Source organism: Perca fluviatilis, chromosome 21 (assembly GCF_010015445.1).
Source record: "Perca fluviatilis chromosome 21, GENO_Pfluv_1.0, whole genome shotgun sequence".
Classification (NCBI taxonomy): domain Eukaryota; kingdom Metazoa; phylum Chordata; class Actinopteri; order Perciformes; family Percidae; genus Perca; species Perca fluviatilis.
The window spans coordinates 21,115,719-21,234,861 of NC_053132.1; the positions used below are offsets into that span (position 1 = coordinate 21,115,719).

At 41.3% G+C, this 119,143-nt stretch overlaps 8 protein-coding genes and 1 non-coding gene across 17 annotated transcripts in view; 4 read left to right on the forward strand and 5 right to left on the reverse strand.

Moving 5' to 3' along the window:
* Window positions 1-1,593: 1,593 nt before the first annotated feature.
* On the forward strand, window positions 1,594-14,469 carry cdc42ep1a (CDC42 effector protein (Rho GTPase binding) 1a). The gene is made up of 4 exons (XM_039788949.1): window positions 1,594-1,778; window positions 7,944-8,054; window positions 10,276-11,273; window positions 12,707-14,469. Exons 3-4 carry the CDS (start codon window positions 10,802-10,804, stop codon window positions 13,426-13,428), a joined length of 1,194 nt encoding a protein of 397 aa, XP_039644883.1. The 5' UTR covers window positions 1,594-1,778; window positions 7,944-8,054; window positions 10,276-10,801; the 3' UTR covers window positions 13,429-14,469.
* A 2,249-nt stretch (window positions 14,470-16,718) lies between these two features.
* sh3bp1 (SH3-domain binding protein 1) lies at window positions 16,719-32,930 on the reverse strand. The gene is made up of 18 exons (XM_039788212.1): window positions 32,370-32,930; window positions 27,797-27,839; window positions 27,171-27,275; window positions 26,999-27,075; window positions 26,519-26,630; window positions 25,752-25,828; window positions 25,547-25,634; window positions 25,342-25,410; window positions 24,987-25,077; window positions 24,752-24,888; window positions 23,765-23,876; window positions 23,291-23,372; window positions 23,126-23,206; window positions 21,382-21,495; window positions 20,836-20,933; window positions 19,351-19,516; window positions 18,784-19,133; window positions 16,719-17,123 (listed from the first exon to the last, which is right to left on the reverse strand). Exons 1-18 carry the CDS (start codon window positions 32,417-32,419, stop codon window positions 16,843-16,845), a joined length of 2,133 nt encoding a protein of 710 aa, XP_039644146.1. The 5' UTR covers window positions 32,420-32,930; the 3' UTR covers window positions 16,719-16,842.
* A 4,014-nt stretch (window positions 32,931-36,944) lies between these two features.
* Window positions 36,945-44,888, reverse strand: pdap1a (pdgfa associated protein 1a). The gene is made up of 6 exons (XM_039788214.1): window positions 44,703-44,888; window positions 43,482-43,564; window positions 41,581-41,655; window positions 41,123-41,244; window positions 40,819-40,970; window positions 36,945-38,132 (listed from the first exon to the last, which is right to left on the reverse strand). The coding sequence occupies exons 1-6, from the start codon at window positions 44,713-44,715 to the stop codon at window positions 38,104-38,106; spliced, it is 474 nt and encodes a 157-aa protein (XP_039644148.1). The 5' UTR covers window positions 44,716-44,888; the 3' UTR covers window positions 36,945-38,103.
* A 748-nt stretch (window positions 44,889-45,636) lies between these two features.
* On the reverse strand, window positions 45,637-49,616 carry cby1 (chibby homolog 1 (Drosophila)). Of its 4 annotated transcripts, none has more exons than XM_039789385.1 (5): window positions 49,598-49,616; window positions 48,431-48,529; window positions 48,040-48,145; window positions 47,812-47,924; window positions 45,637-46,352 (listed from the first exon to the last, which is right to left on the reverse strand). In XM_039789385.1, exons 2-5 carry the CDS (start codon window positions 48,506-48,508, stop codon window positions 46,272-46,274), a joined length of 378 nt encoding a protein of 125 aa, XP_039645319.1. In that variant the 5' UTR covers window positions 48,509-48,529; window positions 49,598-49,616; the 3' UTR covers window positions 45,637-46,271. The 4 variants fall into 4 exon arrangements, with proteins under 4 accessions (XP_039645319.1, XP_039645322.1, XP_039645320.1 ...); XM_039789388.1 differs by lacking the exon at window positions 49,598-49,616 and adding an exon at window positions 48,853-48,954; XM_039789386.1 differs by lacking the exon at window positions 49,598-49,616 and adding an exon at window positions 48,782-48,886.
* On the forward strand, window positions 49,336-49,408 carry trnar-ccu. The gene has a single exon. It is a non-coding gene; the product is annotated as a tRNA-Arg (tRNA).
* LOC120551800 (phospholipase B-like 1) lies at window positions 49,375-61,273 on the forward strand. Of its 2 annotated transcripts, none has more exons than XR_005637920.1 (11): window positions 49,375-49,598; window positions 50,169-50,391; window positions 50,656-50,739; window positions 51,141-51,282; window positions 51,452-51,598; window positions 52,092-52,236; window positions 54,330-54,530; window positions 57,877-58,017; window positions 58,610-58,799; window positions 58,902-59,008; window positions 60,323-60,455. XR_005637920.1 is itself a non-coding variant. In XM_039789384.1 (11 exons), the coding sequence occupies exons 1-11, from the start codon at window positions 49,532-49,534 to the stop codon at window positions 60,494-60,496; spliced, it is 1,617 nt and encodes a 538-aa protein (XP_039645318.1). In that variant the 5' UTR covers window positions 49,375-49,531; the 3' UTR covers window positions 60,497-61,273. The 2 variants fall into 2 exon arrangements, 1 of the variants encoding a protein (XP_039645318.1); XM_039789384.1 differs by having other exon boundaries at window positions 58,610-58,795; window positions 60,323-61,273.
* A 3,943-nt stretch (window positions 61,274-65,216) lies between these two features.
* kctd17 (potassium channel tetramerization domain containing 17) lies at window positions 65,217-86,850 on the forward strand. 5 transcript variants are annotated; one of them, XM_039788389.1, is made up of 7 exons: window positions 65,217-65,651; window positions 76,976-77,084; window positions 77,894-77,985; window positions 78,659-78,802; window positions 80,224-80,349; window positions 80,960-81,104; window positions 82,575-86,850. In XM_039788389.1, exons 1-6 carry the CDS (start codon window positions 65,307-65,309, stop codon window positions 81,062-81,064), a joined length of 921 nt encoding a protein of 306 aa, XP_039644323.1. In that variant the 5' UTR covers window positions 65,217-65,306; the 3' UTR covers window positions 81,065-81,104; window positions 82,575-86,850. The 5 variants fall into 5 exon arrangements, with proteins under 5 accessions (XP_039644323.1, XP_039644322.1, XP_039644325.1 ...); XM_039788388.1 differs by having other exon boundaries at window positions 65,218-65,651; window positions 78,656-78,802; XM_039788391.1 differs by having other exon boundaries at window positions 65,218-65,651; window positions 78,659-78,754.
* Window positions 86,851-87,443: 593 nt separating this feature from the next.
* On the reverse strand, window positions 87,444-109,247 carry gucy2cb (guanylate cyclase 2Cb). The gene is made up of 27 exons (XM_039788393.1): window positions 108,738-109,247; window positions 105,573-105,685; window positions 105,127-105,194; window positions 104,149-104,364; window positions 103,518-103,639; window positions 102,990-103,092; window positions 102,088-102,202; window positions 101,733-101,874; window positions 101,034-101,116; window positions 100,734-100,848; window positions 99,122-99,203; window positions 98,589-98,691; window positions 95,352-95,411; window positions 95,172-95,243; window positions 94,952-95,056; window positions 94,688-94,774; window positions 93,450-93,582; window positions 93,056-93,193; window positions 92,734-92,810; window positions 92,548-92,639; window positions 92,235-92,393; window positions 91,291-91,483; window positions 91,029-91,203; window positions 90,065-90,163; window positions 89,760-89,854; window positions 89,507-89,583; window positions 87,444-88,633 (listed from the first exon to the last, which is right to left on the reverse strand). Exons 1-27 carry the CDS (start codon window positions 108,955-108,957, stop codon window positions 88,417-88,419), a joined length of 3,261 nt encoding a protein of 1,086 aa, XP_039644327.1. The 5' UTR covers window positions 108,958-109,247; the 3' UTR covers window positions 87,444-88,416.
* Window positions 109,248-114,093: 4,846 nt separating this feature from the next.
* csdc2a (cold shock domain containing C2, RNA binding a) overlaps window positions 114,094-119,143 on the reverse strand; it is a 7,178-nt gene continuing 2,128 nt past the window's right edge. The window contains exons 2-4 of the mRNA XM_039789329.1: window positions 117,489-117,852; window positions 117,192-117,314; window positions 114,094-116,135 (exon numbers count right to left, since the gene is read on the reverse strand). Coding sequence (XP_039645263.1) covers window positions 115,973-116,135; window positions 117,192-117,314; window positions 117,489-117,682 — 480 coding nt within the window. The 5' untranslated portion in view covers window positions 117,683-117,852 and the 3' untranslated portion in view covers window positions 114,094-115,972. The remainder of the gene's footprint in view (window positions 116,136-117,191; window positions 117,315-117,488; window positions 117,853-119,143) is intronic.

The following is a 119,143-nucleotide window of genomic DNA, read 5'->3' on the forward strand; positions in this document are numbered from 1 at the left end:
TTTTTTTGTTTTTACAGGATTTCAGTTTTCAAACAGTTAGGCTACATGTAGTCCCTCTTTTGCCAGACCCTCCACCAAAGCGCGCTGAAGGAGGGTCTGGCTACTACACATAGCATTCTGGGATGGGAGGAAAATGTGCTCTGGTTTAATGGCATTTCTTTAAACCAATCAGAATCCTCATGGGCGGCACTAAACTCTGCAAAGAGCCGCTGCTAAATAGTCGTGCGAGAGAAAATTCAGATTGGACAGATAGTCTAGCTAGCTGTCTCAATTTACCCTGCAGAGACCTGAAGAGCAGTTAACAATAGTCCTCATAAATCCACCGAATTTAAAATTCCAACACAAAGAAAGCGGAAGGAAACGGAAAATACAGTACATGCATCCGGTGGAATTTCCTTCGGCACCGGAGCAATCACGGAAGTGGAATGTTAAAGATATAGACTAGGCTACATGAAACATTGACATCATATAAATCTGCCCATAGTGCAGTTTTAGCTTCCACTGTGAAGTTTTCAATCACAAAAGCTAGGCTACATAACCACTACCATATTGGTAGCTATAATTTTATACGTAAGATTAAAATAATATTTATACATTTTGGGAATTAATTATTTGTTTTTCTTGCAGAGAGGCGATGGAGAAGAACGGTACTACTTTCGTATCTGTCCATTACAAATGAAGCTGAAACCAGGCGACGATAAGCGTAGCTTTAGCATGGCATAAAGAAATGGGGGAAACAGCTAACTTGGCTCTGTTTGAAGGCAAACAAATCAACTGACCATCACCTCTTAAGAAATATTACAGCAGAGGCTATTCCCCTTCAGTTTTTGTACAGATTAAACAGACGACATTAACATGTTCATTAGTTAGTTTTCGAGGTGCTTAGGCAGAGCCAGGCTAACCGTTTCCTTGTTTCCAGCTAAGCTAAGCTGTCTCCTGGCTGTAGCTTCATAACTGTACAAACATGAGAGTGATACCAATCTTTTTGTGTAACACTTGGCAAGAAAGAAGAAAAAAAAGCGTATTTCCCAATCCATCACACTATTCCTCTAAAAATAGCCTAGGTAGGCTACAACTGCTCATATTACCGTTGTTTATCTTAAAAGCTACTGTTTTATTGGTGTTAGCTCGATGCACGTAATCTCTATAAAGACAGTCATTGTTAGATTTAAATAATGTCACACTGACATGTGGTTATTGGATATTAAGGCAAGCTGAGTCATTATGAAACAATTTCATAATTATGTTCCCCTCTAGCTAGAAGTCAGCGGATACTCAGCTGATTCAGTCTGATGATAAGAGTTGGTTGGCTCACTCTCTTGTTAAAAGTGTATTCTTGACTCAAAATGTCGCTTTTTAAAGGAGCCTCAAAAAAGTGCCCATTTGATTTAGAGGCCATGTTACAGCGCCGCCTAGTTTGGCTGTAAAAAAACACTGCTTCATTTGTTTACTTATGTGCTTCAAATCGTGTTGACAAGCCAATTGGCATGTTTTACAGAGACATCAAATTGAAGTGTTAACCATGATGAGGCAGTGTGGGAGCTTCCCGGTGCGGCTCTCTCTCCGTCTCTGATGGTTTCATTGGCAGGCTATTTGATCCACACAGCCCGCCCCTTTCCTCCGCGCTGCGCCGCTCAGCACACCCGGCGCACCAGCGGGACAGTCCGGCTGCACCACCGGCTCTCTCGGACCACGCCAACCGAAAATACATTTGTAATGGAAAGATAATTAAACCGGAGTCAAGCAGTCTCCTGTTCCTCGTGTCGCATTTTCCTTGGGTGAGTTTATATTCAATTTTGACGTAAAATCACTCCATAGAGTTCTCAGAGAGACACTCTATGAGTCTGTAATAGGCTACTCAGTAACAAGTCAGTGGTGACTTTTATAGGCGCTATTTTAACTTCTATTTTATATCATGTTCATTTAGAGACTTTGAGTGAGCTTGCAGCAAGTACACTGAATCTGTAGTGACTTTTCGGTGCATGGCCTACTGAGCAGTTTATCTCTACAAAGTAATTTTATCAATGTGGGTACATATCATATAATATTCCTGTAACATTTGTATAACATTCCTACCAGTTGTTTTTTTTCACCTGTGATGTTTGTATTATATCCTCAGCTACTTGTCATTGTTTGGAGAGGAAATAACTTATCAATTGTCTGTAGATCTAGCCTAATTGTTTGCTGCATATTTTGGGATTAATTATTAGCCATGTTGTTTTTTTTTCTATTACTGAATAGATGAACTAATAGGTCCCCTGGGGGAGAAAAAAAGCCTCCTGCTGAGCAGAGAAAGAAGGCAAACATATTAGGTTTAGTTGCAGATAAGGTAACATTAGGACTTGTAAAAATGTTGACTGAAACCAAGCTCTTATCAGACCATGTCAATGGTCACACTGTACTGTGTGTAAGTTGTTTCAGTGTTGCAAGTGTCCCAGATGTCTGACTTGAAACTCAATCCGCTCTATAACTTGTTCATAGCTAGTCAGCAGCAGTATATTCTTGGTCAGAATCAACTCTGCCTGCCAGTGCTTAAATGTGTTTTTAATCACTATGCCTTGTAATCACAGCAGTTACACGACATAACCCATCAATTTTCATACATGTCAGTGAAATGACAGAGATATACTACTACTCTGATTTAGCGGAACATGACGGGGTGAAGTTGGTGGCCTCGAGGTGTTTTAGTTATGGAGACAAACAGGCAGCGCAGTGTTGGATTATTACAAGTTGGGGGCAGTGGCCTTCTGACCCCTACAACCTGCCAGCAAGCCATGACGGAGGCCACCATGTGAAATACCACACACACACACACACACACACACACACACACACACACACACACACACACACACACACACACACACACACACACACACACACACACACACACCGCCATTGATTGTTGGCCCGCTAAAGCCTGCCGATAATAAACATACACAGTGGTGATCAATCAAAAGCCAGCCTGCTTCAGAGATAACAACACAGAATCCAATAAACAATAAGCACTGATGAACTCCATCCACTTGTACACAGTGGAACTTTTTCATGGCTCTGTAAATCCCCCAGGCTCCAGAGTAGGCATACACAGTATATCCTCCTTAAGTACATGCTTTGATATTTCCATGTCGGCCTTCTGTATGCACTCAGCTCAGCCAGCAGCAGATGATTAACACATGTATGTAGTATGTTTCCTGTACATCCCCCTCATATGATTTACACTAATGATACGCTACTTGACGAAGTAAGTGAGTGCAGACATTCCCTGTGGTTTTCCTTTTTTCTCTTATTTTTTTTTTTTACCTGAGTTCAACATTCCTCTGAGGGGGGGACCCTTTGTGAACTTTGGGTGTCATTGACGCAACCTACCAGGAAGGGGTTAGTTGCAGAGGTGCGAACTCTGAATCTGGCTGCTGTGTTTGTTTTCACACCGCAGGCTTCCCTTGCTTTTTTTTCTTTTGCCACACATGATAATGTTGGGAAAACGGCTCCATCATGGTCTGCTGTCACCAAATGGTTACAACATCTAACCACGTGATCCAAACCCCCGAGTAAAAGAATACACCACGTTTTTTGTTTTTTTTTTATAAACTGATACATCAACAGCCAACTGGTCACTGCTGTCAGCTGCATGGAGGGAAATGTGGGCAAACTCTTAGTTATCATAGTTAAAAAATACTATTTAGCAACTCGCTTTAGATATTTTAGGATGGAGGAACAGATTTTAGTGGACTGCGTGGGTGAAAAAAAAGAGGATTTTTTTTGACCGAGCCACCATGATGATTTAGTTTGAAAAACAGGGATAGGTACAGGTCTGTTTGTTGATTGGCTGCAGTCCACAATGGAACTGCATGTGAACTTTTCAGATGATGATCGATGTGGATGGTTGTAATGTTTCCCCAGCTCTGGCTATCTGTTCTCCCTGAAACATATGAAACTTACCACACAATATTACAATATTTTGTGCTGTCAGTAAAGAACAGACAACAAAATCAGTGGGTTCGAGGCTTCATGTTGAGAAATACTAGAATTATGTTGCTCTTGCAACATTTTAGAGGCCAAATATCGATACTGATATCAATATTAAAGAAATATAAGCTGATATCCCTTTTTTTTTTTTATAAACAGAAACACGTATCCCAATGTTTGAATAGTATCTCTTCCAGTAAATTTAGTTAAAGCAAGAGTTTGACATGTTAGGAAATATGGTAATGTGCTTTCTAGATGATGAGAAGATAAATATCATCTCATGTCGGTTTGGTAAATATGAAGCTACACGCCAGAGCTGGTTAGCTTAGCCCAAAGAATAGAAACAGGGGGAAAAAGTTAGCCTGACTCTGTCCAAAAGTAATAAAATCTGCCTGAAGACAACAAAAAAAGCACATATTTCCCTGCAGGCACATCTTAAGCTCACTAGTTAACCCATTATATCTTGTTTCCAGCCTTTGTGCTAAGCTAACCAGCTGCTGGCTCTCTTCATATTTATTGTAGAGGCATGAGAGTAGCATCTATTTTCTCAATAACTCTTAGCAATCAAAAGCAACTGAGTGTATTTTATAAAATGTAAAAAATAATCCTTTAAAGACTTGTGACCATGATACAGAGCTGGAAAAAAATAAACTTGCCAGTGCTCTCTGGTGGACAAACTATGTAATGGTGACACTGTTTCTAAATGCTCTTAAACATATCGTTGACATTCTGTAAAGTGATATAAATATGCCGTACTGTATTGTATGTGATAAGATAAAATCGGCTGATAGAATCGGCGTACCTGTTTCAGTCTGTCTGCAGTGTCTACGTGCGCTCATCACTTAACAGGTAACCTGACCCTTTTAAAACTTCCTTTAAAGACCTGTAAAATCCAAAGAAGAGAGAGGAAATGAAAAAAGTTTCAGTACGAGCACGGAAGAGATATAAAGTGAAAGAGAGAGGCAACAAAGAGGGAAAATTGGGACTGCCAGTTCCAGCAGATGCAGGAAGCAGAGAGCCTCGGAGAGTATGGATATTTGTTGAAGCATGAAAAAGTTTTCTTGGCTGAGGAGGAAGTGTAGCCGTGTTTTGCTTGGATTCAGACTGAGCATGGACGGCGAAAATAGGAACATAATTGAAAGTCAAAGAGTGAGCCTTAGAAATGTGGCCTTATCTTGTATGTTTGTTCACCTGGTTAGCGGGGTTAGTGAGTGAAGGTCATGAGAAGACAGGCAGAGAGAAGGGAGGGGAAACACATCAAACAAATCCATCGCCGATTTGAAGTTTAAGACAAACCATAGCAGAGTAAACATTTTTGAGTTAAAATCATAAAAAAAAGAGATTAATGGGTGTGTGTGTGTGTGTGTGGGCCCAACAGCTGTTTCAGACTGCCTAAGTCAGTCAAGACCCTCAAAGAGAGGCAAATACAGAAGAAAAGAGGAATTGAAGAAAAAGAAATAGGAAAGAGCAGAGGAAAGAGGAGGAATCGGGAACCAGAGATAAATAAGAGGAAGGAGTGTAAAGTGAGAAGAAAAGGAAGGAAAGAGAAGACAAAAGAAGGAGAGACAATTAAAGAGGAGACATGGAACATAGAAGGCAAGAATGGAAAAGAAATGAGAGGGAACGATCCGAGAGAAGCAAAAAGAGAAAGAAAGAGGAGAAGAGAGAACGAAAAGAGAAAAAATTGATGATTCAGACTGAAACGTGGTTTCAATCAGCGGCGAGGTTGAGAAGAAGGATGTTTGATGGTCGTAATCGAGAGAGAGAGACTCAACCGACCGATGCTCTGCTCAGGAACGTGTTCGTACGTGCACACACCACACAACACACACGGCTCCTATTAGACTGTGGTTACTCTGGTTTATATCCAGCAAAGCCACCTCAAGCAAATACTGTACATAGTGACATGGAAATATTTTATGGGCCCGTCTGTTATGTATGATTGCACCGAAATCCCCCGTATGGTGAGTTGCCCAAAGAAAGCAACTCAAAGCTGCAGCAGAAAGACGAAGAAGGTTTCATGTTAAAAAAAAAAAGAGCCTTTTATCACAAAGTGGGGGCTGTAACAGAACGTTTTCCCATCAACAGCGATTAAGTCTGGTCTACTGATGTCTTGTTACAAGATTTCTGGGTAATTCCGTTTTCTCTCACAACCTTTGAAGATACCTTTTCAGATTTGTCTGTGAAAAGGCCTCGGGCTCCTGTTTTTTGGTTAAAAGCATTTAAAATGCATTTAAATGTCTTGGTGAAACGTGAAGCCATGCAGTGGTTGATATGAGCATTTAAGACCCCAAACAAGATCTACTGTATTTGACCAGTGTGAAAAGTCACAAGAGTACAAGCCCAAAGGCGTGACAACCAGAGACGATTCTATATCGACACTTTTCATTTACAGTATAGTTCCAGTGCCTCATTTTCGGCCGGATGTCCCTCACCTTCCACTTTTTTTGTGTTGGCATTCTAAACTTCGGTCGATTCGAGAAACATCCTCAGAGCTAGAACCGACAATCAAATTATATTTATCTTTAAAAAAAATTAAGAAATATTCTCATCACACACTGGACAGCCATTTGAATTCCAGAGCTTTCCTCCCAAAACAAGTTCCTTCCCCGAGGCTATTTTGCAGAGGCACTGTTGCTCCGCTCGGCGCTTAGTGTCGCCCAAGACGATTGTGATTGGTTTAAAGAAATGCCAATGAACCAGAGCACGTTTCTCGATACGTTTGCGAGACTAACTAGAGACTAAAGCCACCTAGCAGCTTTATGCGGTGCTTTGAGTGAGTGCGATGCTAATGGAAGCATGCTAACATGCTCACAATGTCAGGTCATAAACCATGTGTTGGTAGCCTGACAAGGCAGGCCCACACACAAGATGTTGGGTCTGGGAACACACTATTGACGGGGCTCAATCTGAGGGGCGGGATAAACGGTTGTCTTTCAAATTCCCTCTGCACGCAATAGGATAGCACTACAGCCAGGCAGAGCAACGAAGAAGGTAGCGAAGCTAGTTGATGGATTAAACTTTTGCCGTATCCGGTCGGCAGAACTCCGAACACATCTTCCTTTTTTAAGAATGATTTCTGTGCCGTTCTTTGTTCTTTTCTCAAAGAAAAGCTTAACGTCTACCAGAAGACCGCTGTTCCCAGCAGCAGCAGCAGCAGCAGCCATAAGCCCGCCCACCGACTCTATACACGATGTGATTGGCCTGACCAGAGTTTGGTTTTTCCAGCTCGCAAGCCAACGGAGAGTGCCTAGGCCCTCCTGGCTGCAAATTAAATTTGTGCGTCTAGATTTCTAGGCTAATGTGTTGGATCTGATGATGGTGCTAGAGAAAAACAATCAGCATAATTACTACCATTCATCCTGTGGTTAAAATGTACGTGAACCCAATTTCATGGCAATCCATCCAATAGTTGTCGAGACATTTTCATAGTGGCGCTAGAGGAGAAGTCAGGGGATCACCAAAAGATGCTACAAAACCAACAAAAGTTATAAATTATTTAAATTATAAGGAAAAGAAACAGAGATCAGATGGGTGTCAGTGGTCATCAGTGATGCTTATTAGTGCTGCTTATATCAAAGATGACCAATCTGATTATGATTCATTTTGATCGGATCCATTCACTGAAATCTTACTAGCTCTTTTATTTGTCTTCCTCAGCATGTATTGTTTCTTTTCTCTTCTCTCACGTTCCTCTATTGTTCTTCCCTCCTCCACTTAACATCTCAATCCCCTTGTTTCCTCTCCTCATCTGACCTTTTCTCTTCTCAATTCTCTCGCATCCATTACGGCCAACTCTATTTCTGCCCCGTTTTGCCATCCTCCCCCTTCACTCCTTTTTGTGAAAATGGAACTTTAAATCTTTTTTTCATCCCCTGCTTCCTTCCATCACTTCTCACCCCGCCTCGCTTCAGTTTGAATGGACTCTCTCCCTTGCCTCAAACTCATTCTGTGTTTTATTTCCTCTCTGGCAGGAATCAGAACCAACGGAGTAGCCGGCCAGGGTGGTAGCAGCCAGGCCTTGCCCAAAAGAGGCGCCCTGTCGGGGGTAACGGTGGAGATGAAGGATTAGAGGATAATCCAGGGTACGTCCAAGTCCCTCCTGTCGAGAGGCCCCCTATTCTTAGGGGTGATATCTAAAATGCAGGCAGGCAGGCAGGCAGGCTGCTACTGGGATTAAAGCATTAAACTTATTACCTTTTAAAGAATCAAAATATTGGGGTTTTTCTGTCCTTATGGTGCTTTTCAAGCCATTTCATCTGAGGCCTGAGGTCGCTGACTGCTGTATTTGTATAACTCAGAAAACAGAGGAGCAAGTGCAAAGAAGGATCAGTGAGAGGAGGGAAGGGGAGTTCAGCAGGATAGAAGCATATGTGCAGATAAAATTAGCTTTGCCCGTAAGATCCAGATACATAAAACAGGAGTTAGAGGGAGCGACCCCCCATCCTCGAGCTGTGGTCAAAGGTCTTTAACAGGATTACAGGCAAAGACACAACACCATGGTTTTCCGTAAGCACACAGCCAGAGTAATTAATGGCCCCGTGTGTATTCCTGTAATACTGTAGGTTATCAATTAGACTGAGGTTTTTCTGGTTTAACCTTATAGCAAGACAAACTATTTCCTTTACTCGGAAGAGCATAGAGCCATTGTGTCTGTGGCCGCTGTCGCTGGGGAGTTGTAATCAGAGAGGTGGCCTGTTGCTTTAGCGCTGTTCATGGGAACATGCACAAGGTCCCTGCAGGCTCACACCATCTTAGATTGAACATCACACCTCGGTACTGTGGTCCCTGGCGTCCCTTTGTGAGCCTTGATATGGCTCCGCTCAGTGCTGGTATGTGCCGTGTTTCCTCCCTCTCCGCTCCCAGATGCCCCTCTTAAAACGCCAGCCAGGGGAAGTGGAGCGGATGGCCTGGGACTGCGGTCAGCAGCAAATTAGAAGGGCTGCCTTGGACCTGACGCAATCCCCATCTATTGAACCATAGCAGGTCATTAATGAAGCCAGACGGGGCTGTGCATGCGTGGGAGGCCCGCCGGCATTTAGCTGCTGCAGTGGAAAGCTTTTAAAGAGAACCAGAGGTCCTTGTCAGGGCTGCCTTATGCTATCAAAATATTTTAGAATTGGATATCCATTACTCTGCTGGCAAAGAACAACACATGAGAAAAAGCCAATTTTTGTCTGCCTTCATTACAGACTTACAGACTGACGGAGGTAGGAGCTCCAAAAACTGACAAAAGACAGTCAAAGCCTGCCAGTCAAGTCAAAAATAACTGAATGCATCAATTAATAATACTATTAGTCAAATAATTAAGTGTACCAAGAAATATAAAGCTTTAACCTCTAATCAGTTGGTAAAAAATAGAGAAGGTGCAATGATGCAGCTAATGGAAAATAATGTTGTGGAGACAGAAATATGGTGTCCGAGAATGCTAATTTACGCTAGCTAGCCTACATTGTTAGCGTTAGCTTGTTGGCCAAAATGCTTTATCTACTGTTACGAGAGTTTATACATTAATGCTACAGAAGTATATATGGCTTATTAACATTACCCGCACAAAGGTCAGCTTCAGCTAAGTAGTTAGAAAAGGCTGGTGCTCATTGTATTTCACTCATAGCTTTCAGTTAAGCTAGCTAGCCAAACACATCTATCCTAAACACACACAATTAAAAAAAAAAATTAATAGAAACAGTTGGATGAGGAAAATAGGGAATAGATAAATGACCAAAATATAGGAAAAATAAAAAGTTGAAAGAGTAAAATACTCTTGCATGTAGACATGCAGTCTAGCAGTACAGCCAAGTAGCAGCAGGGATGTTCTTATCAGGACATTTTCATTATCTCTTCCTTCCTCGCTAAGCATACTTTGCCTGTTTATAAACAAATTTAAGCCCGTTGAATGAGGGCTGCTGCTCGGCTTTTGAAAAGCATAAGACTTTTCAGCGAAATGTAAAATGAACTTTGTGTAACCTTCATGCCAGACAAAATGGAAGCAGGAATTCCCTGAAAGTCCACCCATTTTATGGACAAAAGGCAGACTTTGGTTTGTTGCACAGAGGAGTGACTGTGGTCTAAATTTAGATGGTTCCAGACCAGCGGACCTTTGGAATCCTTAAAACCTGCAGAAAGACCGATCTAGTGTAGCTACATACAGTATTCAGAATAGGAAAGCACAGTGGTCTCAGAATCTCATCCAACACAGAATAAACTGCAAAAGTCATATGTTTCTCTCAACATCCCTCTAAATCAAATACATCCCTGTCTACATTTTAAAGATAGATGTTTTCCCCCTGTTTTTACTCTCCATAGATGGTTCCGTGGTGCGACCGCACAACCATTTGCAGCTGGACTCCGACCTATTTCTGAGCTGATGTCGACAAAGCCAAAGCCCAAGGCAAGCGGGGGAAACCAGGCGACCTGACCACACTCCAACTGGCCCGGCAGCTTCCAGGAACACAACTGCACAGTGTTCTCCTCAATTTACGACCGTTTAATTCAACCAGCTATGCATAACAACGAGCTACAAAGAGTGGGACAGAGTTTGGCCTGCACATGATAAACAGAGATAATATTCCAGTGAACTATTTGGCGCTGCAGGCCAGGAGTCCAACTTTTCAGAAATTACACGGTTTCAAGATCTTGGAATAACCTTTCAGATGACTTTTTAGGTCCGTACTTTGGACAGCTCAACTGTAACTCATTCTGGCATAAATCTAAGAAGAGAAACATTGAACTTTGCTTGCTCAGTTTTGTCTTTCAGTGGTATTAAAGGCAATTCCAGACATTGTTTAAGGTTGATTTTCAAGAAATATTAAGCCACTTACCTCTTGTGACCATGAATCTTCAGGAAAAGCTGTCAGGCCTCAAAGGTCTGGTCTCACAATCCCACAGCAAGCGCCGCTTTAAAGGCGACCTCACGCTGGACATGATCAGCCCTCCTCTGGGTGACTTTCGCCACACCATGCACGTGGGCCGTGGCGGCGATGTGTTCGGGGACACCTCCTTCCTGAGCAACCATGGCGGCACGGCCAATGGGAACAATGGGGAAACGGATTCTATCTCCTCCCCTGACAACAAGATCGGAGCGTTCTTCTCCAGGACGATCCGTCAAATCCGAAGGGGGTCTGACAACCGACCCACGGGAGGACCCAAGGATCTGTCGCCGCCGCCTCCCGTCGTTTCACCCATCATCAAGAACGCCATCTCCCTCCCCAGGCTGGATGTGGATATGCCCAATGGGAGTCCCACTGCTAAAGTGCTCTTCCCCAGTTCTCAAAGCACACCAGAGGAGAAGAAAAGCTCTTATGGTGATTATGGGGATTTTCTTTTTTATTAAAGCTGCTTTGATCAATACTTTTACACCAACAATGGAACAATCAGGGGTAGTAAAAGGGGTCGTTAAAGCGACGAACCCACAGAGAATTATTACCCAAACTTCCCCTCAGGTCTTGACAGTTTTTTTTTAGCATCTTTAAGTTAGATGCAGCGGGCAGCTGTTTTAAGCAAAAATGCTCAAATAAACCCACTGTAAGTTTCCTGCACGTACGAAAATAACATTACTGTTGTTACACAAGATGCATTGTGAGTGGTCTACTGAGGCTTCTGTTTATGCGAAAATGTGTCGTTTACAATGAATTTCTAGTGTTAAAATTGATTGGGTTGAAAAAAGCTGTTGCTCTTTAATTCTGAGGGACTAACACCAGCAGTGTCAGTGTCTTGGATCGCTGAAAAAAGTCCAATATATCTTTACTGGAAATTTCTTGACAGGATGTCATGTCATACATTTTTTTTTGCCCAGTCTTTCGAGGATTAAGAAAAATGCCCCATCAAATCCCCCAAAATGGCCCCTAAGATTAAACGTAGGCGTTTCTTTTAAATGATATGGCCCTGTTGCTGAACCAGGTGAAACACAAAGGTCCGACGAGTTCATCGGTGTGAACTGAAAACTGCAGAGAAGTGGTAACATTCTGAAGAGCTGCAGTGAAACTCATCCATCAGTTCTACCCAGTAATCAAGACAGATTTGCCCCAGATGTCCTCATGAATCACCTTGGCTCATAATCAGCACGGCTCGCACTGATAACACACAGAGATCCAGACAGAGCTGGCAACAAGCTGTCTGAGAGGCTCACATTAACACCACGCTTATGGCTCATACTGTCTCACCTCCCGTGTGTGTGTGTGTCTGTGTGGATTTACAAGTTTGTGCGCGCTGACATTTTTATCTAAAATCTTCAACAAAAAATTCACAATTCAAAGCGTACTTTCGTAGTGATATCTGGAGCTACTTTACTCTCCAGGAATTATGCAATATGACACATGGATGGGAGAGTCTGCAGGTTTTCTTCCAACCAAATCCTCCATGAGCTGGTTTCACCGATTACTCCTTTCTTGCTCTCTGGTTAAAGGGTGTTAATCTGTGAAATCAGACGCTATTTTCTTTGGTTGGTATAAACCTCCAGACTCTCAGGCCCTTTGCGGCTGGCATCAAGAGGTGCGGTGGTAATTTTAGCCGTTTGGGTCATGGTGCGAGCGTGTGACTCCTTAAGTGATCTGGCAGTGAAGGGCAGATGATTCACTGTTTACACAGCAGAACAACTCGGCACTTACTGGCCTGCCATCGTCAGGCAGGATGTTCTCCGATGGGTATACATCGCCCCCTGTTGGATGATAAACCATGTGAAAAGTGTGACTGGATTATACAAAATACCTCATGCTGAATTTCTGTGTCTTCTCCTCAGGTCTGGAGTCTGGTTTCGTCACTCTGCCTCGCCTCTCTCGCTCTGAGCGCCAGCAGCCTTCCATCTCCCTCCCCACGTCCTGCTCCCCGAACATCCACCGCGGCTCTCTGACCGACCCTACTGACGCCATCTTATCCACCTGCCCCGCCTCCATCGTGACCTCTGACCCCAAACCCACCTACACCGCCTTCTCTGACTCCCTTCCCTCCCTCACCTCCTTGGACACCTTTACCTTTGACCTCGGGCCCTCCCTCATGAGCGAGGTGTTCGGCCTGATCGACGGCCACCCGGGGGAGCATGGCAACGCCTGGGAGGGAGAGGAGGCGGGGTCAGCGTGTGGGTTGACCAATGAGGGATCAGAGATGGACTCGGCTACTATCTCATACGTGGATTCCCTGCTGAGGGAGGACTGCGGGGGCAGGAAAAGCCCGCATGGGGCCGAATGGGAGGAGGAGGAAGGGATGGAGGTGAACGGAGTCGGGCTTTCTGTTAAAGTAGCTGATGTGGCGATGGGGTCTCCTGAACGAGCGCGGTTTGGGATGGGGATGGAGAGCGAGCGGTTCCAGAGTGCTACAGATGTGCTCGCGCGCCACTATGGCGTCAGCCACTTAAAGGGACAGAGCAGGATGGAGGTGGCCGATTCAATGATGATGATCATCAGCCAGCCCAAGAACAAAATGTCCTACAGTTACATGGACGACGAGGATGAAATTAAAGTCTGAGCCGAGATGTTTTGACTAAAAAAAACTGTCTTCTCATGTATGATTTAGCTCTAATTTCCAATCAAATCAATCATCTGAAAAAAAATGTTGTGGTCAACGAGGCCGGCTCTTTTGACAGGATGACCATGACAACTACAATCCAGTATCTTCGGTATTTGATTCTTTACTTGTATACAATCGTGCTTCAAGGATGTACAGTTTTGATGCCAAAAATTTTTTGCTGAATGTATCTAAAGGGAGTGAAAGACTTGATGCTGCACGTTTCCAAGCCCTACACAGAGAAGAAGTCTTTTTTTTTTTTTTCAAAAAGGTCAGGATTTAAAAGGGACTGAAACAAAGAGGAGGTGTGGCAAGAGAGGATGTGCCAGAGAATGTAGTTAAGATCGTCTCAAAGGAAACACAGACATGACACAATGTAGAAGCTACAAAGCCTGTCGTTCACTTTACACTTTTCACACTTCCTCACATTCTAGGGTGGAAAGATTCTCTGTGCTATTCCCGTCGGCCACTAATGAGAGAGGAAGTGGGGATTAGAACAATTGGATTTAATCTGATTACAACCATTGGGCCTCACTACAATCTCCTGTCATCTCCTTTCACTCAGGAATACATTACCAGAACACAAAAAGGAAGGGAAATAAGAAATCTAGAATCTCAGGCCTCATTAGATAAACCAAAGAAACACAAACATCTCAGTTATTAAACTACATGGACTGAAGGAACATGACAAGTCATACTGGTATTTGCTAGTTGCAACTAAAGCTGAACCATATAATTGCTCACTGTATGCTGCAGACCTTATATATAGAGACTCCGTGCACCTTTTGTGATTATGTCCGACTCCTGTATTGCTTTTCAATTGTCATTTATGTGTTCTTTTATACAACTGCACATGAAAATATTAACTGACCTCCTATAAATATGTTCTTACAGTATGAGCACCTGCAGTACATAGTGCAATTCACTTCCATATGCTGCAGTCAATACCAATGATATATTATGATGATATAAATTGACAATAAAGATGTTTCTAATTAGGTTGAATATGCATTTATTTACATAGTTTAATGATTAAAGTTGGATTAAACAAATATTCCACACACAAAAAACTGAATGTAGACCTGAAAAGTGGTTGTAAAACGTTTTACATTAAACCTCAGTTCATAATTAAAGTGATGGTTCAGAATATTAATACTGGTCTTAACACTTCAGTTAGTATATGAGCGTTAGTGCTGAATGATGGCTTGGTCGTAGGGTTTATATAATGAACCCCATTAATAATGCAATGATAGCAATTTTTTTAAAAGAATATTTTAAATTTTTTCAAAAGTTTATGTAATTAACACTTGCCTGCTGGCTTCTGCTCTCTGCTGTTGTTGCTGCTCTGTAAACAAGTGAGACATGCTTAATTAAATCTACAAAGTACACAAAAGGATGCAACAAAAATATTTTTTAATTTAACTTATTTTTTAAAGTAAGTGCTGTAATATAACTAGCAGGAGACAAGTAATAATTGAGGTAAGTTTGGAGACATTACCTTATTTAATCATTAAATTAATACATATTTTTGTTGTATCTCTTTTCGGTGTAGTAATTTATAGACGTCCCTAAGCACTCGTCTAACTGCAGGTAGCAGCAGCAGCAGCAGCAGCAGAGAGCAGAAGAGAGCAGGCAAGTGTTCATAAACTTCTGGTGTACTTACAAACTTTCCAATCCATCGTTTTATGAGAGCATAACCTATATATACTAGTGTAGACCTTTGGTATCATTTCGGGCATTATTAGTGGGGTCATTTAAGAGATACAAACGTGGGTCCATTAGCCCCGCGCTAAGCTACTCAGCGGCTAACGCTACTCTACGCTAACTCGCCCAGTGTTAGACCCAGGTGAAAAAACCTTCTGGGGGGGTGTTTGGCTCGAGGTCATGGTGCAAAGGACCCTAGGGTAAATTACTCCGAACCATCACTTTAAGGTTCATAAAATGATTTTCCCCATACTTAAATGGCTCACATGAACACTATTATTTTGTATATTTATGGAAAAATCCATCCTAAAAACACCACAAACACCAGGATTCAGTCATTATTATTAGCTATTATTTTGACCAGAAAGACTTGCTTTCCAGCAATTACTTTGCATTCTGGGAAATATAGGACATCACACATCAGTAACTGAAGAATAAATAAATGAAGCTGGTTACAAAAACATTGTTAGACCAAAACAAAAGAAAAAAAAAAGGAGTGAATTAAGTTGCAACACTTGAAGGAAGATATCGGACAGCACAGATTGACAATATCTAGTCTCGCATTGCCAGACCTTCCTCCACGACGCTGCGGAGGAGGGTCTGGCTAGTCCACACAGCATTGCGGGATGGGAGAAAAACGTGCTCTGGTTTAATGGCATTTCTTTAAACCAATCACAAGCCAAGCGCCGGACGGAACTTGTTTTGGTGGAACACGTATATGTTCAAAAGTTGTTTTAGGTGCGTTTTCACACCTATAATAATCCAAGGGAACCAAAATGCACTCCTCTTATTGGTCGGATGTGCCTGGGGTGGGAGAAAGAAAGTAAATACAGGAAGAACATCCTGTGTGAACTAGTGCATATTTCTTGGATCTCCATGGCCAGACCAGCTCATTTCATTTAAATAATCAGACATTGTTTCGCGAGCGATGTTACTCAACTGCTCTGGTCACCGAGACTTCGCTCTGCTTTGCCGCCGTCTGTCTCCAACTTTAAGCGGCGGCTGGTTTGACCACGGAGATGTGAGTGACGGACGGGCGAGCTTGACTGCTGTCTATTTTTGTGAGAGAGACACTGCAAGTTGGACTGAAAGCGTACCGAGACCACCTCATCAAGCAGGTCTCGTTACGCTCGTTTGGTCCGTCGAACTCTAGTGCGATTCAACCAAACTAAACGAGGCAGGTGTGAAAGCGCCCTTAGTCGTGCAAGAGAAAACTCAGATTGGACAGATAGTCTAGCTAGCTGTCTGGATTTACCCTGCAGAGATCTGAGGAGCAGTTAAGTCCTCATCAAATCGACCAGAGTCTAAAATTACAACATAAAGAAAGCGGAAGGTAACGGACATCCGGCTGGAAAGAGTTACAGCCGGCGGAATGTCCGGCGGCACCGGAGCAATCCCGGAGGAGGAACGTCGTTGGATATAGACTAGACAATGTCAAAAACTTTGCATGTTAAAATAGGAACTTAACAGCAGGCTGAAAAGCACTGTTTTTGCTGCCCTCTCTGGTTGAACGATTCAAACCTGTTTCACCTCTCACCACAGCCGGCGTCAGTGATAGGTGTGGTTGGGTGTGGTCATTGGTTGCACCTGTAACCACACCCAACAAAAAGGTAAAAAAGTGAAACCACTGGAGGTCAGCAAAAACAAGATTTTTAGCTGTGTTGAGTTTTCTCACTGTGATAAAGAAGGAATCTCTTTTGCCTGTAATGGTGGAGGAAGCGGTGGAGGGCACTTTGGGGCTCTGAGTCCAGGCTTTTTCGGAGGAGGCTTTTTGAGGCCGGCCGACTGAGCTCGGGGCGCGGGTATCGGCTGGGTCCCTGTGTCCACGGCGGCCGGGGCGGATGTAGGAGGGGCCTGGAGCTTGGGAGGTGGTGAGGGTTTGGATTTAGAGTACTGAACTGTCAACTGCTCGTTAGCTTGGCCAGCTTTGGTCGGGTTGAAAGATCTTTTGGCTGTAGCATGAGAAAAAGAAGACAGTGGGATTATAAGGAAGGTGCCTTGAGAACGATCAGATATAAAAAAAAAAAAAGGGTTGTGATGCAAGATGGTCATCTACATTACATGTTATCTGTGAAACTGAGAAGGAAGATGCACCACAAAGCAGAATTTAAACATTCACGGTTGTCCACTGCCCGGTACTAATGCTGTAAATGTTCAATATTAAATCACTGCATTATTAGGTGCTTTTAGTTAAAGTTGGACTATGCAGCTTTTGACCAAATAAATAACATTAGTTTTCTCAACATTGAATTCATAAGCAATTAAACACACCCTCACTTAATTGTATATACTCTGGGCTTTTGCTGCTGCAGCCTTTCTTGATCTGGTATGACTATAACTATTGCTGTGTAACTTGACATAGTTTGACTCGTCTTGACATTTTAGCATTGCATTATTTTAGCGTGATTATCCCCGTACTTGTCGCACATGCGGCCACAGGTGCAGCCGTTTATGGGGGTTACATAATTTCATTTTAAACTCAATTTTAAACACTAACGTGATGAAACAACATGCAACTATTAGATGCAGCCCATTTGACATAAAACTCAAAATACCTCAACAAGGAAAAAAAGAATTACATTAATTCAAATGAATTGGATCTCGGATTGCCAGTTTTAGATGCTTATCAGCGTTTAGACAACCGCTATGCTGTTTTCAAGTTCAAGGAAGGAAGTCTTAACATTTGTCTGACTGGCTGCTGCTAAAGAGTGCCACTTTGAAATTCTACTTTGTTTTGATAAAAAAATCAATCCTGGAAGAAAACTATACTCAAATTTGAAGAACTTGACATTTTGTAGTCAGACAAACATATTAAGATGAGTAGATGTATCAGAAAAAGTATTTCCGGCCTTCACCACTAAGGGTTAGGGTTCTCACATAAAAATGTGAGAAATGATGCATTACCCTAGAGGTTTATATTTTGGTCAGTGGTGTGAGACTTCCTTTTTCCTGTGTACTTACTGGTTGTTACAAGAGCAGTGCATTTCTTTTTCTCTCTGTCAGCTTGACCTAACAAGCCAACACTTCGAGTTAGTGACAGGAAAAGTGATAGAAGTAAACAATCTGCACAGGATGTTGCACAATAGAAAAGGACATAAACTAATGAGACATGCTTGTGCCCTCAGCCCAAAAACAACTGAATGAATGAAGGGGCTGCTGCTTCTGTAGGGAAATATGTTTTGGGCTATCTAACCAATTTGACACATACTTCCCAACCTTGTGAAAACTGTTGAAATGTCTTCTGTGGCTCTGAAAGGAGCTTTCTAAAATCTGAGAAAATAACCCTGATTATGTCATAGTGATGTCATCAGGGTTAACTTTTAACAGAAAGCCTGTGATGTGAATTTGAGGTGTTAAGTTAAGGGGATTAACAAAAGACACTGTTGATTTGCATTATGGGAAATGTAGGATCTAGTGATTTTGGAGCTTGGTCCGTACAAGGAACAAAACGTTTTGACATCTCAGCTTCTGTTGTTTTAATTGTGACCATTCTTTTACAAATATGTCTCTTCTTAGTAACGAAAGATCCATGCTAAAACGCCAGGAGTGCCTTGTGTGACCGAACAAGTCAACAGCTAAGGTTTGGGCAGCTTTTGGGCACATTGGACTTACGTTTATACGGTGAAGTGATCTTCACAAAAGCTCTCGGAGAGTCTGGAGGAGCCTCCAAAATTGGCTCCAGCAAGCCTTGATCCGAGCACTGCTTCTGGGTGGGACTCCTGATCTGACCTGGGGTTGGCAACGATCCCGTTGCTTTAGGAAGTGCTGTCGAGCTACAGGCAGCGGAAGAGTTGGGGACCACGGCGGGGCTGGGACCGAGGGAGGAGGAGCTGCTGGATGTTGTGCTTTGATGGGTTGGTGCCGCTGTGTCAGCTACCGGGCTGGCCCATGTGGAGGTGCCACTGCGACTCACAGAGCCAGATTTCACCAGGAAGAAGCAACCACTGTCCTGAGAAGCTGTGCTGATGGAAAGAAACACCCAAATGTTCACGTTTTGTTTGTTAAAAAAAAAAAGAATTCCAGAAAGGAGCTCTAACTATTTGAAACCATTACCTCTTGCTGCCATTTGGAGCCACTAGTGTGCAAACCTAGAGCAGCTTGTCATAATGTCATTACCTAAGTGCGTTATGATTGTGCTGTCATCACAATGATGATTTGATGCTGCACCGTTGGTGATACCTGTTTGTCTTTGAGAGAGGGAGGTGATGAGAGGAGCAGGAGGAGGCTGTGGATGAAGAGGAGGAGACCGTTCTGCTCACTTTCTCCTTTTCTGAGACCAGAGACTGGGCAACTGGCAGCGACGCATCCGGGACCTCTGGATGGTCTGGGATCTCAAAGGATACAGCTAAACCGAAACAAAACAGAGTCCAATGTATGAGTGCTACAGCAAATAGACAACATTTTTATTTAAAGAATAATTAGGTCATTTGTTTCGTTTTGGCCATCTTTCTCATTCGTAATAATATCATAATTGCACTCAGTTATGTTATCGCCGAGATCTGACATCACTAAACAAGACGTCCACGCGAGCAAGAAATGGGAGCAGTCAAACGGCCAAGCAGGTTCGAAGCAAACCCACATGTAAGATAAATGTATTTGGAAAAGTAAAATTACAATCCAAGCTGCCTGTTGTAAACATTTATCAGAGTTTACAGACTCTTCCTGGTTCAACTTTGTCTTGCTGTATGTGTGCAGTAGTAGTTAGTGCTTATTATTATTGTGAGTGTGCTGACTTTCAGTTTCACCTCCTAATGCAATTGTTCAGATTAGCAGTTTCCAGAGATGGAACAGATCAAGGTTGTCGCAAGATTAAAAAGTATTATTACATTAAATTAATATTATGTTTTGAAACATGGAATATTATTTCTTCTTTTTTTATTTGCCATTCTTGGGCCTTTATTTGATAGGACAGCTTAGACTCGAAAAGGGGAGAGAGAGAGGGGGAATGACATGCAGTAAAGGGCCGCTGGTCGGAATTGAACCCGCCCCCGCTGCGGCGAGGACCGAGCCTCTGTACATGGCGTGCACGCGCTACCCAGGCGAGCTACCCAGGCGAGCTACCCAGGCGAGCTACCCAGGCGAGCTACCCAGGCGAGCTACCCAGGCGAGCTACCCAGGCGAGCTACCCAGGCGCCCCATGGAATATTATTTCTATTCATGTGCTTATATGGTACTTATTCCTAAATATATCTGGGTTTAAATAAGGTGCCATTAAGTAATTACCATGAACCGAGGCCCTCTTTAAGGTTAATCTGGCCCTGATGTTTACAAATTGTTGGATGGTCTAACTTGTGATGTCAGCATATTCTTAGATCTTAGCAATAACTTTAAAAAGTACAATGTGGGCGCCCGGATAGCTCAGTTGGTAAAGCGGGCGCCCATATATAGAGGTTTACTCCTCGACGCAGCCGGCCCGGGTTCGACTCTGACCTGCGGCCCTTTGCTGCATGTCATTCCCCCCTCCCTCTCTCTCCCCTTTCATGTCTTCAGCTGTCCTATCAAAATAAAGGCTGAAAATGCCCCCTTAAAATTATCTTAAAAAAAATAAAAAGTACAATGTTAAAAAAAAAAAGCCAAAACTAAAATTCAGGTTGTAATAAACCATAATCACACTTTAAAGACTAAATGCTCACACATGAAGAGGGCACATCAGTGTTTGTATACCTTCGGGGAAGAGGCTGGAGCTGTACTGAATAAGAGGCTCAATGACCATCACCACTTGGACTGAAGAAGCTGCTGCCATGTCAAACAGAGCCGCTTCCCTACAGAGGCACAGAGGTAGAGAGGAAAGGCTCAGACTGCCGAATATGGCGACACTCACTTTTTCTTTTCGGTTAGAGAAGAGAAAAGAGAAAGGTTATTTTAATTCAACCATGGTGTCATTCAAGTAAAAAAAAAAAATCCCATTGAGGTCTAACCACTGAGAGTATTTCGACCGCCAGATATGTACTTCATGCTATTAATACACACCATAAAAAAAAAATCATCACAGTCGCATCACAGTATTAACCAATCATCTGGCCAATAATGTTTTATCTGTAAACAGGATGCTGCTGTTCCATTTTATGTCACCAGGAGGTCTTGTTGATGAAATATGTCACCGATGCTCATCTCTTCATATTAGAACACAAAGATGATGAAAGAGGAAGAGCAGGAAATATGGGCTGAACATGTGTGAATGGAGAGAAAGACAGACAGGTCACTACGCACCCTTCAGCTCGTGGCCAGAGCAAGTTGGGCCCCAGGACGATGGCAATGTTACTGGGTGTCATTTTGTTTACAGCCTGCTGCTCAGACAGCAGAGACAAGAACTGGACCAGGTACCTGACAGGGAGAGGGAGAGGAAGAGAGAGAGAGAGAGAGAGAGAGAGAGAGAGAGAGAGAGAGAGAGAGAGAGAGAGAGAGAAAAACAGGTAGTAAAGGGAGGAAATCAAAGAGCAGTATAAAGCTGGTTAAAAGTGATTTGAAAAGGTTGTAGTCCAGTGGGTTAAACAGTGTTACAATAACACTTATGGTGCCCTATGGTGCACAGAATGAAACTTAAATGACAAATGAATGCTATCAGGTGTGAACTAAAAATATCCAAATATGCTTTTCAGGTTTTAACCCCTAGTTAAACCTTTTAGATAAACCAAACAAAAGTCTACTGCCATACTTGCAGCTCTGTGAGGCTGTACTTTGGAACAGTTTTGCTTTGAGCTAAATGCTAACGTCAGTATGCTAACATGCTTACGATGACAATGCTAACATGCTAATGTTAAGCAGGTATAATGTTTACCACAAGTGGCAACATCCAGGCCTGAAATGTGAAGCCAATGTGGTAGTGCTTTAAACCTGCATTCTTTCTAACGACCAGCAGGGGGCGACTCCACTGGTTGCAAAAAGAAGTCAGATTGTATAAAAGTCTATAAGAAAAATACCCTACTTTTCACTTGATTTTTTTTACCTCTGTAAACATTTTCATGATGAGTTTATGGTCTCAATCGTTAGTTAGCAGTCTTCTGTTACAGTATGACTTTCATTTTGTAAAATTCATGACTCATTTTGAGTAAAATAGACGATAAAGCAGGGTATTGACAAGTCTCTATGCGGCAAAGCATCAATCAGAAAAGAGGCTTAGCAATCCATGGCACGGTGTACAGTTAAACAGAGACGGTTCAGAAAGATAAATATGTGATAGATAAGATATAAATGTCATAGAGCATATTGATTTAAATAGCCGTGAACTTGTTTTCGGATGTCTGTGTTTTCATCTTTGAACTTTGATTCTTTCACGATGCGTTTTCAGTTAATGAAAGCTAATTGTAACAATTTGGTCGCCTAAAAATGTCTCGTTCAGCGTAACAGGTCGGCTCTTCATTTATTCCAGTAAGTACATTTTGTTTTTCTAGCCAAAATAGCATCCCAATTACTATTACGGCTGCACCTTGCTGACCATACTAGCTAGCTAGCGCTAGCGCTAGCTGGTGATTTAGCATTTAGCTTAAAGCTTTTCCCCAGCTCCACCCGCTTATCCAAATACGGTCACTTCTGGCTCCACAAAACCAAGATGGCGACGGCCAAAATGTCAAATTCAAGGCTTCAAAACGGTGGTCCACAAACCAATGGGCGACGTCACCGTGGCCAAGTCCACTAATTTTATACAGTCTAGGCTTTACCATGTTCTTAGTGTAGTGTGTTAGCATGCTTGCATTAGCTAATTACAGTTTGTCTGTAAGCTTCATTCTCTGAGAGTCTACGAATTTTGAGATATTTAAGTCTGGACCAAAAGGCTGAACGACATTACAATCCATAAAAATGCATTACGTTTAAGTTGATTATAAGGGTGGTCCGTCTTTGTTTCTGAAATGCTGACCCTTTCAGATACATAGCCTATTGCCCAACAGCAGTGACATGCAATTTTATGACTGCCAGAGATACGCAGAGACATTTGATCATGTGGTTCTGTACACACCTGAGGTTGTTGTAGTTCTCAGGCGGCAGTTTCCTCAGTAGTACTCTGAACTGCTCCAGCTTCTCCGTCAGCTCTTTTTCCCTGTGAAGAAGGAGATCCAATTCAAGAAACAGACTTGAAACCAGAGTAGAAGTAAGAAATATATAATGTAGATATTATACACACCCTGCTGCTTTAAACCAGTCATTGTAGAGTTCAAAGGTCATTAGAGGTTCGGGAAGTTCTCGCAGGTAACTCTTCAAAGCTCCTGTCACATTCAGAGATAAATCATCACAGTTGCATTGAAACGAGCTGAGATAATATGCTAACTTAATTACCGCCCACTTCTTGTGGTGTTAGATATAATAGTAGATATAATATATATTGTCATGGTGATATTATGATGATGTTTTCTCTCACTGTTCTCTCAGTGTCATGAAAGCTTTTAAAATACTGTTCTAAAAATTCTCTAGCACTTAGGAAATTATGCATTTTACATTACTGGAAGCCACAACAGTGGGCTGTATTTGGACTAAACAGAAGAGGAACTGGGCGGTTAAAATGAGCGGCGAGAGTCACGTTGGCGAGGAAGAGTGCTCTCCACAGAAACTAACTCCACTAAGAGGAAATCTAAGGAAAAGAAAGCGGACACATCCTTACCAGCTACAGCATGAGGGTCCATGCTGAAATCGCTATGGTTGACCGCTTCTTGATCCAAACAAGACTTCAACCTCTTTACCACTGAGGCAGCGGCCGCCAGACGAAACAGACCCTGAGGGGCGAGGAGGAAGAGAAAACAAGACAAAGGTGGAGAAAAAAAATAGTTGTTACATGTGAGCGCTGAAGATAGGAGCAGGGCTGCAGTCAAGACCAGCCATGCCCAGGGCAGTGCTTGTCACAAACACTTCTGTATAGAAAAATACACATTAATATGCATGTAATATAAAATATCTGCACATCCGTCATATTCCTGAAACAGAGATGCTAAATGGGCCATTTCCTCCACTGATTATATAACAAATGACCTCAAGACAACTTGATTAAAGAGGTTCTAGTCTTTATTAAACTCAATATTCTATGAGTTGCTCAGTCCGTGGGGACTTGGCTTGTGAAGCGGAAGATCGCAGGTTCAAGTCCCCGCATGGACCAAGTAGAGAGAGTGGGATTGGTAGCTGGAGGGGTCCCAGTGTGCCTCTGGGCTCCTGGTCATTGGGATCACGTTCACACGATTGAGTTAGCATTTACTTCAAAAGCACCAAGGTGTCAGTACAGCTTCACCGAGGTGCTAGCACAGGCCTTTAGTCTTGTTTTCACACAAGAAATAGGGTACATTTCTTAACAATGTAACGATAATGCCCAGTCACATACATTTAAATGTGTGTTTATATATATATATAACCGTTTAAGGATCATAAACCTGCTGGTTTCTACAGCTGAAAACAGTTTACAGTGCCACGGAGAAAATAAATCTAGCAAAATCAAAAAAAAAAAACTACACATTTCTAAAGGGAATAATTAATCAACATCCAGCAGTACCTGAGAATGAGTCTAAAACAGTCTAATTCAAAATTTCAAAGAAACAAAACATGCATGCTGGGATAATGCTTAGGTGCATAGCTTTGTGAGGAATTCAACTAAAAGCCCTACCTCCTCAGTCATGCCTGTTTTCAACAGCATGTGAATACACTCTTGGATGGGTGCAGCGATTTCTCTGTTGCTTCGAGACAGATGAGCGAGCAGAGGCTCCCCGTAGACCTTCTGTTTAGAGAGGTTCAGCGGAGGCCCTGCGGAATCAGATAAGTAAGCACCAGAGGAAATAAGAACACACGCAGAAATATCGCAGTGACAGTGTAGCAAATAAGCTGGTGCAAACTAACTTCACCTTTTTGACTGTGATTCTCTTTGAGCTCGCTGATGTTTTTGTCCAGGAACTCATGGGAATGTTTGTGATATTCTGCTTGCAGCTCGAGAAGCTATGGTTGGAGAAACAGGATAGGTGTCATTTTAGGCCTTTAATTCCACAGGACAGATAAAGACATGAAAGGGGAGAGAGAGGGGGAATGACATGCAGCAAAGGACCGCAAGTCGGAGTCGAACCTGCTGCGTCGAGGAGTAAACCTCTATACTGTATATGCGCGCCTGCTCTACCAACTGAGCTAACCCGGCCACGGTAGAGGTGTAATTTTGATCACACACCTTAGACAAAGAAAGAACAAGCCATGACAACCGCAACTCACACGGATGAAGTAGTTAGCGTAGTCATCTTCTTTAGTTGCAAAGTGATACAGATCTGCAGAGTACTGGTCCTACAGAGACAGAGAAACAAAGAGGTCAGAGGTCGAGGCTACTGTGCTGATTCCACAGAGTTGGCGGAGGTGCACGCTGCAGCAGGGGCGGATGCCTGCTGCGGCCCAGGTGGTAGTTAAGAGAAAACACTGGTACCTTGATACTCTCCAACCTCCTCCAAGCTTCTTCCAGTTCCTCCCTGAGCCCATCCTGCTTTGCCTGGGGACCAGTGCTGGCTTGGCTCCTGACCACACACGCACACATTTACATGCACACATGCAAACACGCACACACAAACAGAAATTACATGTCATGGATAAACTGTAACCCACGTAGCCCTGACTGAGGTTGTGTAACTCACCTGGTTCTTGCGTTGTTCCAGTCTGTAGTGAGTTTTGCAAACTGCTTCTTGTTCTTGAGAATCTCTGGTAAATCATCCTAGAAGGAGGGGGGGGGGGCAATTTGAATTGGCACAAGAGCTATTCAATATCATTTTTTTCTTCATATTTTGCTATTTTATTTAGGTAGTTCGTCCTTCCATTTATTATGGCAATATACGAGGACAAAAATGAACATCGTAATAAGACATTGACTCGTGCATATATACACATCTAGATAAATACATACTGAGGATGGACAAAATAACACAAACACCCAATAATACAATGTTATGCAATACAAAACCATCTTAAAAAAAAATATGGTGCACCTTTGCAAAGTCAGTTCTCAAGCTGTGTGTGGAGATACTAAGATTGGGGTTGGTATATAATGAGCCTGCATGTGACATAAGGAAGAGGAGCCAAGTCTGAATGGCTTGTTGAATCCCTTTTCTGATCTAGGCAGCCCACAAAAAAAAAAGAGAGACTGGGTTGTCTTCTTTCACTCTTTGTAATTAGTAGGCACTCCAGATACACAGATGTACATGTGCGCAAGTACTGAAAAAAGTGAGTTTCCCATAATATGTCCGCTTTAAACATTGCTCTATTCCCAAATCCCTCTGTTTATGTTCTGGCATGTATTTACAGCTGTGGTCAAACCTGCATGTACACACAGGCTCATATGTAGCGCGCCGATCAGAAGCATTCTTTTAGTTTCTGTTCAACAACACGTAGAACAAGCCATTCTCACCTCACTGAGCTTGTTGAGTGGCTCCAAAACGTCTTTCTCCACTTTCATTTCAAAGTCTGCCAGCATGCTGGCCAGCATCTTCTCCATGAAACAGCACATCTCCAACACCCTCCTGTCACGCACGCACACACACACAGTCAACTTTTGTCTTGCAATTTATACAGGTGAGAGATATGTGTTTAATATCTCTCAAATATGGGGGGACTAAAAAAAAACAACCAATTGAAACATTATCATACAGAGTAAGTGACATGTAACTCCCATAGCTACTCTATCAGAGCCTAGAAACTATAAATAAAAAAACATGAATAGAATTCCAGTCACAAGCTGTAGACTGTGAGTGGGATCATCTTTCCTTCTTCCTCCAGAACTGAAAACCACCGTACTAAAGTCATGAGGTTTTCACATGACAGCAGTCAACACGGCTATCGGTCAAGAGTTCAGGTAAAGAGCACGGAGGGAGGGGTGGATAATGGTCACCTGATAGACGAGTCTGCATCAAAGTCTTTGAGGCTCTCTGCCATGCTGACCGACAGCAGCATCAGGGGGAGCTTTTTCTGTGGACACAGAAGCAGACGTAACACCTCTCTGCAACCAATCAAATGTTTACGGACCTGTCCTCATGGATGCAATATAGTTTTACCAGATGTACCATTCGTTTTTCAGCATCCAGGCCTGTCTGACTCTGCATGCAGCCCAGCAGCTTCTTGTGAAGGACCTGAGCCGCCTTCTTGGCCGGTTCCACCCGCTGCTCCACCTTCATTCATTCAGACACACACACACACACACACACACACACACACACACACACACACAACACACACACACACACACACACACACACACACACACACACACACACAGTAACGCTTTGTGCTCCGTTAACCTGCAGCAAAGCTTATGAATGTGTTAGAGTCTGATGTTTCCTGTCCTTGTTCTACACAAACTTGTGTATCAAAAAAATGCATGCGGTGGTGATTAGTCATGTATTCAGTGTGTGTGTGTGTGTGTGTGTGTGTGTGTGTGTGTGTGTGTGTGTGTTTTAGGTGGTGTGGGGCTCAGTGGCCCTGGTGATCATGAAAAATAAATCAGTAATAATGATTGATGTCTGAAAACAAGTTCAGCTGAGTTCAGGTGGGTGTTTCTTCTAAAGTTTGATTTAAAAACAATATACAGCTAAAGCTATAAAGTAATCCCTTGTTGATAAGAAGTAATTCGCACTAGAATTATGAAGTAGGGATGCTGTTGGGATGAAACGGAATTTTGTCTTTTCCTCACCAAAACCAGGTCCTCGTGTAGAAGTTCAGTGGCATCTTGTGACCTGCAGAAGTGCATGTTGTGTTGGTTAGTGAATACGCAGGCAAACAACCCTGTTGACAAAACCAGTGGCAAAAACAACTTTGATACGTGAATATCCTTTTACTTCCGGAAAGAAAGTGAATAAGCATATGTCCCACAATGTCAAATTTTGGTTTAATCTCTATCATAACTGTTAAAAGTAATTTATGAGGCAAAAATGCCAACCGTTTGCTGCTTCTCAAATGTGAGGATTTATCGACATAAGAGTGACATGACACTGTCATGAACACATGAACCCTAACCCTAACTTGTCATGACAAAAACCAAATGACACTTAATGACAGAAGCGTTATGTCATAAACGTTTATGACTTGTTTATAATGTTTATGACACGTTCATGAGAGTGTCATGTCACTCTTATGTAGATACCTTCAAGTAAAGTGTAACCGGATTTGCTGCTTTTGCTTTCTCTTATAGTGTTATGAATGAAATATCTTTTTTTGGACTGTTTTTGGACTGTTATTGGACAAAACACATTTGAGGATGCCATCTTAGAATGGCATCCTTCACTAATAGAGCGTTTCTTAAAAGGGACAGTTCACCCCAAAATCAAAAATACATATTTCTCCTCTAACCTGTAGTGCTATTAATCAGTCTAGATTGTTTTGGTGTGAGTAGCCCAGTGTTGGAGGTATCAGCTGTAGAGATGTCTGCCTTCTCGCCAAAATAACGGAACTAGAGTGCACTCTGGTGCTTGTGGTGACCCGGTTACTCAAGATAATCCACAGACCTGGCTGTTTCATGTATGATCTATTTTTCTACTTTCTACACCCGCCAGAAAGAAGTGTACTCATGGACGAGAGGCTCGTGGTCCAACATTGCTAGCTTGTGGAGATTAGTTTATAGATAACCGATACTGGTATAGCTCACCTGAGCTAGCAAACACTACAGCTGAGCCGAGGAAGACGGGTATAAGGTTTTCATCTTGCACTGAAGATGATGAGGAGACATTGCTTCTGTGTTTCTCAAATGTATTTGGCGTTTTGAGCACCACAAGCCGAGTTCCCTCTAGTTCCATTATATTGGAGAGAAGGCAGACATCTCTATGGCCAATATCTCCAACACTGGGCTACTCACACTAAAACAATCTAGATTGATAAATAGCACTACAGGTAAGAGGGAAAAATATGTATTTTTGATTTTGGGGTGAATTGTCCCTTTAAGGAGGCTCAGTGGGTAGAGCAGGCGCACATATACTTTGAGGTTTATGCCTCGACGCAGAGGTCCAGGGTTTCGAATCCGACCTGTGACGATTTTCCTGCATGTCTTCCCCCTATCTCACCTAGCTGTCCTATCAAATAAAGGTGGAAAAGACCAAAAAAATAATCTAAAAAAAAAATAAAATAAGGAGGCACAGAAGTTTTAGGACAGAACAACAGTGTCATTTGAAGCTTTCTCTGATGGCAATGAGAACACTTTGCCTCATGATCATATTTACAATTCATTTAAAATGGAATGCACAAAGAAATGAAGTGATTAAAAAAAAAAAAGTTGCAAGTGTAAATTAGCTTTTGAAGAATAACAGCTATTTCACACCAAGTACCAATGGTTTCTATGTATTACACTTGAAACACAATGAAATGAATGTGCTGGCGGGAGAGTCTGAGATACAGGAAGTACACCTCTTCTGCTCGGAGCTCTCAATATATCTGCCGGCTGACAAGTTAGAAAATGTTTAGACCTGACAGACAAAACCTGGAGCGTAAAGGGCTGCTGCTGGGGGTTTTAGTTCAGTACCAGCCGGTGGCAGTTCTACATTGAATTACACCCAGGGCGAGACCCCCTTCGAGCACGGGCTTATAGTCAAAAAAACCTTTTGCATTTCAGACGGCCGACACGAACACACACGCCTATCAACTCGATAATAAAGCCGTAAAGTAGGCTTTCAACTCAGGATAGGATTGGAGATAAAAAGTTTAACTGACAACTGTTCTTCCCCTCCCCCTTCCCCTTCTCACACAGCTTCTCTGTGCAGTGTGCACGGTAGGCTACCTTCTCAGCAAGCAGGGGCGCCAATTTGCAAATTCCCCACACGGTGAAATGACAGATAAGACATTAGAAAACCGCTTGGAGGATTTTTTTCTTTTTTTTTGTTTTTTTTTAAGTGCTCGTGCCGCCCCCACTTGTGTGAAAAAAAATGCCGCCTGTGGCAGCTGCCCGCTTCGCCCGTGCCAAAAACCGCTACTTGTACCAGCTCTGTGCAGAGGGAGGAGCAGACACACCATCTCTGCTGCGACAAAAAAGGAGGGAAGGAGATGGACAGAGAGGTGAAACCAGCCTTCTCTGCAGGTTTGAGAACACCAACCTTGTGTGTGAACACCAATCTTGTGTGTCACACCCAAAGGAAACCCAACCCAAGTTCGCAAAGAGGTCAGATGAGCTTCGAGCACCTCCTCGGTGTAGTTTCTTATTTCCTCCAGTGAACACCTCACATTTCAAAACACAAAGAGGAGAATTCCCCGATGTGTTTCAACCACAGACGCCAGTTCCTTTTTTTTGCTTTTTCATCTCTCGCTCTCATTTCAACTTTTCCTTTTAGGGCTGAAAAAAAAATTGTAGCTATTCCACACATCAGAGCATGTGAGCAGACGTGTACGTATGCTTAAAAGGAATACGCCACTGTTTGTTGAAATGGGGCTTATCACGGTCTACCCTGGCTGTAGATAGGTGGGCCAATGCATTTTTTGTCTCAGTGCAAGTAATTAGGTTGTTTTTTTGTCTTTTGTTGGCTCACTTTTACTCACAACATGCTAACCGGCAACATAAGATTCCATTCACTACGCTAAGCTAACTAGCAGCGGCGCTGCTGGTGTTGCACCGGACTAGAACAATGCGTGCACAAAAAATGCGTTGGCCCACCTATCTCCAGCTAGGGGAGACCGTGATAAGTCCTATTTCAACAAACGGTGGCGTATCCCTTTTAAGAATTTTTTTTTAAAAAGTGTATGTTTGTGTCTGTGGTGGTGTGTATGTTTACACCAAGTGTTGTTCACTACTAATATCATGGAGGTTGACCAGAGTGACATTAAGAATGATTTGTATCAGGATCTAGGTATTGTTACACTTTGGGGGTATTCAACTTAAACAAAACTGCTCTATTCGTACATAATGTACTCCTGTAGTCACTTGACATGTAAATACTTTATGGTGTGCATGTGTTTTATTTTTGTGCCTATGTGTTTCTCTCATCAAAGGTCACAGCGTCAGTAGAACTGGAGGAAGCGCTGCTGTGGTAGGTGAAGCCAACGTTGCTCTGCTGCAGATGCACGCGGTGCAGGATTATTATTAAGTGCGCCAGAGGTAGAGGCAGCATGGTGTCTCACACACACCCACACACACACACCCACCCCTGCTGCATGCATGTTTGTACCAACAAAACCAGATAGGGTGTACACTCACTCACACGCACAGATAGAAACTCTCTAGATGAGAGGTATTGAACCTATTTAGCACATGAAAACAAAGTGACACCTACTTGATGGTGGGACGGCTGAAATGTCAAAAAATAAGCTGCAAGAAATCATTTTTTATTGTGTCAAAGTTTTGTTTCCTCGCAGAGAGATGCCACAATGCCATAAACAGCACCAACTGCTTTTTGGTAGACCGCTGCCTTCAGAATGTCTTGTCAACATGTACCACCAACTGGATTCAGTTTCAGTTTGGATTCACTTTGTCCTCTGGCTAGAATACCTGAAAGGACCCGGGGGGTTACCCTCAAAACCCAAACAGCTTGAATCACTTTCAAGAGGAACCAGCAACCGCATCATTCCAGCATTACACACTTTTTCAACACTGGGTTTAAAACAAAACGAGAACATGGAAACCAAAGGAGAATTCAACATTTCCTCAAAGCAGACTATTACGCTGAAACGAAAACCTTTCCAGTATGGCAGCAGGTAGAACAGGAGCTCCCACGGTCCTTAAAAAATGTAACGAGCCGTAAAAGTTCTATCTGAAATGATCCATCCGAAGATTCACATTTAGAAATCCTGACAAGATGTAGATTCACAGCAGCAGCACGATGAGCCAGCAAGTGAAGGGAAGAGGGTAAATGATGAGAAAGTGTAACTGTTGCATAAGTGGAGAAGAGTGAAGGCAGTCAAACGGTCGGTTTTACAGCAATATCTTTCTAAAGTCTGATGACATGAGTCACTATAAAAAAAGCTACCGGTCAATTCCAGACCAAGTGTTCTGCCTCGAACAAGGGTGCATTTCGTTGCTTATAAATTCAACTTCTCATTTATAAGACGGAGATTGTCTTTCTTTCTTCATTAAAAGGTTAAACGGTGATAACACAAACAGAAACTACAACCAATTAACCCGTGATTTCAAAATCCTATCCTACACCAAAACATGAAACTTAAGGGGCTCTTAAAAGCTTGAGTTCTGTGTACATGCGAGTGGGAGAGCCTTGATGTCCATCATACAGTTTCAATCCAACATATTCTACACGACTCAGAAGAGAGAGATATATTAGATTTAAAGCACTCACTTTGCCGCAGAGCCAAACTGCATGAGGATGCTCAGGGACTGGCGCAGCATGCTGGCAGTGGAGTCAGACCAGCTTCTCTACCCGACCTTCTCAGTCCCGCTCAGCCCCGCGAGGTATCCTGCTCCAGTCGTCCAGCTGCGCTACTTCATCAGGGGAAAGAAGGTACACGCAGGTCGCCTCTTTGGTCGTTTGCCGTTTTAGTGCGTTTATGTGTGTGTGTGTGTGTTTTGGCAGTTTTTCGTTCTCCTTTCAGGAGTGTGCTCTAAAGCCACATAGAACACAAGTCAGCGAATGAGGAAGTTGCACTGAAGTGTCAGCTGTGAGGGGGAAGAGAGATTTTCTTTCAGATTTGACTGTCACACTATGATTTTGAACTTCGCCAATACGATAGACATTCCACTGCGGTGCGTTCACAGGGCGCAATAAGTGATTGGTGTTAAAGGTGTTAACCCTGAGATTATAAAAAGGCATAATGGCAGAACATTTGGTTTTTAATTCGGTTTTTCAGCCAACAAAGTCCTTTATCCTCCAACTTTGAGGATTTTTATGAGAGGGTAAATCTATATGTCGTATTTCTGGATGGAAATAAGACATTTGCAGATTTGCATCCCATTAGAATGATGCTTACACTTCCTCAGGCTGTGGTCAGTACGCACTTCTGTAACTGCTATCTATAGTGGCTAGAGCTAAACGGATGTAAAAGGGCCAAAAAGAGGAAACTATTAGTGCTGCTGCTGGTGTTAGCAATAACAAAAAAAAATTTAATTATGTTTAAATGTGGCTCTTCCCAAGCCTTTTTGTTGAACTTAGGCCTTAAGGCTTGGGAAGATCCACATTTAAACAGAATTAAAAAAAAATAGATAGATAGATAGATAGATATATATAGAGGATGATTTGTGCTATGTGACATGGCAATTGGACTAGGGTCTGCATTTCGGGATGGCAGAAAAACGTGCTCTGGTTTATTGGCATTTCTTTAACACAATCACAATTGTCTTTGGCGGTGCTAAGCGCCGGACAGAGCCACGGTTCCGCTGCAAAATAGCCTCGGGAAGGAACTTGTTTTGGTGGAACGTGTATGTTCAAGTGTTGTTTTAGTCCTGCAACAGAAAACTCAGATTGGCCATAGTCCTCAAAAATCGAGTGGAGTTTAAAATTACAACATAAAGAAAGCGTAGAAAGGTAACGGACATCCAGGCGAAAAGAGTGACATCCGGCGGAACTCCCGGCAGAACGAGAGCAATCCTGGAAGTGGAACGTGGTGGATATAGACTATGCTTTATCCTGCTGGAAGAAGCCATTAGAAGATGGAATGGACATGGTCAACAATAATATTTAGGTAGGCTGTGGCGACAAGACAACTGCCATCACTGGATATTTTCTCTTTTTTAGACCATTCTCTGTAAACCCAAGAGATGGTTGTGTAAAAAAACAACCAGTAGATCTAGTTTCTAAATGACTAAAACCATGCCACATTCAGTCACTTAAAATCACTTTTCTTCTCCATTCTGATGCGGTTTGAAGTTCAGCAGATCGTCTTGACCATAGATGCCTCTCACGTCGCTTAAATTGACTCCTCGACTCCTCCACTTGCCTCCCTTCCTCACGTCTTAGTCCCTCCCACCGAGGAGGCACGGGAGAGACGCGAGAAAATCATCGGAGGACAGAGGAAAAAAGCAAACGTGTTATAGCTTCAGCTGCACGGCTTCCGGGAAGGCTGCTCTCGTGTTTCCTCGCCAACGGCTCCTTGACGATCCCTCCTCGATGCTCGCTCCTCGGGGAAGAAATAAGAGCTCTGAGACGGCCATCACTGAGGAGGGACGGAACGACTTCCGGTTCAGCCTAGGACCAAGGAGTCGAGGAGCTTTCAAATGACAGGAAATGCAGCTCATGTCTACACGCCTAAATGCACTGAGCAGCTGCCACGTGATTGGCTAATCACATAGTTGCGATAGTGAGCAGTTTAACAAGTGTAACTTAGTGTCCAGTGAGTATTCATACTTTGATTCGCCAGATGTGTACAGATTCATTTTGACAAAAAGCCTTGTTAAATGTTCAAGTTTCGGTGTATAATACCGTTTAACAAACAGGATGAGATATACCTGCACTTTCAACCCTGAAACATTTTAGTGAAACGTACAGCCCAAGTCATGGCTCTGCAGATGTATGAGCTATACATCTTTACGAGTGCTTCTGTGGCTACCTTTGGATTGTGATAAAACGGCATCCAAATGTAATTCTACTGCATTGCTGAACACGGCAGTGCAGCAAGAGCTCTTGCTGACACACAGATGTCCGGGTGGAGGCTGTAACCCTGGTGACTGTCAGATGCTGCCGTCTAGTGGTTGCAACTGCAAAATGCACCGAGCTAACAACAATGGCCTGCCCTGTCTGGAGTCATACAAGACTTGAAATTGTTTTTTGGATCTGACAAGTGTCCAGGGTTTGACATTAAGATTTTTCCCAAACTCAATTTTTACTGGTACCTATACAACTTTTCCATTAGTGTTTATGAAATAATTCTTAACCCTTGTGTGGTCCTTCGGGTCCCAGTGAGAATTGCTCTCTAAACCCTGTTTCTTGTAAAGTAAGTAAGTAAAGTTTATTTCTAGAACACATTTAAACACAAGCTGACCAAAATGCTGTACAAACAAGAACTAAGGTGCTGTATTAACCCTTGTTTAGAGAGCAATTCTCAACAAAGTAAACGGAAGTACATAATCCTTGTGTTGTCCTTCGGGTCACTGGGACCCGAAGGACAACACAAGGGTTAAGACAGAATTCAAGCGTTCAAGACGTTCCTTTGAGAAATGAGCCACTTTTCTCTGCCTTGGACTTCGCAAAACACTGTAGTGGTTTTATCGACATCCTCTACCGCCACCAAAGAAAATTCCTTCCAGGACACTTGAAACACTTTCGCTTTAGCTCGTACGCATCCCATCAGATTCTTATTTTTCAACAAGACTGCTGCCAGTCGCACATCAATAGCGTCAATTTAATCTCACATTGCCAGAGCTTCCTTTACAGCGCTGCAGAGGAGGGTCTGGCTAGTCCACACAGCACTCCTGGATGGAGAAAAATGTCGTCCGATTTATTGAAATTTCTTAAATAGCCTCGGGGAGGGAACTTGTTTTGGTAAAACGTGTGTATGTTCAAAGGTTGTTTAAGTCGTGCAACAGAAAACTCAGATTGGACAGATAGTCTAGCTAGCTGTCTGGATTTATCCTGCAGAGATCTGAGGAGCAGTTAACCACAGTCCTCAGAAATCCACCGGAGATTAATGCTGCGTTCCAGGCAACTCCTAACTCGTGTTTTCACAACCTTCTACCGTGAAAGTAGAACGTTTGACTGGAACGGCAGTCAAACCCATAACTTACTACTCGTTAACAGTTTTTGACGTCACACACACACACAAACAATGGCGACCCCTGTTGATGCTGTTCAGATGCCGGTGACTTAACAGTGAGAAAAATAAATAAATATACATAGCTAAATAGGCAACTTAAAGTAATTCCACTCATTGTAATCAAAACAATACACACACGATTGTGTACTAATACAGGTTATGTTTATTAAATGAAGCCCAAAATATGTCGCCGATTAGAAATCGCTAGTATCAGCTTGTGCAAGCTAACGCGAATGTTAGGTAGCCGCTAACACTAGCTAGATGGATTTGTGGTGACTTCGCCTGGAACGCTACCAAGTCGTGAGTCGTGACTTGAAGTCGTAACTTATGGGCTAAAAATTGTGTCTGGAACGCAGCATAAAATGCCAACACAAAGAAAGCAGAAGGTGATGGTCATCCGGACAAAACGAGGGACATCTGGCGGAATTTCCAGCGCCACCTGAGCAATCCTGGAAATTAAACATTGTCGATATAGACTAGCGGCAACTCGATTCTTGATTGGCTACCAGCGCATTCAAATCAAAATCGTTCAACAAGCATTCTACGACGTGGGCAAGGGGAGGGGAGAACGATAGCGTGATTTATGATACGATTATGATGGAATGGGTAAGTGGGTTGTTATGTTTACTTGACCCCAGGCTATCCTTACTGTTGGACCCTGTCGTCAAAACATCTCTGAGGTTAAAATTACACAACAGAATCAATCAGAACAACTCCAAATTCCGGCTGCTTTAGGCAAATAACTAAAAAAAACACATTTACAATTTGAATATAAAAACACAACAGTCACATAATAATGAATTTATTTTTAAAAATGACTTTAAACACATGATGGAAAACTTGAATATAATTTGACGCTGTGGCTACACTTTGGGGGTTTCAATGGTTTGTTCTTTAATCTAGCTATAGGGATCACTGTTTTCCTGATCAAGGCATTTCCAACCCCCCACCCCACATACAGAGTTACCAGTTCATCATGTACACCTGTGCAGTCTAAACAATACAAAAGCCCTACAGTAAATCCTCTCGTTGTAAAGTGTATATAATGTGTTTTTTGTTTACGCTGTCAGAGAGCTAAGCGGTCTGTGGTCATTTTAGAGACTGTTATCAGTGGTGCCTATGTAAAGGATTGCATTGGCTTTTAAGGGTACCTAATAAACAACTCAACGTAGGTTCTTTGTAGGCCTTTTATTACAGGAGAAAGACAGTGAACTGGTCTTGTGTAAACTTCGTAAAAGGCAACAAAAGACACAATCCGTCCTATAGAACCACAGAGGACCCCATCAGAAACAGGGCAAGGCCACAGTTACTGAGGCAGGTTTGAGACTATGCATTTCCAGCACTGATGTCCAACAACTTAAAAATGCTTATTCTAGGCAACTCAAGTAATATTCCAGGTGCTTTGAGCAAGGGATTACAAAACACATTCTGAAACACTTTTGAACTGACAGCAATAAGATGATTCAAATGAGCAACGTGTCAATTTAGGGGGAAAAAGATCCATGAAAAAGCAAAAGGAACTAAAGATGTTCTACTTCCTAGACATGTTGAGGGCAGCTAATTCTTCCAATGGTGAATTTCCTATTGAAAAAAAAAAAAAAAAAGTAGATCTGAACATGGCAAAACCAACACCGGAACAAAAAGAAGCTGGCCGAGAACAAAGAATAGTCATGTTTGGATGATGGAAAGGGGGGGTGAAAAAAAAAAACTCATATCTTTAGAAAATTATACCAATGTCTTGTGCAACATATCCACAAATACTAAAATTACATTGTATAATTCCTATATATCAGTTTATCCTCTGAAGTGTTCTTTTTTTTTTGTCTCCATCTGTCACTGATTTGCCTTCTTACAAAAACAGGCGAGATGGAAGGAAAAGCCCCATGCACGCTCACGGTTAATTCCTGTTCAGTCGTTAAGTAAACTCGTATTAGGTGACCTTGTAAAAATGTGTGAATCAAACGGAATGGAAATAACTTCAGCAGCTTCAGAATTAAAACCCTGGTGGGCGGGGGGAGGAGTAAAGAGGCAGTGAAGCACTTGGTAAACCTGCGATTGTCTCCTCTTGAGGAAGAAAACAAAGAGGCATCCCAAATGTTGCATTCCTTTTTATCTCACTTTGATCCACCCGGTTTCCCCCCCGGTCCTGACCATCAGTTAAGGAAGACCCGCGCCCCTCTGATTTGAAATGAGGGGACAGGAGTTCAGGAGCACTCCTGATCCGACGCCGTTGGTATTGGTCCCCCTCCCCCGTTCTCCACCTCCAGATCTCCTGCCCTCTCCATCCCTCCGAGACTGAAGTGCGTGTTGAAGCTTTCAGATGGAGGACTAGCGCTTTGCTTTGGATTCTTCAGCATCTTTAAAAATCGGATGGAAACAAAATAAGAAGCAACATAGAGAATTGTGTAATGCTGCGTTCCAAATCACAGCTTTTCTTTTTTGCTCTGTGTGTGTACTGCAGCTGCCCTTATAATTCAATGAACTTTATTTATCCGTTAGGAACTTCATTTGTGTTGAGCATCAGTGCATGTACAGTACCACGAACACAGCACACACACACACACACACACACACACACACACACACACACACACACACACACACACACACACACACACACACACACACACACACACACACACACACACACACACAACACACACACACACACACACACACACACACACACACACACACACACACACACACACACACACAAAATAGTAACATAAAAAGTAACCAAAGCTTGCAAAGTACAATAGATAAATACATAATAAATAAACATTAAGCATTAAAAAAAACATTTACATAAATTACATTACAAAAAGTTAAAATAGTAAATGTGTCAATCATTCATATTTCTGATAGATGTAGGCACAAAACTTGTCATGGCTCTCTTGGTCCTGAATATAAGTGATCTGTATCTCTGGCCTGAAGGTAAAAGACAATAGTGACTGTGCAGTGTATGAGTAGCGTCTAAGGCTATTTGTGTTCCTTTTGTTTTTGTCCTCCTGTAATAAATACTGATGAGTGGTTCCTGCACCTGTCCAATTATTTTACTACTTATTGTTATAACTTTGTTTAGTGTGTTACGATGAATGTTAGATAGTGATCCAAACCAAGCTGATATTGCTGATATAAAGTACGTACCGTTGCATGCAGTATGCATACAATTGGGAAATACTCCTTAGATATACAACACTGAGTACGTTAACATGCACACCAATATTCCACTATTATTCTGAATGTGACAATATTCCGAATTTGATACAGGTCATGTGAACAGCATATTCGGTTGAATATTCCTAATAATAATAATAATAATAATAATAATAATGCCTTTCTCCGAATATAGCATTTTCCGATTAAGACGTGGGATATTCCGGTATTATTGGGGTTTTAGAGTAGGGATGGGTATTTGATTAAATTTTCTTAGTCGATCGTCGGGAGAATTAACGATCGACTATCGATTAATCATTAATATTTCTATATTAAAATTCATTATTTATTTAACTTTTTATAAATTAAAAATGCAATGAAAATACAAAAATACAGCGCGTTTTTCCTCGATGAGATCTTAATGACAAGAACAACAACTTGTGGCAGTTAAAGTGGAGGTTATAGATATAGATTATAGATATATGCGCTGCGGTGCTCTGAAGCAGCAGAACCTGCAGCTGCGAGCCGGCGTTCTTAAACAGAGACCCTTGTTTGTTCCAAAATAATAAAGAAAAAGAATGATGTTAAATAATAACTTAACCAAAAACATAATACTTAGATCCGACAGGTTTTTGTCAAAATGTAACTCAAAACTATCCAAGGCACGGACAAAGCCTAATAAAAAATAACCAGTAGGTTAACTCACATACAACTTCTGCACCAGTCTACTGATTTGTGTTGAGAAAGATAAGCATGTTGACATGATCTGGGGTCAGACGCAACTGCTACCTGGTGATCGTCAGTCCAGCCGCCGAAAACACCCGCGCTGCCGGGATGCACAGGTAGCTCCGCGCTAACTTGGCCAGCCCGGGGAACCTTATTCTGTTCTTCGTAGCGAGTTTCTACCAGTCTGGTGATGGTACGTCGTGACGAAATGGGATATGCTGGTTCCAATATCCATCTCAATGAACTTGCAGATCCCTTGGGTAATTTTCTCTGCTCTAACGGCGAGTTTATGCTAGGTTGAGACTGAGAGCAGGGTGCACCGCGGCCGCCACCAACATTAACCAGGGTCGGATGCACTTTGTTTAGTGGTAGGCTACATTATTTGAGTCGTGGCCGTGTTGTACTTCTACACGGCATCTCCGTGTTTGCAGTGTACTAAGTAGTTTTTTATTTTTTTAAATCAAAATTGTCCCACGCCACACTTCGCCGTGTCCTCTTCATGATTACTTTCGAAATCGAAACGGAAACTTGCAGCCAGGTATTTTGCATGGCTGCATTTAAACGTGAATATTAGTGGCATATTCACTATCATTAGCCATGTAAACAGCTCAGTTGGAATATCGTCTTTTTGGGAATAAGGGCAAAAAATTTAATATTATGTGCATGTAAATGTAGTCAGTGTGCCTTGAACTTTGACCCTCTTGCTCATATATGCTACGCAGAGGATTGTGTGTCAGAATAACCAGAAAAGCGACCAGATGCTGTAGGACATCCTGGATTTGTTGGCATACTACATTTGACAAAATGTATTGGGACTTAACTAAGCTAAAAACACATTTAACTAAACACTAAACTAAATTCATTTGCATGTTCTGGCCTGGGGACCTGTCTGTGTGTACACACACACACACACACACACACACACACACACACACAGTAGATGTATGAACAAATCTTACAAATCCTCAAGCTGAACTGAGAATAAAATCCTTAGTCAGACGTGATTATTGCTGATGTGCAATTGTACAGATGTGAGTTTTCAGCTAAACTCAAGAGTTTACACAGAACGGAGGGAAAATCTGCTTAATTTCCATCTCTAGCACACAAAGGTTTAACTTTACAGAACTGTTTGGTGTGTAAATTGTTGTGCCCTCTCACCTTTCCTGAGTTCGTCTCTCTTCTTGGCAGCATCCTCCCTCTGTTTCTTGATGATGGCCAGTCTGGCCAGGTCGGCCCTGGCCTGGTCAGTCTTCCCCTCAAGATGGAGCTTCATGTAGCGCTCCTTTGATTTCTGCTTCTCGATCTCCTCTCTGGCAAAAACAACAGGAGGGCATACACATAGGCTTAAGGAATACTTAACCAAACTAAAAAGCCTGGTGCCAGCAACAAATATATCATTTCAGAAGCTAAACAAAAACACAATAGCACAAATACAAACGTTCCTTTCCTGAGTGACACCTACCTCTCCCGGCGAGACAGCTCTCTGGGAGCACTGACGTCTAATTCAGTCACCTTCTTGCTCTTCTGAGACACACGGTTGGGATTCTCAATCTCTATAAGGCCCTCCACCCCACTTCTCTTCCTCTGTGTGCAAAAACAAAAGACATTTTTAACATCAGTGAGTCATGTCTACCTGCTACTGTGGCTGCTACAGTAGCAACTAACACTCAACCATTGTTTGGGTGTAGTTTTGTCCTTCAAAAACACATTTCCAGACACATTTGATCGTTCACTCTGAACTTTCTAATTCCCTCCGATGCCAAAAGTCAACAATGTTACATTAGGTTACTGAAAGCAGTTACAAATTAGTCAAGCTGTACATTTCAGCAAGACCAAACACTAAACATTAGGTGTGGTGTAAGTCCTTCAACTCCACCAAGTTCTAGACCAAGGCAACATTACATCCCCGCTCTCACTCACCTCAGTGTCGTCGTCACTGCTGCTCTCTTCCTCAGAATCGGCGGAGTCCACCTTCTCGGCACCAGGATTTTCGTCCTGTAAACGTACACATTTAATCACACCAGACGTGGGGGCTGTTTCACAAAAGCAGAATTTATAAATCCAGGATAACCGATAAAGCGAGGCTTGACCTAGTCTAATCCGTGCAGCGACTAGGTCGAGGCAGGCTGAGGAGGAGCGACTAGGCCAAGCCAGGCTGAGGAGGAGCAATAGTAATTTGGATATTTGTGATGCGCGTTCACGGCTTTCCTTAACAGGCCGCGAGGTATATAACAGATTTACTGATGCTAAAATGGAGAATACGCATTGTTGATACTTTATACAGAGTGAGCAGCAGCTTCTTGAAGAAGTATGATAACGTGAAACACATTTGCTGTAACACGGGCGCTGTAATGAAACAGTGAGAGAAAGCGTGGCAGACGATCGCGGACCGACTGAATGTATAAGTGACCTAAATATACTGTATACATTTACTGACCACTGCTCTGTATTGAAACAGTCATGATCATACCATTCAAGGAGCTAGGGTACTAATCATTTGCACAAATTAACAGTTGTACTCTTTGCCTTAAAAGTAAGCAGAAAATAATGTTACTCAGGAGATTTACCATGAAGATCAATTTTCTACAACGCTAGAATATGATGCGGAAATATCTCTCTCACTCTGTCTCTCCCTCTCTCTCATGGGCTAAAATATAAATTGCCTAAGTCATATTAACTTCCACTGCTCGCTTTTAATGCAAAGCGTACAACTTTCATTTTCACTTTCAATTTGTGTTTGCAAATGACAAGTGACTCACTGAATGTTTCCAGCTAAGAGCAGTAGTTCGTAAATGTATATTTTTAGACTATCATTCAGTCGGGTATTTTTTTTTTTTTTTATATAAATAGGACGAGTTTCCTTCTTTACATATTATATTCTTTGCTTTCTCTCATATACACACACACACATACATACATACATACATACATATATACACACACAGATATATACATACACACATATATACATATACATATAAAAGAAAAACACTGAAGAAATTGGACTCTTAAAATCTAAAAACTATAAATTAACTGATAAATATAAGGCACACTGTAAACATGAATTTAACAGTATACTCAGTTATTTCCCTCAAGCTAAATTTAAGGTCAAAAACCATTGGGGTGTCCTCTACCTGTTGTTACCTACAGTACAGTATAGTCTACACTAGATAGTTACTGGTTCATTGAACTATAATAATAATTAAGGAGGATTGTACAATCCTCCCAAATTATAGTACCAGTTTACTGGACAACACAAATGGTGTGCTAAGAATGCCAATTTATTGAAACCTTTGTTGTTAAATACAAAAAAAATGTATCCAACTAAAATAATTTAAGGTGCATTGGTCCACTATAGAAACACATGTTCAGCACTTTATATATTGCCCTTAGTAACAGACTTCATTTAAAAACACATTTGGAAACTGCCATAATATATTCACCAAACTTCTAACAATATTAACAGCAGTCTTCATGCAGCAATATAAAAAAAAAAATAATGGTCAAAACTTTAAATAATTACAGTGCTTAACTGAACAGCAACATGCACATGTATTTTAATGCATGCTGATAACAATAGGGCAAAACCACTGCTGAGTGAACAGAAACGGCTCCAGGATTAATAAATCCTGGCTGTTAGCCTGGTCGGGAGTAGGCTAGGCTGTAAAGAATACATCTCTGCTTTTGTGAAACCGAGTCAAGGCTAAAGTGAGCCAGGATAACCTTGGGGAAACCCAGGCTTAATCCCTTATCTTGGTTTCGTGAAATAGCCCTCTGGTTTGAAACTAACTCAATGTCTGCCACAAACATCTTTCACTTACCAACTCTTTCTGTGCCTTCATCTGTCGGTCTATCTCCTCAGGGTTGCTGAATTGCTTCCCCCTGCCCTTGTGGCCTCTTTTCCCTGTAACACAGTTGTGGGAGTTGTTACGGCCAAATCAACTGTATCCAACTGTTTTTGAAGTGTGTCCATTCTACAAGTTGTCAACAGTGGTCAATTGCAAAGTTGATGGAATTGTTGTCAGTACAGGGACATATTTTAGTTACATCAACTCAACAACACTACAGCTATACAAAGTAATGCTTTCCCCCCAAGGCGCTGTATACGTATGTGTCCACTGCTCCTAATGCTTAGAATGGGTAAAATGCAAAGATCGAATTTCACTACCGTTAGTTGTGTGTGACGATTAAGAATAACGGGATTTTGTTTTTCATGTGATTAAATATGTGGGTATTGAATGAATACAGTCTTGGTGACGCTTTGTGTTGATACTGAGAGGACCGGACTAGACACTATGACCATTTCGTCATTCAAGAGTTTGCGATGGTGCAATATTGGATCGTGTGGCGCAGCAGGTGTTGCTGTTTTTATGTACACCCGTTACTAACCAGGTCTGGATGATAAGATCCCAATACAGTTTAGACCGGTTATTAGAATTCTACATTGAAGTTCTAATGCTATTTGCAAAGTGTGAATAGGGACAGCGATAGTGTGTCTGTGTGGTGACAATTGCAGTCACACATGACGTACGCCGAGGGCCAGCTACCTTCACGGTAAATGCCATGGCTAGTTGAGTGTTATGACGACATGACAGCAAAAACAGCCAGATACAAAGCTAGGGAGTACTTTAACAAAATACTTATGGACGACTCTGGTGATAGTGATAACAGCTAGCTATCTACCAGGAATTCAAATAAATGTTTACGTAAAGCGGTCTGACGTTAACGTTCATGTTGTGCACATGGTGCTGACGGTTAACGTTGAACAAATATAGCCAGAAATCGAACCATTCGAGCCGTTCAGATTCTGAAATTACCAACAAGTGTTCGCGTGAAGGCATTAATTATTCACTATTGGTACATTGTGTATCTTTCCTGAATCGTTCATACCCGCAAATACACTGTGCTAACCGGTTAGCATGCTAAAAGCTAAGCATGTGAGAGTTCAACGGGAATTTATACTACTGTAGCTAACAATTCGCTAGCTAGAATTAGCTTGCTGAACATTAGCATGTTACATTTATTTGAATATTAACACTTACCGCCCCGTGGCATTATTAAAAGTGATGTGTATACAGATCAAGCCCGCTACTATATCGCGAAATAATCTGACAGTAGTACAAACAAAACCGGCGGTTTAAAGTGCTGAAAAAAAGCCTAGAAACTACTTCGTCTCTCCCGCTGTCCGAAGCACAACCGCAAACGCTGCAATAACTCACGATAGCATGCGCCTGCGCAGTTAGGACTATTCAACCAATAGCTGCACTGCGCATTTGACTGACATGTATATCCACCAATTACCTTCTTCTTCTCCTTATTCCATCAATTTCTTCATTTTGTTTCAACTATCTAGATTAGAGTTAGATTAACACCAATTACCTAAAGAGAGTAAAACTAATTTATAAAAGGCTGTACCTTTCATTGACATGAACCCATTTTTGATTTTGAATGCACACTATTATCAATGCTCAGTTCTACTATAAAATAAATTCTAATATAAATACATTCTTACACAAAGAAATTGAAATCCCAAACTACATTTCACAAGGGATAGAGATATGATAGTTGCATCATAGTATATTGCGTGTAGTACAAATATTAGTGATGCAGAAGATCAACACACCAGATTTTCTATCCTGGTTGGTATAAAACCAATAATAAGTAGATACATTACATGATCACGATCTCGTAATGATGATCTAGGATTTTAACCAGTAAAAGAAAAACTTTTCTTTCCTGAGTTGCAAGTAAAAGCTCAGCAAAAGCTAGTAAGTGGACCTTGAGATAAGATTTTTGTCAAACTCCTGTTCCCAAAGTCAAGAATAAACTAGGATTATTTATGGCAGCATTACTGCTCACAGTCTGCGGAACACAGATTTTTCCATGTCTTCTTTTGAATGTGTCACTAGTAGCTCAACAAAGTAGCAGTCCAATTAGTGGTTACAGTAAAATTCTAAATAATGTGAATAAAAAAAATGCACACTGTGATTAATTTAATTTGAAACTGAATAGAAAATACACTTAATAGAAAAAATCTTGAAAATGTCGGCCAACACTTGCCATACAGATGTAAAAGATGTCGAAATGATGCTGTGTATTGAACAAAGATGTCCACACTTATTTCAGATTTACAGTTACAAATGCAGGACAGAACAAATAAAATTAGTCACTAAATCAGATCAAGGGGTATCTGGGGCACATTCAAACCTGACAAGACATAGCAAAACGTTTATTTAAACTGAAATGGTGGTGCATTCAACACCCTGCCGCATGCACAAGTGCACTGCATTTTTATTACCACAAGTTTACATACACGTCTCTGCTGATTGGGAAATACCCACCAAACGAGAGAAAACATACCTCAAAGCTTGTTGTACACAGTTTCCTTGCAACGGTGCACACCGTTTTGAGATTGAACCGGATTAAACGTGCCCCTGCTTTTCCAAATAAACTAGTAGGGCCGAGACCCTATGTTTTTTAATTATGTGAAAATTTACTCATGAGCAAAAAAAAAAAAAAAACTAAAAACAAAGTACCACTTTTTTTATATCAACAAACTTCAAACTGAGAATGAAGAAGATTTCCTATGATGAAGGCATCGGATCGGATTGTCATTTCTTCCTTCGATGTTGAGTCTTTATATCCTCCACTTCTTTCTCTATCATGTGGTACTCTACGGTAGTCTCTGTCAACTAGAAGGGAAAGATTAAATATCAGTTATTCAACAGACTTGGTAAGAAACTAAATTACAATTGAACTGGTAATTAAGTGCACAATTAAAATGTATGAAGCAAGCTTTTAAAACAAATACAAGCAGTGTCTAGGACTGTGCTTAACCTATGTTGCGAGCACCATGGAGCCTAATGATAATAGGCATTTTCGTAACGGTTCTGGGGACTGCCTAAAAGGAACTGCCCACTGTGGAGGTTTACCGAGAACGCTGAAGTGAAGGGAGCAGGCCAATTTGGTCCGCCTCACTCCACGCCGCTGGCAGGCAGTGAGATAGCTTTTCCGTCTGCGGACCTGGCTAGTTAGCTATAGATACCGTCTGCTGTCCTACCGGCAAAGTAGGCGGCGGGGAGTGAGGTGGAGCGGCCGACTACTGCTGGCCATTAGCCTGCCTTTTGGCTTATTTTCAGTAACTGGGGTAACATGAAAGTATCAAAATCAGAATCAGAAAAGGGTTTATTGCCACAGTAAGTTACACCTATGTGGAATTTGTCTTGGTGAATGTTGCGTACATACACAAGCATATTAAACATAAATAAGAAATAAACACAGAAACAGAAACAAATAGCGGTTTAGCATAAGAAAAAGGAGGCTGAATGGGTTGAGTGCAGAATGCCAAAAATATGTAGTTGTATGCAATGGGCAGATGTATAGTCCAGAATGAAGGTTAGTGCACTAGGGATGGAGGTAGTAGAGTCAATGTCAGTGGAGGTCTGGGGCCTTGTTGATGAGGCTGACTGCAGAGGGGAAGAAACTGGTTTTATGGCGTGAGGTTTTGGTCCTGATGGACCGCAGCTTCCTGCCAGAGGGGAGAGGTTCACACCTCACACAGTTTGTGTCCGGGGTGAGAGGGATCGCCTACAATTTTTTCCCGCCTCAGCGTCGTGGAGGTGTACGTACAGGTCCTTAGTAAAGTTAGCAAGTTAACTTAGCTAACGCTAGCTAATTCCATCATACTTGCTACACTATGTTGTGACAAGAGTGTGCAGCTCAAGCATTAAGTTGTTGAATTGTAATCTTTTAGCAGCTGGCTATTTAGCTAGCGGTTAAAATGGCTGTTGCCGGTGCTGCATTGGCTCATGTGATCAATCAATCATCGACATACACTCATGTCTGGACCAGTGGTGTAGTCTAATGTATTGTAGTGGGTATACTGTACTATATATTGGCCTATATATATGGGCCAGAATCTGCCTTTGGGGAATGGGAGGCATATCTTGCGGATAGAATAATCAAAATGTTCCCCTGGTCCAAAAATGCCTAATATCATTTGTCCATTTATACATGAAAAACATAGGTTTATCCAAAGTCACTGCATCTGTCTAAAAGACATTTGAGGATGAGGCAAAAATAAACTTTCATATTGCATCGTTAATGCAATTGAGAATGTTAAGGGCATTATCAAAGCTGCGGAGTTCTTACCATGTCCAGGAGGACTTCAATCTTAAGTTTCAGGAGATTGTTCTCTTCCTCCAGCTGTACATTTCTTTTCTTAAGCCGCTGCAATTCCCTACCAGACGCATTCCCACCAGATTCTGGTTCAACAAAGACAGAGAAATAGGTTTTGGCCATTCAGAGACCAACAGTGATTGATCACCATGGTAAGGTTCTCTGCACTTAAAAACTGTAGAAGCAGTTCAAACTCATTACCTGATATCCACTGTCCCTCTTCAAATTTCCAACTCTGACCGCCAAGGTTCATTGCAGGAGGTCCATACTCAAGACCTAGCTCTATTTCTCTTGTTGAACGATCCAACTAAAAGAGATTCAGGGGTAAGAAAAACAACAACCAATAGATCAGTCTGCATGCACACCAAATAAACAATAACTCACACAATGTTGATCCGCAGCCCCTTTTTCACTACTACACCTCAGCTGTCTCAAAACACGTTATAGAAATAATTTGCTTTTGTTTATCTCTCTTTGTATATCCTCTTAAGTGACCAGTATAGATAAAATAAGGAACCAATGAGAGATACTGGTGTTGGCTTTACCTTTAGCAAATGATGTTGCCAAATATAAGTAAGTTCTCTAAACTCACCGTGTGAAGGCTGGACAGAGATGCAGATTTGCGAGGTGGAATCTTCTTCGGACTAAATGTGTTTCCGAAGAGCGGCATCTTGAGTGATTTCTTAAGGTCCTTTATAAAAGATGGTACACCAATGGTAGCATTAGTATTTTATAGGGAGCAGTATCACGTAGCCACAGTAACTGTGTTTAGCGTTGCTCATAGCTATGTATACGATCGTAGCTAATGGTACATTACAGAGCTAACGCTAGGTGGCTAACACGCTAGCTCCTCATACCTGACATTTTATTGAAACGTGTCAACTGCCTCACAGGTGGGTTAGTAGTTGTTTTGTCACCAACAATATGAATCTTATATATTTACCTCCATACAGACTATGTATTTAAATTCTTAATGTGGTGGTTTAAACTATTTCTCTCCAAACAAAGCCATACTTGCTTCTGCTGCTACTGCGCAAGTATGAAGGTTCCATTTGGGTAAAATAGACAACACTCTGAAATATTGCACGGCTTTAATATAAAGCAATTGGAAGGGATTCGCCAACACCAGCAAGTTTACGAAATATAAAATGTAACTCGGCGCTCGAATGCTTGTACGTTGGACCTTGTATGCATATTTGAATAGTCAAAGTCGCATAAGGATAACCTAATATACCCCTATTGGTAGGAGATAATGGAACCATCCGTGAGACGTAAGCGCATCACCATGGTGATCGCGTCACCCGGCCTTTCCAATAATTGTGGATACTTGTGCACAATTTGTGTATTTTGAGAAAGCAATGAAAACAATATTGTTTCAGAAACTTAGCTTGTCAAAACTGAGGTTTTAAGCAATATAAATACGTACTCTATAGTTAAGACCGAGTTACATGGGTCTTGCTAATACAAATAACTGTGACCCCGCCCTTATCACATACTGCCCCAGTGGCCTAATGGATAAGGCACTGGCCTCCTAAGCCAGGGATTGTGGGTTCGAGTCCCATCTGGGGTGATTGCTTTTGCTTTTGATGAACAACTATGATGAGGATGACGAAAAATGTTTCAAGCAATTAAAATTACCAGCATCCGAAAAACAGCGCTTCATCGGCTCTTGAGATAAAATCAGCTGACAGACATGGAGAAACAGAGCATCAAACTGTGCGTACTGCTGAGCACTTTGGCTGCATCAGTGCAAACTTACCGTAAGTAACGTTTCCGCAGTGTATTCAAACATAACGGAATCTTATTTTAAATCCAATATAACTAAATTAAAACTACTATTGAAAAAAGGCCGTTTGTTTACGTAGAAATCGCGTATGACAAACGGATAGCCTACAGATCATGGTGGCACCCAATGTTATATAATGCAACCTTAGTTCTATTCTGCTCGTCACTATACCATTCTATTTGACATATTATTATTTAAATTGTAGTTGTTTTTTATTCATGTATTTTATTTTATACATTCTATGTTTACTGGGAGAAAACCTTGTACAATTTACCTATACAATAAATTGGATTTAGTTTCAAATACAAATAGTAAGCTAAATTATTATCTATTCTACCTGTATGTCCAAGTAACTACACAAATCAATTTGAACCCTTGTGCTAGTCTTTAAAGAGCAACATATGATAATATGTACTATTTTTAGACTATTTATAAGCTGTATTTTCCTAACGGTTCATTCTATTGGTGTCATGACATTATGTAACATAATGTGTGTTATCCAACCTCAACCCCTGTAACCCTGTCCACCCTCCTATAATGGTAGAGCTCCAAGAGGCCACTGTGTACTGGGATGCTGCCCAGAAAAGTGTGGTCCTGAAGGAGGGGGTGATGGAGACAGAGGGGGGAGCCTATGGTTACTTCAATGACACTCTGCTCCTCTCTGGATGGGGCATCTTAGAGATCTGCGCAGGTCATGGAGGGATCACACAGGAAGATGAGACCACCTTCTTCCTGGCTGGGTACCTGGAAGGTTATCTCACTGCTGGGTGAGTGTTGCAGGTCTTGTAGTGAACTGCAAATACACATCATTTGTATGAAATATCTCAAACTGAAAAAAAAAAAATAACAGAGTGAAGTCACCTGTAGTTTTCTATCAATGGACAAAACCTGTAAAAAATACGGTAGCTGTTGTACATCTTCATAAAATGTAACACAAATGCCAATTGTATGTATAAAGCTGAAATATGTTTACTGCACATTGTTTTACATCATTGGATTACATTCCCGCTGTTCTAATTCTTTCTCTGCAGACAGATGTTCAGTCATTACTCCAACATGTACCCTCAACTCCTGAAGGATGAGAAGGTTTTGAATCCCCTGAAAAGGTTTTTAAGGTACAGTCTCATCTGTTCATGTTCATGGCTCACACTGTGATTATACTTATCCAGAGGTTCCTCTCTTTAGCTACAGAGAAACAATAAAACCTGCAAGCAAGGAGAGTTTAATTATTCAGAGTTTTCATGAAGAGCTATCATGTCTAATGCTTTTTCAGAGGCCTAAATATAAGTTTCTTGGTTGGCAAGATATTGATTGATGAAATATTGTCAGCTAAACCAGTATTGTCAAACACTATCTATGCTAAATGCAAAAATGACATTCGTGCATGCAGTGATTGTCGTAATTAGGAATTTAGATGCACAGCAAAATCAGGCGTCAGATTTGAGAAGCAGCCAAATGCACTAATTAGTAAAAGAAACAGCCCAAAGTGGCTCTCAGCTTTCTGAATGTTCCACAGCCAGCAGGACCAGTGGGCCAGAGAGCAGGTGAGACTGAGGAAATACAGCGAGCCCTTGTGGCAGCATCTGGGACTGATCCTGGCCCAGCTGGACGGACTCCACGCTGGAGCTGCACAGTGGGCCAAAAGCAAACACAGAGAGGTGTGCGTGTGTGTGTGTGTGTGTGTGTGTGTGTGTGTGTGTGTGTGTGTGTGTGTGTGTGTGTGTGTGTGTGTGTGTGTGTGTGTGTGTGTGTGTGTGTTGGAGAGACGGTGAGAGAGTTGTCACAGTATCATCTCATTCATCTCTGCCACTTCCAACTTCCTCCCAGCCTCTCTCAGCATTCGCCTTGCAGTTTCTGAATGGTGTTGGCGACCTCCTGGACCTCGTCCCAGCTCTGACGCCTCGCTCCAACTCCTCCACAGGGGCCGGCACTTTCAGGATGGCAGGAATGGGCCACTGCACTGCTCTCATCAAGGTTAGGCCAAGCTCATTTGGCTTGAGCTGAAAGGGGAGAACTTGGGAAGCCTCAACGGCTAATTCGATTTATTGTGGGTTCTTGTGCATGGGGTTTTTCTCTTCTGGAGTGTGTGAGTGCGAAAGGCCACAGGGAGGAGGATATTTTCTCTTTCACTTACGCTCATTTCGGAAAAAACAAAGTGCAAATGGAATGAGGACACTGAGTGAATGCTGTCAGAAATACTATATCATTCGGTTTGAATTAATAAGATATTTCTTCTTATCTCATTTGATTACAGGGACCTTAATGTTGTTATTATATGCTAACATTTTCTAATTAGCACTAAACACAAAGTACAGCTGGTGGGAATGTCATTCGTTCTGCAGGTATTTGGTCATAAACCAAAGTATTGGACAAATTCATTTAAGAGTGACCTAACCAGTCCACTCTTTTATTGACGTCAGACAAAAAACTAGCACAACCCTCCCTCTCTCCCTTCTCTGTGTCCAAGGTGCTGCCAGGCTTTGAGAACCTGCTTTTTGGCCACTCTAGCTGGTATACGTATGCAGCCACCATGCGTATCTATAAACACTGGGACTTCAGGGTGTCTGACACACACACCGCCACTGGAAAGATGTCGTTCAGCAGTTACCCTGGTACACACAGACACACACACTCGCACAAGTACGGTATCACACATATGACCTGCACAGGACTATATTGTAATAAATCAGCAAACGACATGGCATAAGTTAAGTGGGCAAAAGTGAGATTGACAGCTTGTATAAGTTTTCTGAGTACATGACCTGCATTTTGAACAGTAGGGTTTGTCAACTAACAGTACAGCAAGCTGTTATCTTGTAAAAGCTCTGAATTGTGCTTTTCCTTAATCCACACAAATTCATTTTCATCTTGGAAAATATAAACACTGACAACAAGGAATTTATACCAAATCCTCAATGTGCATTCTCTACAGAAAGTAATTCTCCTGCTAAGCACACAGCTTAGTCAGTGACGGGGAGACATCCACCTGCAGTGTGTGTACAAAACAGAGCCGTGATGAAATCTATCCCTTCGCTGTAGAGTCACAGGAGGTGGAGTAATTTTGTGGGCAAAGATTTGCCAAGTGGTCCAGGCCATAAAAATCCTCTTACAGGCTCCATTGCTATCAGAACACAAGTGGTTTTAATGCACTATTTTTAGAGGCCGGCAGGCCAAGGATATCATTTCACTATATTAAAAACGAGGAGATGAAATACACCCCTGCCACTGGAGGTGATGTGTGACCCTTGCAGCCTTCCTAAACTGCTTTCTCTCTGACAATGTGAAACATTTAGCACACACAGCAGGCCAGGGCCAACAGAACAAGAACAGATGCCATACAAATACTTTATGTAGAGGTGGAAGTGAGGGTAGTGGAAATATTCCTCTGCCTATGATTTACATTATTGATAACAGCAGCAGTACTGTAAATGTATTATTAAAGGTCCTATATTATGCTCATTTTCAGGTTCATACTTGTATTTTGGATTTCTACTAGAACATGTTTAAAGGTCCAATGTGTAAGAATTTCTCCCATCTAGCATTGAGATCATACATCGCAATCAACTCTCTCGCGTCACGAAGTTCAAAGTATGTATTACAGCTACGGTAGCATTCAGGCTTCAAAAAGCCGGTCTCTTGCTCTTTTCAATATCCTTTTTTTTCTGACTTCTGTTCCTGAAATTTGGATTTTGAATACGTGTGGTCCTCCAGGTTTCCTTCTTCAAACTTGCCGGGGCCGGGTAGCGACGATACCCATTAGCAGCATTAGCAGCACCTGTGAGTTCAGCGAAAACGCGAAAGGCGGAGCAGTATGTCCTGTATGTCTCTTACCGGCTAACGTATTTCAAGATGGCGCCTGAATATGGAGCATCTACCTCAGCTCATGCGAATGCAAATGTAAAATTTCAAGCCAAAAGGAATGCTTTGATTGTGGAGAAAAGTTCATGAAAAAGTTTGTGAAAAGGCAACACAGATTTTGATAATGAACGACTAAACACGTTACACACTGGACCTTTAAATGCTTTTAGTGTTAAAAAACACATTCTATCGGAAGTGCTCCATTTTAGCACCTGTCTCTATAAGAACCTCTCCAGAAAAAAGCCCAGTCTGCTCTGATTGGTCAGCGTTTTCCGGGTCTTCTGCGCTCTAGGAGCCTCTGTACCGTCATTGCAGACGGGGAATGACTGTAACGGCACTGTAGCAGCACTTTCTATATATAGTATAGTTGTGACATCACAACTGTATGCAAGTCCTGACGGCTCGTTTAAAGGCACCATCTCTGAGTACTATGTGGATTGAGCGTTTTAATTCACAGTATTTATATAGCACCTCGACCTGCTTTATAATCAAAAAAGAAATCTCACTTTTTACAATATGGGACCTTTAATAGTACCAGCATCAGAATTAGTACTAATAGAAGTACTAATAATGGTAATATAATGGTAGTAGCATAAATATTAAAAGTATTTATTCTTCCTGTATGTAGAAATATGTGTATATAAATATACACGTGTTAGCGGTAAACTGCTAGCCTGGCTAAAACTTTTACAATTTTGATTAAGTTGCTGGTAGACAGCTGCATGCAAGCTGTAGGTTGTATTTGAGGATAATAAGTGATCTCAAACATTCCATTGCTATTATTTGTCCTAAAACCTTGTCCCCTCACTCCCTCCTCTACCCTTCGTCCTCCTACCCCCTCTTCCAGGCTTCCTGATGTCTCTGGATGACTTCTACCTGCTTGGCAGCGGCCTGCTGATGACTCAGACCTCCATCGGTGTCTTCAACGTCTCTCTGTTCTCCCAGCTGGACCCTCACAGCCTGCTGGCCTGGCAGAGAGTCCGCCTGGCCAACAGCCTGGCGCACAGCGGAGAGGAGTGGGCGCACATCTTCTCCAAATACAACTCAGGTGAATTCCTGTTGATGTGAGGTGGGGGTTTAAAACCAGAGCATAGACGAACCAGAGTGAGAACAGTTGTTACATACTTTTCAAACGCATATGGATTTTGTTTCTTCAATTGAACAGAATCTGTTTTAAACCTTTAAATCCTTCCAGGTATTAAAAGGTTGACTCCATCACACACTCTGACAAACTACTGATGCATGACTACTGAGTGCTAGCTGACAGTAGCCTACCAGGTGTCGATGCATAGAAGCTGCATACAGACTATACACAAGTGCAATTTAAATAAACAATCCAAATATATCCATGACAGTAGCCTACCAGGTGTCGATGCATAGAAGCTGCATACAGACTATACACAAGTGCAATTTAAATAAACAATCCAAATATATCCAATAACAAAAAGTTGGGGAATCACCAACGTTATTGCAATTAATTCTGAGGGGGACATAAATGTCTGTACCAAATATCATGACAATCTGTCCAACAGAGACATTTCAGGAACTAAACCACTGGCTATGTCAAGATATTTAACAGACCTACCTTCTCATTATACTAACCATGTGTTAATTAGCCAGCTGCAATGATCTTTCACGTCATGTTGCTATGGGAGAGGCATAGGAGAAAAGGACAAAGTGTTCTTGAGACAGTCCTGTCATCTCCCAGCAGCTTCGCTCTCATACTCTCCCTGTCCTGCCAAACTTATGTGGTGGCCTGCAGGCAGTTAAAACGAGAGCCTTTATCTTTGCCTGTGTTTTCCTTTTATGTAGATATGGGTTAGGATTTAGAATTTATTCTCTGTGCAATTCGGTAACTCCAGAGCCAGAAGTTTGTCGTGTTTCTTCCTCTCGTATCAGATCCCTCAGGCACATGCAAGACTGTGCATGTTGGTTTTCCTGTGCCCATCATACACTAATAGCAATGCAACTAGATAATTGGTCTTTTATTAGATATAGTCACCCTTGTGTTGTGGTGGTTTTGATTGTTTTGGCACAGATCATGTATGTTTTATGTTCATGCATACTTTAAGTACATTTTAAGATTGATTTCCTTCCCTCTAGAAAGTCGAAACTTCAAGTCAATACAGTATTAGGTTTAAGTAATCCATCATATGTATATAAGGGCTGTCAAAATTAACGTGATAACAGGTTAACTCGTTTTGAGGCACTTTTGGTGATGTGGGACTCAGCGGTGGGGATGGAGGGGGGCACAGAATTGCCCCCTGTGGGACTGGAACCCCACTCTCCCGGGTGAAAGTCCTGTGTTTGTTTGATCTATCCACCACCTCAACCTGCCTCTTATTGAAGATATAGCTCAACCAGTTCTTTATTCCTACCACTGAGTGTATAATATTAACAGACAGCCCATGTGTGACGTCACCCATTGGTTTGTGGAGATCTGCTATGAATCGTCGAGTTTGCCGTTACGGGCGCAGCGGATGTGACGATTTTAGACGAGAGGGAGGAGTGAGGGAGGAGCTGCTTACACTCTACGTTACGTTACACACTTTCTCTGGCAATCACATCATAGCCGCGCCCTAAAACACCCCCTGCTTTATCGCCGATTTTAAAATCAACGAGACCATAATTCAAAAAATGAACATCATTCTGTATTGCAGAAGACTTAAAACTAGCGATTGAGACCATGAACTCATTATGAAAATGTTTGTGAGAAGTGGGTCACTTTCTCATAGTCTTCTATAGAAACTGACCTCCTTTTGCAACCTCATAAGATGTGTAACGTCATAATTACTATGGCCACTAGAGGGCACGGTCACTATTAATGGTAATATAGGTCGTAATTGCTGCTTGAACAAACAACCATTGGGAGCATTTCTTGGGGGAGGATAGTCTCTTTAACATTAATCATCTCTCTTTCTGTGTTGATATGACACAAAGTGCAGTTGCCTGTAATGTAATCATGTCTATGTTAAGGGGTGTAATACTTTAATAATTTCCACTTAAAAAATGTGAAGTGATAATACGTTTTTAAACAAATTTAATTTGAAAATTCCCAAGTTGAAATTATGTTGGAAATTTGCATCGCAAGTCCTGAAATTCGCAAGTTGAAATCGATGTTGGAAATTTGCATGTTGAAAATTCGCAAGTTGAAATTTTGCATGTTGAAATTGGTGCTGGAAATTCGCAAGTTGAAATCAATGTTGGAAATTTGCATGTTGAAATTTCGCATGTTGAAAATTTGCCCGTTGAAATCGATGTTGAAAATTCCTCATACCAATGAAACCACATCCATTCATCACAAACATTTCCTGTGTGTTGTACCTTAGGCGGGCTTTGAACCCGCGTCCCTTGGTCCCCAGTCTGCGTCCTTCACCACATCCTTCTCCAGGATTTTAAAACACCGTTTACACACAGTTTGTCTTTTCCTTCTGCCCCTTAAAACCTCTTAATACCCTGGTGTTGTGGTGGATTGGCTTGTTTTGGGCCCAAGTCATGTATGTTTTGTATGTATTGTTCATGCATAGTTTAAAGTAAGTTTTAGGATTGATTTCCTTCCTTCTAGAAAGTCGGGATAAAGTCAATACAGGGTTAGGGTTAGTTTACCTGTTGGTCTGTTCAAGGATGCGTTGACATCTGATATTTGGATTATTGTTCTGCTTAACCTTCCTGTTCGGCAGCCAGCTTTAGGAACTTTTAGCCAGACTAGCAGCACAGCTCTAGGAATGACAAAGTCGGTTCATCACTTTGGTACAGACTAAAATATTTCTCAACAACTATTGGATATGGCTATATGGATTTCAGTGACACTGTATGCAGACATTCATAGTCCCCAGAGGATGAAGCCTACTGACTTTGGTAATCCTGTGACATTTCATTTAGTGCCACCAGCAGGTCAAATCTTTTTAATTCATCCAATACTTAACTTAGCGTGGCTGTAGACTCTTCTTTCTTCTGTATTTCTTTTCCAACAACAACAACAGCTCCTTTTTAGCAACTTCACATCTCAGCTTTCAGAGTATCCTAGAAAAGTGGCGGCACGGGCAGTTCTGAAGCTGATCTCTGCTCGCAACTGTAGTACCACACAATCATGTGGTTACTGTGACCGATAATAATAATAATAAAGACAACAAATTGTTCACTGTGATGGTTGACCTATTTATTAAAAAGATTCTCCAAGTTGATTTTAGTGTAACCACTGCCTGCCCTAGAAAACTAACTTTGCTTAGGGAAGTGGCAAGGAGATATGTAAAGTATGTGTAAAACGTGTGTGGTTTAAAACATGCAAAACTGTTTAGAAAAGGCCTTTTAATATTAGGTGATACTGACCCATGTGGATTCTCTGTGTCTGTAAAGGCAGGAAACCGAGCATATCCCCCTCCTCTGTATTTTAGGTACGTATAACAGCCAGTACATGGTGGTGGACCTGAGCAGGGTTTCTCTGGGCCACAGTATCACGGATGGAGCTCTGACTGTGGTGGAGCAGATTCCCGGGAAGGTGATGCACTCTGATCAGACTCAAGCTTTACGCAAAGGTGAGAAACAAACATATATCTATATACTGTAGATTGTTCAGTTTTGATCCAGGATGGCTAGCCTAGAAATCTAGACACACCCTAGTGGCAGCAAATTTATTTTGCAGCCAGGGGGGTCTAGGCACTCTCCGTTGGCTTGCAAGCTGGAAAAAACTAATTTTGGTCAGGCCAATCACATCGTGTATAGAGTCGGTGGGCGGGCTTATGGTTTCTGCTGCTGGGAACAGCGGTCTTCTGGAAGACTTGGAGTTAAGCTTTTCCTTGAGAAAAGAACAAAGAACGGCACAGAAATCATTCTTAAAAAAGGAAGATGTGTTCGGAGTTCTGCCGACCGGATACGGCAAAAGTTTAATCCATCAACTAGCTTCGCTACCTTCTTCGTTGCTCTGCCTGGTTGTAGTGCTATCCTATTGCCTGCAGAGGGAATTTGAAAGACAACCGTTTATCCCGCCCCTGGGATTGAGCCCTGTCAATGGTGAGCTCCCAGACCCAACATCTTGATGTGGGTCTGGCATCGTCAGGCTACAGGATGGCTGTTTTAGTTGGTAATGTGTCTGGACAACCTCCACCGTCAGTATGCTACATTTGGCAGGTTACTGGCCATCCTACAACATACCATTTCATGTTGAAATCTACAACCTGAGTGGGTACGGTGTGATGTGGAAGAGATACGGACAGGACTTCTCTTACGACCTCTGTCCCCGAGCCAAAATCCTCCGCAGGGACCAGGCCAAGGTGTCTGACCTTGGCTCCCTCAAATTCATCATGAGATACAACAGTAGGTGAAGCAAAAACTCTTGCATTAATCACATTTTCTATCTTTTCCTGAACTCAAAGGGCTTTAGAGATGTGACACAAAATGCACATAAAATATTCTGTTACAGACTACAAGAGAGACCCCTACTCCAAGGGCCATCCATGTAAAACCATCTGTTGCCGTAACGACCTGAGACCAAGGAGACCACGTCCAGGAGGTTGCTATGACACTAAGGTCAGAGGCCATCAAAACATTAGTGCCAGGATTAAGTTCACAATATGCACTGTAAAAAGCAGAAAGTAGAAAATGCTATTACAAAAGAATTTATAGGTGCATGTACCGTATGTGTTTTTGTCTAGGAATAATATGGCCTTTTGTTCGATATTAGTTATTGGCTATTAACCTGACTCCGCCAGATGGATTGCTTCGCATTTATTTTGCATTTATTTTTCATTTTGCTCGGCATATCCATCTGGGAACTTTCCGTTGGAGAACTTTTGGGAAGGGGTGAAAATACTGGTTTGCTGATTGGATAAACCATCTGTCTATCACCACCTATGTTGGTGATAGACGGGCCAAATCAACCAATCAGATCAAACTCTTGCCGAAACCAGTCGGGAGAAGAGCAAAAACATCTTTTCCTCCGAGAAAAGCCTCCAGTGCCGTTTTTTGCTCTTCTTTCAATGAAGTAATACTTTCTAATTCGGATAAAACTTGCGCGATAGCTACGCTCATCTCATCCGTGGAAGCTGCCATGTTGTTTAGACTAACAGTCACTTCTCGTTGCGTCACACCTAAACCCGCCTGAAAACCAACGCTGATTGGTCGGTCGTTTGGCGAACGGCTCCAAATTTTCTCTATCTCAAGATGTCAGACTGTTCTGCGAGTAGAAAACTGGAGCTCGCGAGATCAGGACGGTCTCATGAGGCTAATTGGCTATAGCCACCACCTTTGTGTTTTCAAATTCCTAAAATGTTTGTAATGTATTGTCTTTTTTTAACGTGTTTTGTTTAGTTGTTTAATAATTTAGTTTGTTTTATTTTGTTTAACAGGACTCAGGAAGTGTCTACAGCCATGCTAGCTATCGGCAGGCACAGTGGTGCTTTGAGCTAAATGCTAACGTCAGCATGCTAACATGCTCACAATGACAATGTTAACTACATGTTTAAATTAATGTAAAAAGTACTAACTTTTTTTTCGATCCAAGACGCCAGAGGATATTTACACTGGGTTACACTGCCTGAAAGAGCTGCTATGGACATAACTTTTTTAGTCTGTAGCTTTTCTTCATACTTTGCTGTTCCACTCTTCATTTCTGGCTTTTAAAAGGTCAGATTTAATTTTACCAGGAGTTTTAAAATGTCATACCACATTAGTTGAACCCAAACTTTATAAGGGAAGTGCAGGTTTTGAATGACTCACCTCCATTAATGGCAACAGAAATGCCTTCATGGATGTCTATTTAATATTTGAACCATATTAAATGACTTCCCTTTTCTTCCTTCCTTCCATTGTGCCCTTCTTACCCATATCTATCGCATGGTACAGGTGACGGACTACAACATGGCTGTCCAGCTGGCCGCAGAGGCAATAAACGGCCCCACGACGCAGGGCCTGCGTCCGTTCTCATGGCAATCCTTCAATCTCACGACTCATCAGGGTCTCCCACACACCTACAATTTTCCCTTCCTTCGTATGAGGCCCACACTGCATCGGCCCTGAGAGCACAGAGACAAAAAAAATATCCTACCATCTAGGTAGAACAGGTCATACTTTCCTGTTCAACTCAAGAACCAATGTACTGAACACCTGAGTCCTGGTGCACCTGTGATTACTGGGCACAATGTAGAAGCTTGGCAAAATATGATAAAAAAAATATCCCTTTAATTTGGTCATATATATATATAATTGAAATATAAGTACAGTTTAAATTCTTAGACAGTGCATCGTCACTACTAAGAATTGGTTGTTGAAGGGTTAAATACAGACACGGGACCATTTCCCATTGTCAATATGCAATCCATTTGAATTTAGTGAAACTGTTATTTATTTTAAAGCTGATGAATGCCCGTCTGAGGTAGAAGGACACAGGCTTGATTGTTTGTTATACAACTATTTACTAATCCATTAGTACATAATGCTAAAATGCATTTTGAAATCAACTTGCTTGTTTTATCTTAACATCAACCATTAGCCACAGAGAGATGACCCTGATGGAATCACTACTGCTCTCATTTCTCAGAATCCATCCAAGAGTGGCAGCATTAGGACTTTATGACTCTTAATTAACGTGAGGATTATGGATTTATTAAGAGGGTTTTCCACAGCCTGTGTAAAAGTTTGTTCCACAAGGTTTTGGATTTTAGACATCAGGGAAATGTTAATTTTTTTTATTTATTTTGAAATCAATTTATTTGTTTGTTTTTTGGTTTTGTTTTAAGTTATATGCAATGTTTCCTCAGGTTTATACAGTGTTGAACAAAATGGTCCAACTAAATATTAACGATAATAAAGTATTCAGATATTGTAAACTGTGGTGCATTTCATCTTTATTTAGTATTCAAAATAGTTTTACATTTAGTACAAGACCCTGTATTTTTGGTCTTTGTCAAGTTTTGTCTAAAAGAACTAGACCAGAACTGAAAATCAGGAAGCTTTCAAAATAAAACATTTAAATTAATATAAAGTTAGACACAATGTGATTGTATGACAAATCAAAAGACTCTTCACATTTCCTTCTGAAATATCTTCAACTTTGGTTCTTTGTAGAAATATACTGCACACTTTTTATTTATTTATTTTTTACCAGTAGGCTGGTATGCATATTAACCAATATAGTAAACTGGCCTAAATAGCTGCTAATCAGGGATGTGCACATACATTTGAATGGGCAATTGCTATACCACTTTTGTTTAACTTTAGTTATGATTTTGCACCATAACTATGTATGTATGTGTATATGTATATATATTAGGGCTGTCAAAATTAACGTGATAACAAGTTCATGCAAATTCCTTTTAATGGCACTGGTTTTTTGACGCTTTATTAACGAACGCACTTTTGATGATTCGGGACTCAAACCCCACTCTCCCGGGTGAAAGTCCTGCGTTTGTTTGATCTATCCATCACCTCAACCTGCCTCCTGATGAAGATATAGCTCAACCAGTCCTCCAAACCACAGGATAGTCTCGTTAATATTAATCATCTCTCTTTCTGTGTTGAAGGTCACATGACACAAAGTGCATTTACCTGTGATGTGTCTGTACATGTGTTACACTTTAAAATACTTTAATAATTTCCACTGAGCAGCATGCAGACTTAAACTAATTTAAAGTGATAACAAGTAAATATATATATTTTTTTTTTATTTAGAAATTTACAATTTGAAATCGATGTTGGAAATTTGCATGCCGATAGTGACTCATACAAATGAAACCAAATCCGTTCATCACAAATAATTCCTGTGTGGTGTACCTGAAGTCGTTATACTCAGATTCTAGTCAGAATATGATTGTGATACTGCTCCATTGGGCTGTGATTATAGGGCGTTTCAACCCGAACCAGGAAAGAAAATGCCTCTGCACTCAATTGGATAGACCTACAACCAATCAGAGCACGACCTACAACCAATCAGAGACGTCACAGAAGCTGCAAGTCAAAGGCAGGCTTCGACAGAGCAAAGGCAGAGGCGGTTTCCGTGTCGTGCGGACTGGTGTGGCAATGTGTATAGCCTACACACGTGATCGCGGTTCTCTGTTCCTCTTTTAAAATGAATGCGCTGTCGATATCTTCTATAACAGACGCGATGGCGGCGTCTGTCACTACCCAAAATGAGTAGAGTGCAGCTTTGAGTTGCGCATGCTTAGATTTAAACGGTTTACGGCATAACGTGTCATACCCGATGTTAGCCGAGTCAGACCGGCTTTGGTCGAGTGCAAATGTGACTGTTTACGGCATAACGTGTCTTACTGAAATTTGTGAAATCTGTAAAATAATAAACTTTTCTCTTTACATACAATAACAGAAGATGGATATAATTTCTAAAACGTTTTAGCTATCTATGATTGTTTGGTTGCTAACGTTAGCTCAAAACGCCATTCAAGTGACAGCCGATGTTGTGTTTGATTGCAAACTTGTAGCTAGCAGTCATTTCAAAAACGTTTTAGCTATTTATGATTGTTTGACTGCTAACGTTAGCTAAAAACGCCATTAGCATCTAGTAGGCTAGCTACTTGATTGCTAACGTTAGCTCAAAACGCCATTCAAGTGACAGCCGATGTTGTGTTTGATTGCAAACTTGTAGCTAGCAGTCATTTCAAAAACGTTTTAGTTATTTATGATTGTTTGACTGCTAACGTTAGCTAAAAACGCCATTAGCATCTAGTAGGCTAGCTACTTGATTGCTAACGTTAGCTAAAAACGCCGTTAGCATCTAGTAGGCTACTTGATTGCTAACGTTAGCTCAAACCGCCGTTAGCATCTTGTAGGCTACTTGTCGCAAAGTGACGCATGCGCAACTCAAAGCTGCACTCTACTCATTTTGGGTAGTGACAGCGTCTACACATCTCAACTCTCCAGCGGCAGCCATCTTTGTTGTAAACAAATTCAACCCAAGCGCTCTTTGGTGACGTTAATTACGTTACTGTTGATCATCTGTCCATCATCGTATAAAGCCCGCCCTGACAATTTGATTGGTCCAAACAGCTCTGGTTTGAGCATACGGATCAAGTCCAGACCGAACTTCCCGACCTCAAAAGTTGTGGGCGGGGCTAAATTTGGCTGGCATCCAGGCTACCTTATGGCCCTGACACACTAAGCCGATAATCGGCCGTTGGACAGTATGGCGAGGTCGGCGACTCGAGTCTGTTCGGTGTTACGTGCATAGACAGTATATAATGGACCAATAGACCCCGTTGCTCTGGACGGAGACCAGTGAAGGATATTAGAAGCACTTTTCCGGTGATGGCCAGCTTTACTGCGCAGCCTCCAACTGACAGAGACAGCGTAAATGTGACGTGAGCAACGTGTCTGAAAGTTGTAAGTGTTCTGGTAGCTGTGCCAAGAGAAATCTCAATCATTCCCAATCTTACAGAGACGGAGAGCGTAGGTATATGTAAGGAGATAACATAGGCACAGGCTAATTATTGATAACTAACATGCTAGTTAACATTAGTAATTAAACCTAAACAGCTAACGTAAGTCCAAACTGCCTGCGAGCTTCTCCTGTACTATACGGTAATTCCTCTACTGTGCGACAGTAAGTCACTTGGTTATGACACAATCATTAGCCTATTTTTACAAAAGCGTCCGCTACGGAGCCATAACGTGAGATACAAGGTAATGGAGCCTTTTATACGTTGTTGTGTTTCTTTAGAACTAAACAATGGACAAATCGAGTCTTTTAACGCTTCGGATGTAACGTTATTCTCAGTCAAGTGACGTAAAAAAAAAAATGGCGGTCAGCGGAATGCTAACAAGAGGTGATGGCCAGTTAGCAACAAAATGGCGCCATGATGGCTCGAGTTCTGAAGCGAAGCTTACCCCCTTGGTTACGTGCCGTCGTCCGTCGGAGGAGCTGTCGGCCTTCTTTTTGGCCGACCTGACTTGCTGGGTCGGAGGGCGGGCATTCGGACTCACTCCATCAATCTGATTGGTGGAGTGCTAACCCGGAAATAACAAGCAGGATGAGTGACGAGCGCCGATAATAATCTTTGTCGATCTGAAATGAAGACAGATTCAGCAACCATATGGCCTATTTCTCGCTTAAAATGTTTTCAGAAACACGTTTCAGTGAACTATTTTTGTAAAATACGAGATTGTATTTCGAAACAAGCCGCCATTACTATCGGCTGGAGAAGCCATACCCACGTGACGCATTGTCATTTCCGGTTTTCATTTTTTGTATTGTCCTTCACCACTGGACCATCTCCTGGGATGAGAAACAGGGTTTATGCACTGTTTGTCTTTTCCTTCTGTTGACCCTTAAAACCTTGATACCCTCTATAACATCTTAAACACTTAAGAGATAACCAAAACCCTTTGATATATTGTAAAACATTGGCAAGATGGTTGCCTTTTTTTCCAGGTTAAAGCAATAGCCCCTCCAAATGGGTAGGCCTATTCATGTACCTACCATGCCTGTGCACGTCCCTGCTGCTAATAGAAACTTTGTGGCAGTATTTGTGCAAAGTTTATATCATGCAAGTAGCCTAACATTGGCATCATTTAATAATTTTCGGAAACTACTGTAGATTTCTTAAGCTGCATATACTTTATCAGAAGATACGCTTGCTGCACACACAGCCCACAGAACAAATGTACAGTAAAGCCTGCTTAAATATCAACCTATTATTTTGAAAGTAATTATCGGATGCACTATGTCTCACTTACTGTACCTTAACGCGACTTGACGCTATGATTTTGTGCGGTTTGGGGGCGGGGAGAGAAAAAGCCGAGGCAACGGTGGACGCACGGACGGACGCCCTCGCTCGTCTTCATCTGGTGTCTAGCGGCTTTTTTTTTTCTTTCCTAAATGGCAACGACAGCGGACGAGCAGCGGGAACCGGAGGACGTCGTTGCGCTGTCGACGCACCACGGCTGCCACCACAACAGCAACAACAACAACAATAACAACAACAACAAAGACAGCGAGGCGGGTGAGAGCGCGACGTCCGCCAGCACGACTCCATCAGGCGGGACGGTGTCGCAGAGCATGTGTAACGGCTCGGTCATCAACCCCAACGGGGGGAACAACGGGAAGTGGGTACGGCTGAACGTCGGTGGCACGGTGTTCCTCACAACGCGGCAGACCCTCCTGAAAGAGCAAACTTCATTCCTGTACCGGCTGTGCCAACAGCAGGACCTGCACTCAGACACGGTGAGTCCGGACAGGACATTGACCCCGGTGAACGAAAAATAAGTATTACATTGTTATAACAGTAGCCTATGCAATGTGGCCTTTAGTAATACGCTACCCATGGCCTTCTTCTACATATTGTGTGTCTCAGCAAACATTTAACGTTAATATCCCTTATACATACAGAAATATTCAAGAATAAGGTATTGGCCTAACGTGAAGTGTAACCCAACAGTCTGTTAACAATATGGTAACACTTTTCTTGAAGGTATCTACATAAGAGTGTCATGACACTGTCATGACACTGTCATGGACACATGAACCCTAACTTGACAAAAACCGAATGACACTTACTAAAAGAAGCCTTATGTCATAAACGTTTATGACTTGTTTATAATGTTTATGACACGTTCATGACAGTGTCATGTCACTCTTATGTAGATACCTTCAAGTAAAGTGTAACCAACATTTTATCAGCATTCCTGTAGTGACTCATATATGCTCTCAGAAGTTGCTTTAGATTAGACATTGGTGTGTTTTTCACCCCTATCATGCCCTAGACATGTGGTTATAGTTTTGCATGAATTTATCCCCATGATTTATTTTCAAAGGTGGATTTTCTCTAAACTGATTTAAGAGATTGGCAAACCTCTGTGTGTAGGTCTTGGCATGAAATAAAGCCAGTTTTGTTTTGGTGGTAGAACAATCTATCCAATAGAGACTGAAGAATAAAACAAGAATTACTAAATTGTGCACCTTTTATATCTCCTAAGGTATCACAGTAGCCTTAAAGGAACTAACTATATCTCTGTGTAATTCCCAAACCCTATTACTAACTCTGTTCTGTGCCGGAAATGCACGCCTGCAGCTCCACAGCAGGCTAGAGTTGTCTAATAACCAACCAGCTGATACACTGTATATATATGTGCACAGTATGAAGCTCTCTCCCTCGCTCCTCTGTGTGTGTGTGTGTGTGTGTGTGTGTGTGTGTGTGTGTGTGTGTGTGTGTGTGTGTGTGTGTGTGTGTGTGTGTGTGTGTGTGTGTGTGTGTGTGTGTGTGTGTGTGTGAGCATCATCATTTTTGGTGTGAATGTAGCTTGGGTCAGATGGATGAACACGTGCCTCCCCTTCTGCAGGGAGCTGCATAGTCAGTAGCTGTACAGCTGGCATCTTATAGAGAGAGAGAGAGAGAGAGAGAGAGAGAGAGAGAGAGAGAGAGAGAGAGAGAGAGAGAGAGAGAGATTACGTGTCTCCCAGTCACATTTAGGCTGAACACACTACTGGCAAGACTCATGAATGATGCAGATTTCTATCATGCTTTGCGGTCTCTGATGTGCATGTGTGTGACAGAGAGAGAAGGGGGTATGTCTTCCTTGCAGCCTGGTGTCTACTGTAAGTTGACATTTTGTTGCTGTCAGGTGAAAAGCTCTTATCTCACAAATGTCACCAGTTTTAGTAACTGTAAGAAAATTAGCCATTGGAGGGAATAATATGGATAAAATGTCTAGTCACGGTGTATGTAGTTTAATGCGGCGGTACCAATAGATGTGGATTGTTTTGGCCATTGTACCGTATGCCTTGATTAGATAGAATAATAGAGAGAAGTCATTTTCAACTAACAATAACAACAATAAAACATCTGAAGAAGTTACTGTGGGCATTTTTCACTATTTGCTGACAATGTTTTGTCTAAACTTTAAAAAGAAAAAATTCATCCCTGGAGTAATTGATAATGAAATAAATAGTTAATTGCAGCCATAGTAAGTTTTTTTTTCTTTTTTTAATCGATAGAATAACTGTTTATGGATAAAGTAACAATAATGACAGTTAAATTAAAATTAAATATCCGAAAAATCAAGTCAAATCACATTTTGTAAAAATCCATTATTGCTGCAGAATCATTGATGCGTAGCTTCACCCATAATGGTCTAATACACCCGGAGATACTAAACCACAGTAAATACCCATGGCAGGATACCTGACAGTTGACACATTTATATCATCTTACAGTATACATCGTCATATTGCCCAATCCTAATCAGGTCATGTTTAGCATCACTATCACGTGCTTTAGATGTGCAGAAGAACAACCTCAACAGCTATAGTGACTAAGCCCAAAAAAAACCCACCAAAATTGGAGTTAGGAGATTTTTACCTGACAGCAGCGATGACTGTTCCCCTGCTGCACCACTCCACTCTGTGGAAAGAGTATTCTCGTGCAACCTTAGGCGCAACCTGACAGGAGCTCGCTCTGCACTGTCTGAACACACACACACACACACACACACACACACACACAATCTCTCTCTCTGTCTCACACATGCACAAACACACACCTACATCTGGTTCTTCTTTGCAAAAAAAAAAAATCTAACTGTATCCCCATTGTCATTTTCGTTTGGGTTAGTTTGTAATGAACGTGTATAGGGTCAAGTGCCAACAACTAACATAGCTTTAGCTCAACAGTCCACCAATAATCAGTTATATAATTAAAATTTGGCATATCCAAACAAAGTCAACAATTCCCATCAACAGTCATACCTTAGGACCTTAGCTAATGTTTGCAATTGATTGCAGTTAAACAAAGAAGCCACGATTATGTAAAAATTACTAACAATTAGACAATTATGTAGTAAATGTTACAGGCCTAATGCAAGTATTCTCCTAGCCGAGAGACATTGTATTATATTATTATAAGGGGTTTGCCAGTTGATCTGTTGCCTGTTCTTAGGTGCTGCTGTCCCTATGTGTGCCTGTGTGTACCTCTGTCATCATGTAAGTTGTTAATGCTCCCCCACCACAGACACAAGGACAAGTTCCTTTGTATTATACCCAGATATGTAAATTTTCAAAGTCAGGAACGAAACACCGGTTGCTGGATTAAGGATTTTACTGAGCAAGAAGACGTATGATTAAGTTGTCAGATGTATTCCGAGCAGCAATCAGTAGCCAAAGTAAAAATTTACTTAGACTTAATTAGATAATTGCTATGCTGCTAATTTATTCTGTAGAAATATGAAATCGGGAGGTTTTTTAAAATTGTTTTATTCAGCCGTTTTACCCTCAGTAGCCTCATGATGAACGTTTCTTTCAATCAGTAATATCCACTGATCTTAACAGCTGTGAATACACACAAGCAATGATGATACAACAGATGGGGTGCACAGTTACTGAAAAGACAGACATCTGTCTCATCGTGAATTTAGCGTTATCCAAAAGGCAACCCAGATGTAACTTTGTGTCTTCATAGAGGAAGCGTTTAACAGCAAGTGCAGTTTATTCCTCTCAGATTGTCAAAGTCATGTAAACGCATGAAAGTTAATTTTACAGACCAACCATTACAAGCTGCCTGCTAAAATTGAGCCATATCATAACACCGGCTGACTGCACAGATCACACCAATACAGATGGCTACACAACAATAATCATGTGGCAGATCAGTGTTGCGTGGCGTCATGTTGCCAAACTCTAGATGATACTGCACAGGTTTCCCTTCACCTCCACTAAAATCATACAAAGTGAATACACTTTAATGAAAGAAAACATTAACTTTAGGGGGGGGGGGCTTCTTACCACCTTTGCTTAAACACTTTCCAAAAGAAACGCTGCCATTGACTTCCTGCCATGTTCCTTGTTCTATTAGCGAAACAATAAATTGAGCACACTGCAAGATCCTGTCCCAAAATGAAGTCTGAAAAAAGTAGTCTTTGAAGGGGCTCATTGTGCTAACATACTGTCTTTCCCAGAGGACATCAGGCTGAATCCAGCCTCTGCTCGAGTTGTTTAGTGCCCAGAACAATCTGAAGCTGAATAACGCAGAGGAGCAGTTCAGCCTGTGTGGTTTCTTCTCCCACTCAGGATTGAAGCTGATTTGTATCTGTGCTGGAGTCGCCACTAATACGCTGGCGTTAAGAGTGTTTCTGCTCAGGGTTTTGGGCTGTTTTTAAACCCACACATACACACAGACTGTCTGGCTGTGTGTGACCATTTTAATGAGATTACCAGCACCTCAGCTGCCCTTCCCCCTCACAGAACCAAACCCAGGGCTATCTGCTGTTAATGCTACACAAGCTGACCTTCCACCGTCCCACGGCAATTACGTTATGTAGCCAAGTTTCAGCTTTGACGATGCTAAATGATGTTAGCTGAACAGGTGTTACAGGGCGGCCAGTTGCGGATTATAACCACATAATCGCATTACCACAGATTTGGGATTATTGGCTAATTCGTTATCATGAGAAAATACTAGAGGGATCACACAGGTGTGTTTAAGTAATGCTGTAATGTTGTCTTTTCTGCCCCATCTCGGCGCGAATTGGTTAGTACAACACGCCAGGACTCGTTCTCTTCTTTTTCCATGCGCTAACTAATATGAGTGGTGTGGCAGGGACCAGTTATGATGAAAATGATGCTAGAGCAGGTTTACATTTCAGTAAACCGTACAGAGTTGTGTGAACTGTTCCCTTTCTACCATCAGGGTACATGCATTTGGTTTTGGGCCACACAATAAGACCTTGTATTTAGTTAGAATCCAGACTGAAATCCACAAGCCTTTCTTAGGAAGAAACATACAAAAGGTCCTTTATCACCACAGTTCTTCATTATCTTCTTAACTGCTTTGCTGTTTTGTTTACTTAAACATACTTATTTTAATAAATACAGAAAAGTAATATTAGGTGGCAACCAAGGGAAAGAAGTCCATTTTAAATGGTTATAAACGTGGTTGCCATTTTGGAAAGATTTGCGCCCCCCCGAATATATTTTCACGAGAGATTAAACCTATCTAGATCAACTTTGGAGAGTTAGTTAGAAGCCCTTTCAGAAAGGTGCTGTAGTTAGGATTGCGAAGATCCAGGACTTAGCCCAAAAAAATTGAACGTGGACAACTTCTCGGTCCCTCCCCCCCTTTTCGCTAAAGCCCAAAATGGTCTCCTAAGCCCCACCCCCCACAAGGGAGAATGAATGAGTGTACATGCGCAGTGATTGACATACAGTTAGACACCCCCCCTGGCCCTGATTGGTGCATCTGAACAGGGAGCGGTGGATTATTGCAAATCTCACTACAGGCTGTAGGTGGAGCCAGAGGAGCCGGATTTCTTTTTTTTTAAATTACCTGCTACATGTAGTTCTACTGGAACATAGGGTCAGTTTCAGCAAATATGACAAAGTTAGTTTTATAAGACTTACCTACTGCACCTTTAAGAGCTTACTAAAAGTTTTGCTTAGGCAACATAACTATTACATTTTGTAAACTTTTTTTTTAAATCCACAAAGCCGTTTTATTCACCCAGCCAGGAGCAGTTTGTGTTTCTGTGTGGAGCTGCTGTGATGACTGCTACACCCAAAGGTCACCATCTGTGGTGCTGGGGATAATAAATTAAGCTGATCCCCAATTAGAAATCATGTCCAGAGGTTTTTTTACAACTCTGCCCCCCTTTGGAACAGGTCAAATATGTGTGTCACATTTTTCACTAAGTCATCGTATGCATATTGAAAAAAACTCTTTTAAGTGCCGATGGTGTTGGTTCACTGAACATCTGATGTGGTGTGCACATTTAAACACAGGATCCAGTGCCGTTCCGAGGTTTTATTGTTGTCAATGCAGGGAAAAGGTTTACACTGAGGAGGGATGGATGGATGGATGGATCTAAACAAATAAATATATACATGAAAATGTAACCGATCTCTAAACAGCCTTGAACAATCAATCATAACAAATTAGGTTGGATTCAGCTCGACTTACATCAGTAATGCAGCCACAGTCTGCACTGCATCCACAATCTGTACTTGGTTTTTCTCTTAACTTTAAACAGGATTTCACTCTGCAATCTAACATAACCAAACAATATACATCAAACTTAAAGGTATAGCATTCAGTGTGACCAAAGATAAGTGTTACACAGCAAAAAAGTCCATTAGACTCACATCACTCCTCTTTGTTCTGCCTGCTTTGTTTGGAGGGAAAAAGAGTGTCACAGGCCTAAAGGGCGGTGTTATATAAGCTTGGAAAGGGGCGTGGTTTCAGTGGTGATTGACAGTCCATGAATGAGGCAGGTCAGGTGGAAAGTTGATATTTAACACATATGTTATAGTAACAATGCAAAGACAACGTGATATGTCAAGTTAAACCCACATGGTACTCTATAGAAGCCATTTATAGACAATTAAATGTGACAAAGTTCGTTATTTTATGGCTTATTGTAAAGGTAAACCGTTCAGTCCATCTGGTCAATAAGTTAATGACCCCAGATTTAAAGCAACTATGTGTTGACATATATTTTAGTATCAAAAACACTGTGGCAGAGGCAGGGATCGTGGAAATGCTACAAAGAAGTAATGGACTGTAGTTTCCCACCTTTAATAACAATTGGCACTGCTTCAGGCTTTCTAAATATTAATAATCCTCAACATCCTGAAGTTACAAGTGGCATACACATAAGTAAAGTTCATAGAATGCCACACTGGCTAATGCAAAAAAAAAATATGTTTTAGTATCATTCAGCCCTAATGTTTACACATGCTCAAGCAAGCAGCAGAATGCAGGCAGGCGTGTGTGTGTGTGTGTGTGTGTGTGTGTGTGTGTTTTGAGAAGTGAACAGGGCTTTTGTTTGGCTATTGGTGATAGCCCGTGGGATGTACTTACCTCTGCAGGGAGATGTTGTGGAGTCACATCTTATTCCCCTGAACAAATGCTCTGTAAACCAATAACACACCAACTATTGTACCTGTCAACAACTGAAAATATCATCCTGTGAGAAAGTGAATGCACTGCGGCTGCAAACGGGTCTGTTGTAATGAATAACAAAACTAATTCTGTATGTGTGTTTGAGGGGAGAGAGAGAGAGAGAGAGAGAGAGAGAGAGAGAGACTGGGCTCTGACACATTCAGGAAGCTTTTCCCCAGTCTTGTCATGCCCGTACTGTCAAGTCAAGTCACGTTGATGAGGCGTCGGCCTGTCCTCCACTGCAGCTCCACTCATTTAGGAGGTGTGTGGGTGCATCTGTACATGCTCTATGAGTGCTGCTGTGTCTATACAAGCTTGGTTTTCATATCCCATCCCTCCATCATGTCTGTCTCCGTCCTCTCTTTGTGTCTCTTTTTCACACACACAAACAGAAACCTCATGTGTGCTTCATCCTCCGTCTCTTCGGCAGTGTCCCTCTATGCGTCTTTGTCTTAAGTGTTTGCAAGTGTGACTACTCGTCATTTCTGATGGGAGGTTATTTGTCATATGTTTTTTTCCCCCAACACCGTCTGTTTATTTCATTATTTCTCCCCCGTTTGTCTTTTTCTGCAGTAATCCATCCCTCATCTAACCGCATCGCACATCCTACGGACTGCTTTCCAGTCTGAGTCCACAGTCCATGTGTGTATGTCCTCGTTCATTGCATTCGTTTCGTGTCTCACATTGGGAGCGGCTCATCAGAAGCTCCTGTCACGATACGCCAGCAAAGATTGGCTTGACTGGAAGAAATGGGGTGACAGGGAAACAGAAACTCTTATAAATTGGGTTGACAACACACCATCTATCGTTCAAAAATATCCATTCCTATTCTCAAGATTCTGTCTGTCTGACTGTGGGTTTTCTTTTGGGGTTACTTCTCCTACTAGTCTGTCACACTGGAGACGACGTGTTAGAGCTCATTATAGTAGACACAGATGTAGAGGAGGATGCTTTACTGGCATGCAGAATCTGTAACCAATAGCTAGTTTCAAACATGTGATTTACTAAATGGGGTTACACCATTAAAACCGGTATGTCTTAGCCAGTAAAAACCCGGAAATATCTGTTGCTGTCCAATCAAATCAATTTTATTTAAATATGCAGACTGATCTCATGAAGTGGCATATGTATGATACGCCAATTCGTATGCCATTGTGGTGTGTTATCAAGACGCAAAATCGCTTTTTAGCGTGTTTATCAACACAATTCGCCCGCCATTGACCTACATTAGAGTATCGCCGTAGCGAGTAGTAGTATAAAGAGACGTAGGTCCGTGAATGGGTAAAACACAGGACTTTCACCCGCGTGTGGCGATTTTCAGCCGTTTTTTTTTTTTTGTTATTGTTTTTTAAGCCTTCCCCAATGTTTCTTTCCTAAATCCAACCGTTTATTGTTTTCCTAAGCGTGTTTTTGTTGCGTTTTTGTGTTACTACAGCCTTTCCCTGTGTTCTTTTTTGTCTTTTGTCTTACACGCGTGACGTTGTTCTTGCGATAGTACGTCACGTTCTCGCAATAACACGCAACGTGGCGGGTATGTTTACATCTGCTGTATACAGCGTAGACATACACGTGGATAGCTCAAAATGCGTACAGATAACACGCCACTTTTCTAAAGCCAAATGGCGTGTAGGAAAGTGGCGTGTATGATTACGCAAAGTCATGATGCCATGTTGAAATATGATGAATAGAGAGTATGTGTTTCAGAGTTAGTCATTTTTATGTAGTTACGAATAAGTAGATATTGGATTGTGCTAAACTAGCTACTTTATTAGGTCATTTGGCAAAACGATTTGTATTTTCAGGTATGTTTTGTGTATATTTGTAAAATGTAATTTATAACGTTCTCAGTCTAGGCTATTTATAATCAGCATTTTATGAAGTGTGAGGTCAAATGTGTGGACCGTATTCCTCTTAAATGACCTCTTTTACACTAACGGTCATATATTGGCAAGCTAATGTTTTTGTCAGTTAAGTCAGCTACGCAACACTTACACGTGGCAACTAATCTCTACATAAGAAGTTGTTAAATTTAGTGATGGATAAATCTCCACTTAGTTAACACTAAAGTAATAAGTAAGCTAAGTTTAAACCTACAAAGAGGTGGCCCTGGCCTGAGGGACCTGAAAGCCTCTACCTCCATAGAAGCCTGGCCTCATGTTCTCATAACTGAACTGCAAATTGGCTGTATGCCAGCTCCTTTGTTTACAGTCCAGTTATGGCGCTTTTCCATTACATGGTACCTGCTCGACTTGCCTCAACTCTAGTCGCCTCGACGCGCTGTGCGTCCGTTTTCCATTGCAGATTTTAGTACCGCCTCAGCGTGGCTGGTCGTCATAGCGACTGCCATGGGCGTGGCTTAGTAGCGTTGCTTTAATGGCTTTTCCCCGACTCATTTCCTGGTTCTCCGTCTCCGTAAACAACATGATATCAAAGAGATAGTTAACGTTTACTGCTCCAGATTTCCCACCGTGGTCAGAAAGAACAGCTGAGACACTTTGTTTCTCTCACATATATATGACTCTAGAGTCGCTACTCGCTGCGGAGATAATCGCCGTCACTCTCTCACTTCTCCCTCGCTCACCAGCTCCCCACACACACACATCACACATGCACACACCAGCGCACAAGTATAAACATCAGGCCACTTGTATGCTACGGAGAAAGCTCTGCGTGGAGCCTCCGGCAGCAAAAAACCACAGCTGGCTAAACTATTTAAAAATGCCGTCTCTCGCTAGCAATGCAGTGATCAGTGAAGATTCTTTCCGACCAGTCAGCAGCCTGCAGGTTTTCACGTCACCTTTTCGGCTCGCCTCAGCTCGCTTGGAACCTCGACTGAGGTGGTACTAAAAAAAGTATCTGTTAGCAGGTACCAGGTACTTTTTTTCGTAATGGAAAACCGAAAAAGGCGAGTAGAGTCGAGGCGAGTCGAGCAGGTACCATGTAATGGAAAAGCGCCATTAGACAACTGGACTGTTGACCTGGAGCCCTCAGACCGAGGGTAGGAACTGATAGCATTACATTACCAAATAAACAAACTGGTATTTGCATAAACGGCATGAAAGTTCAGTTAAGCCCCTTAAAAATGTAAAACAGCCAAATCCCAATCAGGTCTACCTGCAGTGGTCGAAATACACCACCAAACTGGACCAGGAATATATTGGCAGAATTTGGGGTTTTAACAATGTAAACAATATCTGGATGTCTGACTGGATTCAGCCTTTGAGGTAAAGATTAAAAATAAAATAATAGAAGAACAGCTAGGGCGAGTGGTACTGTGTGAATGAGTATGGACTTGCTAATAAAAACGATGACATGCATCTGTGCAAGATGCTACTGGAGGCTAAGGTTGTCCATTTCCACTTCAGCAAACCATAAAAAGAATCAGTCATGTGAATAGAGCAGGTCTACTTCATCAAGCTTCTTCTTCTCATTTTCCACCTTTCTTTAGCCATTATTTTTTAAGGCCTGCTCTATTTGAAACGTAGAGTTGGTGTGATGTGGTTAAAGGGGTTTGTGAATTCTGGAGTTTTTCAGTTTTCAACATGGGAACCAAAATACATGTGTGGTTGTCCTAGCCTCTATCCTCCTGCCTGTCCTGTATGCTTCTACAGATACCATTGAGCCATATGTTTAATGACACATCATGACACATCAGCAGATGTGACTGAGATTATTTAACTTCCTCTTCAATACATTTCCCAACAATTTCTCTTATTTCTATCCTCTTTATCACTCTGCTTGAATCTCTTAAAGGCCTGCATGTTTTTGTATGTATTTATCCAGCAGTGGCTCTTTTGTGAATTCAACTCTAAAAAGAGGGCTCTGCTTCAAGCGATCATCACGAGAAAGTGTGTGTGTGTGTGTGTGTGTGTGTGTGTGTGTGTGTGTGTGTGTGTGTGTGTGTGTGTGTGTGTGTGTGTGTGTGTGTGTGTGTTTGGAGGGTCAGGCAGGCGTGGCAGAAGTAGCCTGGAAGTGGGAGAAAAGCAGCCTGTCGAGACACGTGTGTTAAGAAAGTCAGCAACAACTTTCGAGAGGTCAAAAAGCAATTTTGTATTTTGCAACAGGGTTTAATGGAATATTATGGAATACTAGAACTTTTGATTATCACTGCTGAAATTTGTATCTGACTACCAATAGTTTCATTGCTTTTTGTACACAGCAATTGCAATTGCAAAAATGCATTATACATCCACTTTATGGGGGCTTTTATTTTGGAGACAGAGTCCTCTGCAATGCATCTTGCATCCGTGCATCCGCTCCTTATGATAAAAATAGCCTTAGTTATTCTCCAGCTAGTGCGCTTTTTGGTCTAAAAATAATCAATTAATTACAGAATAGGCCCATTAATGGTCCGAAAATAAAAGTAGTCACATCCTATGTTTACACATTGCACGGGACTTCAGAAAAGTTGTCTTGGTTACTGTAACAAGTTCCAATATGCACAGCTTATAATATAATAACATGATTACACTGAGTACCACCGTAGTTCAGGTCAATAAAAACTCTCCTGTCATATAAACACATGTATATAAACACAAGAAAAGAGGCAGTAATATAAATACATGCAGATGTGATGTTGGTTTAATAGAAAGTGTTTTTTTTTTCTGTCCGTCTCTCTCAGGATGACTCGGGAGCCTATGTGATTGACAGAGACCCTACCTACTTCGGTCCCATCCTCAACTACTTGCGGCATGGCAAACTGGTCTACAACAAGGAGCTGGCTGAAGAAGGTCATTAATATGCTTTGACTATACTCAGGCTACTGGGTGCATGAGTTGGTTTTATTTTGTTTGGGCAGGTTGAAATAAGGAAATGCCTAGAAAATACTGTGAGCCTCAATTGTTAGCTAAAAGTACTGGATAAATTGAGTTGAAATAGTTAGTAGTAGATACAAAATAGTTCCATTGTGTGATAAAACTTACATCCCCTTGTATATCATTAATATTTAGATAAAATCTTGTTTAAAATATGTCAAATGAAGACGTATGTAACATGTTGGACAGTGTTGATGAAGGGGATCTTGAGTAGGATTGGGTATGGTTTGGATGTTTACGATTCCGATACTGAACCGGTACTTTTAAATGATTCCGATTCCTAAACCGATTCTTTAAAAACTGAAAAATGACATCAAAGATGTAATACGTTTACTAGCGATCATGTGCAGTGAATGGTTAATATGCTTAAAACGTCCATTTTGGTCAGCCCAGAAGGGAAAATCTGGCATTTTAAAAGTAGCCTACATTTACGGTAGCTAGCTAACGGTAGACTACAGAGAAAGGGTGATATTTTTACATCCATTTCGGAGCAACAGAGGGAAAATATTTCAGTCGACACATTAAGTGGAACCGAAATTTGCGTTCTTAATCCGGTCCGATTCCTACTGGTTGCGTAGGAACCGGTTCCACCGGTTTTCGGTACCCAAACCTAATCTTGAGTTCATCTAACAGGGCTGTGGGTTTATGCCCGACAAAAAAGGTTGGGAGTCACTTTGCTTCAGTATGCACCCAGGAGCTGAGTCGTGGCTTTCTTTTGTTCCAAGGTGTCCTGGAGGAGGCGGAGTTTTACAACATCACCCCACTGATCAAACTGGTCAAGGAGAGGATCGTGGAGAGGGACTCCAAAGCCACGCAGGTATACACAGAACTTGTTAAAGTGTTTTTATGATGGTGCCGTTGGCTTCACTCTAATCTAAGGGCATTCAAAATTCAATTCAGTCGCTGCATTCATTTTTAATGAAACTAGTACAGTATATCACGTGTATATATTGTGAAAGATACCGTGTAACACAACAGTTGTTTTAATATTCTTAGACCATAATGGATTTTTTTTTGCATCTAGCAGTTATAATATGTACTGTGCTGCATATTTCAAAACTGTTTGCATGGCACACCACTCTGGTGGTGGTGTAAGTGCAATTTTCTCTTTGTTAGAGTGATTTCACCCTTCGGCGCTTCCTTATAGAGAGCTCTGTTGTACATCAGGCTTCTTTTCTTTTCTCAGGATGGTTGCATTTACTCTTACATAATCCCACTGCCCTCTCAAACATACACCCACTTTCCCCGTGTTCTACTGTACTTTACTGGACTCAGTGCTAGTGGCTTGCCTGGGGTTAAATATGAAGATATATAGATATATATAGAAGTGCTGGTTTTGTAGCTAGCCCACGAGTACATAATGTTTTTTTCTTTGACTGCTGTCCACTGCCTCCATGTCACGGTGCGAAGGTTTGGTCAAGGCACATGAATATGTTCGCGAGGAGTGATCCTGTCTTTTCAACCCCCTCTTCTCTTTCCCCCCCCAGCAGGTGCCTCCAAAGCACGTCTACAGAGTGTTGCAGTGCCAGGAGGAGGAGCTCACCCAGATGGTCTCCACGATGTCGGACGGCTGGAAGTTTGAGCAGGTCAGCGTGCGCGCCTGCAGAAAGCCCCGCACCGGACTGCTCTGGACTGTGGGTTGGACTCACGCTGCTGCTGACCCTTCAATCTTGACCCTTGGCCCTGACCTGAGCCCTGCTGTCTGCACTCCCAAAATGAGTTTAGGACTCCCAGATCGCAGTAGTTTGCATAGTCTAGATCGATTTGTTGACTTTAAGTAGGAGTCCATGTATGCTGACATTTCTTTCACGGATATACCCAACAAGTGAAATTTGAAAGATTCTCCATTGCACTTCTACTTACATAAAGACATCATACCACGTGCCACAGGCACAGCACCCAATCTGCAGTATATTTTACCTTCAGCCTCTTACGAAGGGTTCAGAACCCAGATAAGGCCCATACCCTGCAGTGGTACTGGAGTAGTACCGGGTCACTGTCTTTGTTAAAGAGGTGTGCCTACAGCTGTTAGATTTCCTGTTTATTTATCAAAGTCCTGGACAATCAAATGCCCTCTATATGTTAATTAAATCTATTATAGATTTTAAACACATTTATTAACAAAGTGTGTTCACATTGTAAGCTACAAAATCAAATATATCACAAACTAATTAGTTAGTTTTATGCTTCTGTTGTGGATGCATGGAACTTTTTTTGCATGGCTGAGCTAATGCCCATGCATTGATATATCACAACCAGCAGACTAAGACCACTACATACATTTTGAGAAATGTACATTTTTGCTGTGACACTTTTCTCTTCTGTTTTCGTTGCCTATGTTTGGACTTTCTTGGCTTTCATTGACAGAAAATTAATTCATTACAATTTTGATGAATCATAAAGTGATTCGAACTTCTCAATTTTGCCGTTTTGTTGGTCGTCTGAACTAGGTAAACAAAATGGGCAATTTGAATATGTCGACTTGGGCTCTGGGAAATTGTGATGGGTATTTTCAGACCGAATGATTAATTGATTAATTAAAAATAAAATAATCATGAGTTGCAGCCTACTCTTAAGAGTTAAAATTTTGAAGTGCCTAATAACAGTCTGCTAGAGTAGAGCAACTCGCTGCTCACAGTGTGAACACAGAAATAACAGGCCCAATTGTATTGATCTTTTGAGTCAGTGTACTATCAGAAATGGAGGAAAGTCTATCAGTGTTAACATTCTATTATTTTAGGGTGGTCTCTGAAGGTGAGAGGCTGTAGTTCAGGCCAGCCTAGCCATACTGTAGCCTAAACATCACACGTAGAATCCCCCTTCCCACTGCTTTGGCACCAAGCTCCACTGCATGCTACACAGTTATGATTTGCACATCATTCCCTCCCCATGCATGAGCAAAGGAACTCTTTCCTCACTTTAGTCTGGGATCTCAGCTCTCTCCGTTACTTTCTTTCTCTTGCTTTTTGTTTTCTCTGCTGACACTCACTCTGTCTCCCTGTCCCTCTCTCTCCTCTGCACGTCTCTCTGCACCTGTGTCCCCGTCTTTTTCTAGATGGTGAACATCGGCTCGTCATACAGCTATGGAACAGAGGACCAGGCGGAGTTTCTGTGCGTCGTGTCCAAGGAGCTTCACACTCCGGGATCGGGACTGGCTACTGAACAGAGCCACAAAACCAAGGTGAGTCTCTGTCCATTTTCGTCGTCTCAAAAACACACAAATAATATATGTTTAAAGACTTGCTGTAGGATCAAACTGCAAGACTGCGTGTCCATGTGTGTGGTCCTGTCCATGTTTTGTATGTGTGTCTTTCTAAATTTGTTGTGGTGGTGTGTGTGTGTGTGTGTGTGTGTGTGTGTGTGTGTGTGTGTGTGTGTGTGTGTGTTTGTGTGAGTGAGTGAGTGAGTGAAAGAGAAAGAGGGGTATCTACTCTCATTGAAGAGGAAGCGAGTGTGCTTTGATCCTGCGCTCTCCACTCAAAGCTCCAAATGTCACTCGCCTCAAAATGTCATTCACAAACACATTCACACAGCTCTCCCTCTCTCTCCTGCTATTATCGATCTCTCACTTTGTCTTCCTGTCTATCTCTGTCACTGCATCAGTCTGTTTTCTCTCTCCTTCATATGGATATATACATATATATCTGCCTTTCTCTATATTTACCTCTATCACTATCCATTCACTGACACTCATCAGCGTGTTCATTTTTTTTGTCGTTTTCTGTCTTCTTTTTTTTTTGTGTGTGTGTGTGTGTATGTGTTTTCCTCGCCGTCGTTCATGCTGAATGAAGCCGGCGGAGATGCAGGAGGAGGAAGCCGCAAAGCATGAGGAGGAGGAGGAGGAGGAGGAGGAGGGAGGGAGAGATACCACACCAAATGAGTGGCTTAGGGAATGAGGGAGTCATGTTTCTTTGTTCCAAAGAGAAGCGGGAATGGGTGAGGAATTGTGCGATAGATGTGCTAGTGGGTAGATTTTAGTGTGTGTGTGTATACAGTATGTGTGTGTGATGTCTACAGAGATCCGGGGTGTTTCATGGCGCTGCATTGAGTATGACCTCTAAACTGTCCCTCAGTATACCCAGTGCTTACTGTAAACAGTGTATATTACATATACCTAACAGACAAATGCAGTGGAAACACAAAGACTGTACACGGAACATTTCTGCAGCTCAAATGAGCCTCTAACACGGCTTGTATTTAAAATGATTATGTATTATGAACAAATGCATTATCTAGCCAAGGCAAGTGTACAGGTGCTAGCTTAAAAAAGCTCATGACAGCAACATTCTCAGGCAATAGAACACACATATTTATCTTAAACATCGGCACCAACGTGGAACATTATTACACGAAGGTAAAAATGTTTTACTAGCTGCTTTCTGGCCCAATCACACAGGACACTGTTTGAAGGATTGGCAAGTACAAACAGTGAGATGCAGTATTCTTTTATTTTGAGAAGCCTATATATATATATATATATATATATATATATATATATATATACACACATACTGTATATATTTATATATATATATATATATACATACTGTATATATTTATATATAATTTATTATTATTACTAAAGTGTTAAAGTCTATAACTCCCAACTTTTCAGTGGGGTAACAGACATTTGTGACCCAATCTCCGAGACTCAATAGAGATTGTTTAACATTTCTCCTCATAGATCTCATTTTGAGAGAGATTTTAGTTTAGTTTATCTCCTTGATGTAGAGCATAAGACATGTGAACCATACTATCTTTATGCTATCTAATAACAGTTGCACAGAGAGACGAGTAACAGAAATGTTGAATTAGCGCTCAGCCGTGCTGATGACAAAGGCAAATCATTATTTACGTCCCAGCCCTCCAGCGCGGATGCTGTGTACTGATGATCTCTGCCAGTGAACCAGGCTGACCCGCAACAACCGCCACCATCTCTTGACTCCGTTGTCTGGTCCATCAGTGGCTCGACAGCCTTATACTACGTAGATATTGACTGAGCAGTGTCTCTATGGGCTCCCATTACCAATGCTGCGACATGAAATATCCCTGAGCTTTCGGTGCAGCAGTAGTGTTAGATCCTTTCCAGTCTCTGTACATACTATATGTCTCACTGTAGAGCCACACACAGTCACACCCACCACATATAAAGACCTTTCAACATACAAAATCAAAAAGGGGCACTCATTTTAAAAGAATTGGTTAAGACATGGCTGTTTGTTTTTGTCAGTAAAGTAATTTGCTCTCGTTCTATCACTATTTTCCTCATCATCATCATTATCAGCATCATCATTATCAGCATCATCACAGCCAAAGCATAGCATAGATTGTATAAAATGTTTATAGATTAGATTGCTATGGATCTACAATCCCTAATGTCTGTTTTTTTTTCTCTTTACTTTACAGCTCTTCCAGATCCATGGGTCCCGGATGTAGAAATCACAAGAATTTGTGTAAAATTATATAAGTAATTTCTTTTCTAGGCTTAATATGACATGTTGTTGTATGTGTGCGTCAACAGACGCAGTCATCAAAACAGATTTGTAGCATTGTCATCAGTTCATTGACAAAATGCCACTTAGAAAGATTACCAAATGACCAAAAATGGAAAAAAACTCAATCTTAAATCTCACAGTCGGGCACAACAATATCTTCCAAAACAATTTTTCAGTGAAACTAATTTTATTAGTACAAATCTTCATGTGTTGCTGTGTGCAAGCGTTATATTGCCACGGGCTGTAGTGGAGCTTAGTAAATTCTAACCAAAGATCCAGTTTAAAGCTGGCTGAACCAGGGTGCTGAACCAAAATCTGCATCACTATGATCTGACAGACGACGAATGGTGCGAACGGATCGGATTACATCTGTGTTGTTGCATCTTCGGATTATTACATTACCTAATGTTAACACAAGCCCTTTGTTTCCATAGTCTTCTCCTTTATTTTGCACTTGAGGCAGAAGTTTCGAGAACAAAAACAAAACCACAACGGCCGGGAAACAAAACCGCCACAGTGATCCCACCAGCTGTTGACTGCAAACATTTCAGCCAGGACCAACTTTAATTATTAAGCTTGTAGGAAATAATGATGGTCATTTTATTTATTTGTTGCTGTCAGTGTGAAAAGGGGTGAACGCTCCACAGCCCATGTAGTCAGGGCGAGAGCAGATCTTGGCAGTGTGCATTGCATACAAAAGCTTGTTTTCGTATTTTAGAGACGGCTCATATGCGAGTCAGCGAAGCCTTCGGTTCTGAGTTGCGTCTGCTGCGTTGACCCAGATCTACCAGCTCGCAGGTCTACTTGTTTGCTCTCAGTGTGATCCTGGGCTAACGCTGGTTTGACCTCATGGTCTTAGCTGTTAGCTTAGCCATTTCTTTGAATTGACAGATGGAAACTGCTTGCTGTGGGATATGTACTGTATCACCACTGCATTATTTACTGGTCCCCTTACAAAGGTTCCATCTGGCTACAGACTGTCAGACAGTGAAACAGTCATTGTCCAACCGAGCTCAAAGTAAAAGCAGAGAGCGCACACACCCTGCACCGACAAAAACACACTGCTCTACATTTTCCCCTGCACCAACACCCTGTTGTGCACTGGTATACACCTGCAGCACCTCATGCCGGTGCATGCTCAGCAGCAGCAGCAGCGTGGTCTCAGTCTGCCGCACCTGGCTGGGATCCAGAGCCAGAGAGATGTTGGCATAGGCTGGAACAGAGAAGGGTAGAGGGAGGGGGGGAGATCATACTGATGAGGAGAGGGTGAGACAGGAGGGTGAGGTGTACCTTTGTTTTGTAATAGTGATAGTCACACAATGTCCTCTGTCATCATCTTTGTTAGTACAAGGAACAGCAGATCTGCCGCAGCGCAGGTGTGTGATTGAAGGAGGTAGTTAGATCATACGTGACTTTTAACAACCTCTGTTGGTAACTTGTGGGAACTGCACCACAGATCAAATTTGTATAATGCAGTGTATTGAAATTAATTCATTTCGAAAGTTCATCATCATTATAACATCATAATCATTCAGCAAATACACCCGTCACAAGGTTTTAGCTGGAGGCGTAGTTGTTGAATGTTGGAAAATAAACTTAAAATTACAGGGTGTTCCGTTTATATCAGCAGGTAATAAAATGTGTAAATAGGCATATAGCCTAGAAGGCATCTACAATAACCCAGTGTCATGTCGTAGGTTATCATTTAATGAAAATACATTGTTGAACAGATGCTAGTGGAAGTTGGGCCGGACTCCGGGTCCCTTTTGATCTTTCATTTCCTGGAGGCATAAATACCTAAAAATCCAGAGTTCATCTGCAGTGGTAGGGGCCAAACAACATTAAAACATTACAACACAAAAGGGAAAAGAAGAAAGGGTAAGCCATAGAAATAGAATGATAGTAGGACATTCCATTCAAATCAACATAGCAGGATGATCAGAGCAGCAGCCATTATTTATGTGTAGCGTTGCCATTGCAAAGAGCTGTGACCGTTGAAGCGGGCTAACTCATTCTATTTTTTTATGGCCAATGCACAGTGCTGAGCGCCATTTTCTTTTGAACTAGTCAAATGACCATTATACTCTCATTCACTTTCAACTATACTTAGTTATCCACGTTAGCTAGTTAATCCAGTCGACATTCCAATTTGAAGTTAGCCATACTAGCTAAATTAGTTCTACTAGCCAATAGCTGTTTAGATAAGATGTCTAACAGCACTCCAACATCCTCTTATGGCATGATGAAGAAATCCCTAGAACAGCTGGGCACTGTAGTTTTTTAGCTAACGTGACTCCCAACGGGTAAATATAGCATTTGTTCAGGTTTAATTTCAGCCACAGATTAAAACACATTTGGTTGATAAATTCATAGTTGTTCATTTTTATGGATTTTGTTGACTAGAACAAAAAATACAAAATAAAACACCATGAGACTTTTCCTTTAAGGTTTGTCATTCTAGCTGTCCCGCACTGACCCTAAAAAAGCTACAGTTCTTTGGCTCGGCTGCTGAGGCTGAGGTTTACCTCAAGCAGAGAGATTACTTCTGCCTCTGAAGATTTCTGCAGCCATATTGAGCGTTGGCTGTCAGCAGCTTATGACTCCTGCTGTTTAGCTCCTGTGTAACACTGACTGAAAGGCAACATGCATTAGGAAACACACTAACACACTCGGGCTGTTTTATGAAGGCAATAAGCAGTTAAGAGTGAGACAATCAAGAATTAAGATCGTGCTTGGTGACTTTTTTGATAACATTTTGATAATTAAATCTGAGGAAAAAAAACAGGCTGCAAATACAATATTGTGTTTGTGTGGGCGTCCATAAGATGAATTGTCCCGTCCATTTGAAGTGTAAAATAGACACCGTTATCCTAGACCTTTAAGGTTCCTTGCAATACATTATTCGCTGGATTAGCAGATTACAATACACGTTAGAATAGTGATGATACTCATCACGCTTATGCTAATCATAATCGTGATTTCAGCAGGAGGGAGAAGACTGTTTCTCGTTTTTGTCACTTCAGCTTTCTCTTGTGGCTCTTTTAACTCGGATCATTCGGTGCCTTGAGTTCAAGCAGCAAATGTGACGCGTCAAAAGGCTGACTGTCAAAATGATCGTAGGTTATTATTACATGCTTTTTTTTTTTTTTTAAATGGCTGTTATATTTTAGTCAACTGTTGAATGGGTAGTTTACAATTTCACTGAGAATCCAGGTTTGGTATTTATGAACATTTCTTCCAGTGCACGTTTGTTCTGAGATTTTTATTTTTCATAAGGTGTTCCAAGAAGATAAAGGAAGTACATGCAGCTGTGTGTATGAGGTGACGCTGTTTTAATGCAACTCTTGCAGAGGGCCCTGTTTTGTATAAAATCTCATGCCTTTTTATTATTTTGTGCGTTCGGTTGTCTAATTTATTCTCGCCGTTTCTTTTTGAATGTTACCGATAACATTTTTTAGTAGGGGGGGGTAGAGGGTTTACGGTCAGTTTCGGGTGACATGCTTTTCTTTCATTTTATTTTTTTACTTTTGACTAATATGATGATCTTCAACAGTATATAGAAATATATTCATCAGTTTTCCTAAATATGCTAGTTTTTAGTCAGTTTTAGTTCACATAAATGCTGTTGTTTCCTCAAGACCAGAGTTTGTCCCTCCAATGAAAATGTGTTACCATTAGGTCACTTTTATAACTCTCCATTTGTATGTCCTCTTGTTTAGTTTTCTGGATCTTATTTCTTATTTGTACACTATGTGTTGAATTGTTTCTGCTGTACAGTAGAGTGTGTTTTCACATAACACTCAATGTGTAAAAGTCTACTTAGCAATGCTCTCTCATTATTCTGTGCAAAAAAAAGAAACATCTGCCAGGCAGCTGTGGATAGAAAAAAAACATTGTAATCTGATGCTGGAGGTTTATTTATTTTTTCTTCTGCTGTCCATAGAGCCTCCGTGTCTGTATACATAAAACAATGTGACACATGCATTGTAGCGCCTCAAATCACCCTGTACAGGCTTTAAGAAACGCTGTGTTTTGACTTTATTTAACTGTATTTCACCTGAACAACATACAACATTTTCAACAATGTGACAGGAGGTGATTTCTTTTTTTTTTTTTTTTTTTAATTTAATGTAAATGAATGTCACCATTCTCAACTAAATAAATCTTTTTTCCTTTGGTTTAAAATACAGGTTTGAAAATGTCGTTTGTAGGCAGACGTTACAAACGTGACGTGACGAGCCCACATGTTGATGGTATAACAAAAGTGGTTGAACAGCCATGTGCTGCAGTAGCATACAGCATGTGCACTAGTTCCATCCTAAACCATCTCACGTTAATCTCAGTGGTTGTGATGTACAGCCAGTGCTCTATTAAAGGTCCCATGACATGGTGCTCTTTGGATGCTTTTATATAGACCTTAGTGGTCCCCTAATACTGTATCTGAAGTCTCTTTCCCAAAATTCAGCCTTAGTGCAGAATTACAGCCACTAGAGCCAGTCCCACAATGAGCTTTCCTTAGGATGTGCCATTTTTGTGTCTCTAGCTATTGAGGAGGAGAGAGGGTGGGGCAAGGTGGAGGGTGGGGGTGTGGCCTTGACCAACTGCCACTTTTCTCGTTTGAAAGCCATGATGTCTCTCTCCCATGGGTTGGCCAAATTCTTTGGGCGGGCAAAGCAGAGAAAGGGGAGGTAACCTTGCTCCTTATGACCTCATAAGGAGCAAGATTCCAGATCGGCCCATCTGAGCTTTCATTTTCTCAAAGGCAGAGCAGGATACCCAGGGCTTGGTTTACACCTATCACCATTTCAAGCCAATTGGGGACCATAGGCAGGCTAGGGGAACGCATATTAATGTTAAAAAACCTCATCAAGTGAAATTTTCATGCCATGGGACCTTTAAAGTTATTTCCAAAAGCAGTTGTCTTCATAATATTAACTTTTTATAATTAAAATAACACTTATCTGGGTAAAATGTCAGGATGTTTTTAAGAATGAACAATACAGCAGATATAGGTTAAATCCTTAGATCCTCAAAGCATACGTGTGATTAATCATGTAATACGAGAAGAGTTCTTGGAAGTTATTCCTGTACCTTGCTGTGAGTCTCTTTAGTTAGCACTAAAGAAAAGTGTACTTTTTGTTTGATAAATAGAAGGCCTGGATCTGTAGATTTGAACCCAATCTAATGCTTGTTAGTGAAGTCAGGTTACCAAGTCACTACTTCGTACTTTCACTGCCATTGTGTTGAGTTCTGTTGCATCTCGTCACTTCTGCCACATTGTAGTTACATCTACATCTTTGCTCTTTATTTTTTCCCTCATATTGTCCTGTTGATAAACAGGGATGCACACACTAGTTCCTTTCAAATATGTGAAAGACACATTTAAGGAATATTGGCACTATCGTGTCTGTCATTTTACCCAGGATCCTTTTATCTCCTTATTACCCCATTTTAGACCAAGCAGTAAATAAATTGCATAGTCAAACAATCAATGAACCTGAGAAGAATATGCAGGAGAAAGGGCCATATGTACAAGAACAGTACTTTGATTTAGTCGGGACATTAATCAAATAGTTCGAACTGATCAGTTCATCTTCACATCTCTCTGCTTGCTGTTGTACTTCTAACCAGTGATACAGTCCTTAGTTCCCTCTCTGCCTCATGCTGGTTACCTTCCCAGTCTCACTGAATAGTGTAATAACCATAGAAATAAAGTAATAGCGTGCAGTGATGTAGTCAACGGTAGGTGTGTACTACAGGAAGGTACTGAGGGTGTTGTCCACCGTGGCCAGATGCAGGTACTCAGGTTGGTCGCTCTCAGACTCCACCCCTGATTCCCCGTCCTTGTCGTCGTCCTCCTTGCTCTGACTCAAGAGCGTCTTCTTCCTCCGGATGGAGCCTCGAGAGCGCCGCTCCAGACACGCCAGGATCCTGTGGGCGAGGTCCTGCTGGAGCCGCTGGAAGTTCTCCCTGGAAACGCAGGAACCAGTACATGAACAGAGAAACCGGTTTAAACCAGTCTAGGTGGCCTGTCACGTTACAGGAAATGTGCAGTAGAATACCAAATACATGTTTTCGAGTCACATCTTCAGTTTAGCATCTACAACACTAAAACAAATAAGATAACATGTTAATTAGTGAGCGTTAGAGGCGCTGGTAAGCAGATTTTGTTTCCTTCGGACACAGCCAGGCTTGCTGCTTCCACGTGCTTCCAGTCTTTATGCTAAGCTAACCTAAGCTAACTGGCTGCTGCATGTAGCTTCATATATTTGCAAATTGCATCTTTCCCATATTTTACAGACTGTATGTTTGCAAAAAGATCATGCCTGATGCAGATTTAAAGGAATACGCCACCGTTTGTTGAAATAGGGCTTATCACGGTCTATCCTGGCTGTAGATAGGTGAGCCAACGCATTTTTTGTCTCAGTGCAAGTAATTAGGTTGTTTTTTTGTCTTTTGTTGGCTCACTTTTACTCACAACATGCTAACCGGCAACATAGGATTCCATTCACTACGCTAAGCTAACTAGCGGCGATGCTGCAGGTGTTGCACCGGACTAAAACGATGCATGCACAAAAAATGCGTTGGCCCACCTATCTCCAGCTAGGGGAGACCATTGATAAGCCCTATTTCAACAAATGGCGTATCCCTTTAAAGAAACACCAGGCATTGTTGAGAGTGGGTATTTCAATCTCAAAAAAAGAACAAGAAAATTGTAACCTGCTGACCTCATCAGTCTCACAAAAGCAGCACACAAAGCTTCATGACCTAAGGTGTGTAGTGAAAGTAGGAAAGACGGATGTTTGTGAGGAGCACATTTCAGCGGGTGGAGGGTTTGCTTACGTTGTGGGTGGAGCTGGGAGGTCGTAGTCTTTGCCCGTCTCGCCTGTCAGCCAGTAGGTTGTCTCTGTGCCTTTACCCTTGGAAAACAAACACCTTTACATACATTTTGCATCCATGTGTGGCAGTGAAGTGTGCAGACAGCCACACTTTGTTTGGCGCTTTCCGCAGAATTGAATGTTTCTAGTTCTTCAATTTCAAAATGGTTCACTTGTCTGACATGTTTAGTAAATTAAATGAAGAGGCCCAGCTTTACCTTCAGATATGTTTCTCCTCTCATCTCATACTCAAACTTATAGTCTGTCCTCTGCAGGATATTTATAGTCGGCTGACTGACGTGGATGCGCAGGGCTGGAAGATATAAAAAGAGAAAACAACAGGCATCCGTTTTTTTTTTTACCAAAGCTTAGCTGTGGTAAATTGTTTTTTGTTAGGTTGATTGGTAGCTTCTGGGATTGCACAAAAGTAATACACAGAACAGAACTGCACCATACTAGTTGGCAGCACTAACATTTTGCTCATTAAATGTTTGGTATGCATGTTTTTTAGTCCTCTACTCACGGTGTCCTGTAGACTCCATACGAGACGCCGTGTTGACCGTGTCACCAAATAAACAATATCTGGGCATCTTTAGCCCCACGACACCTGCTGCACAGGGACCTGGACAGGCAAATAGTCTGTCAGTTTCCCATCATTGCAACTGTTTACAAGATACGTGAAAATGAATCAGCTGCGCGAAGGTTTTAGAAATGATTGGGGAAAGAATGCACTTGGCTATGAAGGACCTTTAAAGGTCCCATGACATGCTGCTCTTTGGATGCTTTTATATAGAACTTAGTGGTCCTCTAATACTGTATCTGAAGTCTCGTTCCCGAAATTCAGCCTTGGTGCAGAATTACAGCCACTAGAGCCAGTCCCACAATGAGCTTTCCTTAGGATGTGCCATTTCTGTGTCTCTAGCTATTGAGGAGTATGTAGTATGAGTATGAGTATGTAGTATGTAGCTTTAAATGCTATTGAGGAGGAGAGAAGGGGGGCAAGGTGGAGGGTGGGGGTGTGGCCTTGACCAACTGCCACTACTTTGCTTGTTTGCAAGCCATGATGTCTCTCTCTCTCATGGGCTGGCCAAATTCTCTGGGCAGGCAAAGCAGAGAAAGGGGAGGTAACCTTTCCCCTTATGACATCATAAAGGGAAGATTCCAGATTGGCCCATCTGAGCTTTCATTTTCTCAAAGGCAGGGCAGGATACCCAGGGCTCGGTTTACACCTATCGCCATTTCTAGCCACTGGGGGACCATAGGCGGGCTGGGGGAACGCATATTAATGTTAAAAAAAACCTCATAAAGTGAAATTTTAATGCCATGGGACCTTTAAAACAATTCAAAGGTTGTGGCTTCACACTGCATTTAAAGATCTTGTCGTCTTAGCTCTTGAGCGTTCACTTCCATTTACCAATGTGTCATTTTGTTATTGGAAGATTGAGAAATAAGCTAATGAGCACAGCCCAGAGTTTAGTGTCATCTACCAGAGTGAACGCCGATGCGTATCCACACAGGGATACCGGGCAGGTGTCGGAGCTGGAAGGTTCCCATGAACGCCAAGATGTCCAGCGCCATGCGGCAGATATCCACCGCGTGCCTGTTCCCATTTCGCTTCGGAAGCCCAGAGGCCACCATGTAGGCGTCCCCAATCGTCTCCACCTGAGGGGCAGATGGAAGAAATGGTGATGTCTGCCTGTCAGTCAGTCAAGTGTGTCTCTCTGTTGAATTTCACCCCCGTGTGTATACCTTGTATACGTCGTGGTGGTCGACGATGCTGTCAAAGCCCTTGTAGATGTCGTTGAGCATGTCCACAACTTCCATCGGTGTGCTGTACTGGCACAGAGTGGTGAAACCGACGATGTCGCTGAAGTATATCGTCACTTCCTCGTGCAGCTCTGGCTCCACCACACCAGTCTCCTTCAGGCTTTTCACCACCGGGCTGCACAGAGAGAAACAAAGACAGATGAAACAGGAGGATCCACCTGTGCTTTCACTACAGTTTAATCAGCTAAACCTGTGGCTTTTTTATCAGATTTACCCCCACAAGGTGTTGCCAGATCGAGAGGTTTTTGCTAGAGCCCAAATGATATATCGGCGGGCCGATATTAGGAATTTTCCAAACTATCTATAATAGCATCTATAATGGCCGATAAATAAATACTTAAAAAATTAAATAAAAACATCCTTCAACCATGTTATGAGTGTTGGTGTTCCGGTTGGCAACACTCTTTGATTTTTGTTGTTGTGTTTTTGTTCAAAGGACTTTAAGTTTCATATCTTAAGTTTGTATTTTTATACATTTAATTCATCAGAACTTTAATATATTTTGATGTTCCTCTGTTCTGTTGTGACAATAAAACAAGTTTATTTTTAAACAGCATTATCATATTTCAGTGAGGACTCGGAAATAACTACAAATAACTAATGTTAGGGAAATCTGTTTATGTTTTGATACGCGTTTCTGGATATTTTTTTAAACAATATATATCGGTCGATATATCGGAATATCAGATTTTTAAATCACCAGATATTTTTTATAGACATCGGCCTTAAAAATCCTTCACCGGTCGGGCTCTAGTTTTTGCCCATGTGGGCTAGTTTTCAGGTAAACATGCATTTAGCATTATATTATCTGTGTTCTTAGGCCAGTGTCTTATTAAGGCGGCGTGCTCCTTTGAGTGTAAAGAGACCGAGGAAGCAGCATGAAGTTGAGGCAGTCTGCTCTGTCCCTCTCAGCTTTGTAGAGGGCCGTTCTCTCCTCCACCAGGTGCTCCAGGTTTCTGGAATACATCTGCAGCCGCCTGATCATGTTATCCATGTAGCTCTCATTGTCCTGGTTATGAATTTTACTAAAGGGTAATGGAAGGGGAGGAGAAGGAAAGGAAGGTGAGAAAACAAAAACGTTCACTAATACCAGCTACAAATATGTAATCACTTTATTAGAGCTTCCATAGGCTAAAACGGCAACAACAATCCATTGAAGTAAACACAGCGATTACCTACCTGATGATTTTTCCCAGACAGTTTTCCACCTTCTTAAAGTCAGGTCTTTTTTCTGGATCCTCATCCCAGCAGCTTTTTATCAACATGTACACCTGCGAGACGGAGGACACAAAGCTTTAAAGACCCAGCGGACACACAATATACACCTAATCATAGATAAAAGGCGTGCAACTGGCATTAACTCACCTCCAATTCTTTCTCTGAAGCTGTCTCAAAGTTAAGATCGGGTCTGAAGTAGGACATGATGACCCTGGCAAGCTTATCTGTTAGGAGACACACAGACATTAATTCCCCACAAAGTTATTCACAATATTACTGAGTGTGTATTACAGCAAACCGCAAACAAATCCCACTGCCCTCCAGTGAGATTTCCATACATTCCCTTAGGAATAATCATGTTCTTCACTCTTTTGATTTTTCCAGGGCTCGGTGTGTGTGTGTGTGTGTGTGTGTGTGTGTGGGGGGGGGGGGTATTCATTTTGGACGGTGGTTTTGTAAGAGGTCACACCTGCTCCGTCGGAGCAGCTCTTGGTGTAGAAGGTGCTCTTTCTGAGAACAATCTCCTGAGCGATGATGGCAAAGCTGTAGACGTCTCCTTTCTGAGAGGTGCCCTGTCTCCTCAGATGCTCCGGAGCAGTCCACAAGTCTGAAAGGAGAGGAGAGTGGTTTTTTCAAAGTCCCTTTATTGGACCAATTTCAAAGAAGAAACACAATCACAAAAATTTAAAACAAGTCAAGAAAAGAAAATCCTAAATAAAAAAAATAACACACAACAAAATCTGTCCAAAAAAAACTGTACTTTCTTAATCAAAAGAAAGGAGAATGTAAGAAAGTGAAGGAATAAACATAAACTCAGTGAGGGAGGACTTGGTATGAGACACACATCGTGGATGTTGTTTTACCTCTGCCGGGCCTAAGAAAACTGTTGCAGCCAAAGTCTGTGATCTTCACCACCATGCGATTGTCCACCACACAGTTGGTGGACTTGAGGCGACCATGCACCTGGATGTGACTGGCATGGAGATAGGACATGCCCTGCACAGAGGATTAAAACACACACCACAACACCACAGGGTTACGATAAAAGTCATCTGAGATCTTTACTGGCCTCTACTGGCTGCCAGGGAGAACTGCAACATCAATTCCTTCCAAACATTCGGCTTGGTTTGAACCTTATAAGCCCTCCTACATACAGTATAACATAATCACATTACATTCACTGAAGAAGTGACAATGTTGCTGTGTTACATACCGTGTACAGTTTCAGAAGCACTACTGCATGATGCTCCTTAAAATGTCTGTAAATGTCTGTGTTAGGTCCACTTTTCTGAATACTGTAAATCCATGTTTATGTCAAAATGCACAGTAGGAAATACAAAGGTAACAAAATTCAAAAAAGGAAAGGAAACAACTGGTTATTATTGATTATAAGTTGGGGTTTTAAAGGGCCAAATTTGTGCTCATTATCAGGTTCAAACTTGTATTTTGGGTTTCTTCTAGAGCATGTTTACATGCTTTAATAAAAAATAAAAAAATGCACATCATTTCTCATACTGTCTGTCTGAATATACCTGTATTTACCCTCTGTCTGAAACGCTCTGTTTTAGTGCCTGTCCCTTTAAACCTCCTGTCTTTTCTGATTGGTCAGCGTTTCCGGGTCTTCCACATCTGTGCTCTTGGCTTCTCTGCATCATCATTGCAGCCGGGGAATGACTGTAACGGCACTGTAGCGGCACTTTCTACCTATATACATAGAGTATAGTTGTGACGTCACAACCGTACGGAAGTCCTGACTGCTTATTTAAAGGCACCATTTCTGAATACGGGCTTTGAGCATTTCTCTGTGGATTGTGCGTCATGATACTTCCACAGTATTGATATAGCACCAAGACCTGCTTTATAATAAAGACATGGACATATTACTTCTTACAATATGGGACCTTTAATTCTAAAAAGTAAATCTGAGTACTATAGTTTATAAGAGGAACATAATACAAAATTGAGTATGTCTTGCACATTGTGAGTCTGAGTACCGTGTGATGTCATAACACATTTATGTGCATTTGTGTCAAGGTGACCATATGGTGCAATTCAGAGTTACGTGACTCATCATCAGAAGAGCCCAGAGTTTCTGTCTCACCTTGGCAATGTCGTACATGACAGAGATCTTGAACTCCCAGTCCGTGAAGGTCTCCTCTGGGTAAGAAACCTTATCGCTCAGCACATACTGGAAGAAGAAAGGGACATGAAATCTGGTAGAATTATTGTATTAAGAAAGGATATTTGATCTCTTCTTGCTGGCTCTGTACTGAGTTACTGATGGTATTGACTTCTTATGTGCAAACTGAACATCCACTCAAACCTGAATGGACTTGAACGGCACGTGAGCAATCGCCATACGTACCCTGAGTGACCCCCTCTCTCCATACTCAAACACTCCAAACACGCCCTCATCAAACTTCACTGTGCCATAAAACTTTGTGAGGTTGTAGTAGTCGATTTGCAAGAGCTGCAGAGAAAAGAAGAAACAGTGGCAGTCTTTTAATGGCACAGAGGCCAGCTTGGAAAAACATGAACGCAAAAGGACAGGCACACACAGGACTGGAAGCGTCAAGACATCTTACGTCATTAAGTTCTATCATCTGGGTCTCGTTAAAGTTCCCATCTGAGTGCTCCAGCTCCTTTAGAATCACAATCTAAAAAAAAAAACAAATTGCAGCAGCATCAGTCACACTAGAAATCAAAATCTACATGTTCAGAAAAGCATGTCGATAGATTTGAAAACTACTGTTGTGTCCTGATACCTTCTTATCGTAGAGCGCACGGCGGATCTGGATTTTCATGTTTTTGCTCTCATCTTCAATCTGATGGGGGCAGATGGAGGACACTTTAACAGGACATTTTTTATGTGTGCTCTAGTGCAGTGACCTTCAACAGGGGGTCCTAGATTTACTGAAGGGGGGCCTCCAAATTATTGTTAATTAAAAAAAAAAAAAATGTTCAAGACTTTAAATGTCTTAACATGAATCCAACATATTATTAGCAGATATAAATCAGCCTATAGGTAAGGAAATCTCTAAGGTAGCCATCCATAGATGCAGTTAATCCTGAGCATTTACTGTGCCACAAGTACTTTTTAACATTAAAAGATGATTCATTAAATTATTCCAACAATTATTGTTTTAATAGCTTAGTATTCTATGTACTAAAAAGGAATGTATACAGGCTTTAGGCTGCCCACACAATATTGTAGGCCCAGATTAATAGGCAAATTAATATGTAGTAGGGGGTCTCTGCTGCATCTCTCTCTCAGTTAAGGGGTCCTTGGCTTAAAAAACGACAAAGACCCCTGCTCTAGTGCATTCATGTTTAGGAACAAGGTGAATGTAAGCACTATAAAGAGAACAAATGGTTAGAAAGCTTGTGAGAGCTGTGGAAACTTTTCACTTGATCATAGATTTCTAAATGCAGGATAAGCTTCACTGTCCTACGGAAGACCTGAGAGGCAAGTGAGAGAAAAAAAAAACATTTCTCAGTCTGATCTAAATTGTATTATAACCTGTTTATGACTCAAAAACAGGTGTAAATTTTTTTTTGCCAGGATCATTTTTGTGTGTGTTTGTTGTTTAATACTCATTTCGGCCATAAGGCTGAAGTGCACCACTACCCCATGTTCTAAATAGGACTAAAATGGCAGATTCTCTGATTAAAATACAGTTCTAGCCTAAAGAAGAAAGAAAACTCACCTGGAAGAAAAGATGAATGCTTTTAATCCTATTTAGAGCATAGAGTAGTGGTGCACTTCAGCCTCTTGTGGCTAAAATGAGTATTACAACAACAAACACTAACCCTATTTTCACAGAGAAAAGTAACCTAGAAACATTATCCTGGCAAAACAAAAATGTTCTCACCTGGCAAAACCTTTTTTTCCAGCCGTTTCACAGTAAAAATAAATTTAACTTGGAGAGATTGTCCTGGCAAAACCTTTTTGTCACGTGTTTTTACAAACCCCAATTCCTATGAAGTTGGGACGTTGTGTAAAATGTAAATAAAAACAGAATACAATGATTTTTCAAATCCTTTTCAACCTATACACTACAAAGACAAGATATTTAATGTTCAAACTGATAAACTTGTGTTGTTTTTTGCAAATATTCACTTATTTTGAATTTGACAACATTAGCCGCTTTCCGACCAAGTAGTTACAGGAACGTAGTTATAGGAAAAGTCCACTTCTAAGCAGTTCTACTAACTACTCTCCCCCAAAACCGTTTTTCCATTTGCATTCACACTGGCCAAGTGGCCATCGGGACTATAGGAGGGGTAAGAGAGTGATGCAAGCACGGCAACAGTCTTTATAGCGTTAAAATCCAAAAACAAGTACACCAAAAAAGTAGCGAGCGACGAGCTAGCGGCCGGGGCAATTCGGCATCAATTTTTGCAAGACTGCCTATATTCGAAATGTTAACAGTTCATTTCTCGCCTAAAACGTTGTCAGAAGTGAATTTAGTGATAAATAATTTGGCGAAAATTGTCCCGTTGTTGGTCTGTCTGTACCGGAAACCTGACCCTCATTTACCTAGGTCCCTATGCTGAGAAGGGAACAGCGAAAAGACCCTTCCCTGAAGTAGGAGCTGAAAGAGTTATAGGAACTGCAGCAAGAGGAACTGAAAAATCCCCAAATTGGTCTAGTCGGAACACGAGAAAAAAAGGGTTCTAGGAATGTTATGTTCTAGGAACTGCAAAAATCCTTCCGGTCGGAAAGCGGCTATTGAATGACTATGACCTTCAATCCCACAGGCAGCACTGCATTAAAACCCGACCTCATTATGTAAAGGATATTACCACGTGGGCTCAGGAACACTTCGGTAAACCATTGTCAGTTAACACAGTTGGTCGCTACATCTGTAAGTGCAAGTTAAAACTCTACCGTGCAAAGCGACAACAACACCCAGAAACGCTGTCGGCTTCTCTGGCCCCGAGCTCATCTGAGATGGACTGACGCGAAGTGGAAAAGTGTGCTGTGGTCTGACGAGTCCACATTTCAAATTGTTTTTGGAAATCGTGGACGTCATGTCCTCCGGGCCAAAGAGACCATCCAGATTGTCATCAGCGCAAAGTTCTAAAGCCAGCATCCGTGACGGTATGGTAGTGTCCTGCATGGGTAACTTGGGTAACTTGCACATCTGTGAAGGCCCCATTAATGCTGAAAGGTGCATACAGGTTTCAGAGCAACATATGCTGCCGACCAAGCGACGCCTTTTTCAGGGACGGCCCTGCTTATTTCAGCAAGACAATGCCAAGCCACAACCTGCTCGTGTTACAACAGCATGGCTTCGTAGTAAAAGAGTACTAGACTGACCTGTCTCCAGTCCAGACCTGTCTCCAGTCCAGACCTGTCTCCAGTCCAGACCTGTCTCCAGTCCAGACCTGTCTCCAGTCCAGACCTGTCTCCCATTAAAATGTGTGGCCAGTATGAAGAACAAAGTATGACAACAGAGACCCTGGACTGTTGAGCTACTGAAGTCGTACATCAAGGAAGAATGGGAAAGAATTCCACCAACAAAGCTTCAACAATTAGTCTCCTCAGTTCCCAAACGCTTGTTGAGTGTTGTTAAAAGGAAAGGTGATGTAACACAGTGGTAAACATGCCCATGTCCCAGCTTTTTTGGAACGTGTTGCAGGCATCAAATTCAAAATGAGTGAATATTTGCAAAAAAAGCAATAAAGTTTATCAGTTTGAACAATAAATATCTTGTCTTTGTAGTGTATTCAATTGAATATAGGTTGAAAAGGATTTGCAAATAATTCTATTCTGTTTTTATTTACGTTTTACACGTAACGTCCAAACTTCATTGGAATTGGGGTTTGTAAGTCATAAACACACGAAAGGAAACAATTTAGATCAGACTTCTCTTCTTTTCTAGAGACTTCTCTCACTAGCTCTCAGGGCTTCCGTATACTGTCCTGTTCGGGTCAATAAGTAAGAGTGTGCTGAAGAAGAGCCTCCATGCTGACTGAGAGGTTTACACTTTATTTACCTTAAGAGAGATGACATTGAGTTGGTTGTTCTCCAGCGGTGTGATAAGATCAGAGGCGATATGGGACCAGCGCTTCCTGACCCGCCGCGCTCTCCTGGTCTGTCTACAGCGGAAAAAATACAATCATGAAACACACTATAGTACAGAGACCCTCATCCATGGGCACCCGAGACGTGCACTTTCAATATTGTACATTTTACACAAAAACTGGCTCTGAAATCAAGACATAGAAATCATTTGACTTGAAATGCTTCAAGTTGATCAGAAAACTGCCACTTTATTTCTGTTATGATTTTAAACGACCCCAATACTCATGCATTGCAACTGCCTTTTATTTACATCTATCTATAGAACGGATAGAAGTAGATAGAATTTATACTTATAAAAGTTATCACAAATCATGTTTCACATTATGTACTATGAGATAAAAAAGCATCCATATAAATCTCAAATACTAAGCCTGCATAGTGACAGTTACTTATTTTATGGTTCAATAATGATAACAAATGCACTAAAGTTGATTAATCACTCACCGGTAGAAAATGAAGGCCATGGTGGCCACTACAACCACTGTCACAGCCAACACACTGACAATGATGTCATTAGATATTTTGCCTGAAAGAGAGAGAGCACAAAAAAAGAAAAACTCTTACATGTTCAAGTTTAGGAATTTTTCTCTAGTAAACCCTGACTCATCCAGGGAATTGTACACGTACGTAAAGGTTTATGTCTCAAAGGACCTGCAAGAAAGGTCTACATGTGCCACCAAATATGAAAAATAGCGTGACTTGATGGTGCTTATTTGCTCAAGCTTGAGGCCACTATGTGTAGAATTGTTATGTGATGATCAAATTATTCGGTTTCTTGGTGGCAGTAACATGCAAAGAAAGTCTGCGAAAAGTCTGCTTTGCAAATGTTTTTTAAGTAAGAATATGGATTCAACACATTGGTTAAACCTCAAGGATGCACACAGTGGGTTTAAAAGAACACTCCACAGTGACCTCTAACCTGGGTTCAACCCGCGTGCATGTGTGAAAATGCTTCTAAGATGCTAAACATTTGAATTTTACTTGATTGTATTGTAACGAATGCAATGTGATTTTAACCCAGAGACAAACTGCCCAACTTCTCAGAAATATTAATGCACACTTAATTGTAGTTCAATTCTGTCAGTTTTAATCTGGTTGTAGCTTCTATCGGTCATCTTTAACAGTATTTAGAACTTGAAAGAGACAAAACTCCAAACTACAGTATATATATATATATATATATATATATATATATATATATATATATATATATATATATATATATATATATATATATATATATGTATAACTGGAACCTTTCCCACGGTAAAACCTTTTAGTAAAAATTAGAGATGTTCCGATACCGATACCAGTATCGGGATCGGCTCCGATACTGCCTAAAACGCTGGTATCGGTATCGGGAAGTACTGGAGTTTATGCACCGATCCGATACCACGTAATGAAGCCCTAAAGAAAATCTACGTTAAAGTAGTTTATTTATATTCTTTTTCATTATAACTATAAAAGAAAGTTCTGGGGCATTCCTTGTTTGCGTTTGTTCATGTTTCACAAAGAGTTTAACCTGAGCCAGACCGACAACAAAGAAAGAAATCATATCACATCCATACAGAGATAGTAGTATACAGATGTTAAAACATAATGAAATATATGACACGCTGGTATCGGATCGGTACTCGGTATCGGCCGATACGCAAGTTCAGGTATCGGAATCGGTATCGGGAAGCAAAAAAGTGGTATCGGACCATCTCTAGTAAAAATATAAAGTTTTACCCTTTAACTAATAGTAACACATCTGGAGTTTAGTCACAGAACACTCCACTGCAGATAACTCATCTTATTGACAGCAATAAACAGCCGATGGTCACTTAACACTGTAACAGGTGTGCTGTGTGTCGGTTTATGGGTGTGAAAGTGAGCAGAAAGACGGTTTATGACTAAAGGTTGTGACAGCCATCTGACACGATCATTAGTCATGGCTGTGTGTGTGTGTGTGTGTGTGTGTGTGTGTGTGTGTGTGTGTGTGTGTGTGTGTGTGTGTGTGTGTGTGTGTGTGTGTGTGTGTGTGTGTGTGTGTGTGTGTGTGTGTGTGTTTTACCTGGACCTAGGTCTGGTGTGAAATCAGGAAGTGTTTTTCCCCAGATAAACGAAGGGTGTGTCTCAACCACTTTGGTTCCCTTGGTCTCAGTGTCGAATGTGAATAAAATTTGGTACTGAGAAACACATGAGGAGAAAAAGTACACATTTCAGAATAAAACACTATATAACAGCAAGATCACATTGGTTTTTTTATTTCTAAAGACCTTTTTGAGACATTGCTAACACAAAGAAGAAGGGATCTGTGTTTATTCTATTCCCTGCTAAATTGCATAAAAATTAACACAGGAGAACAACGTACCTTGTCGTCAGTAGTGGTGTAAATGATTGAAAGATTCACGTCTCGGTCTCCATGCTTGTCCAGCTTGTAGTTCCCAGCACTTCCTGAGCACAATCATAGAAATGTCTTTACACAAAAAAATATGGCGGACACTTTGTTCACCACAACGTCACCAGAAATCAGCCTCTGGTGTTTGTTTACCGTTTACTAGTTACTGTTGGGACTACTGTAAACTAGTGTACTGTGTAGTGTTAACTCATTTAATTTGGCATTGGGCTTTTTTTTCCTGAAAAAAACACACAGAGCCTGACAGAAGAAACGGTTCTCCCAATCACACACACAAGCTACTTATAGCTGCTGCCTGCAGGCTTTAACACTTCATATCACTTCATATTTATCACTTCATTTTGTCAGTGAAAATACAAATCAGTGACAGCAGTTGACAGCTTCCGTCTGTCGGGCGTCACGCAAAACAGTAAGCAAGTGTGGGGCTGAGGGCTGCTGTCTGGGCCGTTGAGGTCATTGGTTTCTCCACCACGTGCATGTCTTTCACTCTTTTTTCTTCCTCTTGGATTTTTTTTTTTTTCTATTATCAAAGTGTCTCATCCCAGAAACTGATCTAAAATGTTTCGTTCAGCATCACGGCCCTACAGACCGCTGGTATGAATGTGCATTAGAGTTCCATTTCCTCTCTCCCACTCTCTCTTCCTCCTTCCTTACCATTGAAAGAGATGTCTCTGAAGTAATTTGCATTGACAAACTCCATCTGCTGAATCTCAGACTGATTTTTTTTTGCAATATGCCTCATCACCTGGCCTACTAGCAGCACGGAATCATGGTACGCCGCCATGTAATCATTCATCTGAGAGAGAGAGAGAGAGAGAGAGAGAGAGAGAGAGAATTTGATTTTGTAACTACTTTATGCAGTTCTTATAAGAACTCTAGATTATTAATTTATTACTGTAACTCAGCAACAAAAAAGCAAGGAAATTGCATTGCCCATAATGTCAAACTATTCCTTAAAACAGCAGTCCGAGGAAGAAGGACGTTGAGTAATTTGGAAATGTGTCCTCACTGTGTTGTTGTCCTTCAGGTCTGTGTTGATAGTGTAGCTTCTGGTGTTGGGCATAGTCAGCACCAACACGTTCCTCATGGACGGCAGTGACGATGTGTTGGTGTAGTATTGATCGCTGTGGGGAGGAGGCAGTAGAGGCGTTCTTATAACTGCTGGATCTGAAGCTGGCAGATTCGGGCAAATCTTTTGACTCAATAATTTCATTTTGTACATTTTGTTGCAGCAAAATTTCTAGAGATAAAGAAAAAATAAATAATGGAGGATATGCGACAATATGAATTCTCAAAGAAAAATGTGAAATGTTAGCATGAAGTTGGATGGAGAAGTTACAAATGTGTTGCTGTGTAGTGTAGCTATAGCCTACCAATGGTTCCCAACCCGTTTTGTCAGACATACCCCCACCACAGCTGTCAGATGAACTCTAAGTACTCCTTCGTCAACACCTAGCGTGGCATAGCGTTTGAATTGGCTTTATCTGGACATTATTGAACTTTTAATGACAAAAGAGTGGCTATAATAGAGGATTTGAGGTATATGGGTATTTGGTTTACTTTTAGCTAACTATTTCAACTGTTTACTTTTAGCTAACTACCTCTCTGCTCGCTTGCCATCTATTTTTATACACTCTTAGGTCTTTATTATAAATTATATTATATTTATTATTTTATTACTTGAAGTACTCCACATTTTTTATCCAGGTTCGTCCTGGCCCCTGTCAACTGCAGAAGTACCCACTGGGATACAAGCATAGACTGTAAAGGATACAAGCAAGGCTTGTTGGGAAATCACTGCTGTGTACTATATATGTCAAAGTGTTAACATGTCTACAGGACAGACACATGCAGAAAATACCAAGATGAGAAAAAAGTAAAAAAGACATTAAATGAACAAAGAGCACTGACTTGTAAAGATCAATAAGGATAAAGATAATATCACTGCTGTCTGCCACTATGGAGCCATTTTTCAACTCCTCTACATCCATTGGCGATCCACACATGATGAACACTGCAAAAAAGAGAAGCTGTATGTAACACCAGACAAGTATTGCAGTTTTAGCATATACTGTAGTATAGTAGCATTGGGGAGAGTCCAACCCAAAGTTCAACCCTCTGCAAATGTTAATAGTTCTATTGAGCTAATTTGTCCTATGTCCCTTTGTGGTCATATACTTCAAAATGGGAAACTTTTCATTATCGACCTCTGAAAATCAAACTTACAAGTGGTTTTAAAAGTACAGTCTGAATACACTGCATGCCAATACTTTATTGTAATACTGCTGTCATGTCCACTTGATGCCATGTTGTAAACTGGGCATCAAAAGTCTGTGTGAGTTGATTCCCTGACATTTTGTAAAAACTTGCAAAATCATACAATAATTAAATGCACTTCATCCATGTGTTGTATGTTTTTTTTTCAAAGAAAATACTTACAGTTGCTTGTCATGTTTGTGGGTGATGATAGTATGTCTTTCAGTTCATCTGGATCACGTAGCACCGTTCTCGTAATGTTTTGGGCAAAGTCGCCCAAGTCTGCATCAAGTGCATTTATATACCTGTAAAAGAACATCACTTAGAATTCAAGTAAAAAAACAAGATTTATATCATTTTATATCAGTCATAGGTTTACACATACACACACACACACACACACACACACACACACACACACACACACACACACACACACACACACACACACACACACACACACAATCCCTGAAAAGTTTTGAGACTCATTCATTTAAATTATGACTTTTCTTTACAAAAGGTTTCATAGTTCAACAAACATTTTCATTTTTAAATCTATAATGGTTCATCGATTTCATTCTAATCTGAATCTAAATCTATAACTCTTAGAATCTGCAAATATGTGAAATACATGTCTAATATCTTTGTAATACGTATCTTGTGTTATTCTTTCACATAACTAAAACTATAGAAATATAAAAATAGGCTGCATCAAACTATTACCAGGGACATACATAAGGGGGTCCCGGTATATTCTCTATTTTGTAAGAGGTCCTTGGCTGAAAAAAGAGAACCTCTGTCCTAGGTTACTCACCAAAAGCAATCCTCAGTATTGCTCTGTTTCTTGTAAACATAGGCAGTCTCCCACTTAGATTTGATCTTGTTGACGTCTTTCCAGAAACTGATAAAAAAGTCAGAGATCTTGCGTGCCGGTGGCAGGAGGCGCTGCAGGTTTAGCGTGTTGTCGCAGGAGAGACCGAAGCTTCCTGCCGAGAGGATTGGCGTACCGAGCTTCAGACCTTGTTCCACACTGACAGACAGAGAATTGGAAAGGGGTGGAAAGAGAGAGAGAGAGAGAGAGAGAAATACATAAGCATAGGGCTGGGCGATATGGAGAAAATCAAATATCACAATATTTTTGACCAAATACCTCGATATCGATATCGCAACGATATTGTAGTTTTGACTATTGGTGCTTCTTCACACTTTGATTTTAGATAAATAATCATCAGTAATGTGGATATAATGACTAAGTGGGGAAAAACCAGTCTGGTAAATTCAGAAAAGTAAATCACTTTACTGTAACGCAGTCTTTAAAACCAGGAGAAGACAACACATATGCCATATTACGATATTACGATATCCAAAATCTAAGATGATATTTAGTCTCATATCACGATATTGATATAATATTGATATATTGCCCAGCTCTACATAAGCATGACATAAACATGGATGGAAAAAATGGTAAGATGGATCGTAGAGACATGTAGCTATAGACGCATCTACACAACCTAATGTTAGGAAGCTTATTTAGAAGTAGATCCTGTCACTACCCGATCCGTACCAGAAACCTGATTGCTCAGGTCCCATCCCCTGACCAATGGGCTATCCTTTCCTGATTATTCGAGTACAATGCCTAAATTCAACCGTCTCCACACGTGTAGAACAAATCGAGTTTCCGGTAGGCTACAGATTGGCCAGCCACAGATCCCACATACACCATTTCCACATTTATGTCAACCCCTGTTCTTTCTTTAAATGTGTATGACCTTGGAAAAAATGCACTTACTCAACCACTTGGAAAGTAGCGTAGGTGCAGGTGGGCCCAAGCACTGCACATCCCAGTTTGTTTGATTCCTGAGAGAGAATACAAATGAGTGTGAGTTCTTGTCTGTCTGTCACTGGGGCTATATGGCTAAGTTTAGGAGTGCTGAATCTGTCTGCTGATGTACTCACTTTTAACATGCGTGTGATAGCTACCCCTGTGAACCATGCATTTCTTCGAAGCATTGCTTGTACACGTGTGTTCACAAATTAACTTTATGTGTCTACATTACAAGGTGCAATGAAGTGAGCACTGATCTGCTCCCTAGTGGATATAGCTTTTTATTTTCGAGGTACACGCCATAGACTGTACACACACACACACTAAGGCTAAGCACACAGGCTAGACTATGCCTATATGTTATTAAAAAGTATATCATGAATCTGAGGTGGATGTAAAACTGTACTTACCATTAGCGTCCTTAGCTCCTCCACTCCCTCACACGTGCTACTCTGGCAGCCTTTACGTTTATAAAAGGTTGTGTCGAACCCTCTATAGTTAGCCGTGAGATTAAACCTTGCACCTTTTTGTGGTTTGCAAAAAGAATGAAAAGGCAGAAAAACATTTCATTAAATAACAAAAAAATCAGTCCACTATGCCATTTTCTTTTTCTTTCTCAAGTGTCAATTGAAAAGCATATTTAAAAGCATGCCACTATTTTCTTTGTTATCCCCTCAATAACTGTGTTTATTTTAAAGAAATGGTTGGTTACATGTTCAAATAATTGATATTTGTGACAAAAAAACACTATTTAACATATATGCACACTCCTGTTATTGTTACTCAGTCATGTTACTCTTCATTGATAACAGGACTGAAAGAAAAGACATACACCTGGCAAACACATGAAATATATGTACACATGGCATCCATGCTAATAGCATGTGGACACTAAGCACATTGTAGTGCTTTACCAAAAATGTCCAAAAACAAAAGAAGAAAGAAATGATTTAGGTAACAGGACAGAACGTTGAGATTGACCTTCTCAGTCATAGTTACAAAGGCATGAAGTATACAGGAAAGAAAATGAGAGAACATACTTTTGGTCTTCCTATGGCCTTCAGAAGATCCAAATTATGCTACTTCCTATTGAAAATGTCACTTTTGGAATGTTCCAAATTTTTCATAGGGGGGAATGTGTTAGGGTACAAGGGCCACGTTCTGCCCCGAAACGTACTTATCACATTTTTTTAAACTGAAACGGGGGTGCTAAGTACAGAGGATCTTTGGTTGAACCATATGGTGAACACACTGTTGTGTGCAAGCGCTCTGCCTTTTTATTACCACGAGTTTACATAAATGTCTCTGCTGATTGGGTATCACCTGTGACACAGCCAATAAACGAGACACACCCCACGAAACGAGAGAAAACACAACTCAAACCCCATCGCCAAAACGGTGCACAACATTTTGAGATTGAACGTGTCCGTGGACTGAGTGAAAACATGGGGACTTGCCTAAAATGTGTATTTTAACTAACATATATACAGTATATATATATATATATATATATATGTTCTTTTCTTTTTTTTTGGAAAAACAATTATTTAAAGCATATATGGAATATGGAGTAAACAATGTAAAAAAAAAAAGATTTTAATCATTATATTTTATAGTAAAGTGTAGTGTTAGAAGTAGGGACATGTAATCAAATGTCATTTTTCAGTGTTCTTCGCTAGTTTTAAATTATATATCTTAAATTTGCTGTAAGATCAGTGTGCAGGACACTTTTCTTAATAATAAAATGTATTTTACAGTTAATTTTCATTCATATTTATACATATACATAATGTCCTGGGGACGGGAATGAATTACTTGTATGTTCAATTTGTATCTGTGTCAATGAGGCTGTACTAGTAACGTAATAATAATAATGTTAATAAAAAAGGCAGAGCGCTGCACACACAACAGGGTTTTCAATGCACCCTCGTTTCAGTTTTAAAAAAACGTGTTGCTAGTGCTACGTTTTATCGGGGGCTGAACGTGGCCCAGGATAATATCCAGCTACCAGCCATGTCTATGTAAATCAAAACTTAAAGCTCCATTGTGTAATTTTTAAATTTAGCCAAAGCCCCTTTGTTCTTTCACAAATATGTGCTCATTCATGTGTAACTACTTCCACCAACTAATCAAAGTATTCGTGTACGCGTAGAATCTGCCATTCAGAATCATTCAGAATACATTGGAGCGACTCTCTCCAATGTATTCTACCATGTTGCGCCTCCATCTCTAAAATACGTTAGCCAAAGAGGGACATACCTTCGCGTTTTGCGCTTTTACACTCACTGGCACTGTGACGAATGCCAGGGAGGGGGAGAAGATTACTCAGCGACTTCCGGTAGATTTGAAAGCCTATCTAGGACATGTAACGGAGGCACCAAATAAGTTAAAAAAGAGAATTAAAACGACAACGCGACAGGCAAAGCAACAAGACCAAAGTTAATATTGGAGTGGCTCTTCCAAGATGGAAAGAGCTCATAAGGAGCAGGGATTTTTAAAGGGACGCCGAAGTTGCCTGCTTTCTTCTCGACAGGTAATTCTGCCTATTTCTGTAAATTCAAAGTTTTATAGTTGCTTGGTTGCATGGTTGTGCAACAACACTAGAATGAGGTCTAGGATATTTTTCCTCGCGTCAATGATGAAAAAGGATTGTCTACCTTGTAACATAAATGTAATCATATGTGTTGTGATTTCCCTGGCAGACAACTCACATCACGTGCAGTTGTAACACAGACTAGCTGGAGATACTAAGAGCTCATTTCGGTTTCATTGATATTGTTCATACTGCTCAGAGAAACATATTAAACACACAAACCTGCTTCTCTCCTACGCTGTAAACATTGCCTTACACTGTTAATCTTGTACAATATACAGAATAACAATAGCACTGATACTTTACTAACATTAGCTTGCATATGTTTGGGAACCTGATAGCTGATGTTGAATGAAATGGTACCAAAATAACGTAAAACTATTATTACACTGGAAGGAACTTTCACAGACAAAGTCGTACTTCTTGGAATAATACGGCCACCATAGGAGTTACAACGCACTCGGAATTGGGGGGGGGGAGGGGTTAGAAAGTAATATTCAGTTGGTGGTCATATACAATTTTATTGCTAGATGGGAGAAATTCTTACACAATGTAGCTTTAAAGGTGCAGTAAGCGATGTTGTGCAAAGATTGTTGATATTTGAACTCAACTGCCAAACAAATACAACCCCCCCTTCAGAAGCTCCGCCCCCCAGATTAACAGACTGATAAATACTGGCCGGACTGGAATAGTGTTTTGTGGCTCTTGCAATCCTTTCTGTTCCTTTCACAGCCAGGGCTGTGTATTAATACACATTTTTTCAGCGCACACAGAAAATAGAGAGCTAAGTGACCGTGAGGAGATATTTGCTGAATTTGACAAAAAGTGTATCTGACTAACATCACTTACTATACCTTTAAAGTGTCCCGAATTTCTACTGCAGAATCAACAGTAACAATAATAATAATTTTGTGCCCATAATGTAACATCATTTTGTGTACACATGCAGATGTCTTTATGTTGTAATTTTGTACTTTATTACCTTCTGCAGCATTAATGGTTGCGTCTGTCTCTAAGGCCTTCTTTATTTGTCCTTCCACAAAATTCAGACTCCAGGGAGACTCTTCATCTTGCAGCAGGATCACATTGATTGTAAACCCATCCAGACACTGTGTGATGCCCCGACATGGAGCAGCAAGAATCCCCAAGACACACAACCACCACCACCCTGGTCCCATTTTCAGCTCGGAGGTTACGAGCATTTATATTTTTGAGCTTTTTTTTGTAAAAAGCTCAAAAGGTATAGGCTTTCAGCGTTTGGCTTTGTCACTACTCCTGCTCCAGAGTCCAATGCATCTATGGTGCAGTAAAGTCACCACAACAGTCCAAGAACGGCCTATTAATTGTCGTTGTAAATTCCAGAAATGAAATAGCGTCCGCTCCAGAACCTAAAGATTATTTACAAGAGCAACATCCAGTACCCTTGTCTGTGGTCTTCACTGAGTCGTTTGCTTCTCACATTGACACTCCCTCTGTTCCTCTCAGTGGCAGCTTACCTGTCCTTTCCACATCAGGTTGTTAATATACAACCTTTAAAGACCCATAGGCGGGTCATATAAGATTCTCACTATTGATGTGCCAAGGTCTGCGTAATTTACAAGCTTCAAACACATAAACACACATAAACACACAGAGCACAGATTGTTTTACAAAGGATGGTCATTTTAAAGGAAAAAACACCTATAATGATCTTATTCTTCACAGCAGTTCAGCAAATAACTGGATATTTGAGGTCAGTGTAATGTAAAATAAGCTGCACTGACCTTCAATAGCAGGGTGATGGTGAGGCCTTGCACACATGTCACCTGTGGAAATGTATCTGGAACTAGTCCTGTGGTATACTGTGTGCTTATGGACCTGAAACTCACATTGACAGCAAACATGAAGGAAAGAAATTATTGCCAAGTGTGTTAGCTGTAAATTGAGAACATAACTAAAGTGCTAAGGTGCAGAGCACACCTGAACACGCCTGTCACTAAGGCTTCCTAAAATCATGTTTTTCCTTGGTGAGCACAGAAGGAATTCACAACATAGACTGTATAGACCTTTTCAATGGAATTTCATTTCTAGGCAACAGCCTGGCCCCTTGTTAATTTCATTGTTTTATAGCTATGGTTGACTTCCTGTCAGTTGATGTCATTCACATACACTGCAACAATATATAAACTTGGGGCCATTTAGGCCGTTTATGTTCACAACTGTAAAATGGTCTGAATGGTAAAGAAGGACAATGCTTCTCCACCATAGGTGTATAATGAGAACTGGATACAGCATTGGAGGCAGAGCCCTGTTCATTCCTATGAAAGTTGCTTAGTCATGCTTGAAGCCATAAAAGTTCAACTTCTTTTTTTTAAAGATTTTTTTGGGGCATTTTTAGGCCTTTATTGAGAGGACAGCTAAAGAAATTAAACGGGAGAGAGAGGTGGAGTGACATGCAGCAAAGGGCCGCAGGCATTAGTCAAACCCCGGCACCCGAAAAGCTCAACTTCTGCGTATAAAATGACCCGGATGACTGGCGCTGCTTCCGCATTACGGGGCCCATAGAGCAGGCACACTAGAGACCTCCGCCGGCCCGAGCCAGCTACTTTTGGTTTAGCGCTCTGGCTAACTTGAATGGGGATTACATGATTCAAATTTGCAGCTCTTCTAGACTTTGCAAATGTTATCTTGCCAAATGGATCCGATTCTGACAGTGAAACGAGTCATTTCACGGGAGTTGTGATGCTGGAAAATAAAATGATCTGCTGATTTACAGACGTGTCTAAAAGGGTCCCCATGGCATCACGTGCTGTTATGGAAGTTGTGATTCCACCGTTTGGCCACTACTGACATTTTTGTAAATGTACTTGTTCCTTACCAGGACCTAGCTATATATCTGTATGTAATTTAGTTTCTGCACCGTTAGCATGGAGGTAACTCTGCAACGTTTAGCTTAAAGGGACAGTTTCCCCCCAAATCATAAATACATTTTTTTCTCTGAGGAAAATCTGAGTCCATCCTACGAGATGGAGCATCCCTGTATGTGTGTTTGTGTGAGTGTCTTCACTGTATGTGTCAGAGACAGGCAGCCTGCAGATACAGACACACACACACACACACACACACACACACACACACACACACACACACACACACACACACACACACACACACAGCTTGTAAATTTCGGGAAGACAGCCTAGGGAAAGGAGGGCAAGGAGAGAAAAGAGAAGTGCGAAGGTTGGTCGGGCCATTAAACTCATCACAGATAACACGCTGTTAAACCAAACACGTCTGTGATTCAGTTCAGAGGCTCTCTGTATAGTGTTTATCTGTACCACATACGTACATCCACACCCTGTAATTCACCCTGTGTGAAAAACACACACACACACACACACACACACACACACACACACACACACACACACACAGAGACAGAGAGAAACTCATGATTCTAACTACTTTCTGGAGTCCGTGCTGCATTGTATGTATTCATTTATTACTGTAACTCTCACAGGAATTCATTATCACCTTATTACTGGCAGCAATCACCTTAAATTGTTGCATGTAATAACCTGATAATTAATTCCTGTCATTAAATTGAAAATTAAAATGTGTGTGTGTGTGTGTTTTGTGTGTGTGTGTGTGTGTGTGTGTGTGTGTGTGTGTGTGTGTGTGTGTGTGTGTGTGTGTGTGTTCCTGACTTTGGCCACATTTCAGACATAAGTCCAGTAATGCTGTATAGCGTGTGATTAAATCTATTTAAAAAAGCATGTCAAACTCTTAGCTCCTGTGACATATGGCTGCAGTTTCTAGGTTTAAAAGATATGGGTCGATCGAACAAAGGCCGGATCTGACCAAAGTCCTATCTTTTCTGCCTCACTATGCTTATCGTTGTGCTTGCTTTCTTCATTTGTTTTATATCATTGTCTGTTGATTGATTGATTTCTCTTTATTACACCTGGAACATGCTCATCATTAGGGTGTGTCAGGATTTGTTTCCTTGTTAATTCCCATATTCAATTTATTCTTTTTTTTCTACATTGACACATAATACATAAACCTAGTAAAAAAAAAAAGAGCTGTCTGACTGCTGATACAATTAGAAAATTACTTTTGTTTACCGTTCGAATATCAAAAAAAAAACGGGGAGGTCCTATCTATGAAATACAACAAATGTGGTGTTACATGTGAAGGACTTAGAGACAGCTGTTTCCTAAAGACTGCCCTGTTAGTGTTTCTCCCTCATCAGAGATTCAGTGGCAGATGGAACACTGGCACCTTGTGGTCAGAGTGATGCCGGCTTAATAAAAAGGCAAAATTTAAAAATGTACATTCTTTCTACAATAATACCCTGTAGTTTTCTGGCATTGCAATGAATTTTACTCTAATCATCTCTAAAGGCTCCATTATCACTGTAGTAGCTACATTTAAGTTCTGTGCCTAAATACAAATGTGAGATACTTATTATACTTGAGTATTTCCCTTTTGTGCCACTATATATTTCTTCTCCGCAACATTTATTAAAGGGCTATAGTACCGTTACCAACTATATAGTATAAATTATAGTAGCAATAGTAAAACCATTTTTTAAGAGTGCTCTAATTTCTATTACCTAAAGTACATTTAACTCCTTATACTTAGCTAGTTTAACTTAAAGGTCCAGTGTGTCCTATTGGCTTGAAATTTTACATTTGCATTCACATAAACTGGGGTAGACGCTCCATATTCATGCGCCATCTTGAAATACGTTAGCCGGTAAGGGACATACAGGACATACTGCTCCGCCTTTCGCGTTTTTCGCTGTCCCATGATAAACTCACAGGCGCTGCTAATGCTGCTAATGGGTATCGTAGCTTCCCGGCCCCGGAAAGTTTGAAGAAGGAAACATGGAGGACCACACGTATTCAAAAACCAAATTTCAGGAACAGGAGTCTCCTTCTTCGCCCAGAAAAAGAAAAAGGATATTGAAAAGAGCAAGAGACCGGCTTTTTGAAGCGTGAAGGCTACCATACCTGTAATACGTACTTTGAACTGCGTGGCGCGAGAGAGTCGATTGCGATATATGATCTCAACGCTAGATGGGAGAAATTCCTACACATTGGACCTTAAAGCGCCCATATTATGCTCATTTTCAGGTTCATAACTGTATTTTAAGGTTGTACCAGAATAGGTTTACATGGTTTAATTTTCAAAAAACACCATATTTTTGTTGTACTGCACAGCTCTCTCTCACTGCTGCAGATCCTCTTTTCACCTGGTTTCTGTTTTAGCTACAGAGTGAGACCTCTTTTCATCTTCTTCTTCTGTACTATCTTTGATTGCACTCGCACATGCGCAGTAGCTCAGATGTAGATCATGTCAGCTAGCTAACTCTAGAGACAGTAAAAGAGAGCCTGTTTCTCCAACTTTGGTCAGTTACAAGGCAGGATTAGCTGGGAGACTTCTAAATGAGGGCACACGTGTAAGTAGTTCTTTTGTAGATTATGGTGTACTTGTGTGTGTTGTAGCAGTGCTTTGCTATTGAGAATGATGTAGCATGCTAGCGTTAGCATGCTAACGCTACGAGCTAACGGTTGTGGTTAGCCAGCTCATTTCGGACTGTGACGTCACAGTCCGAGCCGATATTGAACAGCTCACTAGGAAACTGAAGGCAGGACACATTCAGAAACCTGTATCTCACTCAAAACAGCATGGATGGATTTTTTTCAAAGTTTGTATGTGTGTGGAAGCACCAGAGACACAAAAGAACACCCCAAATCCCAGAAAAAGTGTTTTTTTCATAATATGGGCACTTTAAGGTCACATTTTCCCATGAAGGACTCACTTGTAATGGTAATGGTGTGATATTGCTGCTTTTACTAAATGTTCTGAATACTTCCTTCACCGCTGCCCTTCATAGAAGTTAATCAAGTCTGTGTGGGTTGCCAGGTCAGGGGACTATTGTTTCTTCTCAAGGTATTTACAGTAAACTTGAATAATTGTAAATTTGTACATATGTGTATGTGTCATTTCTTTTTCATTTTTTTTTTGTCCATTGACCCATGTGTTTTAGGCCTAGCATGGATAGTTATGTAATGAACTGGCAGATGATTTGTGCTGGGCTGCCCTCTAATGGATTCCAGTGAGACAAAAAAATAAAAAAATAAAATAGTCTGTGCCAAAGCAAAAACCCAGATGAACATTTTCTAAGTCTGAGACGCTGAGGCAAAGTTCACAGCAAAAGAGGGCACTCAAAATAACCGCCCCAGTTATTCCACTTTGTACCGACACCAACGAAGACTAGACTAAACTCCAAAAGAGCACAGAACAGTCTTTGCACTACTTTATCAAAATAATATTTCCACACAGGTCAGTGATACTGGAGTAAGTTTTTATTCCAACTTCACCCTGATGAGAAAAGGACAGTGTCACAGTGATTTGACAAAAATAAAAGTGCAAATCAAACGTGTTTCTCTCACAGTGAAGAACAACAACACAACAGATGCAGTGTGTTACTGTGGCGATGCCTCTCTGAAGTCAGGCCGCGTTACAGCATGATGAAAACAGAATCAACACATCAACACAATGAACTGCTCGTTATTTTGAACATCACATAATTATTAAAAAAAAATATATTAGACAAGGAATATGTGGGAATTAGAAACTTGTGTTCGGAAAGGTTTGTCGATGATGACATCACAGTTAGCAAAGGGATATTAACAGAGTAGTATCATTAGAGTGAGGTGTGCAGTGTATTCAAATAGGCTTACATTTGCACATGTACTTATAAATGCAGCTTTAAATAACCAAACTACAAATGAAAATAAATAAGTCAATAAATAAATAGTCTTTTTAGGAAGCTTTTGCTGCTCTGTTGTTTATATATATTTGTTTTATTTTCACAGTCGTTTGCCGTGACGTATTGGAACTTACAGGACTCCCCGATGTTCAAACCTTCCAGCTAAAAATCTGCAGTTCATCTACCTCAGCTTGACCCTCTTTAAAAATCGAATCGGGCGATTCTTATTTTCCTTTAATCGGCTTATTATGACCGCGGACTTTAAACATGGTCTTCCTGATCACACGTGCTTTGTAACATTTCAAATCAAGCGCTCAAGTACATCTACAGATAATCACTCCGTCCTCTGCCTGTTCTTCCCTGAACTTTCCCTCCCTCTCCAGCTTCCTTCCCCGACCAAAAACCCTCTGGTCTGGTTTCTCAATGGCAGACCCACACACGACATCCAGCTATTGTCTCTACCACCAAGACCTAAGACCGTCATAGGAGCTGGCTCCAATAATACTGGATTTCTACACTTGCCAAGTACACAAAGTACACTAGCGCTAAGTTAAGAAGGAAAACAATTCCTTATTTATAGAGCTTTATCGCAGCTCTTGAGGCCGAAACACATTAAGAGCTATTTGGATGCTTTCCAGTGCAAGTGCATTTGGCAGCCAATGCACTAGCAGGGTTGTGTTGTCCCTGAAACCATTTTAAAATGCTTCTGTTTTCTGAAGGCAGTGAGATGAAGACAGAGCTGAGCAGCTGTTGCTTCCTGATCATAAACAACCCAGAGGGTTGTTAAAAATGTCACTTTATTTCCTTTTGATTCTGCTGTCAGGCAACCACCCCCGTCTGTCTTTGTAAACACAGACACAACATGGCTGTACTGTACATTTTTCACACGACTTTTGACGGTTGGTGGAATGTTATTTGCATCAGTTGGTGGCGTAGTTGTAAAAAGAAAGAAAATAAAAGCAGGATTGAGACTCTGAACTCCATTGACTCCTGTCTGTAGTGTGTAAATGGAGCGTCAATATAGCCAAACTGGGTCAAACGTTCTCAAAATGTGATTCGGCCTCTTCAGCATCCTGACTCGTTGGAGACTTTGCTTCCCCTAACAAACACTGATTTTCCAACTTAAATATACAGTTCAATCACCAAGCCCTGAACCTGAACCTTAACTTTCAAACCCCAAACCAAAACATTCAAATGATGACCGTCAAAAAAAAACATTCACACATATACTGTACATTCAAAGCTTAATTTCAAGCCCTAACCCTCAAACTCAAACGTTTACCAACACCATTTTGTATCCGGGCCGCCTCAGGCCGAATTCAGCCGCACGCCCAGCTACGATCCCGTTTCCCTTGACCTGATACAACCCGAAAAACAATAAACATAAAACTAAATCCAAATCCAAATCCAAATCCCCCTTTGCCATTGCAGCCTTTGCAACCTGGAGCGCAGCTCTAGGAGCTGATGATCTGACCTGACCAGGTCTCGTGCTTGGTGCCTGGATACAGGTGGGTGAGCACCACCTCGACAGCCTGGATCTTCTGGTTCTTGGGAGGGATGGGGCACACCTTGTACGTGACCTCGTCCCCTTCCATAGGCACGTACTCTCCATCAATGCTGCCCAGGAAACACAAAACTCATTTTAACTCATTCATGGGCAGTGGCTTATTTTCAAATGTAAAGTCTGAGTTGGCACTGTCTCAGCTACAGGTACGGCAATTTAGCGCAGCACTTCCATGAAGGTGGGGGGGGCTTGCTAGACAGACAGATAATCAAAGTCGATGCAACAGACATACAGTATCCTGACTTTTAGTCTCTAGGTCAAGCCCTAGAAAACACTGGATCATACACTTCCTAATGCAAGTTACGATTACATTTACTGGGAAAAAAGCCGTCTTTAATACCGTCAATTCTCACATCCCTGGAAGTGGTGGCACACATGTCGGTAACAATTTACTTGAAGGTATCGACATAATCGTGACATGACACTGTCATAACTATGACATGACACTGTCATGAACATGTCATAAACGTTATAAACAAGTCATAAACGTTTATGACTTCTGTCATTAAGTGTCATTTGGTTTTTGTCATGAAAAGTTGACATTGTTTGGGTTGTCTTGATCATGACTTGTTGACATTACATTTGTTTGGGATGTCTTTGTAATGACAACTTGATATTAACCAGGATGACATTACAATGTCTTCCTGTTTAATGTCAAGTTGTCTTAATAAGGACACTCCAAAGAAATTTAATGTCAAGTTGTCATGACAAAGACATCCCAAACTAATTTAATGTCAAGTTGTCATGACCAAGACAACTTCTGGTAAGGCCACTTCCATTAATGTCAACTTGTCATAATCAAGACAACTCAAACAATGTCAACTTGTCATGACAAAAACACGTAATGACAGAAGTCATAAATGTTTATGACTTGTTTATAACATTTCTGACACGTTCATGACAGTGTCATGTCATAGTTATGACAGTGTCACGTCACGATTATGTCGATACCTTCAAGTAAAGTGTTACCCAAATGTCTTTTATGTTAAATACACTGTTCTGTGAGTTAACGGTTCAATTATTGCATTCTACATAGTCCAATCAACTTCCACAAAACCATTCAATGTCATGAAAACTCCCGACAGTGTAAACTAAGCAAATGCACTCACTCAGAGATGTGGACGAAGATGTCCTCTCCGCCGTGAGAGGGTCGTATGAATCCATGACCCTGAGACCTGGAGAAGTTTTTACACACTCCTTTATATACTGGACCTGATTTGGCTCGCACTGTCCTGCAGAGAAAGAGAGACACATAGAGAAAACAGAGGGAGGGAGAGAGATAGTGCATCAGACATTATTTAAAAGTCTAGTTTTTAAGCTTTTTGTATCTCCTTAATGGAACAATGACGTGACATTTCTGGATTCTGGTTGTGTGGCATTCATTAACCATTTACTCTCCTACTCACGCTGAGTATGTGCGGGTGCGTTTGGTGGGCAGTGGGCTAGGCAGCTCTCCGGGCTGTGGCGGTTTCCTCTCCCTCTCCCTCTCCCAAACCCGGCTGCCCTCCCTCAGGAAGGGGAAGGAGAGCTGCAGGGGGGTCCGGGGGGAGGTGAGTGGCAGCGGGTGGTCTGCCGGCGAGGAGGCATCGGGGTCTGACATCTTGACTGGATACAGGTTGGGATTGTGTTATTTTTTCCTTTCTGTTTTAGGGCTCCTCCGATGGTGCACAAGCAAGAAGAGGAAGGAGGGTTACACCTCCTGCATGGCAAGAGGGTGTGTGTGATGGTGGGGAGACGTTCAGAGAGGAAGAGGAGTGGAAAAATAATACCCTGCCAAAAGGAAGGGAGGGAGAGAGAGAGAGAGAGAGAGAGAGAGAGAGAGAGGTTGACAAGGACATATACAAATTGCAGGTGTACATGTTGTGGTCAGTGATACAGTTCAACTGTGTGCTTGGTGCAGCTGCAGATGTCTTAAAAACAGTTATTAACTAGTACCTGTCCTGACTTATTTACTCACACTACCCTGTTTCCAAATGCCTGCAGAAATTTAAAGAGGTAAGTATATCACTATACTGGAAATGTACAACAATTCATGACATTTTCAAATATCTTGATATTTTCTCCGGCTGGTGGATCCTTAGGGTTTTCCTATAACATGCCGACTATCACGCTGACGCTTTAGTAAATATAACAGATGAAACCGGCTCCCTCCAATTATCACGAAAGCTTTTAGAAATGCACACGGAGTCGGAGATCACCTTTTTCTCCCAACATAGGCACGCACATTTATGGTGGCTGCTCACTGAAATCTCCAAATATGGTGACTTTGAACATTTCAGATAAACAGAAGGATTAAATGCTCCTTTAAGAGTTCAGACAAATCTCGTACTTCTTGGAATAAATAAACCATAAAAAATTTTTTAAAAAGCCCGAATGCATAATCCAACAATGCATTGCAATAAAGGTAGCAAGCTTGTGCACTTATAATAATAAAAACAATAGATATTGTTAGACAGGGATGACCCATTTTGAAGAACTTATTGCCCAGTACTGATAAGGTGACTGATATATTGTGGACCCTTAATTGAGTCTAACTCAAAATACAGCACGTCCTCTGACTGCTTTGCATTCTGGTCCTTTGAGGCACTTGTCCTCAGTGCGGTCTTACACAATGGATTTCTTTCACTGTATGAATGTTGTGCTAAATAGTGTGTCTGGAAAGGCACCCGTGCTCTTTGATTTTGAATTACAGACACCAAAACTGCTTTTGAATTTAAAGGCTTCCAGACAGACTCCATTATAGCTGTGTGTGTTGTGTGGGGAAAATATATGAAGTTGTCACATTATAAGAACAATTAACCACAAACAAGACTCACGACACTGGCTCTGAGAATAATCAATAGCTGATTTTCAGCAGTGTAAAAGGGTTTCAGAGTGGATTTCATTTTTTTTTTTTTGTTATAGAAATAAAAAAACAGGCGTACAATAGCTGGAAGCTGCTGTCAGAAAAATGAGACTAGCACCAGACTGTGATCTTGCTGGCTTTGAAAAGGTCCCAAGATGTTCTAAATAACAATCCTGCCCCCGGGGGGAGGGGAGCTCAGCTCGGTTCGGCTCATCA

Bases quoted from the DNA above. Each gene is read 5' to 3' on its own strand.
- cdc42ep1a (XM_039788949.1), top strand. From the start codon at position 10,802: ATGAATCTTCAGGAAAAGCTGTCAGGCCTCAAAGGTCTGGTCTCACAA. The intron at 11,274-12,706 runs GTGATTATGGGG...TCTTCTCCTCAG, and splicing joins GGAGAAGAAAAGCTCTTATG to GTCTGGAGTCTGGTTTCGTC.
- kctd17 (XM_039788388.1), top strand. From the start codon at position 65,307: ATGGCAACGACAGCGGACGAGCAGCGGGAACCGGAGGACGTCGTTGCG. The intron at 78,803-80,223 runs GTGGGTTGGACT...GTCTTTTTCTAG, and splicing joins GCACCGGACTGCTCTGGACT to ATGGTGAACATCGGCTCGTC. The intron at 80,350-80,959 runs GTGAGTCTCTGT...TGCTGAATGAAG, and splicing joins AACAGAGCCACAAAACCAAG to CCGGCGGAGATGCAGGAGGA.
- cby1 (XM_039789386.1), bottom strand. The intron at 48,146-48,430 runs GTGAGTTTAGAG...AATCTCTTTTAG, and splicing joins CTCTGTCCAGCCTTCACACG to TTGGATCGTTCAACAAGAGA. The intron at 46,353-47,811 runs GTAAGAACTCCG...TTTCCCTTCTAG, and splicing joins TTGAAGTCCTCCTGGACATG to TTGACAGAGACTACCGTAGA.
- LOC120551800 (XM_039789384.1), top strand. From the start codon at position 49,532: ATGGAGAAACAGAGCATCAAACTGTGCGTACTGCTGAGCACTTTGGCT. The intron at 50,392-50,655 runs GTGAGTGTTGCA...CTTTCTCTGCAG, and splicing joins GAAGGTTATCTCACTGCTGG to ACAGATGTTCAGTCATTACT. The intron at 59,009-60,322 runs GTCAGAGGCCAT...CGCATGGTACAG, and splicing joins GAGGTTGCTATGACACTAAG to GTGACGGACTACAACATGGC.
- sh3bp1 (XM_039788212.1), bottom strand. From the start codon at position 32,419: ATGCTGCGCCAGTCCCTGAGCATCCTCATGCAGTTTGGCTCTGCGGCA. The intron at 25,411-25,546 runs GTACCAGTGTTT...CTGTCTCTGTAG, and splicing joins GGAGGTTGGAGAGTATCAAG to GACCAGTACTCTGCAGATCT. The intron at 17,124-18,783 runs GTAAGTCCAATG...CTCATGCTACAG, and splicing joins GATCACTTCACCGTATAAAC to CCAAAAGATCTTTCAACCCG.
- pdap1a (XM_039788214.1), bottom strand. The intron at 41,656-43,481 runs GTAAGTGAAAGA...GTACGTTTACAG, and splicing joins TGAAGGCACAGAAAGAGTTG to GACGAAAATCCTGGTGCCGA. The intron at 40,971-41,122 runs GTAGGTGTCACT...TGTTTTTGCCAG, and splicing joins GAGCTGTCTCGCCGGGAGAG to AGAGGAGATCGAGAAGCAGA.
- gucy2cb (XM_039788393.1), bottom strand. From the start codon at position 108,957: ATGCTCGTAACCTCCGAGCTGAAAATGGGACCAGGGTGGTGGTGGTTG. The intron at 93,194-93,449 runs GTAAAACAACAT...CTCTCCTTTCAG, and splicing joins TTTTCTTAGGCCCGGCAGAG to ACTTGTGGACTGCTCCGGAG. The intron at 90,164-91,028 runs GTAGATGACACT...TTGCCTGTCCAG, and splicing joins ACGCATCGGCGTTCACTCTG to GTCCCTGTGCAGCAGGTGTC.